The 144,179-nt window shown below is 47.8% G+C and overlaps 1 protein-coding gene across 1 annotated transcript; it reads right to left on the bottom strand.

The window, feature by feature from the left end:
- Nucleotides 1-5,654: 5,654 nt before the first annotated feature.
- On the bottom strand, nt 5,655-100,346 carry RAI14 (retinoic acid induced 14). The gene is made up of 19 exons (XM_077281737.1): nt 100,194-100,346; nt 71,267-71,346; nt 46,428-46,558; nt 37,907-37,995; nt 31,738-31,802; nt 27,952-28,009; nt 27,353-27,423; nt 24,751-24,857; nt 21,088-21,266; nt 20,663-20,691; nt 18,335-18,421; nt 16,418-16,504; nt 15,950-16,004; nt 12,661-12,776; nt 9,196-10,704; nt 8,614-8,763; nt 8,026-8,091; nt 6,318-7,261; nt 5,655-6,269 (listed from the first exon to the last, which is right to left on the bottom strand). The coding sequence occupies exons 2-18, from the start codon at nt 71,300-71,302 to the stop codon at nt 7,184-7,186; spliced, it is 2,913 nt and encodes a 970-aa protein (XP_077137852.1). The 5' UTR covers nt 71,303-71,346; nt 100,194-100,346; the 3' UTR covers nt 5,655-6,269; nt 6,318-7,183.
- Nucleotides 100,347-144,179: the final 43,833 nt, after the last annotated feature.

Genomic DNA, 144,179 nt, shown 5'->3' on the forward strand with positions numbered 1-144,179 from the left:
TTTTTTACTTACTAAATAAAAATAGCGATGCAAAAAAAAAAAAATAGTTGGGAATAAATCGGTTTCACTTACTAAAAGTCAATCAATATATTAAAATCTAATATGTGTTCAAAAAGGGCGAAAATGCTGTATTTACCCTCTAAAAGGTTCATTTATCAGTCCCTTTAATTTTCAATATGCAATACCTATAATAGCCACATGGTGGCAGCACTGCCCCATGTAATAAGCAGAGTATCTCTTCTCTGGGACTCGCTCTTCTATTCTGCATGAATTATTCCTGGTTTTCATGATCTCTGCTAGTTGTCATTGAATGGAAACATTGCATCTCTATTTCCACCACATGTGATCCGGCCCTCGGCTCATTTCTGTGTAATGTGGGACAGCCATCATCTGTTCCCTCATATCCCAGGGTCACATCTAAACACAGAAACCAGGCACATGGCGTCCTGAGTGTGAGACCCCCAGCAGAAATCTGGGGGGAGACTAAGTCCAATGTGAGCACTCAGGCCATGATGGGAGATGTAGTGACTGAAGTTGGGGAAGACTGATCTATATGACGAGCAGAGGAACATGAACTCATGAGAGACCTCAAAGGGTTTTTGTTAACTATTCTACCCCTCTACATGACCAGGACCATTTCCTTTCCTACACTAATTGACCGGGGCCGTTTCTTTCCCTACACTAGGTGACCGGGGCCGTTTCCTTCCCTACCCTAGATGGCCGGGGCCGCTTCCTTTCCTACCCTAGATGGCCGGGGCCGTTTCCTTTCCTACCCTAGATGGCCGGGGCCGTTTCCTTTCCTACACTAGATGGCCGGGGCCGTTTCCTTCCCTACACTAGATGACCGGGGCCGTTTCCTTCCCTACACTAATTGGCCGGGGCCGTTTCCTTTCCTACCCTAGATGGCCGGGGCCGTTTCCTTCCCTACACTAATTGGCCGGGGCCGTTTCCTTTCCTACCCTAGATGGCCGGGGCCGTTTCCTTTCCTACACTAGATGGCCGGGGCCGTTTCCTTCCCTACACTAGATGACCGGGGCCGTTTCCTTCCCTACACTAGATGACCGGGGCCGTTTCCTTCCCTACACTAGATGACTGGGGCCGTTTCCTTCCCTACACTAATTGGCCGGGGCCGTTTCCTTCCCTACACTAGATGACCAGGGCCGTTTCCTTTCCTACACTAGGTGGCCGGGGCCGTTTCCTTTCCTACCCTAGATGGCCGGGGCCGTTTCCTTTCCTACACTAGATGACCGGGGCCGTTTCCTTCCCTACACTAGATGACCGGGGCCGTTTCCTTCCCTACACTAGGTGACCGGGGCCGTTTCCTTCCCTACACTAGATGACCGGGGCCGTTTCCTTCCCTACACTAGATGACCGGGGCCGTTTCCTTCCCTACACTAGGTGACCGGGGCCGTTTCCTTCCCTACACTAGATGACCGGGGCCGTTTCCTTCCCTACACTAGGTGACCGGGGCCGTTTCCTGCCCTACACTAGATGGCCAGGGCCGTTTCCTTCCCTACACTAGGTGGCCGGGGCCGTTTCCTTCCCTACACTAGATGGCCGGGGCCGTTTCCTTCCCTACACTAGGTGGCCGGGGCCGTTTCCTTTCCTACACTAGGTGGCCGGGGCCGTTTCCTTTCCTACACTAGATGACCGGGGCCGTTTCCTTCCCTACACTAGGTGGCCGGGGCCGTTTCCTTCCCTACACTAGATGACCGGGGCCGTTTCCTTCCCCACCCTAGATGGCCGGGGCCGTTTCCTTCCCTACACTAGATGGCCGGGGCCGTTTCCTTCCCTACACTAATTGGCCGGGGCCGTTTCCTTCCCTACACTAGATGACCGGGGCCGTTTCCTTTCCTACACTAGGTGACCGGGGCCGTTTCCTTTCCTACACTACATGACCGGGGCCGTTTCCTTCCCTACACTAGATGACCAGGGGCGTTTCCTTCCCTACACTAGATGGCCGGGGCCGTTTCCTTCCCTACACTAATTGGCCGGGGCCGTTTCCTTCCCTACACTAGATGACCGGGGCCGTTTCCTTTCCTACACTAGGTGACCGGGGCCGTTTCCTTTCCTACACTACATGACCGGGGCCGTTTCCTTCCCTACACTAGATGACCAGGGGCGTTTCCTTCCCTACACTAGATGGCCGGGGCCGTTTCCTTCCCTACACTAGATGACCAGGGGCGTTTCCTGCCCTACACTAGATGGCCAGGGCCGTTTCCTTCCCTACACTAGATGACCAGGGCCGTTTCCTTTCCTACACTACATGACCGGGGCCGTTTCCTTCCCTACACTACATGACCGGGGCCGTTTCCTTCCCTACACTAGGTGACCGGGGCCGTTTCCTGCCCTACACTAGATGGCCAGGGCCGTTTCCTTCCCTACACTAGGTGACCGGGGCCGTTTCCTTCCCTACACTAGATGACCGGGGCCGTTTCCTTCCCTACACTAGGTGGCCGGGGCCGTTTCCTTCCCTACACTAGGTGACCGGGGCCGTTTCCTTCCCTACACTAGATGACCGGGGCCGTTTCCTTCCCTACACTAGGTGACCGGGGCCGTTTCCTTCCCTACACTAGGTGACCGGGGCCGTTTCCTTCCCTACACTAGGTGGCCGGGGCCGTTTCCTTCCCTACACTAGATGGCCGGGGCCGTTTCCTTCCCTACACTAGGTGGCCGGGGCCGTTTCCTTCCCTACACTAGGTGGCCGGGGCCGTTTCCTTCCCTACACTAGGTGACCGGTGCCGTTTCCTGCCCTACACTAGATGGCCAGGGCCGTTTCCTTCCCTACACTAGGTGGCCGGGGCCGTTTCCTTCCCTACACTAGATGGCCGGGGCCGTTTCCTTCCCTACACTAGGTGGCCGGGGCCGTTTCCTTCCCTACACTAGGTGGCCGGGGCCGTTTCCTTCCCTACACTAGATGGCCGGGGCCGTTTCCTTCCCTACACTAGATGACCGGGGCCGTTTCCTTCCCTACACTAGGTGGCCGGGGCCGTTTCCTTCCCTACACTAGGTGACCGGGGCCGTTTCCTGCCCTACACTAGATGGCCAGGGCCGTTTCCTTCCCTACACTAGGTGGCCGGGGCCGTTTCCTTCCCTACACTAGATGGCCGGGGCCATTTCCTTCCCTACACTAGGTGGCCGGGGCCGTTTCCTTCCCTACACTAGATGACCGGGGCCGTTTCCTTCCCTACACTAGGTGGCCGGGGCCGTTTCCTTCCCTACACTAGGTGACCGGGGCCGTTTCCTGCCCTACACTAGATGGCCAGGGCCGTTTCCTTCCCTACACTAGGTGGCCGGGGCCGTTTCCTTCCCTACACTAGGTGGCCGGGGCCGTTTCCTTTCCTACACTAGATGGCCGGGGCCGTTTCCTTCCCTACACTAGATGACCGGGGCCGTTTCCTTCCGTACACTAGGTGACCGGGGCCGTTTCCTGCCCTACACTAGATGGCCAGGGCCGTTTCCTTCCCTACACTAGGTGACCGGGGCCGTTTCCTGCCCTACACTAGATGGCCAGGGCCGTTTCCTTCCCTACACTAGGTGGCCGGGGTCGTTTCCTTCCCTACACTAGATGACCGGGGCCGTTTCCTTCCCTACACTAGGTGGCCGGGGCCGTTTCCTTCCCTACACTAGATGACCGGGGCCGTTTCCTTCCCTACACTAGATGGCCGGGGCCGTTTCCTTCCCTACACTAGATGGCCGGGGCCGTTTCCTTCCCTACACTAGGTGGCCGGGGCCGTTTCCTTCACTACACTAAATGACCAGGTCGTTACCTTCATGACCGTAGATGACCAGGGGCATTATGGTCACTTTAACATTAGTTGACCAATCATCTCTACTTTTACTACCCCAGTCCACCAATTATGTAACCTTTACTAGAGGCCCACACGTGTTACCTGGGGATCTATTAAACCATTTGCTTCCCTAGATCACCAGGACACTTGTCATGAACCTCTTCACCATCCTAATTAGTGTTATGAGAATATAACTAAACATAAATCGAGAGGTTCACAATTACTTATACTTCAGCATTTTAGATCTTGTGCATTATTTGGCGGCATTATGTGGCCCTGTATGGGAGTATGATGGGTCATCGTATGGGGATATTCCAGCACTGGGGCAACAAGCAGGGGAGTACATGGAGGAATCGATGCTCATGCGCCATCATCTCCTTGCCCTGATCCTTGGGTACAAGCCACATTCAGTTAGTGAGGACCCCGTGGTCTCCTAGCAGCAGCCCCCCGATACCTCGACATCTTTATCTTTTTGTCCCCGGTTTCCAGCCTTGTTCATATCTTTGCAGCACATCCGCCTTGATGTGTTTTCCGCTCATTTACTTCTTGTACAATTTTCCTAATACAAAGTGATTTCCCGTTGATCCCGGCCTCCATGACGCTGATTTAAGGAGGCAGGGTGTTTTTTTTTTGTTCGTTTTTTATTTCCATTTTCTCTGCTGTGTTATAACATGAGGCTCAGACAGATCTGCTAAACCTGGTTTGAGCCCCTTGTTACATGGGACTGCCGAGGCCTCGCCATCTCCCGGAGCTTTCTGTTTGTGTACGGTAGAAAATAGGGGCAAAAAAATGGTGAAAAAGCCAGAAAAAAAAGGAATATTCTCTCCATGATTTTTGGTAGTCGGGGCTTTTGCACTGGGATCCAGGAGCCTCATGTTGCACCTTTGGTGACCGCTGTTTGAGTAGATGTTGCGCTATGTAACCAGAGAAGCTGCACAGTATACTGCCTCTCTACACTACACAGACTTGTTTTAGGTCCCTCCCACTTGTTAAAAGGGAAGTATGAGAAGATTAAGAACACAAAGCAGCGCAGACTTCTCATACAAAATAGAAAATTACAATTAGTGACCTTTTGGTTTACACCAATTTTTTGATGGGTGCAGTATGTGCCAATTGGTGCAAAAGGTAATAACTTTCACCTTTTAAAATGTTTCTAAAATAACAATTTTTATCAGAAAGATTAATAATAATCCATTTCTTTATCTTATTTTATTACCAAAATAACTTTCTTTTAGCATTTTTATATTGACACGTTACATACCTTATGTCCTGTAGGCACGTGCACTAGGTGTAAGCGGGATAGGACAGGACGGGGCCTGGTAGGGGCGCACTGGCCCAACATTGCACAGGGAGAACTTTAGGTAGGATCATGGAGGATCAAGAACAATTGCGGAGGAGAAGGAGCAATCAGTATCAGGCACAATCGAGGATGAGCATGCGCAATCGCTGGGGAGAAGGCGCAATCAAAGTATCAGGCACAATCGTGGAGGAGCATGCGCAATCGCGGGGGAGAAGGAGCAGTCAAAGTAGGCGCAATCGCGGGGGAGCACGTGCAATCGCGGGGGAGCAGGCGCAATCGCGGGGGAGCAGGCGCAATCAGTATCATGCACAATCGCGGGGAGCAGGCGCAATCGCGGAGGAGAAGGAGCAATAAGTATCAGGCGCAATCACGGGGGAGCAATCACGGGGGAGCAGGCGCAATCAGTATCAGGCGCAATCGTGGGGGAGCAGGCGCAATCGCTAAGAAGGCACAATCACGGGGGAGCACCCATAGCCTGATGTCATGGGTTTGGTGGATAAAAGATGAATATGCCGTTGAACACAGCCATAAATAATATAATAATAAATAATAGAACGCAGTCGATCATTTATTGGTAATTTTATTTTTTTATTATTCCTTTATTTTGCTGGAGTGGCAGACAATGCAGACATCATTATTAGGCAATAAACCCCATCATAACAAATACCTAAACTGTATATAAAATAATTTCTAACGTCTCTGGAAAGTTAGACCCATGTATATATTTTACTACTCCGATCTATAAAATTAAGCAGCAAAACATTTTTCATTTTTATTTTTTTTACAATAATCGAAACAAAAACAAACAAAAAAAAAAGCTACATAAATTTAACATATAATATTAAAAAGGTATCATTCTAAAATAATATTACTGCATAGAAAACTAAATTACTTTGCTACCTTTAACTGTTGTGGTCGGGGAGGTAAAGGGGGTTATGTATTTGGAGGAGGCGCTACAACATTTACCTGGAGACTGTTCAGCTAATGGGGGCTTAACGGAGGAAAATCAAAAGTGCTACATGTAGCAAATGGGGTTGTGGGATTTCCTACCGCTGTTTTTAGTAAAGAATCCGACCTCGGCGGTAACTGCTAATTGGTGCGGCATCTATCTACACAAATAACCAGCAATTAGTGTCCTTAACCTACTAAAACGTGATATCCCACTTTAAGCCCCACCCCTGCAGAACCAGGAACACCCATTCTAAGTTTCTGCGCATAACCCCCACCCCTGCAGAACCAGGAACACCCATTCTACGCTTATGTGCATAAGCCCCACCCCTGCAGAACCAGGAACACCAATTCTACGCTTATGTGCATAAGCCCCACCCCTGAAGAACTAGGAAAACTTTTTCTGGGCTCATCTGAATAAGCCCCCCCCTTCTATTTCAAGGGACAATCCCATGAAAAAAGGAGAGTTCGGGGGGCATGCTAAAGGAACATTTACCCTCAAGTTGCTAGAAATTATTTTCTGTTTCTTTAGTCCTATGTGTATTTTGGCAAAGATTAGTGACAAGCGGTGCCTGACACTATGGCGCCCACATAGGCTGACACTCAAGATTCCTGACCTATAAAAAACAAATCTGTAATCAATCCCCTGCTCTAGTTTTGCTACATAATTAAGCAGATTTGCATTCAATAGCCTATGGAAACTGAGTGACGATGCCTTAAAGGGCATTTTCATTTGTGACCATCATATTACCGTTTATACATAGATATAATCTACATATAAAGAGTAGTCACTTTCTAAATACATTTTATTATTTATATTTTACGGTTACAACACTGCGGAGCTTTGAAGTTCGGCCATTTTGGTGCTCACCGGCTGCAGGAGGAAATAATCGCGTCTCACACTGGTATCTGTTTAAAGGCTACTGAATGAGGACATTAGCGCTATGGGAAGCAGAAGGTTTCATCTCTTGGGTTCTGTTATAAGGAGCTAACTGACCACGATAAATACTAAAAAGTGGAACCGGCGGTTTCTTATCAAAAAAGTATAAAATAACGTCATTTTCTGATACAGAAGAACTCATAGATCTCCAGCATTAGTCATATTAGAGGCAGTGCTGTATGAGCGGGTCCTGCTCGTCTCGCGTCACATCTTCTGAGTCTGACTCTTGCACATGGTCAGGATTTGTTTTAGCACCTTCTGTACGTCTTCATCCATTTGGCCCTGGGGGTAACAGAGGAGGTTAGAAGGCGGCGATAGCACAGCTGGGGTCAGCGGGTCTGATGGCATCATCCACCACCATCATCCTCCACCAACAGCATCCTCCACCAACAGCATCAAGTCAATGTAGACGGTGACCACAAAAACGTTCTGTTACGTGAAAACCAACAAGCGGAACATGGACACAAAGCCAAAAGATGGACACCAGCAGCTGATTAATCATTTCCCCCCTTCATACATTACATTACTGATCCTGAGTTACATCCTGTATTATACCCCAGAGCTGCACTCACTATTCTGCTGGTGCAGTCACTGTGTATATACATTACATTACTGATCCTGAGTAACATCCTGTATTATACCCCAGAGCTGCACTCACTATTCTGCTGGTGCAGTCACTGTGTACATACATTACTGATCCTGAGTTACATCCTGTATTATACCCCAGAGCTGCACTCACTATTCTGCTGGTGCAGTCACTGTGTATATACATTACATTACTGATCCTGAGTTACATCCTGTATTATACCCCAGAGCTGCACTCACTATTCTGCTGGTGCAGACATTGTGTATATACATTACTGATCTGGAGTTACATCCTGTATTATACTCCAGAGCTGCACTCACTATTCTGCTGGTGCAGTCACTGTGTACATACATTACTGATCCTGAGTTACATCCTGTACTATACTCCAGAGCTGCACTCACTATTCTGCTGGTGGAGTTTCTTTCTCTCCGTATTACATGGATGGATTTGGGCCTCTTACCTGCACAGCGTAGAGCAGATGCATCCTGTAAACGGAGATGATTTCTTGGTGCTGTTTCTTGGTTTCCTAAATATATAAAATAAGTGAATTGACCTTCATTATAGTGAACCCTTAACCTTCCTGTAATCTGGCATGGCCGAGAACCCAAGTGGTGAATTATCAGAAATTCAGAACTATTGGAGGTGTAAATATAAATACACTATAGGTAAGTATGTGAACCCCTCCTAAATATGGAATTCTAGCCAAGCCCTTGCATAAACTCCGGCACTCAGCCGTGTAATCTCCATGGACAGTCATTGGGAGTGTTACGGCCATACTTACCAACGTTCTAGAATGTCATCAAGGCAGAGAACGTTTGGGACTCACAAGGGGCAGAAATCTTTCCCTACACTTGGGTGTGAAAGGGAAGCAGAGACATGGTGGGACTTCTGTTTCTGACTTCTACAGAGGCCCAAGTGTGGGACATCGGAGGATACCGGACTAAAAGTTATGGAGTACTGGAGGATATGGGTCCTTGTATAGGTGTTGGGTACCAGTGACGCTCCTCATTACATGTGAGGGCCTTTGATCAGGAGGCGCAGGACTTACCACCAGTTGGTTCTGCAGCTGCCTGATCTGCTGCTGTTGGGTTTCCAGCTGCTGGCTCTGCCGCTTGGTAGTGCTTGTGGTGAACGACAGCTGGGAAAGGCTGTTTAGTGCATCTCGGAGTTTACTCACTTCCTTCGAGAGCTCATTTATCTGGAAGATCAAGAATTCATCTTAGTAAATCTCCTTGTAGAGTCGTCACAGACAGTCATACATGGTGCAGGGTCAGAACGGCCACCAGAATACTAGAAGACCCTCTGGGAACGTGTGCGATTCACCCATTGGTGCTCCAGAAGGCAACCCCATCTGCAAGTGACCAGAGCAGACACTTACTACTGGGGTCTAGTTCTTATGGGAGAGGGGGTACGTCTTATGGCCACTGAAATATCAGTAATCAGTCTATTCATTGGGAAAGAGTGCGAGAGAAGAAAAAGAGTACGAAAGAAGACAGTGAGAAAAAATAAAAAAATAAATAAAAAGGAAGAGCGAAAGAGAGAGAGCAAACATGCGACAGATCAAGAAACCAAAAAAGTCCATAAAAAAAAAAAAAAAAAAAAATCCTATTCCTAAAACCTGTTCACCAACCTTCTTGTCTTTGTCTTCGTCCACTTTTGAGGTATTTTCCGACAACCTCTTCATCTCGGTCAGGTCCTCCTGCACTTTGCTGTGTTTTGCCCTCAGCTCTCCGAGCGTTTGTTCCTTGTTCTTTAGCTGTTCTTCTATAGAGTCTTTTTCTTCTTTTACTTGTGACAGTTCCTTCTTAACCTCCTCGTTCTCCACAGTAAATGACGCTCGTTCCTTCAGCAGATCGCTCACTTGTGTCGATAACGCGCTGATGTCATCTTCTAGAGACACTTGCCTTTCGGCTAGCAGCTGTCTTGTCACCAAGCCATCCTGGACCGTCGACTTTTCCTGCTGAAGTTCATCTTGTAAACTCTTGATTCTGGAATCTTGAGTAGTGATCTGCTCCCTCAGCTCGTTTCTCTCACCTTCCAGTTTTTCTACCGTTTGTTTGAGACGTTCCATGACTTCCACATGATCAGACACTGCCGTGTTCCCCTTCTCCTTGTCCAACTGTTGCTTCAGCTCACATACTTCTTCCAAAATTTTGGCATGCTGGGAGGCCAAATCCACCAAATCAGTCTCCACTTTCTCTTTGCTTTCTTCCACTTCCTGCAGAAGTTTCTCGTGCTCTTCCTTATGGATGAAATCTTCAGATACATCAAGCGGTGATTGCTTTGTCTTCTCAAGTTCCACCTGGGCTTCCTTGTATAACACAGACAACTCATTCACTTGGTTGATCAAGTCGTCGACGGTTTTGGTCATGTCCTCCTCCACTTGACCGTTCTCCACCGGAGACTTGGGCTCCGTCTTTCCTTCTAATTCCTTCTGCAGACTCGTAATTTCTTCCAGTAATTCTTGCTGCTTCACGTTAAGTTTGGCGTTCTCCACGTTCAATTGCTCAATCACGGCACAGTAAGATTTCTCCATCTCTTCCTGCTTTTCTACGGGCACCAAGGTGACGATCCTTTGGGTAACAACATCGATCTGGTGCCTCAAATCATTCATCTCGTTCTCCTTCCTTTCGCTTTCCGCCAGGACCTCCTGGTACTCCCTCTTCAAAACTTCAAACTCTTCCAACACCAATAAACTTTCCACACTGGTTCTCACCACTCCATCTTCTTCTTGCTCCTCTTTCGACATCCTTTTTAGATTTGGCTTGAAGGAAACGTCTTGTTTCATATCACTAGGTGATCCTCGAGACGGAATGTCTATATCCGAAGCCACCTCGGAAGTTTCCGTGCTGATGGACTCTCTAAAGCTTAACCGGATCTGCTCTTCCAAGCTCTTCCTTTTTGTTTCAGAATCTTCCAATTTCGTTTTCATGTCTTCGATGGTTTTTTCCAACAGTTTTAGCTTGTGTTCGTTGTTGACTATTTCGATCTGCGACTCGAAAGACGTATCGGAATTATCTGACATAACGGCTGGTGATTTTGCATCTTGATTTTTGGCAACGGTTTGGTTTAAGTCGGTCTGTGTGGAATGGTAGGAGTCACTGCTGATATCTGCTAATGTCCCAGTATTGGCTTTCTCCTGCAAACAATTAATAAGAAAATACAATTTATTATGGTCCAGTAGAATATTGTATCCATTGAACAAGAAGATAGAATCCTAATAATTGGGGAATATTTTTATCTAGAAAAAAAAATAGTGATTGTCCAAAGTGGAAAACTCCTTTAAGAAGGGTCCTTTAAAGAGTAACCACTGTTTATTTTTTTGTCATAGATCAATAGTACAGGTGAGATCAAGAAACCTTGTAATATAAATTTTCAGAGAATTCTGCTTCTTTCTCCTCTCGGACGAATCATTCTCAAAATTCTCAATTCACAGGTAAAATCTGTCTCCAGAAAAAAAAAAAGATTTTCCCATTACAGATGGCAGTTGGTGCTTATAAAGTTCTACGGAGGACTGTTTCAGGAGAACTTGCAGCAGAATGTCTATAGCTCCTCCCTCCATAGAATTTCAGAATCTCTCTAGCTCCTCCCTCCATAGAATTTCAGAATGTCTCTAGCTCCTCCCTCCTCCATAGAATTTCGGAATGTCTCTAGCTCCTCCCTCCTCCATAGAATTTCGGAATGTCTCTAGCTCCTCCCTCCTCCATAGAATTTCAGAATGTCTCTAGCTCCTCCCTCCTCCATAGAATTTCAGAATGTCTCTAGCTCCTCCCTGCATAGAATTTCAGAATGTCTCTAGCTCCTCCCTCCTCCATAGAATTTCAGAATGTCTCTAGCTCCTCCCTAGAATTTCAGAATGTCTCTAGCTCCTCCCTCCTCCATAGAATTTCACAATGTCTCTAGCTCCTCCCTCCTCCATAGAATTTCAGAATGTCTCTAGCTCCTCCCTCCATAGAATTTCAGAATGTCTCTAGCTCCTCCCTCCATAGAATTTCAGAATGTCTCTAGCTCCTCCCTCCATAGAACTTCAGAATGTCTCTAGCTCCTCCCTCCTCCATAGAATTTCGGAATGTCTCTAGCTCCCCCCTCCTCCATAGAATTTCAGAATGTCTCTAGCTCCTCCCTCCTCCATAGAATTTTAAAAGAACCAATGTCACTTATCTCAGAAATGAGGAAAATTTAACCCAAATTTGACAAATTTTTGCTATAAATTGAAAATGAAAGATAAATCCAGGTGGAGGAGAAAGAAGCAGATTTCTCTGATGAGCTGTATTGAAAAGCTGATTATTTTCATGCATACTACTGATTTAGGAAATAGAAGTTAAAAAGTAGATACTCTTTAATTATACGCACAATGTGTTCTCCGTTTGCGTCCCATCTGCAATCTATAGATAAACCTGGCGATAAATGTTTCATTTTCCTACAGCACACCCAGAGGTGAAATGAGGCATTACACCATGTCCATTTAGATCAGTTATATCAGTAATACAAGGCAGGGCAGGTCCTCCAAAAAGAGAGAGATGCTCTATATAAACCTCTATATAACCGCTCTCAGCCTCTGAACTATGGACGAAGACATATCAGTCGTCGGTCGAATGGTCATTACAGAAAGAGCCGTCTACTCCAACTAAAAAATTATTTGAGATAAAGAGCTACCGGACTCTTCCAGCACAGCCTATGAATAAGATTTCATGGGCCAAAATTCAACCGGTTTGAGCCCAATTTTCCCCAAGACAGATCAGGATGTCCCTTTAAATAATATAAATCCTGTTGAGTATACTGACAAATGATTAATTTACGTCATCACATGAAGTTTTACGAGCTGTACAGCAGACTACCTTTACATGCCGCACAGACTTAGTTTGAAAGGTCATTCTACAAAGGCAACGTGAAAAATTGATTCTAGGGGTCGTGTACATAGATATTTATGGATAAGATCACCCTTGGAGTCAATGTAGGGAAAGGTTGATCAAACCTACAGAATTAGGAGTCTGACTGTATGATATGGAAGTGAATGGGGAATAACTGCAATACCAGACACAGCCTGTAGCCAAGAGGGGGCGCATGCCTATGGATAATGTCCAAGTGTACAAACCTGCAATTGCTCCTGTAACTCCTTGTTTAGTAGTGTCAGAGAGACCACCTTTGCCTGCAGCTGTGAGAGCGTATCCTGGTGATCGGCCTCGGTGCTCACATCCAGGAGACTGTCTTCTAGAAAGTGAGAAGCACTGATGTGGTTACTATTACCAGCGCAGGAATAAGAGGCGACGGATTAAAGGATAGTTCTACAGATCAACCTTCAGGAGCGCACTGCTCCTCTGCCTACCGGCCTCTCGCTTGCCAGGTAGCAGTGCGCTCCTGCAGACTGACACTCTGGGCCAGCGGCACGGCTGAGTTTCCGGCCCGAGCAGCGCTTATAAGCTCTATAGCAAAGAGCTTGCAAACTTGTGCTCCTTGTCTAGGAAACCGATCACCTCTGATAGAGTGCAGAGGTGGACGGTAACCTAGGCAACAATCAAGAATCCCTCCTTCAGCAATTTCTGATGCTGGCTACTAAATGATGGACGACAACCAAGCCTTGCTTCTTCTATACTACCGATCACAGGAGTTTACCCATCATATACTGGGCAGGATTGCCCTTCAGGAGTTGGAAAAGTTGGGTAAAAACTTTGGACTGGCAGCAATAATGGTGATCACTTACCATATGGGTTCAGTAATTTTATATTTTGAGAAATTGTGATACAAAAGGAGGCTTCTTTATTTTTTTTTTAATCTTTTTTTTGCATAGAAAAAGGAGGCAATTTAATTTTATTTTTCTTATATTTTTTTTTAAATCTATTTGCAACCACAGTCCGGACTTCACATGAATACAAAGATGGGGTTGACATGGGCTATCGGCACACAGCAATTGGTGGGGAAACATAATACCCCACCCATGCCCCTCTTAAATTCAGCTCTTCTGGGAAGGACAGGAGCATCTAAATCAGTGTTTACCAAGCAGGTTTTCCATTAAATGAAGCCCAATCACATTATGCTGTCAGTGAATGAGGACAATGCTCTGTGAGCTCAACATCCAGGGCTACACACTGATGCATTGTAACAAACCAGAAGAGATCTATGCAGCTGCTGATTTATCCAGTGCAGACAATGCTCTGTGAGCCAAACATCCCGGACCCCAGACTGATACATTGTAACAATCCAGCAGAGATCCGTCCAGCTGCTGCTGATGTGTTTAGCTCACAGAGCATTGTCTGCACTGGATACATTGTATCTCGTAGCTGTGTACAGGATTATTGCCTCTGAATGGAAACAAGTGCTCTCATTCACAGACAGCAAGCAGATGTGTCGGTGAGGAATGAAAACTTGCTGTAAATCCGTCCCGGTCTAGTAGCGGTAAATGCAGCAGGGCTGTCGTAACCCGTCAGTCACATAACTCGCTCCACGGAACATGACAGGACCGGTTGGATCGCTGGTCGTAAACCGCAAAGTGACCAAAACATTGTGATCTGTTTACTCAGGTTCTCGAGTTACAGAAATCATTGTGTGCTGCCTGTAAGTAATCACAGGAGGCATCTAGGATGGGGGAGGCCGAGGACACCGCTCGTCACCCCAGGCAATGTGACAAGTAAATGTGCGATTCACCATCATCAAGGTACTACACAATAAATAATTGCATTTTTTTTCTTAGAAAGTTCATTAAATGGTCTCCTTTACCCAAGCGGTAATGGTGGATAACCTCCTAGACATGACAACTGTGGGTAGCCACCTTTATGTATGCTCTCACTACCTGTCCGAAAAATAAGTGCACCCCTTTCTCATTAACGATAAAGGAAAAAGGACATTTCAGCCACAGGATGGCCATTACTGCGTGCCTACAACTACGTGGCAGCATGATACCGCCTGCCTAACGTTTGCCAAATTTGGTCTCCATCTAAGACTTCTGAGAGGGACTTCAACACTTACTACAAACTAATATATAGTTTATGACAGTAAGCAACTGTCACATAATGAACAGGTTACCCCACACGTGTGCCCCTGTCAACACTAGGGAAGATGTCCGCAACAATCCTTGATTGGTCTAAGGGGTGATAACATGAAGAAAGGTTCCTGTAATTTCCCCCATCGCCACAGTGGTCTCTGGTGACTGTACAGTGATAGAGACGGCAGGCAGACGACGTGGTCACATGAAACTGTACAGGGGGAGGGAAGACAGTGAGAGGCTGACAAGTTGGGTGATAACATGAAGAAAGGTTCCTGTATCTTCCCCCATCATTACAGTGGTCTCTGGTGACTGTACAGTGATAGAGACGGCAGGCAGACGACGTGGTCACATGAAACTGTACAGGGGGAGTGAAGACAGTGAGAGGCTGACAAGTTGGGTGATAACATGAAGAAAGGTTCCTGTATCTTCCCTCATCACCATAATGGACACTGGTGACTGTTCAGTGATAGAGACGGCAGGCAGACGACGTGGTCACATGAAACTGTAGAGAGTGAGTGAAGACCGTGAGAGGCCGACAAGTGGGGTGATAACATGAAGAAAGGTTCCTGTAATTTCCCCCATCGCCACAGTGGTCTCTGGTGACTGTACAGTGATAGAGGCGGCAGACAGACGACGTGGTCACATGAAACTGTAGAGAGTGAGTGAAGACCGTGAGAGGCTGACAAGTGGGGTGATAACATGAAGAAAGGTTCCTGTAATTTCCCCCATCGCCACAGTGGTCTCTGGTGACTGTACAGCGATAGAGGCGGCAGACAGACTGTGACTGTAGGAGTAAATATGAAGAGAAGTCACTGTACTCTCCATTGTGGTCATATGAAACTACAGAAGGAGTGAAGACTGTGGGAGGCCAATAAATGGGGTGACAACATGAAGAAAGGTTGCTGTGTCCCATCCCTACCCCAGGGTCATTGAAGGCAGTACATATGAATGATCAGGAGTGATAACATCAAGAAAGGTTCTTATAATCCATGGGGTCACTGTGGACTGTAAACAGGAAGAGATGACAGTGACGGCTGTGATTAGGAAAGGGGTGATAACACAAAGAAAAGTTCCTGTGGCGAATTGACAAGATCACTGATGGCTGTACACAGATTAAAGATGATAGGGAGAGGGGCGATAACAAGAAGAAAAGTACATTTATTAGGGGCTATGCGGGGGTAGAGATGACAATATGTAATTGGAGAAGGGGTGATAACATGAAGAAAAGTGTCTGGATCTCCTGATCATTTCCAGAAGCCCCTAGATACTCTGACTCTAGTGCTGGGTGGTAAAGTATCACAATGAATAATCCTGTGACTACATGGTGACTCCTTGATCGCGTCCTTCTATAGAATCCTCGGGCAGACGTGCTGCCGACACATAGCAGGCCTGTGCTTCTTACCTGTGCTGTCACTCAGCCGGTCCCTGTACTCTCGCCTGTAGGGCGAATTCTCGTCCTGAGAAAACACGAGACAATAAAACACGAGTAACCCGCAGCTAAACATTTCTACAGCCATTTTCTCTGTAAAATAACATTGACATAGTGTAATCCCGAAGATTAGCGAATGTGCGGCAGGTCCATAGGCGGCACGGTTCCTCAGAGGAGCAGCGTTCCTATTGAAGCAGCCCCCCATATCTAAAGCTGACTATATACATTGGATGACGATCGGTCGGCTCCGGACCCCCACCATACACATTCCGGTGTTCTCTATGGGGAGAGAGGAGAATCATTTGCGAGCAGCTTATCTGCCCGAAGATCAAAAGTGTCGGGAGACCCCCCGTGGCCACTGCAATCAGCGGGATCGGCTGACTTATCTCGTGTGTATGGGGGCCGTTTTGAGGGGCGTTTCTGGCCTACTATATCCATTACCTTGCTGTTGTTCTCACAGAAGAAGACCTCTCCTTTGGCGGAGAGCGGGGTGGATGTCGATGACAGCGGGGAGGATAAGTCACTTAGCTGTAATGACAGACAGTTGTGTTTTGGTAAAAACTCACATACCGTCCATTCCCTGGGGTGGGGGAGGGGAAAGGGGCATTTTTGGAAATTTGCAAAAGGACAGAATCTCCAGTAAACCAATTGTACAATAATGCGCAATATAAAGCAGAATGTTCAGTCACTGCTTGAGAGAAGGTGGTGGTAGATGACCCGTCTAAATGTCCCGGCCTAAATATGAGAAGCCCCTTTTATTCTCCCAACCCTTTTGGCCCAAACTGACCAACATTCCAATATGGTTTTGCCCTTTACTTTCTCAATGGTCACTACCTTCCACAAAATCAGCACAGTCCTCCGCCGCTGCTGTAACTGTTCCCATGATCTGATTGGCTAGAGGATGTTCTATCTCCGCCTACTTCATGGCACTGCCTCTGTGACAGTCGTAACTTCACCAACATAGTCACACGGGTGATCATGATCGCTGTCTCCCGAAAGATCGTTTATGATTGGGTTTAGGAGGAAGTATTACAGGACTTCGATATTTAACTCAGGGTTTGACACCTGCCTCTGTCGTCAATCACCCGATTGAAGGCTTTCCAATAAATGCCACGTGACCAGGCACAGCGCCGTACACACTGTTGTGGCTGTGTCTGGTACTGCAGCTGAGCCCCATTTGGATTTTTACAATATATCTTATTTATAGGGAATTAAAGGGGCCGTTTCTTAAAAGGGAATCTGCCAGCAGGTTTTCCCCAAGTAATGAGAGAGCAGCATGGTGTAGGGGCCGAGACCCTGATTCCAGAAACTTTTCACTTACACAGATGTTTTTTTTTTTTTGCGGTTTCAATAAAAATCAGTGTTTTATCAGCAGAGGATTATCATTACAGGACCAGGTGCCTTGAGCCTCCTAGTCAAACCACGCCCACACCTCTGATTGGCAGCTGTCAATATATAGTACACACAAAGCTGCCAATCAGAGGTGTGGGAGCGTGGTTGGACCAGGAGGCACAAGGCGTCTAGTCCGGTAGTGAGAATCCTCTGCTGATAAAACACTGATTTTTATTGAAACTGCAAAATACAGCTCAGTAAGCGACATCTCTGGAATCGGGGTCTCAGCCCCTACATCATGCTGGTGTCAGATTACAATGCTGACAGATTCATCCTGTATGTTTTCGATACATTATTGTCCCTGCTAACAGGGCTCCGGATTAATATAGGCAGGAGAAGCACACGCTTGACCTCTGCTCCATTCATTGTCTATGGGACTGCTGGAACAAGCCAAGTACAGAGTTCCACTACATCCATCCATCCCATAGACAATGAATTGGAAGTACTTCAAGCAAATGCACCTTCACTCCATTTAAGAAGAGGAGATCCCTTTTCTTGGAATTTCTTTTCTCGGGATTTCTGATTTTGATTGTAAGAATATCCTTCTAAAGTTTCTCAATGTTGACATTAAACCAAAACAATAATGGCTTGGGACATGGATGCATGCAATACCCCTAACCCTACAATAATGGCTTGGGACACGGACGCATGCAATACCCCTAACCCTACAATAATGGCTTGGGACATGGACGCATGCAATACCCCTAACCCTACAATAATGGCTTGGGACATGGACGCATGCAATACCCCTAAAACAACCCTGACCCCCCAAAGGAGATCTGAATATAGGTATAGTCCTAGAGATGGACCCTTTTGCACCTTAAAGAGGGCTTTCTCATAGAACATTTTGGAGTTTTCCTTCTATACATGCACCTTTTTGTACACTTTTACCCAGATGGATTTGTTGGAAGCGTATATAATACAACATGCAGAAACATATATATTTATATATGTATATATGGTTACCTGTAGCGGGCTGATAGGAGGAGGCGGAGCTTTGCGTTTTTTGGGGGTTCCACTTCTCTCTGAGCTTAATCTAGTGACTTGATCATGCTGGAAGTTTTACAGGCCAGAAAAATGGAGCTGTTAGTTGGGTTAGTAGAAACCGAGCAAGACTTACCTATAAAGTTATACGACTATGCAGAGGGCCGACTAATGAGCGACAAAGGATATCACGAGGACTAGTGCAATACGGCTATCCTATAGGAGGGAGGGTCTGCGAGAAAGCCCTCACACATGCACTATAGCTCTACATGCTGCACATCATCTACAAGTTCTACTAAACCAAGCTGGAAAGAATAAGGTCTAAGGCCATCTTTAGAAATTATTCATAAATTTAGCTCAGATTAAGCTTGGATTACGGAATAATCAAGTTTTAATATTAAAAGTTACAATTTAAAGATTGCGATGATCTATGGAGATACTAAAGATAAGACGGAATGGCACCTGAGGACCTCAGGCTGGGGCGAAACGACCACTCATGTACATTAAAGGGAACCTGTCACCCCCAAAATGGCTGGTGAGGTAAACTCACCGGCATCAGGGGCTTATCTACAGCATTCTGTAATGCTGTAGAGAAGCCCCCGATGTTACCTGAACGAGGAGAAAAAGACGTTAGATTATACTCACCCAGGGGCGGTCCCGCTGCGGTCTGGTCAAATGGGCGTCTCAGCTCTGCTCCGGCGCCTCCCATCTTCATTCCATGACGTCCTCTTCGGGTCTTTACGCCGCGGCTCCGGCGCAGGCGTACTTTGTCTGCCCTGTTGAGGGCAGAGCAAAGTTCTGCAGTGCGCAGGCGCCGGGCCTCTCTAACCTTTCCGGCGCCTGCGCACTGCAGTACTTTGCTCTGCCCTGGACTGGGCAGACAAAGTACGCCTGCGCCGGAGCCGTGGCGTAAAGACCTGAAGAGGACGTCATGGAATGAACATGGGAGGCGCCGGAGCAGAGCTAAGACACCCATTTGACCAGACCGCAGCGGGACCGCCCCTGGGTGAGTATAATTTAACGTCTTTTTCTCCTCTTTCAGGTAACATCGGGGGCTTCTCTACAGCATTACAGAATGCTATAGATAAGCCCCTTATGCCGATGAGCTTACCTCACCAGCCATTTTGGGGGTGATAGGTTCCCTTTAATGGGACACTACTACACACAACATCTGTATCCCAAAACACAAGTTCCAAGAGATACCAGCCCTCAGGTGTCCAAAAATACACAATTATAATAATTGGCATAAACCCCTTCCACATTGCGGACCAATCTGCAGGACAATCTTGTAAAAATCAATACTATGCTAATCATGGAACTGCACCGAAATGTATAATCCTGTGTACGTAATGAACGGATGTCTGAAAGGAGAGATCCCAACCTATCAACAGGATGGGTGATCACTTCCTAATTGCTGAGGGTCTCCACGTTCTGCAAAACGGGGGCTTTGAAGTTCCCTGTTTGGAGTAGGTTATGACCGTGCATGCGCACGACCGCCGCTACATTCACTGAGAATGCCGGAGAGAACAGACAACCTGGGACAGGCAAGTGACGCCATAGCTTATCCCAATCTTCTGCATGGGCAGATCGAAAAGAAAAAGCAATACTAGCCATAGAAGCGATAGTCCGACCTCTGCAAAAGTATATCGGGATGACCAACAAGGAATCCGATCGTCTCATCAGAGCTGTGAGTGACAGGTCGCGCTCAACAGTTCTGACCACGTCAGATTTTGTAAGAACCTCTCAGGGAGGGGAGAGGCGTAGTGCCGAATTAAATAGCTACGGTAGTAGATTTGGACCAACTAAGCACTCAGACAATGTATTCAGATTGCATCAGAAATGTGAAATATTTATTGAGTAACACCACAGTGGTCAATAGAGTTCTGAGGTAACGTTTCGACCCTTAAGGTCTTTATCAAACATCACTTAGTGAGTAGAGAGTGATGGAGGAGAGAGGGGGACACTTGTCCGATGGATGGAGACAGACCCTCCACAGAATATCCAAGAAAACTGGAAAGTGCGGGGGTCCGGTATGGCACGGACAGGGAGCAGCGTCCCTAGAGGCACTGTGGGTCCAGCAGGAGAGAGGAAGGCGGTAGCTACTTTTACATTTACAACCGACAACGGCTGAGCTCAGTCCCTAGTCTTAAAAGGAAAATCCCATTAAGTCTCCATACATTTGGATTAGCCATATGGTAGCGCTGCACTCCCATTTTCTGTATACAAGGTGTTAAATCTGCCTTTATATATTTTCTAATAAGGGGAGACAAAGAGTAAGGACATAAAGGGCAGAGGATGTAATGCCGGTACCTGTAATGGCTTGGTCGGACTTTTCATTCCTGTATGAGAAAAGACAGAAGACATAAGAATCTGTCCGGCCTATATGGCCGCCATTGCAGCTTCTCCTACTGCGACCGTCCCGGACTCAAATGGCAGCAACAACCACAGACAGACTTGACTATCAGGGATACAGAGAAGCTGGTTAACAGTTGGTGTTGCAATGGCAGCCATATTGGTTGTCCCACATAACACTGAAGATAATTTTTAGGAGGATTGGAAAAACATGGCTGCTAGAGCGCCACACTTGGGGTTGGATTGGTATTGCAGCTCGGACCTCCAATGAAGAAGAATGGGGTTGAGCAGCAATACTACTCAAAGCCTGTCGACAGGCGAGACACTGTTTTTGTGGAAGAAAGCAGCCATATTTTTCTTTCAGCTTAATATGGAGGACATACCATGCTCTTGGCTTGTCTTTGACAGAAGAAGGCTGAGGATGTGTGGGTTTCCTGATAATCTGGCGTAATGGAGAGCATCGTGGCCCAGGGCGTCTGTCACCGTAAGACTGGCTCCATGCTGCACCAAGGCGTCCACCATGTTGAAGTGGCCGGCCTCACACGCCAACATCAGCGGAGTCCTGAGAGAAGCAAGATAGAGGAGTTAGACCCGTACAGTCCTTTACCAAGGATCAAAGACCTCCGGCACGCCAGCTGTGGCAAAACCACAACTTTCAACATGAATGTGTAAAGGCCACGCGAACCAACAGGTATCTCATGTGTTCGGCCAGTGAAGGACCCATCATACTAATACAATAACACAGACACCACTGGTTTCAATGTGTAATGCTTAATATGACCTGCGGGGGTGCTGCAGGGTGACAGAACGCTTGCTCCCAAAAGCTGGACGAATGCAGTGTTGGAGAACCCTTTCCCGTGAGGTGGTGATCGACATCTGTCTGCTAGATATAGACATTTTTCACACGGTCACTTATCCCTGGCTGTGTTCCATTTCTTTGTTCCTTTCCTCCCTTTCATGTTCTATTTAGAATTCTTGACATTTCACCAGGATCACGTTCTCAGCCTTTGCAGCTCACTCTTCACTCAAGGTTACAAAAATGGAAAAAAAAAAAATTGGCATTTCAACATCTATCAAGACTTAGGAGAACGTAGTCCGTCATCTGTTCAGTCATCCATCTAAAAAGCAAAGCGCAGGCCTCTCCGCATACCCCAAACCTGGCATTGCTCCGATGCGAGAACACGTGGAAACACCGACTGGGTGACTATCTAGACCTTATCAGCAATGGCTGCCGGGGAGCAGAAACACCCACCAGGCATTCTATAGAGGGATGACTGCAAAATGATAGATAGTAATAGATGATAGATAATAGATAGGTAGATAATAGATAAATAATAGATAATACACTGTGTGCAGAATTATTAGGCAAGTTGTATTTTAGAGGATTATTTTTTAATTATTGATCAACAACTATGTTCTCCATCAACCCAAAAAACTCAAATATCAAAGCTCAATATTTTTGGAAGTTGGGGTGGTGTTTTTTTTACATTTGGCTATCTTAGGAGGGTATCTCTTTGTGCAGGTAACTATTACTGTGCAGAATTATTAGGCAACTTAATAAAAACCAAATATATTCCCATCTCACTTGTTTATTTTCACCAGGTAAACCAATATAACTGCACAAAATTTAGAAATAAACATTTCTGACATGCAAAAACAAAACCCCCAAAATTAGTGACCAATATAGCCACCTTTCTGTATGATGACACTCAGCAGCCTCCATCCATAGATTCTGTCAGTTGCTTGATCTGTTTACGATGAACATTGCGTGCAGCAGCCACCACAGCCTCCAGACACTGTTCCGAGAGGTGGACTTTTTCCCTCCCTGTAGATCTCACATTTTATGAGGGACCACAGGTTCTCTATGGGGTTCAGATCAGGTGAACAAGGGGGCCATGTCATTATTTTTTCTTCTTCGAGACCTTTACTGGCCAGCCACGCTGTGGAGTAGTTGGAGGCATGTGATGGAGCATTGTCCTGCATGAAAATCATGTTTTTCTTGAACGATACCGACTTCTTCCTGTACCACTGCTTGAAGAAGTTGTCTTCCAGAAACTGGCAGTAGGTCTGGGAGTTGAGCTTCACTCCATCCTCAACCCGAATAGGTCCCACAAGTTCCTCTTTGATAATACCAGCCCATAACAGTACCCCTCCTCCACATTGCTGGCGTCTGAGTGGGAGTGGAGCTCTCTGCCCTTTACTGATCCAGCCTGTGGCCCATCCATCTGGCCCATCAAGAGTCACTCTCATTTCATCAGTCTATAAAACCTTTGAAAAGTCAGTCTTAAGATATTTCTTGGCCCAGTCTTGACGTTTTATGTCTCTTGTTCACAGGTGGTCGTTTTTCAGCGTTCCTTACCTTGGCCGTGTCCCTGAGTATCGCACAACTTGTGCTTTTTGTTACCCCAGTAACGTTGCAGCTCTGAAATATGGCAAAACTGGTGGCAAATGGCATCTTGGCAGCTTCACGCTTGATTTTCCTCAATTCATGGGCAGATATTTTGCGCCTTTTTTGCCCAACACGCTTCTTGCGACCCTGTTGGCTATTTGCCATGAAACGCTTGATTGTTCGGTGGTCACGCTTCAAAAGTTTGGCCATTTCAAGACTGCTGCATCCCTCTGCAAGACATCTCACAATTGTGGACTTTTCAGAGCCGTCAAATCTCTCTTCTGACCCATTTTGCCAAAGGAAAGGAAGTTGCCTAATAATTAAGCACACCTTATATAGGGTGTTGATGTGATTACACAACACCCCTCCTCATTACAGAGATGCACATAACCTGATTTGATCTCGAGCCTGAGCAGCTTGGAGTAGGACAACATGTAGAAAAGGATCATGTGATCAAAATACAACTTGCCGAATAATTCTGCACACAGTGTAGATAAATAATAGATAGATAATAGATATTAGATAGATAATAGGCAGATAATAGACAGTCATTCAAGTCCTGATGATGTTAGAAGAGCTGAATGATGGATTTCTGGAAGTGCTGCCCCAGGGAATGACAGCACTTGCACAAGATCTCCGGGCGGGGAGGCAGGTTACTAAGACAATAGCGTCCAGTCTGAATGACTGGGGGACGGCGGGAGACCTGGATGATGGGTATGGCCCCCTGCACTTTCTGGCTCATTTACATAAAAATTGACAAAGCGATTACAGGGAAATGGAAGAAAAAAAACAAAAAAAGAGGTGCAAAATTAGTCTTCATAACAGCGACACAGATTAGATCAGTTGCAGGTAGTAAAACCTGCTGACAGGTTCCCTTTATCGAACAAAATGGCCACTTTGGGAGCGCCCAGCAGCCACGAGAAGGCTGGTATACTATTGGAGGTGGTGACGGCCTTCATGTTTGGCCGAGCTCCTCTCATCGGTCTAGGGCTGTGGATCCTACCTCTCCTCTATCTTTTGGCACAGAAGGGACATGTCTGTTCCCTACGACAAAAAAGATCGCCTTGTCATGGCTGGGGGGCCCTCAGGAATTGGCCAATTTGGGCACTGAGAACATTAATTTTTCTAAAGTATGTTCTATACAGCAGTAATGCCGTCCAATTCCATCTCCAGACCGAAATGGGTCTATGATTATCTTAAAGGGGCATTCCTACTTTATTATAGTATTGGCATTCCTACTTTATTATAGTATTTGCATATCTGAAGTATACGTCATGATATAATGATTACGATTTCTGAGACTTTTTCCGACCATGATTATTGAGGTGGTAAGAATGTGTCAAGGGAAATATTCTGGCGAAGCTCCATCACTGAAGTAGTACTGTGGTTCCTTCATTTATGGATAAGCGGGGGTTCTGGCATTCCGGCCCCTGAGATTAGTGTGTGATTGTAAATCCTCACCTATTATTATAGGAATACCCCTTTAATGCCGCACCATCAGGTCTCAGTCTATGATAGTGCACATAACTCTCATTGGTTTAACCCTTTAAGAACACTTTCCATATAAATGTTTGATGTTAGTCTCCCTTTAAACCAGGCTTTACCCCCAGGAGTGTGTAGCAGACCCTCTTGCTGCACATCGATATCATAGACTTACTTTCCGTTCTTATCTGCCAGGTTTGCGTCAGCTCTATGGTCTAAGAGGCACTTACACGCCTCCACGTGGCCTTGATGAACGGAAATCAGCAGAGGAGTGTGACCGTCCTGCAAAATACAGAACAAAAAAAATAATTTAAAGAGAACGTTCTTAAATACGAAGATCCTATCTCAATATGTAGTAGGTGTAATAATTCTATTAGCAAATACCATCTAATAAGAAATGTAGTACAGTTCTTCTGATTAGCTAGGTCTCTTTCCTCATGTGCAGACCATTGCAGTAGCTTAGGTATCCATGGTTACAACCACTAGCAACTAACTGTCACTAGATGAGTGGTTGTAACCATGGATACCTAAGCTACTTCAATGCCTTGTACATGAGCAAATAGACAGGGCCAATCGGAAGAACTATACATTTCTAAAAAGAGGCATTTGATAGTATATATGGATAGCACTTGGAAAACAAACACTTTTGCAGTTTACTACTTATGAAAATTTACATCTATTCTTGGGATATTAACACTTTTTTGGGGGTTTTTTTTGCAGCTCGTTGCCTAGGAGACCGACCACCACTGTAGTCTCGTTTCTAAGCACTACTCTCAAGCTGTCCAGGATTAGGAGGTAACAGCGGGCAACAGAGATCCCGGTCAGCTTTGGAACAGAGAATAGAAAAGCACAGAAAAATAAAAAATAACTTGTAAACATGGCGTATGCTTAGTCACTGCTGCTAGACCGCAGTAGTGGTCGGTCTCCTAGGCAATAAGCTGTAAACAATAGTGTTCATATACCAAGAACAGCTGAAAATTAATTAATAGACAGTAAACTGAACATTTGCTTGTGTTTTTTTTTTTCAAGTGCTACCAAGCAACACCCATTTATAAATAGGGGAACAACCCTTTAAAGAGACATGTCACCAAGTCAAAAGAGTCCAGTTTCGGCTCTGATTTCATTTCCGCTGTTCCCTAGACTATGAAATTTGTTTTTTTTTTTACATCCGTCATACGGTTTAAAGACATGTGGACCTTTTTATTTAGTCTTACATTTTACTGTCATAACGTAGAGCGGCGTAAAGACACGCCCCAGAGGATCCTGGAGCCACACCCCCTTCGTAAAGGCCACAAAAATTAATACTAATTTAAAAAATATAAATAAATAAATAAAAATAAAAGACTACTATCTCTGGAACCAAAGGGTGGGCTTGGAAAAAAAAAAGCAAATAAAAGAAAAAAAAGACCATTTTTGACCTTGATAATCTTCTGTCTGCCATCAGCCACCACTAGGGGGAGCTTAGGAGCTCACCGCATACACATGTATAAGAAACTATGTAATGAGCTCCCCCTAGTGGTGACCGCAGAGAGAATTTAAATCTAAAATAAAGCTTTGATGGATATAAAATATGTAAAATATGTAAATTATATATATATATATTTTTTTTTTTACTGAAAATGGTTGAAATAGTTTTAGGCAAAAGCGCATTTTACAGTCATCCACTTCCACTTTTATAACACAAGTTGGAAAGTTTTCACAAGGTCGGTGTGACCCCTTATATTTCTGTACCAGTGGCTCCCGTTTTGGTGGACTGGAGCAGACATGTACTACCAATAACGAAAACAACTTGTAGGGGTTGTTCCATTTGCGCAGCCACGGCTGTGGAGGACTTGGCTCACATTCATTGGAATGGGGACCATGTAATACCACGTTTCACCTGAAGAGGCCACCACTGCTTCTCCCAGTCCCCAGACACGAGGCGATCCGCCGATTACAGGGGAGATCGCCACAAAATCGGAGTTTACATGAGGCGTGTGGGCGGCTTTCAGCTCTGAAGGCAGAATAATGGCATAACGCCCGTATGACCTTGGGCAGTACCGCTTCATACACCATCACTATCGTTACCATCAATTCATCACAGAGTATTTTTGTTCTATAATTCCAAGGTTTAGGTTTTAAACAATGTGGAGATTACAGAAATGTAGGCCAGGAGATTTTCAGATGATTTCTTCCAAAACTCATTCCTAAATCCAATCTGAGTAATCCTGCGGTATTATATATCGGCCGGTGACAAGCGGTGATGTAGGGAAAGTTCAATATACCTGGGATTCAATAGCCACTATGGTGCCATGTCTACAGAAATTAAAGGGATTGTCCATTAACAAAGAAAAAAATAAGAAGTGGCAATACTTAATTTCCCCTCTGGGGGCGCTGCAGGAAAACAACCATTACTGCCAAGTTTTCCCTCAATCCCAACTGGTCACAGGGAAAGTGCAAAAATGAGATTTATCATCCAGATTTCCCGACATGACCCACCAGGGTTTTTCAGCTTGTTGTGGGGAATATTACATAGTCGGCGGACAACACTACATTTTGTGATGAGACACAACTCCGATAATTGTACTGTGACGAGCTGTGTAGCTGTGCATCCATCACATGACCGGGGCGGATTCTAACTCCCTGCAAGTTATCAGAGGTTATATTGGAGAAACGTATCACTCCTCGTCATCGAACGCGTCACATTCATCTCCTGTACGTAGGAGAACATCTCTGTAACCCGGCACGTTGCTCGGTCCGTTCACGGAGAATCCAGTATAAGTTTATCGGTTTCTTACCGAGTCTCTGACATTTAGAAGGCATTTGTGGTCGCACAGGATCTGCAGCGTGGGGACGGAGCCGGTCACAGCTGAAAAACAAGACGTCCATTGTAAATACTGAGCGGATTCCTGTAATAATGACTGTAGAAATTGTCAGAAACAGCGATGACAGATCAGGGACAAAGTGTTTATAAACAAGGAGGTACCAGGTGACCGTGGGCTGGCGGATCCTTAAAGGAATGTTCTGCCCCCTTTCTTTACTTTTATATATGGCCCCAGAATGGTTAAAAGAAATAGCACAAACCTATTAATCCTTGGTATCTTCCCTCTTTCTCCTCCAGCATGATCTGTGCTTAACAGCTGTAGCCAATTGTTGCAGTCACTGATTGGCTGCAGCGGTCACATACCGACCACGACTACAGGGAAGGAGGGGAGACCAGCGGAGCACAGGCTTAACTTCTAATTTCCAGCCGGTCTTCTGATCCTTTTGTTTATCGGACCCGATGTAGTAGGCTTGTGCTATCATGTGTGATGGCAGGCTGCTGTGCAGCGCTAAATGCCAAATATCTGCCCCCCAGTCAGAACTAGTGGCAATTACGACCTCTCAGGTAACTCACCGGCATAATGCACGCAGGTTCTCCCCAGATTATCAATGCAATCCGCCGGACATTTAGCCTAGAAAACAATCACAAAAGAACAGCAACATTTACAGACAGGAATCACTGTTCAATTCCCCTACAGCTCCCCCGCAGGAGAAATTAAGTATTACACAGTTTTTATTAAAATAAATTGATAGTGCCAAGTCAAAGCGATCTGTGGGAGAATTCAGCAGCAAGTGCTCAGTTCCTCCTTAGCAACACAACAGGGCAAATGAATGGGCCGCCCTTCCAATATAAGGTTAGTCAGCCCCTCTACAGCGCCACCACAGGGCAAATGAATGGGCCATCCTTCCAATATACGGATAGTCAGTCCCTCTACAGCACCACCACAGGGCAAATGAATGGGCTGTCCTTCCATTGTACGGATAGTCAGCCCCTCTACAGCGCCACCACAGGGCAAATGAATGGACCACCCTTCCAATATACGGATAGTCAGCCCCTCTATAGCGCCACAACAGGGGATATGAATGGGCCATCCTTCCAATATACAGATAGTCAGCACCTCTACAGCGCCACCACAGGGCAAATGAATAGGCTATCCTTCCAATATACGGATAGTCAGCTCCTCTACAGCGTCACCACAGGGCAAATGAATGGGCCGCCCTTCCAATATACGGATAGTCAGCTCCTCTACAGAGCCACCACAGGGCAAATGAATGGGCCGCCCTTCCAATATACGGAAAGTCAGCCTCTCTACAGCGCCACCACAGGGCAAATGAATGGGCCGTCCTTCCAATATACGGATAGTCAGCCCCTCTACAGCGTCACGACAGGGAAAATGAATGGGCCGTCCTTCCAATATACGGATAGTCAGCCCCTCTACAGCGTCACGACAGGGAAAATGAATGGGCCGTCCTTCCAATATACGGATAGTCAGCCCCTCTACAGCGTCACGACAGGGAAAATGAATGGGCCGTCCTTCCAATATACGGATAGTCAGCCCCTCTACAGCGCCCCCACAGGGAAAATGAATGGGCCGTCCTTCCAATATACGGATAGTCAGCCCCTCTACAGCGTCACCACAGGGCAAATGAATGGGCCACCCTTTCAATATACGGATAGTCAGCCCCTTTACAGCGCCACCACAGGACAAATGAATGGGCCGTCCTTCCAATGTATGGATAGTCAGCCCCTCTACAGCATCACCACAGGGCAAATTAATGGGCCGTCCTTCCAATGTATGGATAGTCAGCCCCTCTACAGCATCACCACAGGGCAAATTAATGGGTTGGCCTTCCAAAATATGGAGTCAGCTTCTCCATAGGGCAAATGAATGGGCATCCTTCCAATGTACGGATAGTCAGCTCCTCCAGCTCGAGACGCTTTTTATTGGCACTTTCCTCTCTTGTTGATGGAGGATAGACCCCAATAATAACTACTAAAAGGGCACTTGAAAACATTTTAAAAGAAGTTGTACATTACTTAGATATTGATGGCCTTTCCCTTAGAATAGGTCACCACTATGACATTAGTGGGGGTCTCATACCCAACAACACCACGACCTGCTGTGTGCAGGTCTGACGACAGCTGGATATACAGCGTACAGAGCGAGAACAGCTCAGCTCCCTACGCCATGTAGTGGCCGCACTTGGGTACTGCACCTAATAATATGAGCTGTAGTACTAAGCATGGCCACTGCACAGTGTACGGCGCTCTGCTGTTCTGCCGCTGTACATCCGTCATGGGACCTGCACACAGCTGATCGTGGAGGTCCCGGCTGTCGGACCCAGACTGATAGGATATTGAAATGGAGACAGTCTCTCATTTTTCTATAATTACCACTACAGAGAAATATTGGAAAATCACTTAAAATGCAATGCCCAAACAATAAAGAAGAGAAGGGGGATGGACTCCGTTATAGAACACATCCATAGAAAGCGTGGGCTGGGGGCCACAGAGATGACAGTCAGTGACCTTCACATTGTCGCTTCCGGCCCACAGCAAACACGCCAGGAATTTGGCCATTTTCAGAAGGGTCAGGCTCAGTGCATCGCTCCAGATAGAGAGGATGCACAACCCTCTATGCTCAGTTCACACACGTCAGGAGCCGGACAAAGGAACAGCTGCTGGAGATGGAGCCTCGGCCAGTGGTTTGGCGTCATACGGGAAAGATTATGGGGAATTTTCTGCCAGAGCGGCTTTACTGAATGGAGGGGACTGTCCCGTAAATGCCGCCATTGTATTGGTTTACTAATCAGCAGCAATCCTGTTTATCTGGTACTAGGCGCCCTCACGCTTCACGTTGTTCCGGTCCTTAAAGCTACAGCACAGAAAAGTTCAACTTCATATATTGGGTCATATAAAAAAAAGTTCTGCAACTTTGTAATACGCTTTGTGACCAGTCTCTGAACAGACCTCTGCTGGCTGTCAGTGAATGGCATTAGTTCAGTTTACGTTGTGGGTCTGGACACCTGCCCCAATTATGCCCAGCAAGCAGAGATCTTCAACATAGTGAGAATATCTTACAAAGTCTATTAAATTCCCTTTAATTGCAGGTCAGATAATGGAAAATCTGGGGGTTGGGCAGGCTTGGAAAAGAGTCTCGAAGACAGGCCGGCTTGGAAGAGAGACTCGAAGACAGGCCGGCTTGGAAGAGAGTCTCGAAGACAGGCCGGCTTGGAAGAGCGAGTCTCGGAGACGTGAGGGCTTGGAAGAGAGTCTTGGGGACGGGAGGGCTTGGAAGAGAGGCTCGGAGACGAGAGGCTTGGAAGAGAGGCTCGGAGACGAGAGGGCTTGGAAGAGAGGCTCGGAGACGAGAGGGCTGGGAAGAGAGGCTCAGAGACGAGAGGGCTGGGAAGAGAGGCTCGGAGACGAGAGGGCTTGGAAGAGAGGCTCGGAGACGAGAGGGCTTGGAAGAGAGGCTCGGAGACGAGAGGGCTTGGAAGAGAGGCTCGGAGACGAGAGGGCTTGGAAGGGAGGCTCAGGGACGAGAGGGGTAGGAAGAGAGGCTCGGAGACGAGAGTGCTGGGAAGAGAGGCTCGGAGACGAGAGGGCTTGGAAGGGAGGCTCAGAGATGAGAGGGCTTGGAAGGGAGGCTCAGGGACGAGAGGGGTAGGAAGAGAGGCTTAGAAGAGTTTCAGGGAAGGGAGGGCTTGGAAGAGAGCCTCAGACCGGGGGGGGGGGGGGGGGGGGGGGGGGTTGGAAGAGAGTCTTGGAGACAGGAAGGCTTGGAAGAGAGCCTCGGAGATGGGCTGGGATGGGTGGGCTTTAGAATTTGATCCTATTGATAGAGTCAGGCTTGCACTATAGGGTGTGTAAGCACCGTGGCGTCTGCACCCTCTTGGGGATCTAAGATGTCTCCTACTCTGACCTTTTCTGGAAGTCGATGCAGTCAGTACAGGGTTAATTGGTGCTGGAATTGGACAGGTGACATTCTCATGGCACCATTAGGGAAGTTGCGAAGATGAGGAGCAGCAGGCGGGCTCCTGATGAGCAGTTCCTCGTTATCCGTCTGTCTCTTTATGGGGAAATGGGCGACATATTTTGGGAATGTGACGACATCCTGGCTCTATGCGCCATTATTTTTATTCTGATCCTTCCTAGGGCAGCCCGGCTCTTTCCTAATGGCTAAACGGGGCGACAGGTAAGAATGTAACCTGCAGAATATATGGAAAAATCTGCAACACATGAGCTACTGATATCACCCCATTCATGGGGGTCTATGGGTAGTTTTGGGGAGAATGTGTGGATGGGATTATTTGGGGTCACCCTCCCCCTATTGCGGTCAGTCGTTGGGGTACTTACCTGGAGAAGTCTCTTGATGCACTCCATGTGGCCGTGCTTCACCGCCAGGTGTAAAACATTGTGACCTGCAAGAAATACAAACAAAACTATGGTAAAAAATAAAATTTAAAAAAAGCAAGGGTGCCATTATAGTGAGTGCAAATGCAGCAGCCGGAGACCAATATCTAAGTGGGCTAAAGGACCCTCTGCTGCGTAGGAGCCAGACCCCCGTGCTATAGAGGACACATGGCAGGATGGACAGTATTAGGCCGGGGACACACTTAACGTATAAAAAAACGGTCCGTTTTTCACGGCCGAGAATCGCACAAATGTTTCAAAAACAGTGATCCGTGTGCAGTGCGAGGATGCGATTTCCTCGCATCAAATGATCCGTGTGACATCCGTATGCCGAGATTTTCTCGCAGGCTTGCAAAACCGACATCTAATGGATTTATGTGCTCAAATGTTCGGGAAAACATATATACAGTATATATATATATATCTAATATATAAAGCTGAATGTGTGTATGTGTGTATGTATGTATGTATGTCCGGGATTGGCATCTGAACCGTAGCAGCTACAGCCACAAAATTTTGCACAGTCACACGTCTGGACCCCGAGAGCGTCATAGGCTATGTTGTGAGGTGAAATTTTAACCCCGCGCTTTCCAATTCACCAAACAATTTTGCCCCTATCTACATAATGGGGAAAAAGTGAAAGGAAAAGTGTTGGAGGCGTCGCAGCTACAGGCACAAAATTTTGCACAGTCACACGTCTGGACCCTGAGAGCGTCAAAGCTATATTGTGAGGTGAAATTTTAACCCCGCGCTTTCCAAGTCACCAAACAATTTTGCCCCTATCTACATAATGGGGAAAAAATGAAATGAAAAGTGTTGGAGGCAAATTAACAGCTGCCAGATGTGAACAAGGGGGACTTAAAGAATGACAGCGATGGCACCAAAGAGTATATACTGTACAGTTGCTAAGGTGGGGCCCCAACATGGGATAATCACACCACCACGGGGATATGAACACACACACAAAATGCGCCACACACTACCACGTGCTCGAACACATATACCACCCTCAGTGCACATTTCACCACACATACACCAACCTCGCCACATAAAAGTAGAAACACAAAAGTCGCCGCTCAAAACTCGCCACGCGCAAAACTCTCCACATGCAAAACTCGCCACACGTGCAAAACTCGCCACACGCAAAACTTGCACACGCAGAAAAATTGCCACACGCAGAAAAATTGCCACATGCACAAAAGTTGCAACACATGCAAAAGTTGCCTCACACAAAACTTGCACATACTCAAAAGGCACCACACATAAAACTCGCCACGCGCAAAACTCGCCATGCGCAAAACTTGCTGCACACAACTTGCTACACTAACCTGTCACATGCAACTCGACACACAAAAAGTTGCTACACGCATGTCGCCACACAAAACTCATCTCACAAAAGTCCCTACATGCATGTCGCCACACGCAACTCAACACACACAACTTGACACACGAAACTCGCCCTAAAACACACACAAGTCTGGTATCCTTCAAAAATAAAAATCTGATTAATAAGCAGACAAACTACAAGAGCAACAAATGTACCATATAGGAATCCGGCAGCTGTCAGTCACATGACCAGTCTATTATGTGTATGTGTGAGCTAATATATACTGCCAGGGGGTGGGCTTACTGTTGGCTGGGGATTTATCAGGCTGCCATTTTAGCTTACAAATACTGAGGTAAAAATACTGACCAAATAACGTGTGAACGAGGGCTAATACAGGAGGAGATGGCATACAGCTATATACTATATACAGGAGATGACACACAGGTATATACTATTTACAGGGGAGATGACACACAGGTATATACTATATACAGGAGGAGATGACACACAGATATATACTATATACAGGAGAGATGACACAGGTATATACTATATAGAGGAGGAGATGACATACAGGTACATACTACATACAGGAGGAGATGACATACAGGTATATACTATATACAGGAGGAGATGACACACAGGTATATACTATATACAGGAGCAGATTACCTACAGGTATATAGTATATACAGGAGGAGATGACACAGGTATATGCTATGTATAGGAGGAGATGACATACAGGTATATACTATATACAGGAGATGACACACAGATATATACTATATATAGGTGAGATGACACACAGGTATATACTATATACAGGAGATTACATACAGGTATATCTAATATATAAAGCTGAATGTGTGTATGTATGTATGTGTGTATGTCCGGGATTGGCATCTGTACCGTCGCAGCTACAGCCACAAAATTTTGCACAGTCACACGTCTGGACCCCGAGAGCGTCATAGGCTATGTTGTGAGGTGAAATTTTAACCCCGCGCGTTCCAATTCACCAAACAATTTTGCTCCTATCTACATAATGGGGAAAAAGTGAAGGGAAAAGTGTTGGAGGAAAATTGACAGCTGCCAGATGTGAACAATGAGGACTTAAAGAATGAGAGCGATGGCGACAAAGAGTATATACCGTACAGTTGCTAAGGTGGGGCCCCGACATGGGATACTCACCACACACGGGGATATGAACACAAACACAAAATGCGCCACACACTACCACGTGCTTGAACACATATACCACCCTCAGCACACATTTCACCACACACACACACCAACCTCGCCACATAAAAGTCGAAACACAAAAGTCACCACTCAAAACTCGCTACATGCAAAACTCGCCATATGCAAAACTAGGCTCACGCAAAACTCGCCACACGTGCAAAACTCACCTCATGGAAAACTCACCTCATGCAAAACTTGCACACACAGAAAAATTGCCACATGTACAAAAGTTGCACCACATGCAAAAGTTGCCTCACACAAAACTTGCACATACTCAAAATGCACCACACATAAAACTCGCCACGCGCAAAACTCGCCATGCACAAATCTTGCTGCACACAACTTGCTACACTAACCTGTCACATGCAACTCAACACACAAAATGTTGCTACACGCATGTCGCCACACAAAACTCATCTCACAAAAGTCGCTACATGCATGTCGCCACACGCAACTCAACACACACAACTTGACACATAAAACTCGCCCTAAAACACACACAAGTCTGGTATTGTCCTTCAAAAATAAAAATCTGATTAATAAGCAAACTACAAGAGCAACAAATGTACCATATAGGAAATACGGCAGCTGTCAGTCACATGACCTGTCTATTATGTGTATGTGTGAGCTAATATATACTGCCAGGGGGGAGGGCTTCCTGTTGGCTGGGGATTTATCAGGCTGCCAATAGCAACCAATCACAGCTCAGCTTCTATTTTGCTACAGTTAATTAACCTGAGCTCTGATTGGTTAATATAGGCAACAAAGACATTCTCAGTATAACAAAGCTAATATATGTTGTGAAATGCTTCTATTTGCTTAGTTTTTGCCTTTTAATAATTACATTTCTATCTATTTGTTTTGTGGTTTTTGTGTGCAGAATAAATTTTTGTTAACACATTCTATTTTGCTAACAGCAGTCATTAACCCGGGCGAAGCCGGGTAGTACAGCTAGTATATATATATATATATATATATATATATATATATATATATATATATATATATATATATATATATATATATATATATATATATATATATATATATATATATATATATATAGAGATATGTCATTGAGACACATATATATATATATATTCTGTATTTATATTTCATTCAGCGCGATATCTGTGAAAAGCCGGTAATTCAATTGCCGGCTTTGCATTTCTCCTGCCTAAACCCGACAGGATATGAGACATGATTACATACAGTAAACCATCTCATATCCCCCTTTTTTTTTGCATATTCCACACTACTAATGTTAGTAGTGTGTATGTGCAAAATTTCAGCGCTGTAGCTGCTAAAATAAAGGGTTAAATGGCGGAAAAAATTGGCGTGGGCTCCCGCGCAATTTTCTCCGCCAGAGTGGTAAAGCCAGGGACTGAGGGCAGATATTAATAGCCAGGAGAGGGTCCATGGTTATAAGACCCCCCCTGGCTAAAAACATCTGCCCCCAGCCACCCCAGAAAAGGCACATCTGTAAGATGCGCCTATTCTGGCACTTGGCCACTCTCTTCCCACTCCCGTGTAGCGGTGGGATATGGGGTAATGAAGGGTTAATGTCACCTTGCTATTGTAAGGTGACATTAAGCCAGATTAATAATGGAGAGGCGTCAATTATGACACCTATCCATTATTAATCCAATTGTATGAAAGGGTTAAAAAACACACACACATTAGTAAAAGTAGTTTAATGAAATAAACACAGCGGTTGTTTCAGTATTTTATTGCTCTCTCAATCCATCAGCAACACCCTCGCTTGGAAAAATAAGAAACGCACAAGATACATACCCTCAGCTGAACCGTCACGTCCCACGAGGTAATCCATGATCTGAAGGGGTTAAAATATTTTACAGGCAGGAGCCCTGCAAATGCAGCTGTGCTCCGTGCCTGTAATCCCCGGCGAATGAATGAAATGTAGGTCATTAACCTACATTTCCTTCAGTCGCGGTGATGCGCCCCCTGGTGGATGTCCTCATATGACCTGGAGCGTGGGAAAAAGTTCCCAGGCTGCAGTTCATGAGAACATCCAGCAGGGGCGCATCACCGCGACTCAATGTAAGTACAGATCTAGCTTTCCTTTCAGCACCCGGGGATTACAGGCACGAGCGAGTGGTTTATCGCAGCTCGTGCCTGTAATATTAGTTAACCCCTTCAGATGGAATACCTCGTTGGACGTGATAGGACATCAGAAGGTATGTATCTTGTGCGTTTATTATTTTTCCAAGCGAGGGTGTTGCTGATGGATTGAGAGAGCAATAAATTATTAAAACAACCGCTGTGTTTATTTCATTAAAATACTTTTAAATCATGTGTGTGTGTGTGTTTTTTAACCCTTTCGTACTATTGGATTAATAATGAATAGGTGTCATAATTGACGCCTCTCCATTATTAATCTGGCTTAATGTCACCTTACAATAGCAAGGTGACATTAACCCTTCATTACCCCATATCCCACCGCTACAGGGAGTGGGAAGAGAGAGGCCAAGTGCCAGAATAGGCGCATATTCCAGATGTGCCTTTTCTGGGGTGGCTGGGGGCAGATGTTTGTAGCCAGGGGGGGCCAATAACCATGGACCCTCTCCTGGCTATTAATATCTGCCCTCAGTCACTGGCTTTACCACTCTGGCGGAGAAAATTGCGCGGGAGCCCACGCCAATTTTTTCCGCCATTTAACCCTTTATTTTAGCAGCTACAGCGCTGAAATTTTGCACATACACACTACTAACATTAGTAGTGTGGAATATGCAAAAAAAAGGGGGATATGAGATGGTTTACTGTATGTAAACCATGTCTCATATCATGTCGGGTTTAGGCAGGAGAAATGAAAAGCCGGCAATTGAATTACCGGCTTTTCTATAGAACACCGCTGCGTATTTCTCGCAATTCACACGCATGGTCCGTGCGTAATCCGATTTTTGGACCCGTGGAAGCGCACAAGCGCGAAACGGCCGTAGTCCTCTCCTCACTCCCCGCAACCCTTCCTCTACCCGCCGCCTCTCCGTGTAACAAAGTCCGTGATGTTGTGATTGTTCAATAAAGGACAAGTATCGTTCAGCAAATCCTGGGTGAGTGCCACTTCTTTTTTTCTTATTTCGTTGGATATTAACAGGTCAGTTTTACCATGCAGTGAATATGGTAGATAAAAAAAAAAAAAAAAAAAACACAACTGTGGAATTGCACTTTATTTTGCAATTTTGCTGCACTTGGAAATTTTTTTACCTGTTTTCCAGCATACTATATGGTAAAAATCAATGGTGGCATGCAAAACTACAACTAGGCCCGCAAAAAACAAACCCTAATATGGCTATAGGGACAGGGGGGAAAAAAAAAAAAAAAGGGAAAATGGTCATGGCGTGAAAGGGTTAAGGTAGATCCACACTTCTACAGATTGTCCTTCTTAATGAACCCTTTTTGTTTGAGGTCTTACTGAGACATACACCAGCACAGGAGCTGTGTGCACAAAACGGTAAGTGATTTTCATTGCGAAAGTTGCATCTTTATTTCCCCAGATGTATAGGAATAGACTGCAGATTACGATACCTGAGAGATCCTGAGCTGTGACATCTACCCCATGAGCCAACAAGACCCTCAGACATTCTGCGTTGCCCTTCGTGACAGCGAGGTGAAACCTGAAAACCCAAAAGCAACTTCATTTTACTGTGGAGAACAGAAGTTTCAGTTCATACACACACAAAAATATCATTATCCAATTCTTATGGCAGGAGGCTGGCCAGACTACAAACAAGCCCCGTGTAGTCGGATCCTGCAGTCACATCTCATACATCAGGATGTGTGATACCAAAAAGCAGGGAATGGACAGGATGGAGCATGGCTGCAGGATCAGACTACAGAGGGCTTGTTTGTAGTCTGTCACCATGGAGACACATACAGATTGTATAGAGGCATCCGATCCTTCCACATTTTCACAGTGCCATAAAATTAAAAAGTTAATTATTTGGCCACCATCCTCTATGACCAAAATACATCAGTAGTCAATGCACAGATCTATCTGCTGGTTTGTTACAATGGAGTCCAGCCTGTTTAGCTCATAGAGCATGGTCTACACTGGATACAATCTTTGGATCTGCAGATTAAATTTGACAGGGCCATTGACCATGAAATTCACCTGCAGATTTTATTGAACACTGACTTTAAGATGATAAGACCTGCAAAAGTACCAATCAAGATGGCAACAAAATGGAGGCCAAATTGGGCACTAGATTCTGTGATGGGACCTCGATCCATGAACTAGTCCGATTGACGTATGAGGAGTCTGGAAGTGATTTTCTTTCCCCCCAGTATGGAGCCATTAGTGTCTGCCCCAGGGGATTTGTCTACCTCTGGATCAACACGTTTGGCTACAGGTTGAAATCGATAGACTTCGGTCTACCTTCAACCTTAAAAATTATGAAACTGGAGAAGACTTAGTAAGTGAATGCTTGATACCTTGAGCCTAAAGATGGCCATATACTTAGGAGGGCTTGGCTCAAACTCATTTATCGCCTATCCATAGGATGGATCAGAACTGTACGATTGAGGAAATTCTGGCCGCCGAGACCCGCACCGATCATGAGAACGATGGTCCTAAAGCCCCTGATGCGACCCCCACTCCATAGACAATGGAATGTAGCAATGGTCGCACATGCTCACCGTTCTATCCGCTGCAGATCTAGCAGAGCTCAGAACGCTGAGCCCTGTGTAACTCGCACACACAACGGATTGACAGAAAGCTGCTCATCAGTGGTGGACCAGGAGGCACGAGTCTTCTAGTTTTTATCTGCTGCTGATAAAACACTTTTTACAGAAACAGCAGCAGCCCAGTAAGTGACACATCACTGGAATCAGGGTATCTATCGTTATATTATGCTGCTTTTGGATTATATAGCGACACCCGCTGACAGATTCCCTTTAGCACAACCACTGAGCTCTTGGCTTCCCTGCTTCCCTTTTTCCCTTACAGACAACTTGTTTTCGCTAGTCGCTACCAAATCTTTGTCCCACCTTCCTAATTTTTGCCAGCCAGGAACACACATTTTTGTAGGCATTGTTAGACCACACTAAAGAACCAGAAAGATTTTTTGTATTAATAGCTAAAAACTTTAGTAGCCATCAATAGAAAACAAACATAAAAAGATATCTTCTGGTGGAAATTTCCTTGGCCCATTGGTTACCTAGCCACTGGTATTTGTCCAGACCTGACTCACAGTTTAGCTCTTCAGTAAGGAAGGTGGGCCTCAAAATGTCCCTGGAACTGGGATCCTAAATGTCCCTGTCACAAGGATACTCCTGATGGTAGAGGGGCCTGAGTCTCTGACCTTACTATGCTCCTGCTGAACCCTGATCTGTCCCCTCCCCCACATCATGAGGCCTGGGACAGAAATGTAAGGTAAACAAGACACAGACAACAGGGATAACAGAAAGCAACAGTCACCTAAGGTAGAGAGGTTTATAGAGAAAGATAGGAATGTACCAACAAAATGGGAAAAGGACAATGATGAAAGCATACACCCAAAAACAGCACGCAACAATCACCAGTAACAATGATCTCCTATACAGCACAACATCTCCAAGGAGCTAGGAAGCAAAGCTTTCACTGGCAAGTCAGAGAAGCTCTGGCCAGGTTTTATAGGGAAAGGTAATGACCAGATCAGAAGCAGCTGAAAATGGAGCTGTAAGTTTCTGACCAGCATATAAAGTGTCATTAACCTACTCAGCATCAAAGGAAGCCAAATTAAATTCATATGGAACACCAACACACAAGCTAGCTGGAAGATCTGCGATTCACAATGGGTAGTGATCTTCTAACCCCAGGTCTCCCAGGAGGATGTGACACTTCAGAGAGTTTAGCTCAAAGCATAATATACTGTGTTGTAAGATTCACAAGATATTCTGGAGGAACGTTTGTCAATGCTACAATATTTTTTCCTCAACTAGGTGGGTTTCCTCCAAATCGACCTGTTTTTCAAACATACTCCCAAAACACACCAAGGTTAAAGGGAATCTGTCAGTAAAATCAACCTCGCAAACCACATATATGAGCATGCAGTTCTTTGAAAGCTAAATCCATCAACACCTTCATATTTTCCATCTGTTGCTGCATTCCAGAGATATCAGAAATTTAATTAAAAGGAGGATCTAAGTGCTCTGAGTGCGATTGAGCACTTCCTCAATCTCTGACTCCCAAAGTAGTTTCCCGGTCCATCACCAGCCTCTTTAGCTTGATTGATAGCTCACTGCCTGTGTGATGTCAGTCCCCAGGCAAAAAAATACAAAACTGTGAGCCGATCAATCAAGCTAAAGAGGTTGGTGCTGGGCAAGGAAACAACTTTGGAAGGCAGAGATTGTCAGGACCAGAGCACTTAATGCCTCATTTGCATATAAATTAAACTGCCGATTTCTCTGAAATGCAGCAACAGATATAAGACCTAAAGGTGTGGATGGGTTTAGTTTTCAATCTGTTGCTGAATCCTGCAGAAATTATTAATTTAATTCAGATGCAAATGAGGCTTTAAGTGCTCTGGGTGTGACAGAGAACTTCCTCAACCCTTGCCTCCCAAAGTTGTTCCACAGCCCAGCACCAACCTCTTTAGCTTAATACTTTGTTGTCCGATTTCCGTGCCTGGACCTGACGTCACACAAGAAGGAACTATCAATCAAAGCTAAAGAGGCAGGGCTGGGTGAGGAAACAACCTCACGTGACAGGGGTTCAAAAAGTGCTCTGTCACGCCTCTTTTTAGCATTTGGCTGAAAAACATTGTTTTCTCGGGAATGCAGCAACAGATAGAAGATATAAAAGATATTGATGGATTTAGCTTTGGGAGATTAATTTTCTTTACAGATTCACTTTAAAGGGATGGTCCAGAGTTTAAAAAAAAACAAAAAAAAAGTCTGATATTTTCCATCAGTATCCATAGGTTGCTTGTAGAATTCCAGATGCAATCTATTGACCGGTATGGTGCAATTTCTGGAAGAAATCAGAAATGATTTTTATAAACAACCCCTTTAAAAATGTGTGAGGGTAAAGAAAAATCAGCTATTTAGCCCCATTTTGGCCTGGGCACCCCTTGGCCTACATGACCTCTAGGGTAGGACCAGTCTTTATGTTATGGTAGTCAATGATGTTTTTCTTTCCTGATGTTCCGGGTGGATGGAATTTCTATTTCCAACATATGTTATTGATGAAGTCTCTGGGGTAGCGGAGATTTACAGCTGGGAGCCGACCTCCGACACAGGATGGTAATTAGGTCTGCGTGAAATCCAACATTCCAGTATAGACTTTATTTTTTACCAGTTATGGCCATTTTACGCATCCATGCCAAGAAAACAGAGGCTAATTACCCTGGCCTGTGCTTTATCAGGAATCACACTCTGGACGGTGATAAACGAGGTGGGTGAACACGTACAGGCGGTCTCACAATTCAGCCTGGTTATACGGTATGTCTAGGTACTATACGGCTATAGACTGTATGTGCCCTAAAACTACGGTAAACTGTTAAGGCACGGCATCTATTATACACAGACATTATTCTGTAACTGCGAAAGTATGCCTTTAATAGATCATAAAAATGTTGATGCTGAAGCTGCTGCCGCCTGACATTGGGCACACAGATGAAGTTCTTAATTTGTAAGGAAATACAGCAGGTATGATGGGGGGCGCTGGTAGGAATAATGTATGAAATAGACAAGTGAGGGGGGCTGGTATACGGCCCTGGTCAAACAGAGACCACCACTCCTATTTTTGAAATAACTATGATAAATTATTAAAATAACTATAAATTTTTGTAAAAAAAAGCTTAAATGGCCACGATCACCCCAACAAGCTTTGCACACATTAATAGTGTAAGTGAATACAGTTTTTTTTTTTTTTATCTTAACAGACATTTGATTCTTTCTCCCCTTATGAGCCACTTCTCTTCTCTACTTCTATCCTGAGCTCATTATTCGCCCTAAAAAAATGTTTAAAATCCATCCTGCTTAAAACAAGACACTGAGTGATCAGATTACAGCTTCCTATGGAGAGTGAGGAAGAGAGAGGAGCAGAGTGGCAAAAGTAGAGGCACAGACATACACAGTACGTGCTGAAGCTGTTTATTTCAAGCCAGTGCTCAATTCACAGCTACACTGCTCAATACTGCTCTAAAATGACCTCCATAAGTGGTTCTCTCGCCCCTACACTGAAAATACATCTCTGCTGCTCAGCACGGATATCTTATAACCTTTATGCTGCCTTCTAGTAAGTGTTTCTTTCACCCATACACTGGCTTCACATCTATACTGCTCAGTACTGTTATACAATGACCTCCATACTGCTTTCTAGTAAGTGTTTATCTCACTCCCATGCTGGATTCACAACTAAACTTCTCAGTACTCTTGTATAATGACCTCTATTCCAGGGGTGTCAAACTGCATTCCTCGAGGGCCTCAAACCATGAGTGTTTTCAAGATTTCCTTAGCATTCCACAAGGTGCTGGAATCATTCTGTGCAGGTGATTAAATTATCACCTGTGCAATACAAGGAAATCCTGAAAACATGACCTGTTTGCAGCCCTCGAGGAATGCAGTTTGACACCTCTGCTCTATTCTGCTTTCTAGAGTTTCTCTCATCCCAGTACTGGATTCACCGCTACACTGCTCAATACTACATACAAATCACAGTATAATCATATTGTGCGAATTCTGCTCCTAATTCCAAGTCAAATGTGACAAAACTTACATTCCATAAATATGCATAAAGTTCCCACAAACCCATTTATTTACATGCTACAAAGATTGCTAGCGTTGCAGAAAGAAATATGGGGTGATAATAAATTGCATGGTACTTGGTCAGAATCTTTTTTTCTAATATACATTTAATTCTTCGCCATAATTAGTCCTGCTCTCAGTTGTGGAGTGGATACAATTGCATCCAGTGTAGACCATGCTCAGTGAGCGAAACATCCTGGCGAAGAAATGAAGCGTAAGGGGCCAATTCATCAAGACTGGATACTACGTACACCAGTCTTAACGAGGGGCATGCCTTTTAATGAATTTGGTAAAAAGAAAGGAGACCAAGTGGTAACTTTTCTCTGTGTGGAGCGTGACAAGCCAAGCCTGGCATGTCAGAGTGAGGAGACTTATAAGCAATGCAGGCACCTCTGGGAGATTAAATATGCAAATTGTCTCTTCAGAATGGAAGAGGCCTAGAACTCTAGTGCCACCTATTGGAAGCAGCGAGGAATTCCAAGGAAGGGGTAGTGGAGGCACTTGCACTGCGGCAGCCGATAAGGAGGTGTTAACTCTGTATACTGGTATCACAATCATCTTATTATATATCACTGCCTGCGTCTTAATGATACGTCTGCTACGATTACAAGAATTCACCTTGGCCATTATCACATTCCTATAATCTGGCACAAACAACCCAAATAAAAGCAGTGCTGCCAAACCACCCGCCCCTTTATTTGTGCAGCACATGCCAGGAATTCCTCATCTTCTGGGTTTTACAATGTCTGGAGGAATAATAATAAAAAGACGACTGTGCATAATAGTATTACTCCATTAAATGCAGCAAGTCCATATATCACCAATGCATCAAGTAAAGCCAGGGGTGTAACTGTAGAGGGTGCTGGAGGTGGAAATTGTATTGTCCTGGTAATTGGTCCTAATTCTAACTAGGCACCAACAGTTTATGGAAAATAGGGATTTGAGGTCTCTTTTTCAGCCACTGCCCCTCCCAGTACCGCCCCCGAGCAGCCCAGGGACTCAATGACCCTCCCAATACTGCCCCCGAGCAGCTCAGGAACTCACTGACCCTCCCAGTACTGCCCCCGAGCAGCCCAGGGACTCAATGACCCTCCCTGTACTGCCCCTGAGAAAAGTCTGGAGAAGTTCAGGACAACTGTCAAGTATGGTGCCTGGAGGTTCAAATACATTTCTGCCATTAAATAAGACAGTGAGAATCCCTGGTACAGATTTGGAATGGAGGACAAAAAGCTCAGAGTTATGTCTGATTACAGAGGCAACAATAGTATCTCTGTAAAGCAAAAGCACAACAAGCGCCATCAATCCTCCATCACCAGAACTTTGCTCCATCTAGGACAAGAGCAACGACTCCGTTCAATGCTCCTAGACCGGCCCTTCCTGACCAGGCCACGTTTCGTTGCTTCCTGGCCTTTGTACATCTCATACATGTTATTATTCCGCCATTTATTATTCAGGCATGCGAGGTCTTCTGGACGAGATGAATGGTGTCCTTGATAGCTACATTTTACCATATAATGTACTAAAAACGTGAAAAAAAAAAATCCAATTTGGGTGAAATGGTGGAGATAACTGGGAAACACAATTCCGGCATTTTTGAGTGTCCTTTAAATAGTCGGGTTACACACAGTTTATATTGTGAAAGTTACAACTTTACTGACTACAGTAAAAAACAAATCTGTACACTAATGGCGGAGTGCGACCACATCCCATAAACGCCAAGAGATGCAATATACGGGAGCAGGGATGATGCGCGGCGTGCAGAGCAGGACGCTTTTCGGCTATAGTCACTTCTATGCAGAGTCAGCTGGCTGTAATTAATACCCGTGACGGTAATCGCGGGGTTACATTTTTGTGGTCGATGTACAGAATGCCGACATTTAACTGCAATGTCCCATAAACCGCAGGATTTATGAGATTCGTGTGATGGAAGGGGCCATGTGTTCAACGTTCACTCCTGATTCCTCAATATGGTGAGCACCGACCGTCCTGGGGTGACTATAGGGGGCGCTGCACGCTCCTGCCATACTCAGGGGGTTAGGCTATACATGTCTGAGGGGCGCAGGTGTCATCTCGGGGACCTGCGCCCATCTACGCTGCCCGGTGAGCCCCAGAAGACAGAATAACTGGCGTTACGGACACAGCCGAGCGGGCGAGCGTCACTTTATATTATTTCCGGCACAGAGTGACGTCCACAGCAGCCACTGACCATTCTGTGTCCTCCGCTCACTGCTAGTTGTCCTAAAAGGTGAAAACCCTCAGTTCTCATGTACAACTACATGTTCAAAGCTGCGGCCGTCCATCCTAAATCCATCTGTCCATCCTGTAAATCTGTATGACTCCCCGAGATCACAACGAATACAAGACGCCCCTTTGTCAGGTCATTCACACATGTAGGTGCCACATATCACAACTGCGGACACATCCGGACTACACCACAGGTAAGAAAGGATCACTGGAGAATTGTGCAAATATCATAAAAAGTCCTGTAATTCCTAGAGCTGCACTCACTGTTCTGCTGGTGCAGTCACTGTGTACATACATTACTGATCCTGTACTGAACCTGAGTCGCATCCTGTATTATACCCCAGAGCTGCACTCACTATTCTGCTGGTGCAGTCACTGTGTACATACATTACATTACGGATCCAGAGTTACATCCTGTATACTCCAGAGCTGCACTCACTATTCTGCTGGTGCAGTTACTGTGTACATACATTACTGATCCTGTACTGAACCTGAGTCGCATCCTGTATTATACCCCAGAGCTGCACTCACTATTCTGCTGGTGCAGTCACTGTCTACATACATTACATTACTGATCCTGAGTTACATCCTGTATTATACCCCAGAGCTGCATTCACTATTCTGCTGGTGCAGTAACTGTGTACATACATTACTGATCCCGAGTTACACCCTGTATTATACCCCAGAGCTGCACTCACTATTCTGCTGGTGCAGTCACTGTGTACATACATTACATTACTGATCCTGTATTATAACCCAGAGCTGCACTCACTATTCTGCTGGTGCAGTCACTGTGTACATACATTACATTACTGATCCTGAGTTACATCCTGTATTATACCCCAGAGCTGCACTCACTATTCTGCTGGTGCAGTCACTGTGTACATACATTACATTACTGATCCTGAGTTACATCCTGTATTATACCCCAGAGCTGCACTCGCTATTCTGCTGGTGCAGTCACTGTGTACATACATTACTGATCCGGTACTGATCCAGAGTTACATCCTAAATTATACCCCAGAGCTGCACTCACTGTTACACACCATTCACAAAGATAGTGGCGGTCACTTACGCTGTTTTGCCCTCACAGTCCAGCTTGGTGGCCACCACTCCTTTCTTCCCCAGCAGAGCTGACACTTTGTCCAGTTCTCCATGGTCCACGGCTTGTAGCAGACGCTCATCATACTTGTTCCACTCATTAGTCTACAACAGAAGATTGGTTCGTTAATGGTCATCACAATCCATATAATCCACTCACTGTATACAAGGCTGGATGTACCTGACACCCCACACAAATGGCTATAACGTAGGGGAGCTCCGCAGTGGTGAAGTCCATGACGGCTGTGCTAGGTGAGAGCACGGATCGCCTGCCCTGCATTTCCATACATTACTGGACATACATAATGCAATGAAGGCAGCTCAGAGCACAGAAGGAAACATACTCTAAAGAGTGAATATAACGTCTCCTGAGATGGGCCAGTATGTGCCGACAGCCGGCCATTACACATACCCCATAAGTGAACCTCCTTGGCGGCTATATCCTAATGGCTATGTAAGTAGTGTGCCAATGGCTTCCAGAAATCACGGATACTGGATGATTAGCAAGTCCCGATAATAGTATCTACATATACACAAACATACCCAGGTAAGACAAGGGCACTGTAATGGGCACCGTACACAGGGCAATATGGCACTCACTATTATGAAGACACTACTGTATAGGCGCTGTGGCTTCTCCTATTACAGGGACTTAAGTCTGTCAATTTTATGGTGACCCTGTGTCTGTTGCTAGTTTGGGAGGCACCGTTACTGGTATGAGGGCACCATGGCTGTCCCTATACGGGGCACCAATACAGTCACTGTGTCCCTAATCCAGGAGTACTTAGGAATTCACTGTGATGGGGGCACTATGGTTGTTACTGTTCTGGAGTGGTGTATGGATGTCACTGATGAGGTGACACTGTGGATGTCAGTATTATGAAGGCACTGTTGATGTTACTGCTATGGGGGCACCATGGATGTCACTTATAAGAGCACTGTTCATGCTACTGCTGTGGGGCCAATGTAGATGTCCCTGATTAAAGGGTACTGTGACCATGTATAGGTATTTATGTATGTGTTATGTACTATGCATGCTTTCTACTGACCCCCATACCAGTTTCTACTGGGCCCCCTGCTGCTTCTTCCCCCCCTGGAGGACACTCAGAAGACCTCATCTGTGCCGCTTCAGCTCTTAAGACGTTCCTTCTCGTAGCAATCACCTCACCACTGAGATATTGTCCTAATGTTATGATGGATGGTAATAACATAGTATACACAGGTCCCACTAAAAGGCTATTGTGTCAGAATGCCACAATGAACGAGGGTCCTAAACTTCCTGCACAATCTAGTGATACAAACGCCGGACAATCTGGGAACGCTCAGTGATGACTCAATTTGCAGCCAGGGTCCTGGGTGTCACCTCGCTATAACCTTAACATGTATGGGATCCCCATAAGTAACAAGGCAGATAAGCCATAAGGCCTTTTAAAGAATACTTGTAAACTCTTCGAAAATGTTTGGGAGTTTCTCGGAATAAAGGAGAGACCTCCCAGACTCCTGGAAGTGCTGGCGAATCTCCAGTGTGCTGCTAAATTCCCCTTGAATGGTGTCTTCTGTGGAGGGGGCATTTCTTATAAAGGTGGCATGGCTACGGGAACAAGAATAAAAAAAATTCTACACTAATCACCCACCTTCTAATGTTAATGAAATTACTCTGCTCATTCTGCCTCATTCTATACAGGAAAGCTTGGATTTGTACAGCTCACTCATCAGAAGGGTCAATCTATTGTTTACTGTAGTGGAAGTTGTAAGAACCACAGAACTTCAATATTTCAAGGGGTTTCTGGATTTTGATACTGATGGTCTATCCTTAGGATAGGTCATGATTATCAGATCAGGGGAGATCTAACAGCCGGCATCCCCAGCAATCAGTTTGTAGCAGGATTTGGGACAGAAAAGGTGCAGAGCCGTACACTGCGTAGTGGACAGTCTAGGGTACTGCAGCTAAGATCACATTCACTTCAATAGGTGTAGAGCTGCAGTACCTAAGAACGGCCACTACACATTGTATGGAGCTATGGCGGTGCGGCTCCATACTTCTGGCTGCAGCCGGACCTAGCAATAGCTGATCATGTGTAACAAACCTAACAGTGGAATACTTATCCTAAGGATAGGACGCTAAAGTCCTGAACAACCCCTTTAAATTTTCACATTCTCTCATACCATCCCTTTAAGGGACTAGACTCAATCAGGATGGAAACGTTCTATAAAAGAATAACAAAAGTCAGTAGCTCAAAAAGATGAAACTTCTGTAAACCAGAACAGCTTTGAAGCAGCTGTGTGTAAAGCATAGACTTGGACATCTCCATTATCCTGCCCCGTCCAGACGAGTCGACTTGTGTGGTTTCCGCCAATAAAATTTGAGCAATTTTTGGGTTTGGAAGACTTGTGTACACATGATTTCCAGGTTTCCTCCTGCACAAAGTTTATGTGAGGTAAGTTATTAATGACTGAAGCGTTTCCAAGGGCTGGGCAGGACCCGAAATCCAGGATGGAAGCAATTATCCAGCTGCTCGGATGTTTCCGTACATACCTGCGGCAGGGACTGTTTTATGGCCATGGACCATATGGAGCAGAAGCATGGCATTTCTGATCATAAATAATATCTTAGGAGTCAACGTGAGCAGAAAGATCCTCAGAGGAATCCAAACCCACTGGGTCCAGACTGGCATAGGAGCATATTAACCATTATAGGATAGGTCATCAATATCCGATTGGTTCGGGGTCTTGCACCCCCACAAGTCAGCTGATGCCGGCTTCTGCTCTGAAAACTTTGTAGTGGCCGTTCTCAGTACTGCAGCTCAGATCACATTCACTTTAATAGGATCTGAGTTGTAGTACCTGAGAACGACCACTATACAGTGCATGGAGTGGCGCTATTCCGGGTCTCCACATAGTCTGACGAAAATCCTGAACAATTGCTATAAGTGTTGAAATGTTGGAGCTTCTCATACTGCTTTCTAGAGCACTCAATAAGCTGACATTTCTGTATTCTGCAGCTTAGCCATATAGAATGTGACAGAACGAGCAGAGTCATCTCATCAGAAGGTGGACAACTTGATGACAGCCTTGTTGTACTGCCGGAGGCCTAGATAATAACACTATACCCACAGATCAGACTCCGAAAGCAGGTGCCCTCTGTCTCTGGTGGCCCAATAATTTCAATGAGACCGAGTTGCAATAAAAGACACAAACCGCCAAGCCCTTTAAAAGGGGTCTACCAATGGCAGAAGTCATGGCTCCAGAAGACCAAGGTAGGACTTCTGGACACAGATCTTGCTTTTATGAAAACGGTTTCATCCAGTCAGAAACATAAAGGGGGTGACCATAAAGGACACTGGTACTACATGGGTTATTGCAGGGTCTACAGAAGTTGGAAATTCTTCAACTTGCCTAAAGCAAAGTGATAATCCAGCTTTCCTTCACCATTTGTCGGCACCTCCCTGCTAATCACACCACCTTAATGGGGCCACACTCTACCGACTGTGAGCTATGCCACAAAGTCTGTGTAGACCCATAGTCTTCAGAACCACATCATTAGGAGATGGAACAAAAAAATAAATCCTAAGAAAGTTAAAATAGTTATGGGCCCTCCTCTCCTGGAGCGGCTTGCGGTGGGATGAAACAGTCGTGGAGTCCCTTTTGATTTTTCCATGTGTTACCCATTTACGCTTAGCAACCCAGTACACACTCTGTCCCTCCTCTAAAAGGTCTAAAGAGCAGGAACAAGAAAGACCTTTTGGTCTTTTTGATGGTCTGAGGGGTTCCTCGAGGGACCATTAAGAGGAAAATTAAAAACAAAATAAATAAATCAAAACATAAATCTAACCTATCCAAAGCTTGTCATTGGCTTCTTACGATAACAGCCTTCCCACTCTTCCGTTGAGCCATGCCAATCCTCAACGACTACGTTATACCACACCTGTTGGCCAGGCACCAAAAATGGTCTAACTCAAGAGAAATATAGACTGTTCTTCTATTCTCAGTGCACCAACAGCTTCTGGAAGCAGATAAGTCATGGACCTTTCTAACAAACTATGGACAGTTTATTGGGAGGTAGTAGATGCGGGTCTCATCACGAGGACCTGCATCCATCTAGAGCCCGGTTTCATTTGTATAATCCTAACAATCCTTCTGCAGATGTTCTACAGGACACTTAAGGCAAATCTGTCCATGAATTTGTAAGAAAAAACGAGTACAGACTATGTCCCAAGTGACCTCTGTCCTGATGACTGGTCAGCCTTCATGGGAATCTTGTCTAGTCCTTGCATTCTTCACATTCCTCACATTTACCTGCTATCTGGATGGCAAACAAGGTTCTAATAATTATTAATACCGAACACACAGGGACACTTCAGACCAGGAGGAGCCACATTCTCTGGCAAGGGTTACCAGCGTTGCAAGTGGCCGGCTAAGATCCCGAAAAAAATTCTTGGTGACAGCTGCACGAGGCCCGGCAGGCAGGTCACATACTTATGGAATTAATGGATAACTAGATGGGATGCAAAGTTATTACCCCTGGTGGACTGGAATTACACCACAGAGTGGAACATACTGTAACCGATCCAAGATTTAAAAGAGGCAATTCGGGTTTACCAAACATACATTTTGCATCAATTCCTCATAGTTCTCAAGATCTTTGCTTTCTATCACTCAGTTAATATCTCCTGGCCTCCTTATTCATCTAGATATGCAGATATCCCAGATGCATTGCTTGGCCTAAAAAAGTCTCCTTACTTTGCAATGTCACTCTCCACAAGGAAAAACGCTACCCCTTAGACCTACATATTTAGATAGGCAGACTTGTCAATGTCCGTATAGTTAGAAACCAGTCAATCAAAATGGCTTGGTCAGGGAGGAGATGGCAGGGACCCATCAAGGTGGTGACTAGTCTCCGTCCCGACACTTGTTTATGTTATATTTTCATAGATATTTGCTACTAGGAAGCCTGTCCCTGATTAATTCCTGGAGTTGCATGGACCTTCATGACCCAGCAGCAGAAGCATGGACTATGGAGGATCAGCACTGGTCCTGGAGGAGAGTTTCTGATTTTTTTCTCACCTCTCCGGGCCTATTAAGCAGTTGGCCAATAGTGGACGTCACTTTTAATAAACTACAAACCTATAATTGATCATGCAGACACCTACAGAGTCTAGTCTGTAAACGATGCTGTTTTTTCTACCCCTCTCCCAGAGGGAAGTCTTAGCCTAATCTCAAGCACCAAGTCACCCTGCCACCCATCAGTACGTGGCAAAAATCTTGCCTATGTAACCAAAGCTCTGCCGATGCTAGATATCACCTTCGGAACTTACATTTGGCAGTTGCCTTAATATTGGGAAGCAAAATATGGAAAGTCGAGAGACGGGACTGCCAATAATCTGCTGAATTCCTATCAAATTTTTCACCAAATGACTTATCTGTGAATTATTCACTTGACATCTACAGTGTCATGTATAATATAAAGTCTAATCTGTAAATGACTCTTCTCTTTCTCCCCTCTCTCAGCAGTAAGTCGCAGCCTGATCTCACGAACTAATTACCGGTACATCCAGCCATTCATTGGTATCTGTCAAAAATCTTGTCTACGTAATTGAACTTTAGGAAACTCAACAAATGCTCTACAGACAGATCACCTCCCACAGAAATGACTGCCCTTACCAGGTGCCTCAGTGCTCTACAGACACCACCTCTGACAAAAATGACTGTCCTTACCAGGTGCTTCAATAATTGGACACAAAACATAGAACATCAGGCAGATGGGTTTCCAATACTCTACCATTTCATATTAGAAGATACTCCAATTAATGGCCATTTGACAATGTAGCTGCCATTAGAAAAGCTCAAAGTCTAGTCTGTAAACGAGGTAGCTCTTTCTTCCCCTCTCCCAGTGGGAAGTCACAGCCTGATCGAAAACACTAATTACATCCAGCCATTCATAATCACAATGTGGCAAATATCTTCTCTATATACCCTGAGCTTAGGACACTCCATCATCTACAACCGAAGTGACAATATAGCAAGAGCCTCAATAACTTGAAGAAAAATATGGAACCTCAAGCACGGCTGCCAGTAATTATCGAATGTCTAATGTTTTTATAGGTCAGGACAGTCTCCATCTTGTGTATATTTGACAGTGGAGCTGCCATGTGAACAGCTCTAAGCCTAATCTGTAGTGAGGCTGCTCTTTCTGCCCCTCTCGCAGCAGGGAGTCCCAGCATAATCTCAAAAATCTCATCTCGGAGCACTGTATTCCACATTTCTCCAGTTTTCCTACTATTTTCAGTCCTAACAAGCACACAACCCAGTTCATGTAAATAAAGCCTTGAACCTCAGAGCTCGGCATCACTATTATAAAGTATTTTCAGATTTCGCTCCAGATAAGTGAATATTGCCAATACTTCCTCAGCTGTAATAACAGTAGATATGGATATAGTCAGCATGACTGCCAGGGGGGGATGCTATCTCCGATCCCCGGCATATTCCAGTACATGTGGCAATGGTTTTGTAGCTTATGTCTGGAGCCGTGAATCATCTGTAACAAATGTGCTGTAATGGGTGGGGATGAGAATGGAGAAGAGTCCCTCGGAGAGCGATAACTCACAGGCAGGGAGCTCTCTAGTGACATCCAGGCTATGAAACCTAGTGGGGAAGGATGATTTACACCAAACATTGCAGTTCACACAAAGGGCGTGTTTAACGTGTTATATGCCGTAAAGACATACGTGAACTTCGACCATCGAAACCAATGCCCTACATCGGAATGAGGGCGCCACTATTGAGGGGAGAGCTCCAAAACACACTCCATGAGGTTGCGGAGGGAATTTTGGCGTGAAAAAGATGAAAAAACAAATCTGCAACAACAATCACCAAGACTGTTGAACATACATGAGACCTGACCAACTGATACAGCTTCTACTTGTTCTCTACTAATCTTCACCATCAGGTCCCGTCTCCACACACAGCAAATGGCAGGAAAGGCCCATTCTGCCAGTTACTGGGTGAGGTGGTTCATTGAAGCGACCAGTGAGACGCTCAGTGGGTTATTCCGGCAATTTCCACCATGTTGGTAGCGGATCAGATAGGCAAAGACCAGTAGGGACCAGGTATACGTCCCAACAGGACTCGTAGGAGGACTGATGACGGCTATAGCTTCTTACATTTTTTTAAATTAGAGGTGGTCAATGTCTTCCAACCCCTTTCATTAAAAGGAATTATCCCGGACATATGGTTTTTGTCCCCTACTGGGCAGAGAACTTACAGGCAATGGCTCTCCTACTACTTCCCGGCTCAGGCAGCGGCTCTCTTACTACTTCCCAGCTCAGGCAGTGGCTCTCCTACTACTTCCCAGCTCAGGCAGTGGCTCTCCTACTACTTCCCAGCTCAGGCAGTGGCTCTCCTACTACTTCCCGGCTCAGGCACCGGCTCTCCTACTACTTCCCGGCTCAGGCACCGGCTCTCCTACTACTTCCCGGCTCAGGCACCGGCTCTCCTACTACTTCCCAGCTCAGGCACTGGTTCTCCTACTACTTCCCGGCCCAGGCACCGGCTCTCCTACTACTTCCCGGCCCAGGCACCGGCTCTCCTACTACTTCCCGGCTCAGGCAGTGGCTCTCCTACTACTTCCCGGCTCAGGCACCGGCTCTCCTACTACTTCCCGGCTCAGGCACCGGCTCTCCTACTACTTCCCGGCTCAGGCACCGGCTCTCCTACTACTTCCCGGCCCAGGCACCGGCTCTCCTACTACTTCCCAGCTCAGGCACCGGCTCTCCTACTACTTCCCAGCTCAGGCACCGGCTCTCCTACTACTTCCCGGCTCAGGCAGTGGCTCTCCTACTACTTCCCGGCTCAGGCAGGGGCTCTTCTACTACTTCCTGGCTCAGGCAGTGGCTCTCCTACTACTTCCCGGCTCAGGCAGCGGCTCTCTTACTACTTCCCAGCTCAGGCAGTGGCTCTCTTACTACTTACCGGCTCAGGCAATGGCTCTCCTACTACTTACCGGCTCAGGCAGTGGCTCTCCTGCACCCTTTGACCTAACGACCGAGCACCTCTTCCATGCTGTTGGTTAGGCGGCACTACCGATGTCATGCTGATTGACAGCCAGCTCCCCACTGCATTAGCCTGAGCCGGCTGTCAATCTGACATTGGCAGAGACGTCCTGTAAACAGAACAAAAGGAGCTGCTCGGTCGACATGATGTCACTGCAAAAAGGAGAATAATCTAAACATATCTTTGCAGCGCAGAACAAGCATGTAGTTAGCAACTATCTGCAGGTAAGTTCTTAGCCTAAAAGGAAAAAAAAAAACCCTAAGTCAAGGATAACCTCGTTAAAAAAAAAAGTTTAAAAAAGGGGCGGACTGTATCACTAATAGAATCCCCAGTGATTTTCTAAAATATGTGAAGAAACTTAAACTCAAGTCTTTGATTCTCCTGCAGAACCACAATAAGTGAAATGAGGCATTACACAAAGTCCATTGCAATCAAGAGGCTACCTATGTGATGCCGAGTCCTCCAAGAGGAGAAAGAGGCTGTCTAGGTTTATTCTGCTCAGACTGAACGACATAGGTCTGGAAGGATGGTCTGCCACTAACCTGGGGGATTTAAAAGCTTGTTTTCTATACTAGAAATCACACGTAAGTGTGAACGACCTAAAAGAAAAGAAAATTCTGCAAAGTAAAGGAGATCTTAAAACACAGATTTGTCTTGATCCAGAGTGAGATCATATATGATTTTCGTTAGTTTTATGGCCGCCTATAAGGGATCCTTTTCCAGATAAGATTTTCAGTAACTTAGCAGTTTGTATTTTTACAATATTAATCATCAGCATCTTGATAGGTCCATAGGAGCCTTGAAGGTCGCCCCTTAATACACAGTGTAGTCCTTAAGGGATTTGCCTAATGGACGCAGTGATTTAACTTTTGTCCCCCCCCGCATCACATCCTAGACATCTCATGAGGATTGGGGTCAGGTCACAAGTTTGTCCGGGGTCCATCTCCTGCAGCCCATTTCTGTCACAGAGTCCCCTACACATTAAAGTTCACTTTTCTAGACACTTTTTTCTAAGAAGCCTGGAAGTCTCCCTAAGTCACCTCAGTGTATTTGCTGAAGCAAACCCTCTCTGACCCGAAGTTATGAAGCCAAATAAGGCGAATAATGAGGGGGTAAAGACAATAATGTTTGGTATGTAGGAAGCACAAATCGATACAGGTTTTATGGAACAGATGACTCAAGCATATGGCCGGGATCCATTAAGATCTTGATTGTTGTAATGGTGAAATCTGATGTAACGTATCGTAGTCCCGGGAGGATGAATGGTCGGGATGGAGCTGACATAAGCAGACTCCAGTGAGGACCATCTGGCAGGCCATTAAAAGATGGGAGCGTCATAGCAAACAAACAGCCCAGTATTCAAGAAATATCCGGAAAGTGTCCTTACACGACTTCACGCTGTCAATAAACCATTGTGTCTGGGGTCGAAAAAGAATTTCTGTAAATCCAGATTGTGCACCGACCGGAGGTAGCGTTTGCGGCAGACTGCGCGCCGACTGGAGGCAACATTTACACTACAATGTGAACTGACTGGAGGCAGCGTTTGTGGCAGACTGCGCGCCGACCGGAGGTAGTGTTTGCGGCAGACTGCGCGCCGGCCGGAGCCAACATTTACACTACAATGTGAACTGACTGGAGGCAGCGTTTGCGGCAGACTGCGCGCCGACTGGAGGCAACGTTTGCGGCAGACTGCGCGCCCACTGGAGGCAACATTTACACTACAATGTGAACTGACTGGAGGCAGCGTTCAATGTCTGGTTAACCCTGCTGCAGCCAATCTGAACATCAGTGCTGCAGTGTAAAGCACGGGAGATGAACATGGCAGAAGTACGATCCTCCGATAAATGATGAGAGGGATTTACACCACTTCAGACGTCCGGCAGACACTGCAGGATGAGGTCTTCTATAAATATACAGTATCTCATGGAATGGAGCGAGTTCTGGGCGGCCGCGCTCACTCACAAGTGCTGTATACAAATATTAGGGAGTTTCTATCCTGTGGCTTCTAGGAAATCCTCTCGGTGGAGCTCCGCCGTGCTGCAGACAATGCACACATTTCCTGAGCTCTCCGGGAATTGGCAGCTTTCCTCTACTTTCTGTCTTCACGCTTCATACAGGATGATTATGTGGAATTAATAGGAAATTGCATAAACGACAATTCCCCAATAAATGGGAAGGAGCAATTGATTCAGTGTATAGCAGATCTATCCTACTTATGATGTAGCAGATTCAGGATCCCATAACATGGTTAACCAATAAAAAAAAATTTAAAATAAGGTTATGTTTTGGGACTGTCCCTTAAAAAAAGTTACTCACAAGATCCTACAAAGTGCACATAGCCAAGAACACGAAGTAAAAGGAAAATAAACATCAGATCTCACTCACACCTACCCGCCTGTCCCTCCAGTCTATCCGAACATCACTGACAGCTATCAGGCCGCCTGTCCAGTCTTTCTGAACGTCGCTCAAACCTTTCCACCCGTCCCTCCAATCTATCCGCCCGCCGTCACTTACACCTATCCATGTATGTGTAAAACGTGGCACAGCTGTGAAGGGGCTCAGAAAAGGTTCCCACACCAGATTGTAGTAAAATAATTTTTTGGCACTGAACTTTGTGGTATAGAAGAATTTTATTTGCAGTCTCTGGTATATAAACGTTTCGGTCAAACAGCTGACCTTCTTCAGTACTCTGCAGAATTGTAAATGGTATATAAACACACATTTATTGGCTGTCTGTCTGTAACAAGACTTATATCACTGGCTATCTCTGATATATTCTTTTAATAGGTTCGTTATTCTAACTCTGTTACCTCCCCTTAATATTCACACTTCGTCTAGTTATAACCTTTTTAGGATCAACCCTAAACGGGTACATCCAATACCTGTAGAAACCTCTGCACAATTGTAGTGTAAGTTTCCTATCTCCTGTACACTACTATTAGACAGGGTATTTCTTTATAACCACATACCAAAGTCATATTTATCATCATTACAGGCCTTATCGATTCAGACACCTCAATAAGCAGTTGGGTATGTTTCCTTACACCTTGTTTTTCCTTTTCCTCTTCCTTTTTCCCCCCCCTTTTTTCCTACCCCCCTTGTGCACATTATTATTTTGATTATCTTCTTGAACTTAGGACTGTGATTTACATAGTCAATAAATGTGTGTTTATATACTATTTACAATTCTGCAGAGTACTGAAGAAGGTCAGCTGTTTGACCGAAACGTTTATATACCAGAGACTGCAAATAAAATTCTTCTATACCACAAAGTTCAGTGCCAAAAAATTAGCTCACACCTATCCCTCTAGTCTATCCACCCGCCATCGCTCACACCTATCCGAACATCCTTCCAGTCTATCGAAATGTCGCTCTCACCTATCCAAATGTCGCTCTCACCTATCCACCCGTCCCTCCAGTCTATCCGACCGTCGCTCACAGCTATCAGCCCATCCCTCCAGTCTATCCACCCGCCATCACTCACACCTATCCGCCTGTTCCTCCAATCTATCCGCCCATCGTCGCTCACACCTATCCGCCCATCGCTCATACCTATCTGTCTGTCCCTCCAGTCTCTCCGAATGTCGCTCATACCTACACACCCATCCCTCCAGTCTATCCACCCGCCATCACTCACACCTATCCGCCCGTCGCTCATACCTATCTGTCCCTCCAGTCTCTCCGAACGTCGCTCATACCTACACACCCATCCCTCCAGTCTATCCACGCGCCATCACTCGCACCTATTCACCTGTCTCTCCAATCTATCCGAACGTCGCTCATACCTATCCACCTGTCCCTCCAGTCTATCCACCCGCCATCACTCACACCTATCCGCCCGTCACTCACACCTACCTATCTGTCCCTCCAGTCTCTCCGAACGTCGCTCATACCTACACACCCATCCCTCCAGTCTCTCCGAACCTATCTGCCCATTGTCGCTGCTCTCACCTATGAGCCCATCCCTCCAGTCTATCCAAACATTGCTCACAGCTATCCATCTACCTGTCTATCCCATATCTACCTCTAGACATACTTGATAGGGAATGTAGATGGTGAGCCCCAATGGGGAGAGTGATACTGATGGCTGTAAAGCTATTGAAATGAACGGTTCTATATAAGCGAGTAAAATAAATATCCATCTAATGTCATCCAGTTCCATTCTCTCCCCCCTTCCTCCATTTCCTGTCCTCTTATCAGCCACTTCCAAGGCTCTGCACTCTTGTACTTTTTGGAGGGTCAGACCACATCCTAGAGAGGAGATAACAACCAAGTGCAAACATAAGATATGAACAGGAACTAAATAATTTTAAGTGACTCCTAACAATAGCATCTGTCTCCAAATGAAGTTATCCCCCCCCCCGAATATCAGGAGCCCCTCACCGATATTAGAGGAACTACAGAAAGAGCAATTCATGGATATCGGAATCGCTCTCCTTGAGACTCCTGAAACACAAAGATTTGGTGGTGTACATTCTACAAGCAGTCCTATGTAAAACCATAAAATACAGTTACAGAGAGCTACACCCAATATAAAACGCATCAACATCTTACACACTCAGCTCAACTACACGTGATGAACTCTGCTATATCTGTATAGAATTTAAATATAAAGTGATTCTTGTTAAACAGTAAGGGAACCATTCAGGTAGAATTTGCTGACCGCGATGAATAGTAGATGCCGGGATTTTCCAGTCGGCTCTACAAACTTTTATTATATGTCACCATAAAAATATGGAAATATATAATGCTAAGGATTCACAGAACAAAGTTATTTGGCATTACAGACCGGGTGTTAGAGGAGGCAGATGATGTACGCTGTCTAAAACACAGTTCCACATCTAGTTTAAAGCTCTTCCTAAAGTCGCCAACTCCTCATGGGCGGTTTCCTCCTCTCTGGTCCCTCCCCTGCTCATGTCATCCTATAGGGGGAAGCTCTACTTCCTCTGCATGTACAATCAGGTTCTCCTTTTGAGCTATTCTGTTTTACTGACCCAGTGATTTGAGTGGATTGTTCCAAATCTGGTCTTAAAACTTCTCCCACAGTAACTAACTCCTCATAGGCGGTCTCCCCTGACTCATCCCACATCCCTCCCCTGCTCAGCTCCCTTACCATTTAAGGGAAGCTCTACTTACATACACAATGAGGCTCCACTCCTTATGTGTTACTTCTCCGGTGGATGCACACCTATTATAATACACCTCTAAATATTAGTCTTAAAGGGTTGATGACACTTGTCCATATACCTTTCTCGATTATTAAAGGTTGTCATGGGGAGGGGCATTCAAAAATTCTTGTCTAGAAGGTAAAGCAATAACCTACTAAGAAGAAAATTGTTGCTTCTCCCTGGACATGACCCATCCATACGTTGCATGGTCATGTAATGCTAGGAGCATAAGGGGAATGGGGCCGTATGCATGAGTCTGCTGTATACAGATGGGTCTTTAGATGTAGACGTAGAGATAAACTGCACTGGACAGAGGATATATTTCGTATATAGGGAATTGCCATGTAAGCAGTTTCCTAACCTACAAGCAGGAGTTCAGTGATTTTTTTGACATACCTCTATAGAGGAATCTTCTGGGTCCGCTTCATTCCCCTGAATCTCCTGCGGACCCGCGCCGCCCTCCTCTACACTGCAGTCTGCGCTCTCCTCCTCCGGGCAGGCAGAGGGCTTGTTGAGAGATCTTCCTTGAGAACTTCCCATCAGTCCTATCTCGCACGGGCAGACTGGCAGGGGTGGCACGGGCTTCCTATATATGGGATTTCGGTCTCACTAATGGCCGGCGTCATGCTCCAAACAAGCAGCAGATAATGTGTTGACTTAAAGGGCATTACCCAGAAGTCTCTGCTCCTTACGAGGTGTGGGCGCATATAACCAGATTATGAAATGGGCCTAATGGCGTCACACACACGGCTGGATTAGGAGAGTAACCCTTACTTGTACTAAGTTTTGTGCCGTTCCTCTGCTATTCCTCCTGGCAGTGAATAATAATAATTAAAAAAAAAAAAAAATGCAAATTGAGAGTTACCATACCATTCACCACTTCAATAGGGTGCGTACCTATCGACAAGGGAAACAGGAGATGAAGACTTCATTTTATTCACACATTTCCAGGAGGAATAACAGAGGAATGGCAAAATTCAAAGAAAAAAAAAATGCTCAGAAATGGCGATTCCATTGGGAATACATTTACTAAAGCAAAGATGTCAGAAGACAGACATATCATGGGTTCCCTTGGCCGATATGAGATGATTAATACTTTTACAGACTTGTGATAGTTGGAAACTTTGCACTGGGGCCAACAAGCTTCAGATTATACATCTGGTCAAAATCCACGCGTCTCACCCAGAAAAGATGATCCCGCCCCAAGTAATTTCATGGTGACCGCTCTTGATCCGGTGGCACCGAGTCAGGCATGGAGGCAACTCTAAGTTGATGCTGAAAACGGATATTTATTCCACACCTGATTTTATCAGAAAAGCAGAGAAATACTAACGTTTGATTTCTAGATCCAACTCCTCGTGGGCGGACACCTCTGACTCCTCCCATAAAATAGTTATTTTTTTATAGGATAAGTTTTACGTTTAGCTATATTGTCTCAATAAAAAGTTACGCACAAGATCCTATAAAGTGCACATAGCCAGTAACACAAAGTAAAAGGAAAAAACATCAGATCTTATTCTAAAAATGTTAGTAAATAAAAAGCACAATTTACCCACAAAATCCCAATTAGTTGGAACTTTTGCACTGGGGCCAACAATCTTCTACGTGACTCACCCAAAAAGAAGATCTCACCCCAAGCAAATTCATGATGACCACAGGTTAACCATTTTATGGGAGGGATGAGGGAGGAGTCCGAGATGACTACTCTTGTTTATATCAAAATTCCAAACTGCTAGCCTTGATCCGCTGACAACGAGTGGGGCAACTCTACGCCGATGCTGAAAACTGATATTTATTCCAAGCGGCTGAGAAATACTGTTCAATTTCTAGCTCCAGCTCCTCATGGGCGGGCATTTCTCTGACTCCTCCCACATCCCTCCCTTGCTGAGCTTTCTCCTATACTACAAGGGAGGCTCTGCTTCCTCTGCGCATACAATGAGGTTCTCCTACAGGAGCTTTGTGTCTGGAGAAACAGAAAAGCCTCTAAAGATTTGCAGGATCTTAGGTTACGTTCCCGTCCTAATGGCGTGCGCAATGCTCAAAGATGAGAGGTCTACGGAGTAGTAGAAAACATGATGTGAAAAAAAATGCTACAAAAGTGTTTCAACCTAGTGATACATTCTGGCTAAAAAAAAAAAACTATTGAGTAACGTCTGGTGTTACTATTTAAGGCCATTTCTGAGTATGTCTGAGCTGCGCATTTGGTACAATGACTCAGAGGAGATGCAATTCCGTGCATTCCTCAGGAACACGAGCCCAGCTACATACATGAAAGTGCGGGATGCAGCAGAGCGGAATTTGTCATTCTGAGCTAAAATAGAGGTTATCAATCAGTCCAATCAGGAGGAAATCGGGGGATGTTCCAGGTGGCAAACTCAGCCCTGCTACATCTGGCAAACTGAGCACAAAGGCATCTGACAAGCTCGACTCTTCAGCATCCGAGAAGCAGCTTATTTCTGGATCTGACACACTCAGCTCTGCTACATCTGATAAACTACAGCTTAACAATAAAATGGTAATATGACAGAAAGGCTTGAGGTCCCACCCAGTCCTGGCGATGACCAGAGTTACAGCTCTTCCAGTAACTTCTCTCCAGCTTTCTGGGGACTACATAACCAGGCAGATGTGCCTTACAGGAGCCAGGGAAAGTTGGGTACCTTACTACAGGATTTATAATAGCAGCAGGAATGACAAGGAAACATCAGAGTGATCAATGCTGGAGAGGCGGTAGTATTAGGAGCAGTATCAGGCAATATATTTAAAGTGGCTTGTGGCTCAATAGCTGAAGCTCCTGACTAATAGTTTTAAAGTGACAGGCGCACCTTTGGTGGACGATGACCGAACATTAATTGTGAGTCTCGCTTCCTTCATCCGTGTTTTTATAGTGTAGAATATATGGTTTTCAAATTGGTTTGTATATCAGCTCAGAATATCTGCTGTAGACTCCTATTCCCCCTTAAGAGACTATCCGCACAGACAGGGTCAGTGACACAGAGACTTCCTGTCTGAGGCCATGACTGTGCAGAGATGAAGACTCTGGCAAAGATGTGATTGATTGTCAAACGGGATCAATGTAATGTCTGCAATGACTATACAGGATATATACAGTGGGTACGGAAAGTATTCAGACCCCTTTAAATTTTTCACTGTTTCATTGCAGCCATTTGGTAAATTAAAAAAAGTTCATTTTTTTCTCATTAGTGTACACTCTGCACCCCATCTTGACTGAAAAAAAAAAGAAATGTAGAAATTTTTGCAAATTTAATAAAGAAAAACTGAAATATCTCATGGTCCTAAGTATTCAGACCCTTTGCTCAGACACTCATATTTAAGCCACATGCTGTCCATTTCCTTGTGATCCTCCTTGAGATGTTCTACTCCTTCATTGGAGGCCAGCTGTGTGTAATTAAACTGATAGGACTTGATTTAGAAAGGCTCACACCTGTCTATATAAGACCTCACAGTGCATCCACATAGAGTTTGCTATAAACACATAAAAGGACTCCCAGACTATGAGAAATAAGATTATCTGGTCTGATGAGATGAAGATAGACCTTTTTGGTTTTAATTCTAAGGGTATGTGTGGAGAAAACCAGGCACTGCTCATCACCTGCCCAATACAATCCCAACAGTGAAGCATGGTGGTGGCAGCATCATGCTATGGGGTGTTCTTCAGCTGCAGGGACACGACGATAGATTGTCATTGAAGGAAACATGAATGCGGCCAAGTACAGAGATATCCTGGATGAAAACCTCTTCCAGAGAGCTCTGGACCTCAGACTTGGCCGAAGGTTCACCTTCCAACAAGACAATTACCCTAAGCACACAGCTATAATAACAAAGGAGCTGCTTCAGAACAACTCTGTGACCATTCCTGACCGGCCCAGCCAGAGCCCTGACCTAAACCCAACTGAGCATCTCTGGAGAGACCTGAAAATGGCGTCCACCAACGTTCACTATCCAACCTGACGGAACTGGAGAGGATCTGCAAGGAAGAATGGCCGAGGATCCCCAAATCCAGGGGTGAAAACTTGTTGCATCATTCTCAAGAAGACTCATGGCTGTACTAGCGCAAAAGGGGCTTCTACTCAATACTGAGCAAAGGGGCTGAAGACTTATGACCATGTGATATTTCAGTTTTGTTTTTGTTTTTTTTTGTTTTTTATAAATTTGCAAAAATTACTACATTTCTGATTTTTTTTTCAGTCAAGATGGGGTGCAGAGTGTACATTAATGAGAAAAAAATGAACTTTTTTTGAATTTACCAAATGGATGATTAAATAGTGAAAAATTTAAAGGGGTGTGAATATTTTCCGTACCCACTGTAGGACGCAAACCCAGATTTATGACCCAAAATCCTCTGGTAATCTTCAGATTTCATGATGCCTTCACACAGTCAAGGCACTCAGTGCCAGAGGCAGAAAAACAAGCCCCAAAACATATTTCAACCTCCACCATATTTGACTGTAGGTATGGTGTTCTTTTCTTTGTAGGCCTCGTTCTGTTTTTGGTAAACTGTAGAATCATGTGCTTTACCAAAAAGCTCTATCTAGGTCTCATCTGTCCACAAGATGCTTTCTCAGGATTTTGGCTTTTGCTTTTGTGTAAGCATATATTTATGTATATTGGAGAGAAATATTATATGTACACCCTTCACCTTCATCAGTTCTCCTAGTTACACTTGCAGGAGCTTGGCAGGAGGTTGTGCCAAACATCTTGGAGAACTGACCCCAGATCTTCTGTGTATGAAGTTTGTAGCAGATCCTTCTGTCTCTTCGTGTGATCCCAGACAGACAGGATGATGCGAGATCAAGGGTCTATGGGGCCGGATCATCACTTCCAAGACTCCTCGTTCTTTTTTACGCTGAAGATAAGTAATTAATGACATTGTTTGGGGTCGTTGTTCGCTGCAAAGTAGATTTGGAGACAATTAGATGCCTCCCTGATGGTATTACCAAATGGTTAAAGTATCTGCCAGAAGATCTGGGGTCAGTTCTCCAAGATGTTTGGAACAATGTCCTTTTGAGTTCCTGCAAAAACTGCGTACAAAAGCCAAGTGACCTAGAATGAATGAAGGCGACGGGCGGTCTCCAAATATTATTATTGGGATTCTAGATTCCTCTAATCCTGAAGTTATTCTTACTCTGCAGCATCTTTCCACACCTGCCTAAATCTTTTGCACAGCACTAATATATGACAGAGGAGCCATGCACGGACGATCTTGGCTTCCTAACATGTAGGAGATGCAGACTATCCACAGCTGGCTGTAATCCAGGGCATGAGAGTGTCAATCATAGACCAAAGCCGAGTCACACGCCTCCAATTATACCAAGACCGGGGAGATTACATGCCACTTATAATCTGCAGGCAGGAGCGTAGATGATATCAGCGGCCATCTGCTCGGCGGATCTACACCTGCTAACAAGACGCCATCTCGTCATCAACGTGAGGATGACAATCCGAGATCTAGAAATGTGCAGACTTAGAAAGCAGAGCAGTAACGAGCGCGTAGTGACTAAGTGATCACAGTAGGGGACAGACTGCTAGTGATAAGTTCTGGAGGCGGAGTCTCAGGGAGATCTATGTCCCACCCATAGATCTTAACAGCTCATTAAGAAAAATCTGGATTTCTCTAGAATAAGACATTAGATCGCAGATCACAAAGTGTCATTTTATTCAGCTTCCCATGACTTGCGTGTACATACACACGGCTCAGGAGGGTGAATCCTACTGACAGATTCATATAACGATGTGTAGTTGAAAGTGTCTGCCTACTGTACAGCAGCCTGACCCTCCGTGCTGCACAGACCTGTCTTGGACAAAGTTAAGTGATTTAATTCTCTTTGGTCCCGGTCATATCATGAGACTAACGTGTGATCTTATGACTCGGTGTGAATTATTTGGAATGCAGGAAATTTTTGTTTAGTTGTACTTAGAAAAGTAACGCGCAAGTCACGCGATTCATGGGCTGCAACTATCACTCTTCTGATACAACTTCCCAGTAAAGAGCTATTAATAAAGGTTTCCTGTTCTGGAAAACCCCTCTCCCAGCTGCAGGCTTTTTTTTTTTATTTTTTTAATAAACCGTCCTTTACTCACCCTCCCCAGGTCCGATACTGAATCAGCTGCACCTCTCTGTGTGTGTTACCCAATCAGTGATCTTAGTGGCTCTGAGCTGCTGTTGCTGTCAACTAGTGCAGAGCCGCCGACCTCAGTGATTGGGAGCAGCAGTGTTAGACCTGGGGACGGTGAGTAAAGCGGAGTTTGTGTTTTTGTTTTGTTTGTTTTCTTTTAAGCAGGTGGGGAGGGGGTGTGCAGGATTTTCCCAAAACTGGAATACCCCTTTCAGTAAAATGTGGGCCACCTGCAGTCACCACCAGGGGGCTATATCCAGCTCCAGAGCTCCCTCTAGTGGAGGGCTCAGTTTTGCTTTTTTTTTTTGCTGTGGTCTTTGAGACGCCGTGAATAACTATTAAATGTCTCCTTACAGTCCAAGGCTCGTGATCTGGGATAGTTATTTAATAAAATCTGATATTTTCTGCGGTTTTTCTGCTGGAAACACTCCCGGACCTAAAAATAAAATACATAAGAAATTCCCAGATCCGCTGCTACAAACTCCATAAATCTACCGACGTTTTACATCCATAGATGTTAAATAGAATAATGTCCCCCCAAAATATTCAATGGATTCCAAACAGCAGCTTTCCCTGGCCCGAGCCCTGCCCCCTCCCGGATTCCTGAAGGCGAAATCAGGACTGAGACATTAGCAGGATTTCCTGCACAACAATACATTGCCGACCTTGTTGCCGCTGAAGGAATTCGCACACATGCCAGGCATTTTGCTCGCTGGGCGCAGGAAATTCCGTCTCTCCAGATTTGCATATTCTGGACAAAGGTTCCAAGAAGAGATGAAGGATTCCTCATATTTCACTGGTTTTATTTTGCAGGACAAGAGTTCTCTCTACTCGGATCTCTAGAAAAGGCTTCTCAGGCCTGAAGGTCTGTGGGATTTACTGTGCAACACATGTAGTGCTCAAGAACAGGCGGCAAGATCTACCCCCTGATTCAGGCTTGTAGCACCAGGGACGTTTTCCACATTTTTAATTAGAACCACCACATCAAAAACTCTGCAGAGCTCTCCCCAACGCTGCGCCGTCAGACATCTCCGTCTTCATCAACGACTACCAACCGTCCACTGCTCTTCTCTAACCCAACAGCCCACAAATATCATCCCTCTTTACTCCTCCATCATCTCATTCCTGTCTGCAGGACTTCTCTCGTGCGGCACCTCACAATGAAGACATGGCTCGTACATAGTTTGGTCTTTTCTGTAATGAGAAACGGATGCGAGGCCCGGACGATAAAGAAACGAGACGGAAGAAGACTCGACGCCTTCGAAATGTGGAGCTGGAGAAGGATGTCATCAATACCATGGACAGGAAGAAGATCAAACAAATCAAAACGGGAGCAAATCAAGCCAGACACGTCACTGGAAGCAAGGATCACCGAGATACCACTTGCCAACTTTGGACCCATCATATGAAGAGAACAATCACTGGAGAAGGACATCATGGTGGGAAGAATAGAAGAAACAAGACGGAGAGGAACCCGATGGCTTGATTATTACAAATGGCGGAGAAGACCCTGGTAGACCTATCAAGGCTTGCACATGAACGATCTTCTTACAGAGAGTTCATCCGTGGCTCGAGATTGAGCCGAAGACAACTAAATAATATTGACTTAACATCCACTCACTCCTATCTACCGTATATCTATCTAGCTCTCTCCAGTTCTGTACTGTCACACATCACCACTCATGGTTTTCTACCAACTATTGATGCTCTTGGATTATTAGATGACCCCTTGACTCTTATTCTCGTTTCCATCTGCAGGACTTGTCTTGTGCTTCACCTATTCTGTGGAACAACGCTTTCCCCCAAGGCAGCGCAGTCATATTTTCACGCTCAAACTTCTCGCTTATGACCTACGACTCTCATCCTCCTTTATTATATCCTCTCATTCCAATCTGGAGGACTTCTCTCATGGTGCACATCATCTGTGGAACAGAGCTCACCACAGCGCGGCACCCTTAGACATCTCTGCTCTTCTCTCCATCTACCAACCACCTTATTCAACGACTCTCATCCTCATTACATCCCCTCACTTCTATCTGCAGGACTTCTCTCGTGCTGCACCTATTTTGTGGAACAAAGTTCTCCCCAAAACAGAGCCGTTATATCTTCGCTATCGGATGATCTACAATTCTCATCCTCCTTTATTACATCATTTCATTCCCATCTGCAGGACTTCTCTCGTGCTGCACCAGACCAATAACCTTGCCTAAAATTGTGAATGATAAGAGCACGTCCTGTAAACTCGCAAGTGCCATATGATGACTACCAGAATTCTGGATGTGTTATGACGTGGAGCCAAAGCCTTACAACCCTACTGCCTTCCGAAAAACCCTCGGCTTCAAGAGGTCCACCAAGGAGCTAATGAAGTGTTACACCTAGGCCACAAACTACAAGTTGACAGGTGTGCCAGAGTTTTGGAAAGAAACTAGCCATGTTTTTTGGAATTTGGTGTAACCCCTTTAAAACAGAGTATAGAGGACGGTGCTCAGTAGTAAGGATTTACAGCATCATGTCTCCATGGAATGTAGTAACACAGAAGCCGAAAAATGCCTGACTCACCGCCGTTATTTATACACTCGTTCCTCTCCACCGTCCTATTCCAGGAGATTCTCCCGGTGACAGAATTAAACAGTTGCCAAGACAGAAATCTCATTTTGCATGGGATGCCACCCAGATACATGAAACTCTATCTAAATTTCCAGCAGGACTGTGGAGTCGGAGTCGTGGAGTCGGACTCGGAGTCATGGAAATTGAGGAGTCTGAGGTTTGGCTTACCGACTCCACAGCCCTGATTTCCAGCCTCGTGCAAATTTGATCAGATTTTCATTGTCTATTCACTTACATGTATATGGTCTGGATTAATTTGGGGGTCTAGAGTAGGGTCTAAATTACTTTTTGGATCTGGCATGAAATATATGGGCCTAATTCTACGCTTGGCATCTGTTCTGGGGGCCCGGATTAAGTTTGGTGTTGTATCTGGATTAATTTGGGGTTTTGAATCATTTAAGAAGTCTGATCTTTGAGTCTGGATTCATTTTTGGGGTCTGATCAGGGACCTGGAAGTCTGAAATAATTTTTGTTTTTTTTTTGGTCTGGGGTGGGGGGTACTGGAATAATTTTGGGGCCAGATTTTAAAGGGTTATGGTAATAACGAGTTTTGGGGTTCTGGTCGGAGTTAATTTTAGACTCTTGTGTGTTGTCAAGAATACATTTTGAGCGTTTGTTAGGAGAAATCATTTTGAAGCCTGGTCTGAGGTCGGGTCTAAACTAGTCAGGATTCATTTGGGGGTCTGGCAGGGGAGGACATAATTGGTGCAACCTATGTACATGCACAGGGGCCCAAAAAGGTAAGCGGGTCACTATCACCTCCAAAAGAAGGTGGGATTATGGTATTACGAGGAGCTATTGGACTGCAAGGGGCCCATATACGTGCCGTTTATGGCATGTGTCTGCCAGTGGGGTCTCGTCTGGGGGTTTATTGCCAATACCGGTGTTGGATGGAACTCCATGATGTCAAGACCCCAATAAGAACAAGACAATGTTCCGGGGTACAGTCTAAAGAACCAGTAACATGGCTGCATCTTTTACTGTTTGGGGCCCAGAAATTTCTGATCGGGTTTAGGTACTGAACCCCATTAATTATGTTAAATTTAGATGCAGATACTACTTTACCCATGACACAAAACTATTGGGTGCCACTATTTACAATGAAGGGCTGGTAACCAGATGCAAAGCTCCTGACGGATAGAGCTATTGGTCTGATGAGGATTCTGGTATCAGTCTTGTCGTTTCCAGCTCAGACTTCACAGAAGAAAAAATCCTAGTGACACATGTAAAAGAACAATGTTCTGGTTTTGGGTAACATCTGTTATTTCCATATTTCCCTCTCATTCAGAACTACAATGGGAGATGATGAAAAACACATTTGCGCAGAGCCCGACACTGGACACCCAGGACTGTGATTTAATAACGTGCGTGTAGCTGCGCGGAGGCCCCGGCCGTGACGGAGAATTCCATTCACATTCCCCGGGGCTGCAAATAATGACCCTTTGTTTCAGAGAATAGCATTTTATTCGACGTGTCCACTGCTGAGATTTTATATTTATTCCCGTCGTATTCTGATATAAAAGCCATAAAAACGAGAAGAACATCATCCAAACTTGGCCAGGTTGCCTTACCAGAGAGAATGTCTGTCTACATCTGGAGAGGATTGCAAAATTAGGATTGGCGCACTACAATAACAAAAGAGCTGAACACGTCAGCAGCAGCTGCATACGTTCTCTGCTGGTTTGCTACAATGTATCAGTCGGGAGGGATCTAATGTGTAAGGGGCTCCCCTTATGGGAAATGGATAAAAAAAACAAGCGCTTGTGAATGGAATAGTCAGGCGGAATAGTTAAAGGGAATCTGTAACCTCATAATCCGAGAGCAGCATAATGTAGAGATAGAGACCCTGATTCCAGCGATGTGTCACATACTGCGCTGCTTCCTGTAGTTTTGATACAATCACGGTTTTATCTGCAAGAGATTATCACTAAAGGACTAGTAAACCTGCTGCCAGGTAGTCCTCCATATTCATGAGCTCTGCATAAACCCACCCCCACCGCTGATTGGCCGCTTCATTTGTACACTATACAGAAAGCTGCCAATCAGTGGTGTGGGCGGGGTTATACAGAGCTCAGAATTCAGAGAACTGCTTGATATGCAGTAGAAAATACAGTGATTTTATCAAAACTACAGCAAAGAGCCCAGAAAGTGACACACTGTTGGAATTAGGGTCTCTGCCCCTACACCATGCTGCTCTCAGATGGGGGAGCAAAATCATGGTGACACATTCCCTTTATAGGCACATATTCGCTTTCATTTATAAAAAAAAATAATAAAAAAAATAAAAAAAGTTCCTATATTTCCCATGGAGTCACAGGAAGCTGTATGGGGAAGGGATGACAGTAACATTTCCTCTCATTACTAAGAGGGGTGATAGCATGAAAAAAAGTTCCTGGGGGCAACGATAAAAGTGATATCCCCTCTCATTACTTAGAGACAGGTTATAATATGGAAAAAAAAAAGTCCCTGTACTTTCCTCTGGGGTTCACCGTACGAAGGGAACGATGACAGCTAAAATCCCTCTCAGTAGTAAGAAGGGTGATAACACGAAGAAAGGTTCCTGTACATCCTCTCGGGGTTACTGAAAACTGTGCATTGGAAAAGAAGACATTAGCAGACAGATTGGTAAAAAAGGAGTGATAACATGAAGAAAAGTTCCTGAAAAGTGTGCATTGGAAAAAGAGGACATTAGAAGACTCGGATTAGTAAAAAAAGAGGCGTGTGATAACATGAAGAAAAGCTCCTGTATACCTGAACTGGATCATAACCAAGAACAATAGATCAGATTAAACAGAGCAATAATTTGCATTGCATTAGATAAAACCTAGAAGACGCAATGAGGATTAGGCACTTACGTCACTTTTCCGAAACTTTGCCTTTAAGCTCTTCATGATTGGTCCATTCAAGTATTCCAAACTTTATTGTCCTTTAGACGCTGTAAAATCAAATAAAATGAATTAACCTTATAGCCACATACAATGCAAGAATTCCCACCCACCCCTCACAAAACAATGCCCTACACGGTATCCGCGGAATACAGGCTGCTATAAACAGCAATGCTTAGAGCGCTGGGGGAATTGCAGGGCTTATTTGCCTCCTCTTGCACAGTGGCGCCCCCCGGTGTGGAGAACTGCAGCATAGCTCGATTCACATGAGGCCATGGACAGGAGCGCCAGTGTGCAAGGAAAATCTGCCTGACCTGATTACACAAGTGTGGGCCCCAGAGGATGGACTCCCACGGGTCTGAAAAATATGCCATGAACTGCTGCTATTTTGTAGGGGGTATTTGCATCTCCAATATCCTATCCCAATATGTAGCGGGTGTAATAATAATAATAATAATAATAGCAAATACCTCCAATTAGAAATATAGTATAGTTCTTCTGATTAGCTGTGTCACTTACCCTATGTGCAGGGCATTAAAATGTAGGTTTAATGGCAGAATATCACTTTAATTTGCACCTAGATCTACTCCAACTGTAACCAGCGCCTTGTATGACCCCATTATGTGCAGAATAGGAGAAGAATGTGGAATGTCTCGAGAGGAGCTTCGGGAAGAATGGCCCCATTTTCTAAAAACCAGAAGAACCAATGTTTTAGCCAAAGACATCACCGGTACAGACGTCTCAGGAGGGAAGTCTATACACTGCATCAGCCTCTGCACAATGGGCCGGGCAGGCATTCGCCCCGCTCACATTCTCCAGCGCCCCGGCCTGAAGGGGACAACTCATCCTGCAAAAAAATATTCTGCTGTCCTGCATACTGGCTGGATGGTACTTGTAGTCCCCTGATCTAGCATGCACTAAAGGTGACGGGCTGCACGGAGTGATAGGATCTGATAGGTGAATGCTCAGACCATATCTGCCCCCGTCCAGTGATGGAACTTCTCCATGCCCCTTTTCCGATAAGTGATTGAGTGAAGTCATGCCCCCTACTTAGTAACCTCGTAAAAAGTGTCTAAAAACACATCGAAAATATGGTGCAAGTGATGAAACAGTTTATTGGCAGAAATTACCCCAGAATTCCATCGCATTTATACGGATATAGATGTACTAATATGTCCATCTATTGAGGGCCCCAATAATAATAATAATAATAATAATATTGTCTGCCACAGAATCTCCCCCATACCAGCTCCAGCCAGTTCCTCCAGGACATGGCCTACCCCAGTGTCCCCCCATTCCAGCTCCAGCCAGTTCCTCCAGGACATGGCCTACCCCAGTGTCCCCCCATTCCAGCTCCAGCCAGTTCCTCCAGGACATGGCCTACCCCAGTGTCCCCCCATTCCAGCTCCTGCCAGTTCCTCCAGGACATGGTCTGCCCCAGTGTCCCCCCATTTCAGCTCCAGCCAGTTCCTCCCGGACATGGCCTGCCCCAGTGTCCCCCCATTTCAGCTCCTGCCAGTTCCTCCAAGACATGGCCTGCCCTAGTGTTCCCCCATTCCAGCTCCTGCCAGTTCCTCCAGGACATGGCCTACCCCAGTGTCCCCCCATTCCAGCTCCTGCCAGTTCCTCCAGGACATGGCCTGCCCCAGTGTCCCCCCATTCCAGCTCCTGCCAGTTCCTCCAGGACATGGCCTGCCCCAGTGTCCCCCCATTCCAGCTCCTGCCAGTTCCTCCAGGACATGGCCTGCCCCAGTGTCCCCCCATTCCAGCTCCTGCCAGTTCCTCCAGGACATGGCCTGCCCCAGTGTCCCCCCATTCCAGCTCCTGCCAGTTCCTCCAGGACATGGCCTGCCCCAGTGTCCCCCCATTCCAGCTCCAGCCAATTACTCCAGGACATGGCCTGCCCCAGTGTACCCCCATTCCAGCTTCAGCCAGTTCCTCCAGAATAATGTCCATTCACTGTCCCCCATACCAGTGCTAGCTACTTGTTGCTTTAAAAACCGTTCCATGCACACACAGCCCTGATACCATCACCAGCGATACAATTCCCCCAAAAATGTCCCCCCATATCAGTGCCAACCATATACAGTGGCAGCGCTGTATCTCCCCAATGTCCCCATACCAGCACAGCCACACGGTGCCTCCATAACAGTGCCTCCCACAGTGACCCCACCATACCAGATCCAATCAAACAGTACTCACACCATAACACTGCCAGTAACACAGTGTCCCCAGAGATGGCGAGTAGTGAGGAGCGAGTATACTTGTTGCTCGGGTGGTCTCCCGAGTATTTGTGACTGCTCAGAGATTTAGTTTTCCTTGCATGATTTACAGCTACTAGCCAGCTTGATTACATGTGGGGATTCCCTAGCAACCAGGCAACCCCCACATGTACTCGGGCTGGCTAGTAGCTGTAAATCATGCAGCTGGGGCGATGAAAACTATATCTCCGAGCAGTCATAAATACTCTGAGACCACCCGAGCGTGCTCGGGAAAACCCGAGCAATGAGTGTACTCGCTCCTCACTAATGGTGAGCACTCACATTCATACAACTAGGTGTGCTGTGACCTGTCCAGTAACCTCACTCCCCTCTCTGTATCAGTGGCATGCATTGGTCATTTGTCACATCTGTGTCTTGGTGGTCGGCACAGAATGCCATTTTCACCCAAAGTCTAGAAGCACCCACCAATACAATGGAAGATGATGTGCAAGAAAGACGAATGTAGCTACAATTCTCCCTTGCATTTGTGAAAGTCTTCTATAGCCAAGGATGAAGCCCTACAAGAATGTGCTTGTCTACTAGGAGACCTCTCTGTCAAGACCAAAACTAACTGGAATGTGGAGACTTCATAAAACAAGACGAGTACTTTTATCATCTTTAAGGCCACCATCAGAGAGCCCTGACCCGTGGAGGAACGTCACAGCCCTGACCCGTGGAGGAACGTCACAGCCCTGACCCGTGGAGGAACGTCACAGCCCTGACCCGTGAAGGAACGGCACAGCCCTGACCCGTGGAGGAACGGCACAGCCCTGACCCGTGAAGGAACGGCACAGCCCTGACCCGTGAAGGAACGGCACAGCCCTGACCCGTGAAGGAACGGCACAGCCCTGACCCGTGAAGGAACGGCACAGCCCTGACCCGTGAAGGAACGGCACAGCCATGACCCGTGAAGGAACGGCACAGCCATGACCCGTGAAGGAACGGCACAGCCATGACCCGTGAAGGAACGGCACAGCCATGACCCGTGAAGGAACGGCACAGCCATGACCCGTGAAGGAACGGCACAGCCATGACCCGTGAAGGAACGGCACAGCCATGACCCGTGAAGGAACGGCACAGCCATGACCCGTGAAGGAACGGCACAGCCATGACCCGTGAAGGAACGGCACAGCCATGACCCGTGAAGGAACGGCACAGCCATGACCCGTGAAGGAACGGCACAGCCATGACCCGTGAAGGAACGGCACAGCCATGACCCGTGAAGGAACGGCACAGCCATGACCCGTGAAGGAACGGCACAGCCATGACCCGTGAAGGAACGGCACAGCCATGACCCGTGGAGGAACGTCACAGCCATGACCCGTGCAGGAACGTCACAGCCATGACCCGTGGAGGAACGTCACAGCCATGACCCGTGGAGGAACGTCACAGCCATGACCCGTGGAGGAACGTCACAGCCATGACCCGTGGAGGAACGTCACAGCCATGACCCGTGGAGGAACGTCACAGCCATGACCCGTGGAGGAACGTCACAGCCATGACCCGTGAAGGAACGTCACAGCCATGACCCGTGGAGGAACGTCACAGCCATGACCCTTGGAGAACGTCACAGCCCTGACCCGTGGAGGAACGTCACAGCCCTGACCCGTGGAGGAACGTCACAGCCCTGACCCGTGGAGAACGTTATAGCCCTGACAAGTGGAGAACGATATAGCCCTGACCCGTGGAGAACATTATAGCCCTGACCTGTGGAGAACATTATAGCTCTGACCTGTGGAGAACATTATAGCCCTGACCCGTGGAGAACGTCACAACCCTGAGTGGAAATACAAGGCTGAATCTATAGGATAACAAGACCGGCTGTCTCTTTATAGCTGATGACTAAGGAGAGAGGAATTTTAAATACATCAATATAAGTCCGAATATAGAACAAAGATTACATTGCTCCGTCTGCGGCTAGACATGTGTAAACTGCAATAACTACAGTACACATCTATAAAAGTCACCGTGTAGCAAATTCTAGAGGTGCCAAGTAACACAAAGGCTGGGTCTATCTTCATGGCCAGTTTTTTTTTTTTTTAAATGCTCAGAAAATCTAAAATGAAAAATTTGCAATAGGTCATAGTTAAAAAAAAAAAAATCTCTATGTCTACAGCTCCGAGGCAGAACCGTGTGTCACCATGGTAACAGACAACAAACAATCCATTTGTAGTCTGATACTGATGTCTCCCAGAAAAAAAAAAAAAGCAATATAAGGGAGTATACACAAGGATTAGACTATAAAGGAGATGTTTATTGTCTGATTCCACGGAGAGGAGCGGTAAACACAAAATTATATTTTAAACTAATGCCAAAGCTATACTCCATTCTTCCATTCCCGACACCGCTCTGACCATCTTTGCTAGACCGGAACAAATAATGTCACGACCACCGGTCATCTGACTCAGCAGCCAATCAGTATCCTCAGCAGTCAGGTGACTGGTGGTCCGGATGTCATCATTTCCAGTCTGGCAGAGGTGGTCGGAGCGACAGTCTTGGAGTCCGGCGGCGAATATGGCCACTTTTGTTAACAAGAAAAGTGAAGTTTGCTGTGAAGATTTAAAGAATAATGAAAAACCCCTTTAAGGAACTGAATATTCAGAAGCTTTTACAAGTGGTGACATAACGGAAAAAGGGCAACTGGAGAAAAACAGAATACAGGCTGCCATCTATCACAGAGGTGATGCTACCTATAGGGACAAACGCGTAATAAATGGCCTGGACAGGACCGCTTCTTGTTTTTGGCTCTTCACCTATACAATGTTTGTCTCGCGTCATCAGCAGATTGTTTTTTTTACTATAATTGGGGAATGTTCTCTCTCCAGACACTGCTGCAGCAGCTCTTTCTCCCCCTCTCCCAGCAGCTGAGTCACATCCCTTCATTAAGCTGAATAAGGAAATTCCCTGAGTACCAGTCATCTCTGCACATCAGCCAGCTCCACAGACAAATCCCTTCTGTACACAGGAGGCAAGTTGCTATATTGACCCACAGATGGCCGAATACTGATCATTGACTGGGGGAAAAAAATATATATATTGTACAAAAAGTTTGTGAAGGAGATCTGCCGAAAGTTTACGATAACCCAACAGTGAACGTCAAGCATTTCAATCATGAGGATGTCCATCCAAAACCTAAAGGTACCGTCACATTAAGCGACGCTGCAGCGATATCGACAACGATGCCGATCGCTGCAGCGTCGCAGTTTCGTCGCTGGTGAGCTGTCACACAGACAGCTCTCCAGCGACCAACGATGACGAAGTCCCCGGGTAACCAGGGTAACCCTGGTTACCAGTGTAAATGTAAAAAAACCCAAACACTACATACTTACATTGACGTGTCTGTCGCGTCCCTCGCCTTCAGCTTCCCTGCACTGTGTAAGCGCCGGCCCTAAAGCACAGCGGTGACGTCACCGCTGTGCTTTGCTTTCCGGACGGCACTGACACAGTCAGTGCAGGAAGCTCTGAGCAGCAGCGCGGACGCCGGGGGACGTGACACACATCAGAGGGTGAGTATGTAGTGTTTTTTTTTTTTACTTTTACAATGGTAACCAGGGTAAATATCGGGTTACTAAGCACGGCCCTGTGCTTAGTAACCCGATATTTACCCTGGTTACCATTGTAAAACATCGCTGGCATCGTTGCTTTTGCTGTCAAACACGACGATACACGCCGACCTAACGACCAAATAAAGTTCTGGCCTTCTAGCTCCGACCAACGATATCACAGCAGGATCCAGATCGCTGCTGCGTGTCAAACACAATGAGATCGCTATCCAGGACGCTGCAACGTCACGGATCGCTATCGTTATCGCTGTAAACTCGTTTAGTGTGAAGGTACCTTAAGGGTCTGTCCACAGTTTTGCTGTATTTGGTGTAAAATTTTTGCTTCTCTTGGCAGGAAAATGCAGCAGCAAAAACGCATGTTTTTTCGCTGCATTTTTTATGCAGCTTTTTCCCCACTCATTAGTATCTGTGAAATCTGCAGCAAAAACGCTGAAAGAATCAGCTTGTAGATTTAAATCTAAACCAAACCTGCAAATCAACTCTACTGCATACATACGCACAGCTCTTGTACATACGCACAGCTCTTGTACATACGCACAGCACTGCTACATACGCACAGCTCTTGTACATACGCACAGCTCTTGTACATACGCACAGCTCTTGTACATACGCACAGCTCTTGTACATACGCACAGCTCTTGTACATACGCACAGCTCTTGTACATACGCACAGCTCTTGTACATACGCACAGCTCTTGTACATACGCACAGCTCTTGTACATACGCACAGCTCTTGTACATACGCACAGCTCTTGTACATACGCACAGCTCTTGTACATACGCACAGCTCTTGTACATACGCACAGCTCTTGTACATACGCACAGCTCTTGTACATACGCACAGCTCTTGTACATACGCACAGCTCTTGTACATACGCACAGCTCTTGTACATACGCACAGCTCTTGTACATACGCACAGCTCTTGTACATACGCACAGCTCTTGTACATACGCACAGCTCTTGTACATACGCACAGCTCTTGTACATACGCACAGCTCTTGTACATACGCACAGCTCTTGTACATACGCACAGCTCTTGTACATACGCACAGCTCTTGTACATACGCACAGCTCTTGTACATACGCACAGCTCTTGTACATACGCACAGCTCTTGTACATACGCACAGCTCTTGTACATACGCACAGCTCTTGTACATACGCACAGCTCTTGTACATACGCACAGCTCTTGTACATACGCACAGCTCTTGTACATACGCACAGCTCTTGTACATACGCACAGCTCTTGTACATACGCACAGCTCTTGTACATACGCACAGCTCTTGTACATACGCACAGCTCTTGTACATACGCACAGCTCTTGTACATACGCACAGCTCTTGTACATACGCACAGCTCTTGTACATACGCACAGCTCTTGTACATACGCACAGCTCTTGTACATACGCACAGCTCTTGTACATACGCACAGCTCTTGTACATACGCACAGCTCTTGTACATACGCACAGCTCTTGTACATACGCACAGCTCTTGTACATACGCACAGCTCTTGTACATACGCACAGCTCTTGTACATACGCACAGCTCTTGTACATACGCACAGCTCTTGTACATACGCACAGCTCTTGTACATACGCACAGCTCTTGTACATACGCACAGCTCTTGTACATACGCACAGCTCTTGTACATACGCACAGCTCTTGTACATACGCACAGCTCTTGTACATACGCACAGCTCTTGTACATACGCACAGCTCTTGTACATACGCACAGCTCTTGTACATACGCACAGCTCTTGTACATACGCACAGCTCTTGTACATACGCACAGCTCTTGTACATACGCACAGCTCTTGTACATACGCACAGCTCTTGTACATACGCACAGCTCTTGTACATACGCACAGCTCTTGTACATACGCACAGCTCTTGTACATACGCACAGCTCTTGTACATACGCACAGCTCTTGTACATACGCACAGCTCTTGTACATACGCACAGCTCTTGTACATACGCACAGCTCTTGTACATACGCACAGCTCTTGTACATACGCACAGCTCTTGTACATACGCACAGCTCTTGTACATACGCACAGCTCTTGTACATACGCACAGCTCTTGTACATACGCACAGCTCTTGTACATACGCACAGCTCTTGTACATACGCACAGCTCTTGTACATACGCACAGCTCTTGTACATACGCACAGCTCTTGTACATACGCACAGCTCTTGTACATACGCACAGCTCTTGTACATACGCACAGCTCTTGTACATACGCACAGCTCTTGTACATACGCACAGCTCTTGTACATACGCACAGCTCTGCTACATACGCACAGCTCTGCTACATACGCACAGCTCTTGTACATACGCACAGCTCTTGTACATACGCACAGCTCTTGTACATACGCACAGCTCTGCTACATACGCACAGCACTGCTACATACGCACAGCACTGCTACATACGCACAGCACTGCTACATACGCACAGCACTGCTACATACGCACAGCACTGCTACATACGCACAGCACTGCTACATACGCACAGCACTGCTACATACGCACAGCACTGCTACATACGCACAGCACTGCTACATACGCACAGCACTGCTACATACGCACAGCACTGCTACATACATATAAACATCCAACTATGCATACACTCACAGCTCCCCAACATACAAACACAACGCTGCTACATCAACACTCAAAAATGCAGCAAAAAAACCGTGTGCACACAGCCTGAGTTTTCCAGTTGTATACAAATAAGGATTGCGCTATCAAAAAAAAATAAAAATAAACTTTTTTTTTTTTTATACACGGTACTTTGTTTTAATTCCTTACTGTTCAGAAAATAAGGGTTTGCAGTCACAGAAGGAGAACATCAAGACCAACTCCTGTCCATCCCCGCTTCCGCTTTTGGCTGATACAATGTATCCAGTGCAGACAATGCTCTGTGAGCGAAACACATCAGCAGCCGCTGATCTCTGCTGGATTGTTACAATGTATCACTATGGAATTCCATGTCTAATAACTGGAGAACCAGATTTTCCACACATACATACATACACACAGTGTTACTACATGGCAGCCATGTAATACAGGGCTAGGTCGGGTCCACCAGAGCAGGGGTGGGATCGCTCCTAAAGTTATCATCATCTATCCACCTATAGCACTGGTCAACTCAGACAGAAAAGGGCCCCTGTACGAGAACAATATGGGCCCACAACAGCTCGTCATAATGTACAATTCTGGTTCTTTGAAGGCGGGTGCGGCCCCCTTTACCTCATGGACCCCTATGCGGCTGCACATTACTGATATGTCTGCCCCTGATGTATAGGATACAGGTGAGTTTACTCAGTGTTTGGGGGCCTGACCAGCAATCCCAAAACACCGGGTTTCTGAACCAGGGGAAGAGTGCATGCTTGACCTCCGCTGCATTCACTGCCTAAAGGACTGCCGATGAGGAGCCCAATAGCTCAACATAACACACAATTACACCTGTACTGGAGCTAGTAGTGGCCCCCTGACCTCTTGGGCCCTTGCGCGGCTGCACAAGTTGCACCAATGTTGTGTCTGCCCCTGCAGTTCTGTGAATACCCCCCATTAACATTGGAGAAATTGTCCAGACTTGACCATTTCTGCAGGAACGGATGACCATCTGATCTCTATGGAGGGTCTCCCATCAGGAACAGGCAGATGAAAATCATATGCCTGATTGTATTTTGTTTTCAGCAGCGGATTTCTTCCCTCCGTAGCTGGGAGAGAAGAGGCCAGCTGTACCATCTCTCCTCCATGACTTGCGGATGGATTCCTGTCTTCTGTCGACCCTACTGATTATGTGTCCATGTCAAATTTATAAGGGATCGTTTCCTCTTAAAATCCAAATGGCGTGAAGCCAAGACATTTGCTACTAATGGCCAATTATAAAGTGGTCAATCCTTCCAGAAAATAATGGAGGAGGAGTTGTGGTCATATTCGAGTCCCCTGGGCGCTAAACCACTGCTGACCCCGATAGTGGTGTTTGTGTTGAGTTGGAAGAAGGCTGAGAACTCACAGGCACTTTGTCAGCGACACGTTGATGGCCTAATCTGGTGTTACCATACATGGAAGATGTCCGTCAGGGCCCAGACTCCATAAATACGTCTCTGGAGGGGGAATATAGGATTTATCCGGAGATATGGAGGCAAACAAACACAAAAGGGAACAAACGAGCTGGATGGAATCTGGAGCAACATAACAAGTCACGAGATTAACGCAGACTGGCAGGAATGGATTGGTGCCCCGGGCATGAGACGGCCTAAATAATGCCAGGGCAATGCCACGTCCCCATATAGTATGGGATTGTATATCTAATCTACAGAAGCCTCCGAAACGTCAGCGCGATGGGACACCTCCGATACCAGGAGCCGAATGAATATGAGAAATAAAAATGGACCAATCTCACCATTGTGATCGGTAGACAATTTTCGCCCATTTTTGGTCCTCTTGTCCCTTTTTACAATTAGCGGTATCCATTTTAAAAACAGACAACACATCGATGACATATAAATGGCATCGGATCGCTGCCAGTTTTTTTTCACAGATCCATTGCTCTGAATTCAAGAGTTTGATCCCCGACTCGGATCAATAAAACAGACAAGTCTCCATTTGTTGTTTTTGAAGCCAAAAAAAAACCAAACAAAAAAAAACACGTTGACTAGAGGCCTGAGAGTTCTCAGCACAACAGCAGTTCTAGTCCTGACAGTGGGAGCAAACGCAGGCCCTCGGGTGTCTATATCGATCTATAATACTGTGACCGGAGATTATTTTGCACATATCATAAAATATGGGTGTAACACATGAGAAATCTGCGCTTCTTTGTGATGCAGTAAAATATATGGCCTTGTCCGTGTCATAAAACAAGAAGATAAAAACACCGTCTCCCACCGCCAGCTGCATGTGACGGACAGGTAGCGGCTGCTCTGAAGGAAATCAAAGCTGAAGACGTCTTCTAACAATACATGGAGAACAATGGGATCAGAAGCGGCAATTTACTGGATAATTCCTGGGATTTCTTGTAATGTGGCTTTAAAGAGGCAGCGCTAAGCTTTCTAAACACTGGGCAGCGTCCTGTTATAGACCGTAAAATGACAACGTCACTTTAAGAGATTCATTGATGTGACATTACTGTGTGATCAAGTCTTTTCAGAGATTTACAGGGATTATCTCGTTTCTATTTGACTCAGACCAAGAAATAATGAGAGTCTAAGACCTTGTTGACTGGCTCCATAGATATCTACACTATATGGAGAAAAGTATTGGTCCGCACGTCTTAAACATGGACTTCAGAATTTCCATTCAGTCCAGTTGTCCCCCGGTGCATAACATCCGGCCTAGTTGCCCCCCCTGGTGTATAACAACATCAGACCCAGTTGCCCCCTCCCCCCCAATGTATAACATCTGGCCCTGTTGCCCCCCCCTCGCCATGCCATCTGCCTTTACCACCAGCCATTCCGCCATATGTTAGTAAGGCGCTCACTGATGATACCAGTGCGGTCCTGTAAAAGGAGCTACAAGTCTGTCCATGACATTTCTTCCTCCTGAATCTTCTCCGATAATCTGTGAGTGATATTACAGAGACGTGAAAAAAAAAAAGCGCAGCATCTCAGCCACGAAGTGGAGACCCCAAAACATTAGAGCAGGGGGCTGAGTGCTGAGGAGCGAAAGGCAGAAAAAAGTCCAGACCTCATCTGGTATAACATCAGCACAAACACTGCACCCCTGCCAGGAGCTTCATGGCCGAACAGCTGCATGCAGCCGTACATCACCAAGCACAATGCTGAGAGTTGGATGTAGTGGTGTAAAGCCGCCACCACTGGACTCTGGAGGAGACGTGTTCTGTGCAGTGATGGGTCGCACTTCTCCATCTGCATCTGATGGTTTGGGTCTTCCAGGAGGACGTTACCCCCGACTGCATTGGGCCCCCTGTACAGATGGTGGAGGAGGATAATGCTAGGAGCTGTCATCAGGGGGCGGCCTCAGCCCCTTAGTTCAAGTGAAGGGAAATCTTAATCTTCAGCACAAGACATTGTGGACAATTGTGACTTCAGCTTTGTGAGAACAGTTTGGGGACGGGACTTTTCTGTTCCCCATGACTGTGCCCAGTGCACAAGCTCCATACGGAGTCTCAGTGCCCCCATGACAGTGTCAGCCAGCAATACTGCCCCAGTAACAAAGAGGCTGCAGTACCCCCAAACTATGGTTAGTGCAAGTGCCCTAACATTGCATCACAGCGTCACAGTCCGTCCCCCATATCGATGCCAGATACAACAATACGGTCATAAGCAGTCAGTTCCCCATAATAGTGTCAGACACAATTGGTTCCTCTATACCAGTTTCAGATCCTTAAAACACACAGTATCAGTACCTGGAAACAATACCAGAAACAATTAGTGCCTCCATGGTTGCATCAGTACCCTGTACCACTGCCAGCAACTACTAGTGACCCCATACTGTAGAAAGACAGTGCCAGCTTTTACACCATTGTGCCCCCCATACTGCTCCCACACTCCGCCATCAGGGTGTTACGGCCATCAGCAGCTGCTCACATGAAACGTCTTCTTGTGCCGAGTTTAGGTAGCCAGGAACCATCCGGCGGCCGAGCTGCCACTTCTGCATTAGTGGAACCATTTTACTCATCCAGAACACTGCCGAATATGGGAAGATCGGCGGGTCGGCTTCTTCCATGTGGTTCGCCACAAAACATGACACACCGGCTTATGAGCAGACATATGACACGACATGCATGATTGTGAGTCATTTCTGAGCAGTCATCAGCTAGTCACATTTATTTGGTGCCTGAACCCACTGCCTGTCCAAGATTAGCAAAATAAATAAAGCTTTCTTCCAAAGACAGCGCCACCCCTGTGTGCGGGTTGTGTCTGGTACTGCAACTCAGCTCTATTTGAGTGGAAGGGCTGAGCTGTTTCTGGAAGAACGCCGCCATGTTTTTCTAATACCGCTCAATCCCTGTAATTCAGCAAACAGATGTCGTCCACAGGGGACTTGAACCTGCGATTGTTTCATCTCGTGCTACATATTGCAATCGAGGGTTCAAGTCCCCGATGTCGGCCCATCACATGCCAGAAGACGGGCCTCTGTGTGATCGACGTCCGCAGGTCACACCGTACCGGCCCCATTACTAATTCAGCTCTGCTCCTCCGCACCGCACGGCCGCCGTCCTATTAGGTCGGCTCTTCCTCACAGAATCTATTTTTCATGAGGCTTTCGCAGCAGTAGGGTCACCGGTATCACCGAGATAGAGTTACACCGTCTCTTGGCCTGCAGTCAGCGCCTCGCTGGAGCTCGAAGCGTCTGTTTAGCGTGGACTTAACAAGTAAACGCCAAGGAGTGAAAAATCAGGCACCATGGCCGAAAACATGCCATGACCTCACCTACAAACGTCCCCGATAAATGAATATAAGGCAATACGGGGCAAATTTATCAAAAAAACTAAAACAGCCATAGTTGTTCATAGCAACCAATCACAGCGCAGCTTTCATATTATCAGACCTGTTTAAAAAATGATAGCCGATCGCTGATTGGTTGCTATGGGTAACTAAGGCTTTTTTGATAATTGAGGCCTAGTCGCTCCCTTCCACCATAGTGGAGGGTGGAAAATGGCCGTCATTACCACCACGAATGATAAACATGCCTAGCTATATCAGAAATATATTGTCCTGTGCATAAATAGGCATTTGGGAGTCAGTTGCGAAATACGTTAAAGGGGTTTGTTATTCAGGACCTCTCTCCTCCGTATCAGGAGGAGCAAGACGTTCGATGTCAGGCTTTGAGCAAGGTCGGCAGGAGCCCATCTATTAACTAACAAACAGACACAGTGGCAGTAGCGCCTCTCATCTACTGATGCGGAAGTGAGAGGTGTTGCACATCCCTTTAATAGAGGGGACCAGGTCAGGATCTATTAGCTAGAGCAGAGAGACGTTATAAGAAGAGTCTCTGGAAGAACTGGTCATGTTTTACAAAGACAACCCATTGATTTCAGTAGACACAGTGTAATACCTCATTTCCCCTTTAGGGGCGCTGTAGGAAAAACAGAGTCTTTCATGCCAGGTTTCCCCACAGATTACAGCTGATGACTTAGGTCTCACAAGCAGATATTCCCAATACTGAGGGCTGGGTTCAGGTTGATGCGGGCCCTTGGGCGAGTTCCATTGGGGCCCAGTTCGATTTCCATTTTTATTCCTCGCTATAACCTTTGTTGTATTTTTCATTAAATAGTGTTGTATCCAGGCTTGGTTTTTTTTGCAACAGGAGCTGTAGGTTTTATCCATATGAATTTGACTATTTTCTCTCATTCCCCTTTATTTACCAATCTCTTACAAACCTCTGTCGTGATTGACAGCAGCATTTAAGAGGTTAAACTGCTGCGATCATAGCTGGCAGTTACACATTAGATGGCTGTCAGTCGAACGATGCTGCTGACGATCGTTCTGCTGACAGTCATCTCAGCCGGCTCTCCCATACACAGGAACGCTCACTCCGCCGAGCACTCCTGGTTCTCTATGAGAAGGCCACCAATTGACAAGTCGGCCATTGGGCAGTCTCAGGAAGAACAATGTGATCGGCAGTCTGAAAGCGGCCATGACACGACTGACATTTCTCCCGGCCAGTCGGTTGGCGCTCCAATGAACATTAGAGCGTCGGCCAAACCCGTTGATATTGGTGGGTTCAGCCGACATTAGTCTGAGGTGTATGGGGGGCTTTACACTCAGGCGCCGGCTGTATAACACTGCTCCTGAGCCCACTATACACACAGTGCGCACGTCCTCCGTACTGCGGATGTCGCCAATGGAAACCTGGGCAGAGTGGGCGCCATGTTCTGACGATGGCCCACATCGTAATGTCGTTGGAGGATTTGGGGGAGTAATAAAATAACCTCTACACATATCTGGTAACCATTTTTCGTATGATAATGTCCTCACTACAAGCCGCTTCTCTCTGATGGAAACAAGTGACAATGACGGGAAGAGGAACAAAGAAACGCAGCAGCGATGTATCAGATATCTGCCGGCCGACGCGATGGAGGAAGATCTTCCGTCCAGCCGTAATGGCAGAAAGATCACGTTCCCTGGAGAGCAGCAGATCACACCGTGAATGGACCATGAAGTGTCCTCTGGTATCAGCCGCGCCACAGTGAACATATAATTTGTGCAGAACAAACCAAGAAAATACACAATTCACCTCAGCAAAGGCAACAACCAATATGGCTGCCATACCAGATAACACAGGCGTGCCCCCCACCAGCTTTATAGACACCTGAGTGATAAACTGACAGGAGTTATACAGCATGGCCGTCCTGAACCACCCAGCTACACAGTATGGCTGGCTCGCACCACCTGGCTACACAGTACGGCCGCCTTCTGGCCAGCCCCTATATAGATGGTCTCTCACTTTCCCCCAAGTTCCTAAATGGCAGCTACTGAGTGTAGGATGTATTGATGCATAACAAGACAACCTCTATGTCAGCCATTAGGCCTCTTTCACACTTCAGTTGTTTGGCGTCAGTCTAAAACCACCATTTTCCTCAAATAACGGTTCCGTCTTTTTTTGGCGGATCAGCTATTTTCCCATAGACTTGCATTAACGACGGATTGTGACGGATGGTCGTCCGTTCCATCCGTCATGCGACGGATCCGTCGAAATTTGGCGGACGTTGTCTAGACATAGACGGACATTGAAACGTTTTTTGTCAACGCCGAAATGGCGGTTCGCGGCGGATCCGTCTTGTCCGCCATTCCATAGAATGGCCGCCTATGGGTGACGGATCCATCGCGACCGTCATTTCGGCGGATCCGTCGCCCCAATCCGCTTTTCCAATTGCGCATGCTCCAAAAAGTAGATACTATCCCCAGACAACCCTCAAGTAACGGATCTGTCAAAAAAACGGATCCGTTAGAACCGTTTTCTCAACAATTGTGACAGATCCGTCACTATGTCGGAAGTGACTGACGCCAAACAACTGAAGTGTGAAAGAAGCCTTACACCCAACACAGGGGTCTCCCCCCCCAACTTTTTCAACTTCCTTAATGGTATATTTGTACCGGATTCCAGTCTTTTCCAGGCCCCTGAATGGCAATGTCGTATAGATACACATTAATACAGTAGAAAATGCACCAGTGAGTAACCAGTCAGGGTGACAACCAATACGGCTTCCATTATGGATTATACATGTGTACCCCAACTTTATCAGACTACTGAATGGCAAATTAGCGCATTGTTATGCAAAATGGCCTATAGTATGATGTGGTCAGAGTTTTCCAGACTTGTGAATGTCACAGCTACATGGTATAAACATCAATATGGCATAACGAGTCCCCAGCATGGACGATACTACACTAAGCACAGAAGTAGTTGCCCAACTTTCCAAAACTCCTGAAAGGCAAATATCCATAGATGCAAATGGATATAGGAAAGGAGGATGTATTGCTGTGTAACGAGGCACAGATAACTAGCAGAAGTGGTCCTCTAACTTTTCCAAACTTTTGCAATGGCCAACAACCAGAACCATATACAAATTTACTACAATTGTATCCAGACTACTAAATCCACTGTGCTCCACAAATTAGTATTTCAGCTATCCTAAATATTTGCAGCAGTGTTAGCAATAGGCGAAGGGGTTTATTTCTATCACCTTTCCTCAAGCAGCATCGTGGGGAGCTGACCGCACTGTCATGGCACCCGGAGACATGGGAAGCCTCAGGTCCTCTAAAGACTTTAATTTAAAAAAATCAAAACAAAAAGAGAGTGAGTGAATAATATAAATAATATATATACATATACACACACACATATAAAAAGGGAGACAGCACAAAAAGATGTTAAAAAAGGACTTTAATGCCCTGTGGCGTGGCAACGTTTCGGATAAAACATATCCTCTCTCAATTATATATATATATCTCATTGCTGCATGCTTAACTGTGTGAACTAATAAAATATTACAATATTTATCCAATATGGTAAACGCTGAAAAGAGAAAAAAATAAATGGCAGAATTGCTGTTTTTTTGTTCACTTCTCCTCTCCAAAAAATAAAATAATAATACTACTAATTAAAAAAGGGATCAGAAACCAATAATATTATTATAGGGAATCGGAAACCTCTTACCAAAAAAGAAAAGCCTTCACATAGCCGTCGCACAGTCTGAAAAAGTTTTATAACTTATTAACTCTTTAATGGGAAGAAGGACCCACTGGGGCTTTGTCGTCCAAGTAAGCCTGGAGCTAGCCTTGAGCCAGGTTGTCCTGCATAGATGTCTGTAAAACTAGACTGAATGCAAAGGAGAATGTGTTCATTCACTGACAGCAAGCTGAAAGCCAACAGTATAAACCTACAATGTATCAGTATGGATAAAATACATCAAAAACTAATCCAGACTCTATTATGACAAGTATTAGTTCTGCACAGGTTCCTATAATGTTTCCATTCACTGACAGCAAGCACAGACCTATCTGCAGCCCTGAGAGGTGGCTACATGTCAGCACAGACATAGTGCATCACTGAGGAGTTCAGGATCTATGGGGTAAAACCGCAAAATTGGAACCATAGTATCATACTCAGGTTTACAATAATGTTTCCATTCACTGACAGCAAGCGGAAACCTTGCAAACGCTGATAAAGTGATTAACAAAAGTTGCTGAACTTTTTAACTAGAAATAAAATCTGGAAAGTCCCATTAAACTAGAGAGAAAAAAAAAGAAAAAAAAAGAGGCTTTAATAAGGGAACTCCTGGTGCATCGTGCGGCGGCTCCTCACGCTACAGCGAGTTATTGTACAAATTAAGAGTGAGGCGCTCGCTTTATACAGTTCCAGGAAAACAAGGGAGAAGCAGGACCAGCCCCGCGGGCCACCGCAGGAACCAGGGCGAAGCGAGTCATCTGCTCCATGAGAAGTGTGACACGCCAAACCCAGGAGCCATGACTGCAATCAGCAGAAAAATGCCAAAAGAGCAATCGCTGGAGACAGGCAGGAATAATCGTTCATTTCCTGTGTATTAATAAATTACATTATATATATATATATATATATATATATATATATATATATATATATATATATATATATATATATATATATATATATATTTTTTTTTTTTTTTTTTTTTTTTAAAGCGTTGGTATACATAATAGTCTCCCATTCCTCTCATAATAAATGGGATGCGATTGTCATGCTGAAGAGAAATTGCACAATTTATTTGGGGAATTGCACTGTAGGCGATTATGCATTTTTAGTTTGCCATCTCTCATTAATCAGAACATTGATGACCATGGCGGGGAGAAGGAGTATAATAACGGCTATAGAATCCTGCAGTTTATACAGCGCTCGCCGGGAGCGGCCCCTTCTCTATAAACCAGGGTCTCTCTAATTGCTTTTGAACAAGAGTCTGCGCAAATTATCTAATTACCTCTAATCCGGGGATTTGACTCACGTCCTGCGCTTCCATCTCTGGCAGGGCGTTGTCGTCTCGGCCCGATGTCTGGAGACTCACACTTAAAATTAAACTTTAAAAGGGTTTTTCCCCCCCTTTAAATGCATAATATATTCTGCGATAATACACCATAAATGAAGGTTACTTCTCTGAGGGTCGTGCAGAAAATCCCCTTTGTACAGGATTAGTAAAACAGCACTGTTACTTTGTCATAAATCAGCGCCCCACCTGTCCACAGGATTTATGTGGTATTACACCTCAGCTCCATTCACTTCTATGGAGTTCACTTGTAATGCCAGAATAATCCTGGAAATGGCGCTGGATTTTTTTTTTTTTAGGAAGAAATCAGGCATGTTTTTATAATCTCAGACAACCATTTAAGCAGAGAAGTGATCACAGGAAGTTCTACTTGCTATACTATAGACTGCTTCCAGCTGCTGCACAGACTTGTTATAGTTTCCATAGAATAACACACAACTGATATGGTAGTGACGTGGGCCGCCATATGTTACGTACATAGTCCAAATCCTGCAACTTTGCACCCCGCTTCTCCATTTTCCGGCACAGTCTGTCTTTTAGGACACAGTAGCATAGGCAATCATATGGCGCCCCCAACGGAAACACGATCTTTTAGATATGGTCTGAACAGAGTCTAGAAGTAAAGACCCGAATACACATCAGACGAAAACCGGCTGAACCTGCTGATTTGGCAGGGCCGGACGGCCATCTGATGTGCATGTGGTGTGGGGGTCTCATCTCTTCTGTGATAGGTAATATGAGGGAAGAGAAGGATTGGACAAATTTTCCTAAAAATGCACTTGTGTGAGCATAGCGAGGATGGCTGGAAAAGACACATCCATCAGGTTCACCTAAGGTAAGGGTTAGAATGAGAGATGGGTAAGGGCAAAGGTACGAGGTCTGAAGAAGGGAAGGGCAAAGGTACGAGGTCTGGAGAAGGGAAGGGCAAAGGTACGAGGTCTGGAGAAGGGACGGGCAAAGGTAGAGGTCTGGAGAAGGGAAGGGCAAAGGTACGAGGTCTGGAGAAGGGAAGGGCAAAGGTACGAGGTCTGGAGAAGGGAAGGGCAAAGGTACGAGGTCTGGAGAAGGGACGGGCAAAGGTACGAGGTCTGGAGAAGGGACGGGCAAAGGTAGAGGTCTGGAGAAGGGAAGGGCAAAGGTAGAGTTTTGGAGAAGGGACGGTGATGGCAAAGGGTAGAGGTCTGGAGAAGGGACGGGCAAGGGCAAAGGTAGAGGTCTGGAGAAGGGACAGGTTAGGGCAGGATAAGGGCAAAGGTAGAGGTCTGGAAAAGGGATGGGCGAGGGCAAAGGTAGAGGTCTGGAAAAGGGATGGGCGAGGGCAAAGGTAGAGGTCTGGAAAAGGGATGGGCGAGGGCAAAGGTAGAGGTCTGGAGAAGGGACGAGTAAGGGCAAAGGAGGTTTGGATAACAGACAGGTAAGGGTTAAGGTAGGTTTTGGATAAGATGTTTGGACACGGGATGGGTAAGGATTATGGCAGAGGTTTGGATAAGGAACCAGGAAGGGTTAAGGTAGCGGTTTGGAGAAGGGATGGTAAGGGTTTGGGTCTGTAGAGAATGTGCAGCTACATTGTTCATCCCCCTCAGTGTCTCCCAGATTTGGTGTGCAGTTTGAGGGCGGTTGATAATCGCCAGCGGCCAGATGGCATGATGAAGCCCGGGTATAATAGCACAGCAGGGGGCAAGAGGTCGGGATAATCCAAATTTATTTTAATGAGGTCACAATGAGTTCCCAAATCCATTCTACCCACCGGCTTTGTTCCACAACCGTCTCCCCGTGGCTGATGTCACGTCTCTGATATGTAATTGTAATTCCTCCTTATTAATTACAAGCTTCCCACCAAGAGAGTGATTTACAGGAGGTGGAATTATCCAGACGGCTGCACAATTAAAGGGGGTTTCCAGGTGTTTTATATAAAGCTTAATGGGGGGGTGAGATACCCGCCATCACAGGCGTGTGGATAAGCCATAAATGTCTGATACATGTGGGCTCCTCGTCTCACACCACAGTGAACGGCGCGGCAGCCTTGTAAGCACGTTTATCTCCATTCACTTCTATGGGAGTTCTGAAGGAAGCATGTCTGCTCTGTCATCTCAGTACTCACATGGAAGTGAACGCAGATTACTCGGCATCTGAGGCCACCGTATAAGAAAGATGCAGAAATGAAAAATTCTACAACTTTATAATAGAGGTTAGAAATCAATTTCTTATAATTTTCAAGATCTCTAGTCAGGCCCTAAATACAGACATATCAGATATCAACTATTTCCCAAAAGACAGATATACAGACAAAATCTCAGGTTTAACATATGGGGGAAGGTTCTGAATAGGAAGTCTATGGTCGCTCATGTGTTTTCCATCCATTTGGGCAGCAACATGTACTCAGGAGAGATCGGAGCCCTGGGATGATGGGGGTGTTAGTACAGGCTATGAAGAGCCACACAGTAAGGCATGGTGGAGGAGAGATGACACAGGGAGGAACTACAGGATTATGGCCATGTCTTAAACTTCTGATGAGAAGAAATAGGGCCATAAAAACTGGGCAGAGAATGCAGGATGGCAGCTACAGTGTGATCACAAGCCAACAACATGGCAAACACTGTCTAATGTCCAGGAGAAGCCTCAAATAGTCACATCACCAAGCATCATCCATGACCTCACCTATATCACTTATGACCTCACCATATAATCCATGACCTCAAATCACCATATACAGTACAGACCAAAAGTTTGGACACACCTTCTCATTTAAAGATTTGTCTGTATTTTCATGACTATGAAAATTGTACATTCACACTGAAGGCATCAAAACTATGAATTAACACATGTGGAATTATATACTTAACAAAAAAGTGTGAAACAACTGAAATTATGTCTTATATTCTAGGTTCTTCAAAGTAGCCATCTTTTGCTTTGATGACTGCTTTGCACACTCTTGGCATGCTCTTGATGAGCTTCAAGAGGTAGTCACCGGGAATGGTCTTCACTTCACAGGTGTGCCCTGTCAGGTATAAGTGGGATTTCTTGCCTTATAAATGGGGTTGGGACCATCAGTTGTGTTGTGCAGAAGTCTGGTGGATACACAGCTGATAGTCCTACTGAATAGACTGTTAGAATTTGTATTATGGCAAGAAAAAAAAGCAGCTAAGTAAAGAAAAACAAGTGGCCATCATTACTTTAAGAAATGAAGGTCAGTCAGTCCGAAAAATTGGGAAAACTTTGAAAGTGTCCCCAAGTGCAGTGGTAAAAACCCATCAAGCGCTACAAAGAAACTGGCTCACATGAGGACCGCCCCAGGAAAGGAAGACCAAGAGTCACCTCTGCTTCTGAGGATAAGTTTATCTGAGTCACCAGCCTCAGAAATCGCAGGTTAACAGCAGCTCAGATTAGAGACCAGGTCAATGCCACACAGAGTTCTAGCAGCAGACACATCTTCTCTACAACAACTGTTAAGAGGAGACTTTGTGCAGCAGGCCTTCATGGTAAAATAGCTGCTAGGAAACCACTGCTAAGGACAGGCAACAAGCAGAAGAGACTTGTTTGGGCTAAAGAACACAAGGAATGGACATCAGACCAGTGGATATCTGAGCTTTGGTCTGATGAGTCCAAATTTGAAATCATTGGTTCCAACCAACGTGTCTTTGTGTGACGCAGAAAAGGTGAACGGATGGACTCTACATGCCTGGTTCCCACCGTGAAGCATGGAGGAGGAGGTGTGATGGTGTGGGGGTGCTTTGCTGGTGACACTGTTGGGGATTTATTCAAAATTGAAGGTATACTGAACCAGCATGGCTACCACAGCATCTTGCAGCGGCATGCTATTCCATCCGGTTTGCGTTTAGTTGGACCATCATTTACTTTTCAACAGGACAATGACCCCAAACACACCTCCAGGCTGTGTAAGGGCTATTTGACCAAGAGGGAGAGTCATGGGGTGCTACGCCAGATGACCTGGCCTCCACAGTCACCAGACCTGAACCCAATCGAGATGGTTTGGGGTGAGCTGGACTGCAGAGTGAAGGCAAAAGGGCCAACAAGTGCTAAGCATCTCTGGGAACTCCTTCAAGATTGTTGGAAGACCATTCCCGGTGACTACCTCTTGAAGCTCATAAAGAGAATGCCAAGAGTGTGCAAAGCAGTCATCAAAGCAAAAGGTGGCTACTTTGAAGAACCTAGAATATAAGACATAACAAAAAAGTGTGAAACAACTGAAATTGAGTATATAATTCCACATGTGTTAATTCATAGTTTTGATGCCTTCAGTGTGAATGTACAATTTTCATAGTTATGAAAATACAGAAAAATCTTTAAATGAGAAGGTGTGTCCAAACTTTTGGTCTGTACTGTATCATCCATGACATCGTTTCCCCATGTATCATCAATGACCTCAAATCACCAAATCAATGACCTCACCTTATATCATCCATGACCTCAACAAATATCATTATGTCATATCATATTTTAGGATTATAAATCTCATATCTCATCATACAGGTCATATCATAATATATGCAGTCATGGCCAAAAGTGTTGGCACCATTGAAATTGGTCCACAAAATTGAAGTATTTCTCCCACAAAATTATAGCAATTACATGTTTTATTATACACATTTCCTTTGTGTGTATTGGAACAACACAAAAAGAAAAGAGGGGGAAAAAAGGCAAAATGGACATAATTTCACACAAACCCCCCCCCCCCATAGGAAGGACAAAATTATTAACATCTTTACAAAATTGTGGGCAAACAACTTTGTTTCTGGCATGTGATGCTCTTTCAAACCCACCTGTGGCAAGTAACAGGTGTGGGCAATATGAAAATCACACCTGAAACCAGATAAAAAGGAGAGAAGTTGACTCAATCTTTGCATTGTGTGTCTGTGTGTGCCACGCTAAGCACGGAGAACAGAAAGAGAAGAGAAATGTCTGAGGACTTGAGAACTAAAATTGTTGAAAAATATCATTAATGTCAAGGTTACAAGTCCATCTCCGGAGTTCTTGATGTTACTTTGTCCATGGTGCTCAACATAATCGAGAAGTTTACAACCCATGGCACTGTAGCTAATCTCACTGGATGTGGAAAAAAAATAATAAAAAAAAATTGATGAAAGGTTGCAACCCAGGATAGTTCGGATGGTGGATAAGCAGTCCCAATCAAGGTCCAAAGAAATTCAAGCTGTCCTGCAGGCTCAGGGTGCATCAGTGTCAACACAAACTATATGTCGACATTTGAATGAGATGAAATGCTATGGCAGAAGACCCGGGAGGACCCCACTGGTGACACAGAGACATAAAAAAGCTAGACTGCAGTTAGCCAAAATGTTCCTGAGTAAGCCAAAATCCTTCTGGAAAAGCATCTTGTGGAGATATGAGACCAAGATAGAGCTTTTTGGTAGAGAATATCATTCCACTGTTTACCGAAAATGCAATGAGGCTTACAAAGAAAGGAACACAGCACCTACCATCAAATATGGTGGAGGTTCACAGATGTTTTGGGGCTGTTTTGCAGCCTCTGGCACTGGGTGCATTGACTGTGTGCAAGGCTTCATGAAATCTGAAGATTATCAAAGGATTTCGGGTCACAATGTAGTGTCCAGCGTCAGAAAGCTGGGTTTGTGTCCTAGGCATGGGTCTTCCAGCAGGAAAATGCCCCTAAACATACTTCAAAAAGTCCCAGAAATGGATGGAAACAAAGTGCTAGAGAGTTCAGAAGTGGCAGCAATGAGTCTGGATCTCAATCCCATTGATCACGTGTGGAGAGATCATAAAATTGCTGTTGGGAGAAGATGCCTTCAGATATGAGAGACCTGGAACAGTTTACAAAAGAAGAAGAGTCATCCAAAATTCCAGCTGAGAGGAGTAAGAAGCTCGTGGATGGTTATAAGAAGCGACAGATTGCAGTTATTTATCTCAAAGGACATGCCAGCAAATATTAAGATGAGGGTGCCAACAATTCTGTCTGGACATGTTCTATCATCTGATATATCAGACCTGCAATATCTCATCAGGTTATCTAATCATATACACACTCAAACATTGAAATTACATCACCAAGAAGGAAAAGTGGTGGAGATCTGGAAATCCCAGGAGGAGACGTCACCGATCTGCAAATGATGAAAAACGGAAACAGAATTTCAAAGCATCTCGATAATCCAGTCTGGAGTGTGAGCCATGTGCATAAATCCCGGCACCTCCAGCCCCGGCTGCCATCACTGAGGATATTAATGGTCGTCTGAGGATGGTTCTGCAACAAATCATCAAGATCCTCTGCTGGCAGCTGCTGTGTGATCACCGACCAATGACGTCCCAGATGTGCTCAATGGGAGACAAGTCTGGAGATGTTGTGGCCATGAGCAGGTTTAGGCCGCACAGTTACTCACAGTAGCAAAAGATATAGGAGGGCCTGCGGTTGTGGTGTAGAAAAATGGCTCCTGGGACACTTCGGAGAAATGGCCGCACCACGCGTTCCACAACCAAATCAATGCAACACCGAGCGGTCCGGCTCCCGCACCATAATCTTAGGGGTAGGACTGATGCGATGTCCCCTCATAGAGGGCTTTGTCATGGCGTTACCCACGTGGTCTCCTGACATCGTTGCAACCAAGAAAAATTGTGGGACTTGTCATTGAAGAGGACAGACCTCCACCGCTGTCTTGTTCTTCACCGTGATGACCCGAGAGTGGTGGAGAGCGACACTATCATGTGCAGATCCACGATGGCTCTATCCTGGGATTTCCATAACTCCACCACTTTTCATACACACACCCCCCTCCGGCCGTGACGGCATACGCACACCAACCTCCGGCCGTGACGGCATTCGCACCCCCCCCCTCCAGCCGTGACGGCATACGCACACCAACCTCCGGCCGTGACGGCATACGCACACCAACCTCCGGCCGTGACGGCATACGCACCCCCCCCCCTCCGGCCGTGACGGCATTCGCACCCCCCCCCTCCAGCCGTGACGGCATACGCACACCAACCTCCGGCCGTGACGGCATTCGCACCCCCCCCCTCCAGCCGTGACGGCATACGCACACCAACCTCCGGCCGTGACGGCATACGCACACCCCCCCCTCCGGCCGTGACGGCATACGCACACCCCCCCTCCGGCCGTGACGGCATACGCACACCAACCTCCGGCCGTGACGGCATACGCACACCAACCTCCGGCCGTGACGGCATACGCACCCCCCCCCCTCCGGCCGTGACGGCATTCGCACCCCCCCCCCTCCAGCCGTGACGGCATACGCACACCAACCTCCGGCCGTGACGGCATTCGCACCCCCCCCCTCCAGCCGTGACGGCATACGCACACCAACCTCCGGCCGTGACGGCATACGCACACCCCCCCTCCGGCCGTGACGGCATACGCACACCCCCCCTCCGGCCGTGACGGCATATGCACACACCCCCTCCGGCCGTGACGGCATACGCACACACCCCCTCCGGCCGTGACGGCATACGCACACACCCCCTCCGGCCGTGACGGCATACGCACACACCCCCTCCGGCCGTGACGGCATACGCACACCCCCCTCCGGCCGTGACGGCATACGCACACCCTCCTCCGGCCGTGACGGCATACGCACACCCCCCTCCGGCCGTGACGGCATACGCACACCCCCCTCCGGCCGTGACGGCATACGCACACCCCCCTCCGGCCGTGACGGCATACGCACACCCCCCTCCGGCCGTGACGGCATACGCACACCCCCCTCCGGCCGTGACGGCATACGCACACCCCCCTCCGGCCGTGACGGCATACGCACACCCCCCTCCGGCCGTGACGGCATACGCACACCCCCCTCCGGCCGTGACGGCATACGCACACCCCCCTCCGGCCGTGACGGCATACGCACACCCCCCTCCGGCCGTGACGGCATACGCACACCCCCCTCCGGCCGTGACGGCATACGCACACCCCCCTCCGGCCGTGACGGCATACGCACACCCCCCTCCGGCCGTGACGGCATACGCACACCCCCCTCCGGCCGTGACGGCATACGCACACCCCCCTCCGGCCGTGACGGCATACGCACCCCTCTCCGGCCGTTACTTCTCTATGTAGAGGGACAGAGAGCTGTTCACACCCTACATTATAAGCGCAGATTTTGCACAGGGATGAGATAAATCCCTGCACACATTTTTAGAGTTTCACCTATTTAGTGACCCGAAAATACAAACCTCAATAAACATCAAAAGGAAAACAACCCAAAAAGTCACAAACAGCAGATGTCAGTGTGCCCCCCCCCCCAGGATTTGTACACTTGTGCCTCCTGTTTTACAGTTTTACACATTATTACTAAGGATTAGTGCAAATCTCACACCTTCCTACAAAGCCGAAAAATGTCACTTCGGCCTGACAAAACCAACAAAGAGGAAGCCTGAGCACTGGCCACACAGGGCTCTAAACACTCCACATGTCGGCTCCTTGATCTCAGTTGTGACCATGTAATGCTTCATTTCTCCTGCGGGGGCGCTGCTGGGAAATCCAACACTTGCTACAAGGTTCCCTTACAGATTACAGCAGTGATCGCTGAGATTGGTTTATTTTAAGAGGGCAAAAAGTGGACGACCAATTACCAGCAGTGTCTAACCCCCCACACCATGGACTGTACTCCTAAGGTGCAGCCGCTTAAAGGGATTCTCCGAGGAGCCAGACGAGGCCCCAAGGCGCAGCCGCTTAAAGGGATAATCTGGGGAGCCAGACGAGGCCCAGCCACTTAAAGGCATTCTGCGAGGAGCCAGACGAGGCCCAGCCGCTTAAAGGCATTCTGCGAGGAGCCAGACGAGGCCCAGCCGCTTAAAGGCATTCTGCGAGGAGCCAGACGAGGCCCAGCCGCTTAAAGGCATTCTGCGAGGAGCCAGACGAGGCCCAGCCGCTTAAAGGGATTCTGTGAGGAGCCAGACAAGGCCCCGAAGCACAGTCACTTAAAGGGATTTTCCGAGGAGCCAGACAAGGCCCGGAGGCGCAGCCTCTCAAAGGGATTCTGCGAGGAGCCAGACGAGGCCCAGCCGCTAAAAGGGATTCTCCGGGGAGCCAGAAAAGGCCCCGAGGCACAGCCCTTTAAAGGGATTCTCCGAGGAGCCTGACGAGGCCCCGAGGCACAGCCCCTTAAAGGGATTCTCCAAGGAGCCAGTTGAGGCCCAGCCCCTTAAAGGGGATTCTCCAAGGAGCGAGACGAGGCCCGGAGGTACAGTGCCTTAAAGGGATTCTCCAAGAAGGCAATAAAGGGATTCTCCAAGGAGCCAAAGGAGGCGGTCCCTTAAAGGGATTCTACAATGATACAAACGAGGCACGGTTCCTTAAAGGGAATCTCCAGTCTTGCAAAATTAAAGCTGCATTGATGTATAATAAAGTGTTCTCCAAAGCTCTGATACACTTTACACAATTTGCAGGATCCCTGCTTACAGTCAGTCAACAGGAACAATCCTATCTATATCCGGAGGCTGAACACACCTAGAACGTGGTACTTCTCACAGCTGAGAGTTTGCAACAATTGCATCCAGCCCAGACAATCAGCTGTGAGCTAAACTGATAGATTGGAGCAATGTGAGGTATCACATAACACTGTCCTGTATACAATAAAACCAGAAAATATCTGTATAACTTTAGGGAGCTGAACTATGAGCGATTGTCTTATGATGAAGCAGTCAGAAGTTGGAACCAACTAAAAACACCAATAATTCACAGACCCGGTCAGTCACATCCGGTCACCATGTCGCTCTCCACCGGTGGTCTTTCTGCGGAATACACGGGGTCACTTAGATGATGAGTGGGGTCCTCTGATTGCATTTTCCCCTCTACTGTAAAGGTCCATCACAACCAAATAACACAATATCCCCATTCATTTCAATAAGCGCCATGTAATGCCCCAGACGTCCTGTAGTGGCCGCTGCGGGGGAAACGTATAACTGTACAGCTGGACCTGCAGCGATCAACTGATCGCCAGCAAAAAAAAAGGGAAGATGTTCTTCACGATTCAATCCCTGCGGACTAATTAGTCACCAAACAACCATAATAACATTATATAAAGGGACAATGCCACAATATGGGTTTTATAAAATGAAGGGGCATTCCAGGCCAAAATCATCCAATGGCTCTGCTGGGTCCCCGCCAATCACTAACATCCCACCAGGTACCAGTGATAACATTTTGCCCCTTTCACCACAAGGATAAGAATAAAGTCGCCATCTGCTATTTGTAGTCACCAGGTGAGCGGTCCTGCGGCTTCTCTGAAGCCGTCTGTGTGCACTGGGCCATATGGTGCCTGCGGCTCCTGAGCAGGGGAGGAGGGTGCACAGAGCCCGAGCCCAGGTGTGGGTGCACAGAGCCCGAGCCCAGGTGTGGGGGCACAGAGCCCAGGTGTGGGTGCACAGAGCCCAGGTGTGGGTGCACAGAGCCCAGGTGTGGGGGCACAGAGCCCAGGTGTGGGGGCACAGAGCCCAGGTGTGGGGGCACAGAGCCCAGGTGTGGGGGCACAGAGCCCAGGTGTGGGGGCACAGAGCCCAGGTGTGGGGGCACAGAGCCCAGGTGTGGGGGCACAGAGCCCAGGTGTGGGGGCACAGAGTCCTGCCTTACCTCTGTCCGCCCTTGTACTCCTCAGGCTGCTGGGATCCCTGGCACATGACAGGAGCGCGGTGTGTGGCTCCGGGGCCCGGATCACGGTGCCTGCAGCCGCCTCCTGTGCCGCCGGTCCCCGCTCCCCGCCGGCCGCATACTCCAGTCCGCACTTCTGAGCTTTGGACTTTTCTTCTCTTTTGTTTGCAGTTTTGAACCTCCAGGCTCTCTGCCGCCATCTGGTGTCCGCTCCCCGGTACTGCAGCAGCGCCGCTGTCACCGGCGATAGGAGTGGCCACAGCACAAAGGTGCCTCTCCCCCTGACAGGGCGCTGCACCGAGGGCTGCTCCATCTGCAGGAGGAGCCGTGCATCATCTGCTGCTTATACAATAGTGATGGGTAAAATGCGATTTTTGGGTGAGCCGACTCTTTTGGATCGGCTCACCAAAAAGAACCGGTTCTTTTGGCTCCCAAAATGGCTCTTCATTTTTTACCTTTGCATTTTAATTTACAGCCAAATTCTGGAATGTTTTAATCCATCATTTTAGCAAAAATCTTCACACATGGCCATTTATGACATAAAAGAGTATAATTTCCAGAATAACCAGATTTTATATTATTTGCTGTAAAAAGTAACAAACACAAAATCAACCTGCAAATCAGCAACAGAATACGACTTTGCACGTAGCCTTACAGTGACACATTTTAGGCCATGTTCACACTGGGCGGAATTGATGGTCTCAAGATGTGATAGCAACTTTAAGAATTGACACATACACTAATTCCAACAGTCTGTCACATAGAGTACAGTTTGTTTTTGTGAACTTTAATGTGAATGGGCAGGCAGGCTTGAGGGCAATGGGGGAGGCTAGGCTGTGAGTACTGCATGCATGCAGCAGGTGGCCGCAACGGGCAGGAGGATGCATTGTCAGTCTCCGCTTTGGGGTTGTGGCTAAATAGGATCAGTGACTGTCTGTGGAACTGGCAAGGAGCCGTTTAAAATTTATATGGCTCCTTGCCAGGAGCCGACTCATATGGTTCACTATAAAGAGCCGGCTCTTTGAGCCGGCTCATTCAGGAGCTACCCATCACTATTATACAAGGAGTGCTGCAATCTGGGAAAGCTGTCTGATGGCCAATCTGACTGCCACCATAGCCCCCCACAGGTGTCAACCCCCACCATAGCCCCCCACAGGTGTCACCCCCCACCATAGCCCCCACAGGTGTCACCCCCCACCATAGCCCCACAGAGGTGTCACTCCCCCACCATAGCCCCTCACAGAGGTGTCACTCCCCCACCATAGCCCCTCACAGAGGTGTGTCCCCACCATAGCCCCCCACAGGTGTCAACCCCCACCATAGCCCCCCACAGGTGTCACCCCCCACCATAGCCCCCACAGGTGTCACCCCCCACCATAGCCCCACAGAGGTGTCACCCCCCACCATAGCCCCCACAGGTGTCACCCCCCACCATAGCCCCACAGAGGTGTCACCCCCCACCATAGCCCCACACAGGTGTCACCCCCCCACCATAGCCCCCCACAATTGTCACCCCACACCATAGACCCACAGAGGTGTCCCCCCACCAAAGCGCCCCACAGAGGTAGCACCCAACCTCACCATAGCCCCCCACAGGTGTCACCCCCCACCATAGCCCCATACAGAGGTGTGTCCCCACCATAGCCCCTCACAGAGGTGTCACTCCCCCACCATAGCCCCCCACAGAGGTGTGTCTCCACCATATCCCCTCACAGAGGTGTGACCCCCACCATAGCCCCTCACAGAGGTGTCACTCCCCCACCATAGCCCCCCACAGAGGTGTGTCTCCACCATAGCCCCCACAGAGGTGTGTCCCCACCATATCCCCTCACAGAGGTGTGACCCCACCATAGCCCCTCACAGAGGTGTCACTCCCCCACCATAGCCCCCCACAGAGGTGTGTCCCCACCATAGCCCCTCACAGAGGTGTGTCCCCACCATAGCCCCCACAGAGGTGTGTCCCCCACCATAGCCCCCCACAGAGGTGTGTCCCCACCATAGCCCCCCACAGAGGTGTGTCCCCACCATAGCCCCTCACAGAGGTGTGTCCCCACCATAGCCCCTCACAGAGGTGTCACTCCCCCACCATAACCCCCCACAGAGGTGTGTCCCCACCATAGCCCCCACAGAGGTGTGACCCCTCCACCATAGCCCCTCACAGAGGTGTGACCCCCCACCATAGCCCCTCACAGAGGTGTCACTCCCCCACCATAACCCCCCACAGAGGTGTGTCCCCACCATAGCCCCCACAGAGGTGTGACCCCTCCACCATAGCCCCTCACAGAGGTGTCACTCCCCCACCATAGCCCCTCACAGAGGTGTGTCCCCACCATAGCCCCTCACAGAGGTGTGCCCCCCCCGCCATAGCCCCCCACAGAGGTGTGTCCCCACCATAGCCCCTCACAGAGGTGTGTCCCCACCATAGCCCCTCACAGAGGTGTCACTCCCCCACCATAGCCCCTCACAGAGGTGTGTCCCCACCATAGCCCCTCACAGAGGTGTGACCCCTCCACCATAGCCCCTCACAGAGGTGTCACTCCCCCACCATAGCCCCTCACAGAGGTGTGCCCCCACCATAGCCCCTCACAGAGGTGTGCCCCCCCCCCGCCATAGCCCCCACAGAGGTGTGACCCCCCACCATAGCCCCTCACAGAGGTGTCACTCCCCCACCATAGCCCCTCACAGAGGTGTGTCCCCACCATAGCCCCCCACAGAGGTGTGTCCCCACCATAGCCCCTCACAGAGGTGTGTCCCCCACCATAGCCCCCCACAGAGGTGTGTCCCCACCATAGCCCCCCACAGAGGTGTGTCCCCACCATAGCCCCTCACAGAGGTGTGTCCCCACCATAGCCCCTCACAGAGGTGTCACTCCCCCACCATAGCCCCTCACAGAGGTGTGTCCCCACCATATCCCCTCACAGAGGTGTGACCCCTCCACCATAGCCCCTCACAGAGGTGTCACTCCCCCACCATAGCCCCTCACAGAGGTGTGCCCCCACCATAGCCCCTCACAGAGGTGTGCCCCCCCCGCCATAGCCCCCACAGAGGTGTGACCCCCCACCATAGCCCCTCACAGAGGTGTCACTCCGCCACCATAGCCCCTCACAGAGGTGTGTCCCCACCATAGCCCCTCACAGAGGTGTGACCCCCCACCATAGCCCCTCACAGAGGTGTCACTCCCCCACCATAGCCCCTCACAGAGGTGTGCCCCCACCATAGCCCCTCACAGAGGTGTGCCCCCCCGCCATAGCCCCTCACAGAGGTGTGACCCCCCACCATAGCCCCCACAGAGGTGTGTCCCCCACCATAGCCCCCCACAGAGGTGTCACTCCCCCACCATAGCCCCTCACAGAGGTGTGTCCCCACCATAGCCCCTCACAGAGGTGTCACTCCCCCACCATAGCCCCTCACAGAGGTGTCACTCCCCCACCATAGCCCCTCACAGAGGTGTCACTCCCCCACCATAGCCCCCCACAGAGGTGTCACTCCCCCACCATAGCCCCTCACAGAGGTGTGTCCCCACCATAGCCTCTCACAGAGGTGTCACTCCCCCACCATAGCCCCTCACAGAGGTGTGTCCCCCACCATAGCCCCCCACAGAGGTGTGTCCCCACCATAGCCCCCCACAGAGGTGTGTCCCCACCATAGCCCCTCACAGAGGTGTGTCCCCACCATAGCCCCTCACAGAGGTGTCACTCCCCCACCATAGCCCCTCACAGAGGTGTGACCCCTCCACCATAGCCCCTCACAGAGGTGTCACTCCCCCACCATAGCCCCTCACAGAGGTGTGCCCCCACCATAGCCCCTCACAGAGGTGTGCCCCCCCCGCCATAGCCCCCACAGAGGTGTGACCCCCCACCATAGCCCCTCACAGAGGTGTCACTCCGCCACCATAGCCCCTCACAGAGGTGTGTCCCCACCATAGCCCCTCACAGAGGTGTGACCCCCCACCATAGCCCCTCACAGAGGTGTCACTCCCCCACCATAGCCCCTCACAGAGGTGTGCCCCCACCATAGCCCCTCACAGAGGTGTGCCCCCCCGCCATAGCCCCTCACAGAGGTGTGACCCCCCACCATAGCCCCCACAGAGGTGTGTCCCCCACCATAGCCCCCCACAGAGGTGTCACTCCCCCACCATAGCCCCTCACAGAGGTGTGTCCCCACCATAGCCCCTCACAGAGGTGTCACTCCCCCACCATAGCCCCTCACAGAGGTGTCACTCCCCCACCATAGCCCCTCACAGAGGTGTCACTCCCCCACCATAGCCCCCCACAGAGGTGTCACTCCCCCACCATAGCCCCTCACAGAGGTGTGTCCCCACCATAGCCTCTCACAGAGGTGTCACTCCCCCACCATAGCCCCCCACAGAGGTGTCACTCCCCCACCATAGCCCCTCACAGAGGTGTGGCCCCACCATAGCCCCTCACAGAGGTGTGACTCCTCCACCATAGCCCCTCACAGAGGTGTGCCCCCCCGCCATAGCCCCTCACAGAGGTGTCACTCCCCCACCATAGCCCCTCACAGAGGTGTGACCCCCCACCATAGCCCCCACAGAGGTGTGATCCCCCACCATAGCCCCCACAGAGGTGTGACCCCCCACCATAGCTCCCCACAGAGGTGTGACCCCCCACCATAGCCCTCACAGAGGTGTGACCCCTCCACCATAGCCCCTCACAGAGGTGTCACTCCCCCACCATAGCCCCTCACAGAGGTGTGCCCCCACCATAGCCCCTCACAGAGGTGTGACCCCCCACCATAGCCCCTCACAGAGGTGTCACTCCCCCACCATAGCCCCTCACAGAGGTGTGCCCCCACCATAGCCCCTCACAGAGGTGTGCCCCCCCGCCATAGCCCCTCACAGAGGTGTGACCCCCCACCATAGCCCCCACAGAGGTGTGTCCCCCACCATAGCCCCCCACAGAGGTGTCACTCCCCCACCATAGCCCCTCACAGAGGTGTGTCCCCACCATAGCCCCTCACAGAGGTGTCACTCCCCCACCATAGCCCCTCACAGAGGTGTCACTCCCCCACCATAGCCCCTCACAGAGGTGTGTCCCCACCATAGCCCCTCACAGAGGTGTCACTCCCCCACCATAGCCCCCCACAGAGGTGTCACTCCCCCACCATAGCCCCTCACAGAGGTGTGGCCCCACCATAGCCCCTCACAGAGGTGTGACCCCTCCACCATAGCCCCTCACAGAGGTGTGCCCCCCGCCATAGCCCCTCACAGAGGTGTCACTCCCCCACCATAGCCCCTCACAGAGGTGTGACCCCCCACCATAGCCCCCACAGAGGTGTGATCCCCCACCATAGCCCCCACAGAGGTGTGACCCCCCCACCATAGCTCCCCACAGAGGTGTGACCCCCCACCATAGCCCCCACAGAGGTGTGTCCCCCACCATAGCCCCCACAGAGGTGTGACCCCCCCACCATAGCCCCTCACAGAGGTGTGCCCCCACCATAGCCCCTCACAGAGGTGTGACCCCCCACCATAGCCCCCACAGAGGTGTGATCCCCCACCATAGCCCCCACAGAGGTGTGACCCCCCCACCATAGCTCCCCACAGAGGTGTGACCCCCCACCATAGCCCCCACAGAGGTGTGTCCCCCACCATAGCCCCCACAGAGGTGTGACCCCCCCACCATAGCCCCTCACAGAGGTGTGCCCCCACCATAGCCCCTCACAGAGGTGTGACCCCCCACCATAGCCCCTCACAGAGGTGTCACTCCCCCACCATAGCCCCTCACAGAGGTGTGCCCCCACCATAGCCCCCACCATAGCCCCCACAGAGGTGTGACCCCCCCACCATAGCTCCCCACAGAGGTGTGACCCCCCACCATAGCCCCCACAGAGGTGTGTCCCCCACCATAGCCCCCCACAGAGGTGTCCCCCCCATTTAAGAAAAGATCTCCGGGACACGCATATTAACTCCCTGCTAATTTTCATTTTTGCAATTCGGTTTTTCCTTCTGATAGTTATAATAATTTTGTTTTCCGTATTTTTTTGTGGAGAAGTCGTTTTTATTGATGCCATTATTCACTTTTCTGTATAAACCCCTGAAAATGGATGAAATGATGCAAAGCACACACAATGCCGTCATTGTTTTTTTCTTGTGTTTCGTCTTTACAGCGTTCATTGTGCCGTATAAATGACCCGGTAACGCGATTCTCCAGGTCGGCGAGATTACGACGCCACTAAACTTATGTATTTTTTATATACAGTGGGGCAAAAAAGTATTTAGTCAGTCAGCAATAGTGCACGTTCCACCACTTAAAAAGCTGAGAGGCGTCTGTAATTTACATCATAGGTAGACCTCAACTATGGGAGACAAACTGAGAAAAAAAAATCCAGAAAATCACATTGTCTGTTTTTTTTATCATTTTATTTGCATTTTATGGTGGAAAATAAGTATTTGGTCAGAAACAAAATTTCATCTCAATACTTTGTAAAATATCCTTTGTTGGCAATGACAGAGGTCAAACGTTTTCTGTAAGTCTTCACAAGGTTGCCACACACTGTTGTTGGTATTTTGGCCCATTCCTCCATGCAGATCTCCTCTAGAGCAGTAATGTTTTGGGCTTTTCGCTTGGCAACACAGAATTTCAACTCCCTCCAAAGGTTTTCTATAGGGTTGAGATCTGGAGACTGGCTAGGCCACTCCAGGACCTTGAAATGCTTCTTACGAAGCCACTCCTTCATTGCCCTGGGGGTGTGCTTTGGATCATTGTCATGTTGAAAGACCCAGCCACGTTTCAACTTCAATGCCCTTGCTGATGGAAGGAGGTTTGCACTCAAAATCTCACGATACATGGCCCCATTCATTCTTTCATGTACCCGGATCAGTCGTCCTGGCCCCTTTGCAGAGAAACAGCCCCAAAGCATGATGTTTCCACCACCATGCTTTACAGTAGGTATGGTGTTTGATGGATGCAACTCAGTATTCTTTTTCCTCCAAACACGACAAGTTGTGTTTCTACCAAACAGTTCCAGTTTGGTTTCATCAGACCATAGGACATTCTCCCAAAACTCCTCTGGATCATCCAAATGCTCTCTAGCAAACTTCAGACGGGCCCGGACATGTACTGGCTTAAGCAGTGGGACACATCTGGCACTGCAGGATCTGAGTCCATGGTGGCGTAGTGTGTTACTTATGGTAGGCCTTGTTACATTGGTCCCAGCTCTCTGCAGTTGATTCACTAGGTCCCCCCGCGTGGTTCTGGGATTTTTGCTCACCGTTCTTGTGATCATTCTGACCCCACGGGGTGGGATTTTGCGTGGAGCCCCAGATCGAGGGAGATTATCAGTGGTCTTGAATGTCTTCCATTTTCTAATTATTGCTCCCACTGTTGAGTTCTTCACTCCAAGCTGGTTGGCTATTGCAGATTCAGTCTTCCCAGCCTGGTGCAGGGCTACAATTTTGTTTCTGGTGTCCTTTGACAGCTCTTTGGTCTTCAGTAGTGGAGTTTGGAGTCAGACTGTTTGAGGGTGTGCACAGGTGTCTTTCTATACTGATAACAAGTTTAAACAGGTGCCATTACTACAGGTAATGAGTGGAGGAAAGAGGAGACTCTTAAAGAAGAAGTTACAGGTCTGTGAGAGCCAGAAATCTTGATTGTTTGTTTCTGACCAAATACTTATTTTCCACCATAATATGCAAATAAAATGATAAAAAAACAGACAATGTGATTTTCTGGATTTTTTTTTCTCAGTTTGTCTCCCATAGTTGAGGTCTACCTATGATGTAAATTACAGACGCCTCTCATCTTTTTAAGTGGTGGAACTTGCACTATTGCTGACTGACTAAATACTTTTTTGCCCCACTGTATATTTAAGAGAAGAAAAAAAAAATTCAGAAAAAACAATAGTATTGTGAGTCCATTTTGCGAGACCCCGCAGCTCCTTCATTGTTCTCCCCATGGAGCGGTGTCGGGGCGCGTTCTCGGAGACGTACTTTTTATCGATACCATTTTGGGGAATATATTATTTCATGGCGGTGTCGACCAAAAAAAAAAGTATTTTAGACGCTGAAACAAGCGGACAGGTGATAACCGGCTGATTGGGGGGTCCTGGTGCTGGGACCGCACCGAATGGCAGAAAGGGAATTTTTATCCCTATTTCACAATGACACGACAGGTTGGACGGCCAAACACCGCTCCATGCATCCACCATGAGGCCGAAGAAAAAAGTACTCCGCGTAGGAAACAAATGGAGCGGCGGTCGACCATGTGCACTGGTGATAAATTCTTAAAGGGATAAAAGTGCCCCGTTCTGCCGATCACTGCGGATCCTGCTCAGAGTCTTCACTGCTGCTCTTGGTGTCTGGTATTGTCTGCAGTGCTGATAACGATGCAGCCAATCAGTGAGCTCAGTGGCTCTGACCGAATTGACAGCACAAGCCGCTCTGAGCTCACTGATTGGCTGGAAGAGGGCATCATTACTTATACACATTACAGGACCCGTGATTATGTAATAATGCCATACTGTACACATAACTAATGTCACCATGCCGAGCGCATAAATATTACTGCTATACTGTACACATAACTAATGTCACCATACAGGGCACATACATATTACTGCCATACTGTACACATGACTAATGTCACCATAACGAGCACATAAATATTACTGCCATACTGTACATAACTAATGTCACCATACCGAGCACATAAATATTACTGATATACTGTACCCATAACTAATGTCACCATACCGAGCACATAAATATTACTGCCATACTGTACACATAACTAATGTCACCATACAGGGCACATACATATTACTGCCATACTGTACACATAACTAATGTCACCATACCGAGCACATAAATATTACTGCCATACTGTACACATAACTAATGTCACCATACCGAGCACATAAATATTACTGCTATACTGTACATAACTAATGTCACCATACCGAGCACATAAATATTACTGATATACTGTACCCATAACTAATGTCACCATACCGAGCACATAAATATTACTGCCATACTGTACACATAACTAATGTCACCATACTGAGAACATACATATTACTGCCATACTGTACATAACTAATGTCACCATACCGAGCACATAAATATTACTGCCATACTGTACACATAACTAATGTCACCATACCGAGCACATAAATATTACTGCCATACTGTACATAACTAATGTCACCATACCGAGCAAATAATTATTACTGCCATACCGTGCACATATTAATGTCACCATACTTAGCACATAAATATTACTGCCATACTGTACACATATTAATGTCACCATACTGAGCACATAAATATTACTGCCTTAAGGTACCTTCACACTAAACGACTTTGCAACGAGAACGACAACGATCCGTGACGTTGCAGCGTCCTGGATAGCGATATCGTTGTGTTTTTGTGTTTGACACGCAGCAGCGATCTGGATCCTGCTGTGATATCGCTGGTCGTTGCTGAAAGTCCAGAACTTTATTTGGTCGTCAGATCGGTGTGTATCGTTGTGTTTGACAGCAAAAGCAACGATGCCAGCGATGTTTTACAATGGTAACCAGGGTAAATATCGGGTTACTAAGCGCAGGGCCGCGCTTAGTAACCCGATATTTACCCTGGTTACCATTGTAAAAGTAAAAAAAAAAACAGTACATACTCACCCTCTGATGTCTGTCACGTCCCCCGGCGTCCGCGCTGCTGCTCAGAGCTTCTCGCACTGAATGTGTCAGTGCCGGCCGTAAGGCAAAGCACAGCGGTGACGTCACCGCTGTGCTTTAGGGCCGGCGCTTACACAGTGCAGGGAAGCTGAAGGCGAGGGACGCGACAGACACGGCAATGTAAGTATGTAGTGTTTGGTTTTTTTACATTTACACTGGTAACCAGGGTAAACATCGGGTTACTAAGCGCAGCCCTGCGCTTAGTAACCCGATGTTTACCCTGGTTACCCGGGGACTTCGGCATCGTTGGTCGCTGGAGAGCTCTCTGTGTGACAGCTCTCCAGCGACCACACAGCGACACTGCAGCGATCGGCATCGTTGTCGATATCGCTGCAGCTTCGCTTAATGTGACGGTACCTTTACTGTACACACAACTAATGTCACCATACCGAGCAAATAAATATTACTGCCATACTGTACACATAATTAATGTCACCATACAGGGCACATACAGTAAATATTACTGCCATATTGTACACATAACTAATGCCACCATACACTTAGGGCACAAATATTACTGCCATACTGTACACAACTAATGTCACAATACAGGGCACATAAATATTACTGCTATACTGTACACATAACTAATGTCACCATACAGGGCACATACATATTACTGCCATACTGTACACATGACTAATGTCACCATAACGAGCACATAAATATTACTGCCATACTGTACATAACTAATGTCACCATACCGAGCACATAAATATTACTGCTATATTGTACACATAACTAATGTCACTATATAGGGCACATAAATATTAGTGCCATACTGTACACAACTAATGTCACAATACAGGGCACATAAATATTACTGCTATATTGTGCACATAACTAATGTCACTATATAGGGCACATAAATATTAGTGCCATACTGTACACAACTAATGTCACAATACAGGGCACATAAATATTACTGCTATATTGTGCACATAACTAATGTAACCCTACCGAGCACATAAATATTGCTGCCATACTGTACTCATAACAATGTAAAAATATGGTACATATAAATAATGCTGTCATACTGTATATTGTCATCATACAGTGCACATATATAGTGCTGCTGTACTGTACACTAATGTCACCATATAGTGTACAACATTGGCTAGCATGCTGTAAACATAACTGTTGTCACCATACAGAGCACATAAATATTACTGCCATACCATACACATAACTAATGTCACCGTGCAGTCCACATAGGTATTAATGCCACACTGTACTCATAAATAATGTCACCACACAGTGACCATACATGATACTGCCATACTATACACATAACTAATTCCACAATATCTGTGTGTAGGGAGAGACCTTTGGGTTTCTAACATTGAGCTCCACTTCCCCTTTAGGTAAGTGGTAACGTTTTAGCTGCATAAAGTCTCCACTAGGAGGCGCTCACCATATAGATAGATGATTGATAGATAGATAGATAGATAGATAGATAGATAGATAGATAGATAGATAGATAGATAGCATTGAATGGTCCTGCCCCTTTAAATCTCCTCTAGGTTCATGCTCTGATTGGTGGTGTTTATAGTAAACCCGCTGCGCTGTGACACCCGTGTGTGGATCACTGTCCTGTGGATAAAAGGATTCACCCTTCGACTTCCTGCAATACAACTCTCAGCTCTCAGGGGCGGTATCTCCCGATTAGAGGACGACCTGCAGGACCTTCACCATCAAAATAGCCCGGGAGGGACCCAAATAAAGCTCAGATGTTGAAAATGAGAAGAATCTCAGAGATTTGCCTACTTTTCATGTAGTATGCTTAAGATTTAACTCTACAAGCTGGATATATTATAAATTACATCTTTTAGACCGGGTGAGGCTGGTCTACTTACTGTGAAAATCCAATTCAGAATTGATGTATAATCCCAATATTAAGATGAGTCCAAGTGTGTTTAGTCTTTGCACACCCAGTCTGACCGACAGCTGCAGCTTGTACAGAGCAGTGTGAGATCTCAGCAGCAGCAAAAAAAGAGAGGAGCTGTCAATTATGATAGGTAAGCAGGGATTCAGCAGCGGGGAGGAGGGACACTGAGGAGCTGTCAGTCAGTCTAGGTGGGAAGAGATGTAGAGTCAGGGAGGAGAGCCATTGAGGAAGTGTCAGACCAGGTAGACAGAGATTTATCAGCAGCAGGGAGGGGGAACACTGAGGAGCTGTCAGTCAGGCAAGGAGGGCAGAGATTTATTAGAAGGGAGGAGGGACACGGAGAAGCTGTTAGTAAGGGGAGGTGGATGAAGATTTATCAGCAGCTGGGAGGAGGGACACTGAGGTGCTGTCAGAGGAGGTGGAAGGAGATTTATCAGCAGCATGGAGGAGAGACAATGAGATGCTATCAGTCAGGGGAGGTGGATGGAGATTTATCAGTAGCAGGGAACAGGGACACGGAGATGCTATCAGTCAGGGGAGGTGGGTTGGGATCCCGCAGCAGTAACAGCAGGATGAATATTATGAAGCTGTCAGTCAGCCAAGTTGGCGGGTGGCCCCTGAAAGAGAAATGTGCTATTACATGATTCCTATTCAAATGAATGGGAGAATATATAATCATGGCTTTATTAAGTCCTCCAGAGCAGAAGCGGCTGTTTTTAGTGGATCCCCACTCTGACTAATTAAAGGGGTCCGAAAGAGTGAACCTCTCTATAAGATACAGATGCACTAGTAGGACTCATGGTCGGGGCAGCACTAATGGCAGAAATGCCCTAATCAAGTTTCCCATTGATATTCGCACCCCTCCCCGACATCCACCATATAGCAGATGTTATACAAGTTGGGCTCCGGCTGTGTTATACAGGATGGGCGCAGGCTGTGTTATACAGGATGGGCGCCGGCTGTGTTATATAGGATGGGGGCAGGCTGTTATATAGGATGGGCGCTAGCTGTCTTATACAGGATGGGCGTCAGCTGTGTTATACAGGATGGGTGCCGGCTGTGTTATACAGGATGGGCGCCGGCTGTGTTATACAGGATGGGCGCCGGCTGTGTTATACAGGATGGGCGTCAGCTGTGTTATGCAGGATGGGGGCCGGCTGTGTTATACAGGATGGGCGCCGGCTGTGTTATGCAGGATGGGCGCCGGCTGTGTTATACAGGAAGGGTGCAGGCTGTTATATAGGATGGGTGCTGGCTGTGTTATATAGGATGGGCGTCGGCTGTGTTATACAGGATGGGAGCAGGCTGTGTTATATAGGATGGGTGCCAGCTGTGTTATATAGGATGGTCGTTGACTGTGTTATACAGGATGGGCGCCGGCTGTGTTATACAGGATGGGCGCCGGCTGTGTTATACAGGATGGGCGCCGGCTGTGTTATACAGGATGGGCGCAGGCTGTGTTATACAGGATGGGTGCCGGCTGTGTTATATAGGATGGGCGCCGGCTGTGTTATACAGGATGGGAGCAGGCTGTGTTATATAGGATGGGTGCCAGCTGTGTTATATAGGATGGTCGTTGGCTGTGTTATACAGGATGGGCGCCGGCTGTGTTATACAGGATGGGTGCCGGCTGTGTTATATAGGATGGGCGCCGGCTGTGTTATACAGGATGGGAGCAGGCTGTGTTATATAGGATGGGTGCCAGCTGTGTTATATAGGATGGGCGCCGGCTGTGTTATACAGGATGGGCGCCGGCTGTGTTATACAGGATGGGTGCCGGCTGTGTTATATAGGATGGGCGCCGGCTGTGTTATACAGGATGGGGGCAGGCTGTGTTATATAGGATGGTCGTTGGCTGTGTTATAAACGATGGGCGCCGGCTGTGTTATACAGGAAGGGTGCCGGCTGTGGTATACAGCATGGGCGCCGGCTGTGTTATACAGGATGGGCGTCGGCTGTGTTATACAGTATGGGTGGCGGCTGTGTTATATAGGATGGGCGCCGGCTGTGTTATATAGGATGGGCACCGGCTGTGTTATACAGGATGGGGGCATTCTGTGTTATACATGATGGGTGCTGGCTGTGTTATACAGGATGGGTGCCGGCTGTGGTATATAGGATGGGCGCCGGCTGTGTTATACAGGAAGGGCGCCGGCTGTGTTATACAGGATGGGCGCCGGCTGTGTTATACAGGATGGGCGCAGGCTGTGTTATACAGGATGGGTGCCGGCTGTGTTATATAGGATGGGCGCCGGCTGTGTTATACAGGATGGGAGCAGGCTGTGTTATATAGGATGGGTGCCAGCTGTGTTATATAGGATGGTCGTTGGCTGTGTTATACAGGATGGGCGCCGGCTGTGTTATACAGGATGGGCGCCGGCTGTGTTATACAGGATGGGTGCCGGCTGTGTTATATAGGATGGGCGCCGGCTGTGTTATACAGGATGGGGGCAGGCTGTGTTATATAGGATGGTCGTTGGCTGTGTTATAAACGATGGGCGCCGGCTGTGTTATACAGGAAGGGTGCCGGCTGTGGTATACAGCATGGGCGCCGGCTGTGTTATACAGGATGGGCGTCGGCTGTGTTATACAGTATGGGTGGCGGCTGTGTTATATAGGATGGGCGCCGGCTGTGTTATATAGGATGGGCACCGGCTGTGTTATACAGGATGGGGGCATTCTGTGTTATACATGATGGGTGCTGGCTGTGTTATACAGGATGGGTGCCGGCTGTGGTATATAGGATGGGCGCCGGCTGTGTTATACAGGAAGGGCGCCGGCTGTGGTATACAGGATGGGAGCCGGCTGTATTATACAGGATGGGCGCCGGCTGTGTTATAAAGGATGGGCGCCGACTGTGTTATACAGGATGGGCGCAGGCTGTTATACAGGATGGGTGCCAGCTGTGTTATATAGGATGGGTGCCGGCTGTGTTATACAGGATGGGCGCCAGCTGTGTTATACAGGATGGGCGCAGGCTGTGCTATACAGGATCGGCGCCGGCTGTGTTATACAGGATGGGTGCCGGCTGTGTTATACAAGTTGGGCGCCGGCTGTGTTATACAGGATGGGCGCAGGCTGTGTTATACAGGATCGGCGCCGGCTGTGTTATATATGATGGGTGCCGGCTGTGTTATACAGGATGGGCGTTGGCTGTGTTATACAGGATCGGCGCCGGCTGTGTTATACAGGATGGGTGCCGGCTGTGTTATACAGGATGGGCGCAGGCTGTGTTATACAGGATGGGCGCCGGCTGTGTTATACAGGATCGGCGCCGGCTGTGTTATATAGGATGGGTGCCGGCAGTGTTATACAGGATGGGCGCAGGCTGTGTTATACAGGATCGGCGCCGGCTGTGTTATATAGGATGGGTGCCAGCTGTGTTATACAGGATGGGCGCAGGCTGTGTTATACAAGTTGGGCGCCGGCTGTGTTATACAGGATGGGCGCAGGCTGTATTATACAGGATCGGCGCCGGCTGTGTTATATAGGATGGGTGCCGGCTGTGTTATACAGGATGGGCGCAGGCTGTGTTATACAGGATCAGCACTGGCTGTATTATATAGGATGGGTGCCGGCTGTGTTATACAGGATGGGTGCAGGCTGTGTTATGCAGGATCGGCGCTGGCTGTGTTATACAGGATCGGCGCTGGCTGTGTTATACAGGATGGGTGCTGGCTGTGTTATACAGGATGGGCGCAGGCTGTGTTATATAGGATGGGCGCAGATTGAGTTATACAGGATCGGCGCTGGCTGTGTTATACAGGATGGGTGCCGGCTGTGTTATACAGGATGGGCGCCGGTTGTGTTATACAGGATGGGCGCAGATTGAGTTATACAGGATGGGGGCATTCTGTTTTATACATGATGGGTGCTGGCTGTGTTATACAGGATGGGTGCCGGCTGTGGTATATAGGATGGGCGCCGGCTGTGTTATACAGGAAGGGCGCCGGCTGTGGTATACAGGATGGGAGCCGGCTGTATTATACAGGATGGGCGCCGGCTGTGTTATAAAGGATGGGCGCCGACTGTGTTATACAGGATGGGCGCAGGCTGTTATACAGGATGGGTGCCAGCTGTGTTATATAGGATGGGTGCCGGCTGTGTTATACAGGATGGGCGCCAGCTGTGTTATACAGGATGGGCGCCAGCTGTGTTATACAGGATGGGCGCAGGCTGTGCTATACAGGATCGGCGCCAGCTGTGTTATACAGGATGGGTGCCGGCTGTGTTATACAAGTTGGGCGCCGGCTGTGTTATACAGGATGGGCGCAGGCTGTGTTATACAGGATCGGCGCCGGCTGTGTTATATATGATGGGTGCCGGCTGTGTTATACAGGATGGGTGCAGGCTGTTATACAGGATGGGTGCCAGCTGTGTTATATAGGATGGGTGCCAGCTGTGTTATTCAGGATGGATGCCGGCTATGTTATACAGGATGGGCACCGGCTGTGTTATACAGGATGGGCGCCGGCTGTGTTATACAGGATGGGGGCAGGCTGTGTTATACAGGATGGGCGCCGGTTGTGTTATACATGATGGCTGCAGATTGAGTTATACAGATCGGCGCTGGCTGTGTTATACAGGATGGGTGCCGGCTGTGTTATACAGGATGGGAGCAGGCTGTGTTATATAGGATGGGTGCCGGCTGTTTTATACAGGATGGGCGCCGGCTATGTTACACAGGATGGGCGCCGGATACAGGATGGGTCCCGGCTATGTTAGACAGGATGGGCGCCGGCTGTGTTATACAGGAGGCCCTTTTGCAGGGGATTAAAATAAGAAAAAAATACTTTAATACTTAATTAAAAAAAAATACTTAATTTTTCCTGAAATATAACAAATAAACATATTTGTCATTGCCACATTTCGTCTGTAAAAGTTTCAGATGTTAAAATACCACATTAATTATAAAAAAGATACAATGTTTTTTTTCCCCAGTCTCATTGCCTTCCCCAAAAATTGTCAAAAAAAGCGATTAAAAATCCACATGATCCCCACAATGGAATCAATAACACGGACGGCTCAGTCCGCGAGACATAAATCCCTCGTGTCGCTGATTTTTATGGAAAAAAAAAATAGTTCTGGGTCTCGGAAACAAACTTTTGGGACGAAACTTTTCCAGCCTCCGGGTAAATGTGGCAGAAATCTGGGAACGGAGGATCGGCTGCTGTATAACTTTATTTCTGCCCTGATACAAGAGAAGGTAAAGGGTTAATGCGATGCAGGAATTCCCGCAGTCGGCGCTCACCGTGGATCTCTGCGCGCTCCGCACGTCGGCGAAAACTGCTGTTTACATTAGACAAATGGAGTCTTGTTCTAGATGGCAAAATCCCTGCCAAATCTGGACAAAAGCTGCTGCGATCGTGTTCATTGTGGTGGAGAAGAGACGAAGAATCCCCGAAACCTTACACTGCACCATAGAAAAAGCCACCGCACTGTAAAAAGCCACCCAAAAATGTCACCCGCGGGTTAAGGGTCTCCGAGAAGAGTAAAAAACAATACTACAGCGCCAAGACGTTCTTCAATAGACTCATATTAGAAAACTTTTTTGCTTATTTTTTTAGTGATGAGCGAATATACTCGTCACTTGAGATTTCTCGAGCATGCTCGGGGGTCCTTTGAGTATTTTTTAGTGCTCGGAGTTTTAGTTTTTAGCGCCGCAGCTGAATGATTTACATCTGTTAGCAGCATAAGTACATGTGGGGGTTGCCTGGTTGCTAGGGAACCCCCACATGTACTTATGCTGGCTAATAGCTGTAAATCATTCAGCTGCGGCGCTAAAAACTAAAACTCCGAGCACTAAAAAATACTCGAAGGACCCCCGAGCGTGCTCGGGAAATCTCGATTGACGAGTATATTCGCTCATCATTCGCTCTTTTCAAAAACAGCGCCACTCTTGTTAACAGGCTTGGTCTGGTATTACAGCTTAATCTTACTCAATATCATGGAGCCGAGTGGATCCATGGCTGACAGATTCTTGCCGCGTCCATTGAGTCAAAGACATCTAGGCACAAGACGAGGCAGGAGACCCCAATGAAGGCAGGAGACCCTGATGAGGGCAGGAGACCCCGATGTGAACAGGAGACCCCAATGAGTGCATGAGACCCCGATGAGGGCATGAGACCCCAATGAGTGCATGAGACCCCATTGGGGGCAAGAGACCCCTATGAGGGCATGAGACCCCAATGAGGACAAGAGACCCCGATGAGGGCATGAGACCCCAATGAGGACATGAAACCCCGATGAGGACATAAGACCCCAATGAGGGCAAGAGACCCCGATGAGGGCATGAGACCCCAATGAGGACAAGAGACCCCGATGAGGGCATGAGACCCCAATGGGGCAAGAGACCCCGATGAGGGCATGAGACCCCAATGAGGACAAGAGACCCCAATGAGGGCATGAGACCCCAATGAGGACAAGAGACCCCGATGAGGGCATGAGACCCCGATGAGGGCATGAGACCCCGATGAGGGCATGAGACTGTGGAGGGAATGATTGGACTCCGATATGGATGACGCTGATTCCTGCAGATAAACCTCTTGAATTTCTCAGTCAATGGCGACTGTAGCATCAAAAGGGTTATAGAAGGTGGATCCTCATGGTGATGCTGATTGTAATGTCATGGCTACTTATGTCCCACTGTGTCTGCCATGTTGGTGCCCACACAGCTGGGCTGTTGGGGATGGGTAATTTTTTAATCCACTAGAGTTAATAATGTATCATACTGTGTTATACCAGTGATCACGTCCCCTGGATAGAATAGGAAGTAATAGAGCTATTGCTAGTGATTGTCAGCAGCGTGTGCATTATACAGATACAGCTTTACAGCACATTTATTATATGCACTCTCTGCAGCGCACACAACAATGCTGTCTATGCACACAGATCTGTGATAAACACAGCTCTGCTACACATACAACACTGCTACATGTGCTCACACATATGCAGCTCTGTTACGTTAACACACAGCTCAGCTACATAATAACATGCACAGCTCAGCCACAGCAACACATGCACACACACATACACACAGCTCAGCTACACCAACAAATACACAGCTCAGCTACATCATAACATACACAGCTCAGCCACAGAAACACACATACACACAGCTCAGCTACACTAACAAATGCACAGTTGAGCTACATCATAACATACACAGCTCAGTTACCTCAACACATGCACACACCGCTCAGCCACACCAACACACATAGCACAGCTGCAGCAAGTAACACACAGCTCAGCTACGCCAACACCCATCTGAGCAACATCATAACATGCACAGCTCAGCCACAGCAACACACGCACACTCACATACACACAGCTCAGCTACACCAACACACAGCTGAGCTAGATCATAACATACACAGCTCAACTACCTCAAGACACACAGCTCAGCTATATCAACACATACAGGTCAGCTAGTCCAACAGACACACAGATCAGCCCAAATCATAACATACACAGCTCAGCTACATCAACAAGCACACACAGCTCAGCTACATCAAGCACACACAGCTCAGCTACATCAAGCACACACAGCTGAGCTACATCATAACATGCACAGCTCAGCCACAGCAACACACAGCTGAGCTACATCATAACATACACAGCACATCTACCTCAACACACACAGCTCAGCTATATCAACACACATACAGGTCAGCTACATTAACACGCACACAACTGCTGCACACCGTTCATAGACATGAATTGAGAGGTCCTTCTACTCGGGACCTGCAGCATCCGTGCAGCATCCATGCAGGTCCCGGTGGCTTTATTTCCTGCCCTGCACCAATAAAATAGATCAGAGTTGTTGTTGATCATCGTTCTCCTCCATTTAGGAAGCCGCCTCCGGACTATACGATTATTTCTTGCTAAAAAGTGCGTCTTATAGTCCAATAAATACAATAAACATGGAATCTGTGCATTCGTACCGCCCTATAGATAAGTCTTTTGACCTCACAGTGAAAGCTGTAAAACTAAAGCCCAAACAACAATGAAACAATTATGATTTTTCTATTTCTTCCGAACAAAGATTATTTTACTTTTTTTTCCAGTAAATTATATTGAAAAGTAAAAGGTGTCATTAAAATCTACAACTATTTTGCTGGTAAAAAAATGGCTCTGGGAAAAAGAGGAGGAAAAATCGAAAGCAATAAAATGAAAAATAGGAAAAGATACATTTCTCTGCAGTGCCCCCGCAGGAAAAATGGAGTATTACATTTGTCTATTACAATCAGGAAAAGACAGGTCCTCCAGAGAAAGAGAGACGCTCTTTCCACAGTGATCTACAAATAAGGATCCTGAGCAGAGGAACCCAGGGTGGATGAAAAAGGACCATCCCTTTAAGGACTAGGTGGCAAACTGCTTACAGATTTCTAAGTTCCCAAGAAGTTGTTTTATCACTTCAGGCCAAACAAAGTGAAAATGAAGGAGGACGTGAGATCGGCACGGTGTGATGTGCCAGGAGGTGCTCGGCACGGTGTGATTTGCCAGGAGCGCCGCTTGGCACGGTGTGATCTGCCAGGAGAGCCGCATGACACAGTGTGATGTGCCAGGAAATCCGCTCGGCATGGTGTGATGTGCCAGGAGATCCGCTCGGCATGGTATGATGTGCCAGGAGATCCGCTCGGCATGGTATGATGTGCCAGGAGATCCGCTCGGCATGGTGTGATGTGCCAGGAGATCTGCTCGGCACGGTGTGATGTGCCAGGAAATCCGCTCGGCATGGTATAATGTGCCAGGAGATCCGCTCGGCACGGTGTGATGTGCCAGGAGAGCCGCTTGGCACAGTGTGATGTGCAGGAGAGCCGCTCGGCACGGTGTGATGTGCGTGGAGAGACGCTCGGCACAGTGTGATGTGCCAGGAGAGCCGCTCAGCATGGTGTGATGTGCCAGGAGAGCCGCGCTCCATGGTGTGATGTGCAGGAGAGCCGCTCGGCACGGTGTGATGTGCCAGGAAATCTGCTCGGCACGGAGTGATGTGCCAGGAAATCCACTCGGCATGGTATGATGTGCCAGGAGATCCACTCGGCATGGTGTGATGTGCCAGGAAATCCGCTCGGCACGGTGTGATTTGCCAGGAGAGCCGCTTGGCACGGTGTGATTTGCCAGGAGAGCCGCTTGGCACGGTGTGATTTGCCAGGAGAGCCGGTTGGCACAGTGTGATGTGCCAGGAAATCCGCTCGGCATGGTGTGATGTGCCAGGAGATCCGCTCGGCACGGTGTGATGTGCCAGGAGATCTGCTCGGCACAGTGTGATGTGCCAGGAGATCTGCTCGGCACGGTGTGATGTGCCAGGAAATCCGCTCGGCATGGTATGATGTGCCAGGAGATCCGCTCGGCATGGTGTGATGTGCCAGGAGATCTGCTCGGCACGGTGTGATGTGCCAGGAGATCCGCTCGGCACGGTGTAATGTGCCAGGAGATCCGCTCGGCACGGTGTGATGTGCCAGGAGAGCCGCGCTCCACGGTGTGATGTGCCAGGAGAGCCGCTTGGCACAGTGTGATGTGCCAGGAGAGCCACGCTCCACGGTGTGATGTGCCAGGAGAGGCGCTCGGCACGGTGTGATGTGCCAGGAGAGCCTCTCGGCACGGTGTGATGTGCCAGGAGAGCCGCTCGGCACGGTGTGATGTGCCAGGAGAGCCGCTCGGCACGGTGTGATGTGCCAGGAAATCCGCTCGGCACGGTGTGATGTGCCAGGCGAGGCGCTCGGCACGGTGTGATTTGCCAGGAGAGCCGCTCGGCACGGTGTGATGTGCCAGGAGAGGCGCTCGGCACGGTGTGATGTGCCAGGAGAGGCGTTCGGCAAGGTGTGATGTGCCAGGAAATCCGCTCGGCACGGTGTGATGTGCCAGGAGAGCCTCTCGGCACGGTGTGATGTGCCAGGAGAGCCGCTCGGCACGGTGTGATGTGCCAGGAGAGCCGCTCGGCACGATGTGATGTGCCAGGAAAGGCGCTCGGCGTGGTGTGATGTGCCAGGAGAGCCGCTTGGCACAGTGTGATGTGCCAGGAGAGCCGCTCGGCACGGTGTGATGTGCCAGGAGAGCCGCTCGGCACGGTGTGATGTGCCAGGAGAGCCGCTCAGCATGGTGTGATGTGCCAGGAGAGCCGCTCAGCATGGTGTGATGTGCCAGGAGAGCCGCGCTCCACGGTGTGATGTGCCAGGAGAGCCGCTCGGCACGGTGTGATGTGCCAGGAAATCCGCTCGGCACGGTGTGATGTGCCAGGCAAGGCGCTCGGCACGGTGTGATTTGCCAGGAGAGCCGATCGGCACGGTGTGATGTGCCAGGAGAGCCGCTCGGCACGGTGTGATGTGCCAGGAGAGCCGCTCGGCACGGTGTGATGTGCCAGGAGAGCCGATCGGCACGGTGTGATGTGCCAGGAGAGCCGCTCGGCACGGTGTGATGTGCCAGGAGAGCCGCTCGGCACGGTGTGATGTGCCAGGAGAGCCGCTCGGCACGGTGTGATGTGCCAGGAAATCCGCTCGGCACGGTGTGATGTGCCAGGCAAGGCGCTCGGCACGGTGTGATTTGCCAGGAGAGCCGATCGGCACGGTGTGATGTGCCAGGAGAGCCGCTCGGCACGGTGTGATGTGCCAGGAGAGCCGCTCGGCACGGTGTGATGTGCCAGGAGAGCCGATCGGCACGGTGTGATGTGCCAGGAGAGCCGCTCGGCACGGTGTGATGTGCCAGGAGAGCCGCTCGGCACGGTGTGATGTGCCAGGAGAGCCGCTCGGCACGGTATGATGTGCCAGGAGAGCCGCTCGGCACGGTATGATGTGCCAGGAGAGCCGCTCGGCACGGTGTGATGTGCCAGAAGAGCCGCTCGGCACGGTGTGATGTGCCAGGAGAGCTGCTCGGCACGGTGTGATGTGCCAGGAGAGCCGCTTGGCACGGTGTGATGTGCCAGGAGAGCCGCTCGGCACGGTGTGATGTGCCAGAAGAGCCGCTCGGCACGGTGTGATGTGCCAGGAGAGCCGCTCGGCACGGTGTAATGTGCCAGGAGAGCCGCTCGGCACGGTGTAATGTGCCAGGAGAGCCACTTGGCACGGTGTGATGTGCCAGGAGAGCCGCTCGGCCCGGTGTGATGTGCCAGGAGAGCCGCTCGGCACGGTGTGATGTGCCAGGAGAGCTGCTCGGCACGGTGTAATGTGCCAGGAGAGCCGCTCGGCACGGTGTGATGTGCCAGGAGAGCCGCTCGGCACGGTGTGATGTGCCAGGAGAGCCGCTTGGCACGGTGTGATGTGCCAGGAGAGCCGCTTGGCACGGTGTGATGTGCCAGGAGAGCCGCGCTCCATAATGCAGTTTTATCACAAGCACGGCTGAAGTTTGTTTAGATGACGTCATCCTTAAGTGCGGATTTGTGTATCTAACTCATAACAGGCTGCAAAAGTTTATGAGAGGCAATTGAGGGTCCTCCAAGCAATGTAAATCACGGCTCGCTGTGATCGCGGGCGGAAGGGTCCACCACCTGCTTCTTAGGAACTGACAGATGTAGCAGAGCTGAAAATGTGGTTTCTCCTGTGTGCCATTTATAGGCTCATTGTTATAATGTTTTGGCCTTTGCAGCAGCTGCCTGACTCTAATATTAACAGACTTTCATGAAGAATGTATGCACTGCTCATATAGCACCAACATATACTGCAGCGCTGTACATTTGAGCCTAGAAACCTTATACACGTCCCATGGCAAGTCCTCTCATTCTGCAGCATCTAAAGAGTTAAAAGACCGTGATCAGAGCTCTCAAATCCCAGTCGATGCAGCAAAGTGTAACCAGTAACATACCGCCGACCCCGGAGGTGACCATTTCTGTGCACTGGGTATATGAAAGGGTTTGTCCAGGGTTACAGTACTAGGACAGATCATCAATACCACATTGGTGGTGATCCGACATCCAACACCCCAACAGGTCAGCTGTTAGGAGGACAGAACCACAGCGCCATATATTGTTTAGTGGCTGTTTTCAGGTACTGCAACTCAGCTCCCATTCACTTTAACAGGAGCTGAGCTGCAATACTGAGAACAGCCACTATGGATTGTATGGCGCTGTGCTGTACACTGTCTAGACCACTGACCACAGGACCTGCTAATGCTTGGGGGTGCCGGATGTCGGACCCCCACCAATCTAAGTGTGCGGCCTAACGTGAATAATACCTGCTGAATACTGGCAAGCAGTCATTACACCAAGTATCATCCAAAGAGGAAGTGTATCACCAAACCTGTATATATAGAACATCTCATATATTAAAATAAAAGGCAAGTTCCTGACAAAGTGGAGCCATGTTTGTCAGATGCAGCAGGGCTGAGTTTGACAGACATAGCAGAGTCAAATTTGTCAGATACAGCAGCGTGAGTTTGTCAGATACAGCAGAGTAGAGTGTGTCAGATGCAGCAGAGTAGAGTGTGTCAGATGCAGCAGAGCAGAATTTTTCAGATGCAGCAGAGCTGAGTTTATCAGATACAGCAGATCTGACTTTGCTGCATCACAACATGGGACTGCCAGTAATCCAGGTTCATTATTACAGTGCACCAGCGATTCAGTCTCACCAGGTTTTCGGCTCTGCTACATGTGCGAGTGCTGTCGTGCACATCTGCGGTGAGAGCTCGGGGGTCTCGCTGCCGCACAGTAATTATATGCAATCATCTACTCCAAACAATGGCCAAGGACAAATGCACTTCATTACAATCAGCTGTACATCAAACAGCGGAGCGGCGCACGCCCCGGGGCCATGGATGCTCGCTATTAGTCGTGAGCGTGCGAGGCCCGGAGTATCGTCAGTGTTTATAGAATCCAGCCCGAACCGTCTGATATTACCCATTGTATTACGTCACAGGAGGAAGACGTCTCCCTCAGGCGCAGCGCGGTCTCCATCAGGCGCAGCGCGGACCTTTGTGGTCTCTTCTGTTCTCCTGTGTCTGGATAATTCCGTCCAGCTGTTACTTACTGACATCTCTCCCTGGGAGAAGCTGGGCCACCAGAAAGAGCCGCCGACCAGTGACCGGATCACTTTAGTCTCAGTTCTACGATGAAATCTATTTAGCCCGTTTACAATACAGTTTTGTCTATTCATTGTTATAATGTATTTTGTATAGAAGGCTAAGGATTTTGTTTTTCTGACAGCTCCAAATCCACTGCTGCTTGTTCTTATGCAACCATAGATAGTCGATAAAATAGTGACAGCCAGCAACCACCACTAGGTGCAGCATTTGCGGCCTCTAATAAGATTTTCCTCCAGGATTATCCTGTATTTAGCTCCATCCATCTTCCCATAAGCTCTGACCAGCTTCCCTGCCTCTGCTGAAGAAAAGCCTCTCCACAGCATGATGTTGCCACCACCATGTGTGACTGTGGGGATGGTGTTTCCAGGGTGCAGTGTTAGTTTCCGCCACACACAGCCTTTTGCATTTAGCTCATAAAGTTCTCATCTGACCATTACACCTTCTTCCACATACTCGCTGTGTCCACTACATGGCTTTTGCAAACTGCAAACGGGACTTTTTATGGGTTTCAAAAATGTCTTTCTTCTTGCCACTTTTCCGTAAAGTAGAGTTGACGATTAATAGTTATCCTGTGAACAGATTCTCCCCCCTGAGCTGTGGATCTCTGCAGCTCCTCCAGTGACCATGGGCCTCTTGGCTGCTTCTCTAATTAGCGCTCTTCTTCCTTGGGATGTCAGGTTAGGTGGACGACCATGTTTTGATAGGTTGTCAGTTGTGTCATACTCCTTCCATTTTTGGATGATGGATAGAATAGTGATATGTGAGATGTTCAGAGCTTGGGCTATTTTTTATAACCTAACCCTGCTTTACTCTCCTTCACAACTTTATCCCTGACCTGTCTGGTGGGTTCCTTGTTTTTCATGATGCTTTTTGATCCCTAATGTTCTCACACAAACCTCTGAGGCCTTCACAGAACAGCTGTGGTTATACTGAGAAGAAATTGCACCCAGGTGGACTCAATGTACTAATTGTATGACGTCTGAAGGCAATCAGTCACTCAGGATCTTATTTAGGGGCATCAGACTACAGGGGGCTGAATACAAATGCACGTCACAATTTTTAGACTTATATTTTTAAAATCCTTAGAAAACCTTATACCATTTCCTTTACACTTCACAAATATTTGCTACTTTGTGTTGGTGTCACAGAAAATCCCAATAAAATACATCTAAGCTTGTTGGGTGTAACGTGGAAAAATGGGCTCACAGGGTATGAATACTTTATTCTTAAGTGCTTTATAGGCAGCTGTAATCTGATTCCTCAGTGAACTGCAGATGAGCCGTCTTTTCAGAGTAACTGAATTCAGGATGCAGGTGGAGGAGAAGTGGCTCCTAAGTGGAGAAAGAAACAGATGTCTCTGATGAGATACATTACCAAAATTCTTATATTCACTTATACCTTTGAATTATGCACAAATTTAACCAATAAAATATACAAGTGTAACTTTGTGTCTGCAGAGGATTCAGAACTATGTATATATATATATATATAATTCTAAACATTTGACCCTGGAGTTTGCAGCATCTTCTTCGTATCAGATTTTCATCTTCTGGATTGGAACTTTCTCATTTTCTTTCTTTGGGTATTTTACAATTGTAAAAATGCTTTTATTCGGAACAGAAGATGAAGAGGCGGATTAGAGATGTAAAGGTTGAACGACACGGACTTTGAGTTAAAATCCCATACAGATGTTCACATGAAGGTCCCGAAGCTAAGACGCAAACTTCTGCCAAATCGGGGGTTTAGCCGGGATTACGGGAGCGGGTCATGGTCAGGACATCAAGTGGAAATGGAAAACGTCTCATGTCTGCGACATCCAGAGACCGTGCAATGAGGGGTTAATAAAGCGACTGGAAGATCTGAAGGCCCTGAACCAATGGGATCCCTGGCATTGCTGCTACTCTCAATAGACAGGGGTGCACACAGGAATCGTAGGACCTGTAGCAAATCACAAAAGAGGTCGGGCATGTAAATAAAATAATGCATGTATTGTGTCTTTGGGTGTTTGTACAATGTGCCCCTAAATTGCCTCCCCCTTTTTTAGATGAAGAACTCCAAACCCCCTGCTCAGATATTAAATCTTACTACATACAGATTTATACAGTCACCACTAGAGGGAGCTCACTACATACAGATTTATATAGCCACCACTAGGGGGAGCTCACTACATACAGATTTATACAGACACCACTAGAGGGAGCTCACTACATACAGATTATACATCCACCACTAGGGGGAGCTCACTACATACAGATTTATACATCCACCACTAGGAGCCTGTAGTCTGTGGAGGAAGGTGTTGGTTTGTTTGCTCCAGGAGAGTCACCGGTTTTTTTTTCCCACCAGTAATTCTCCCCCTCTCTGACCTAGGAAAGAGAGGGGTGTAGTGAATGGACTGTGGGGCTGAGTCCCCGTCTCCCACCCCTCGGTCTAAGCCGGCGAGGGGTGGGAGCTCATTGCTACCGGCAAAGAGGGTCACCAGATCCGGCAAGGCCCAAAACATGGAGGAGCCCAGGAAGACCCAGGAGGGCTGCAAAGCCCCTAAGGCTGAGGCGAGGGCCACTGCGGTGTCTCCTCCCGGAGGTGAGCGGAGTACTCGCAGAGGTGCAGCGGCGGCGGTGCAGAAGGATTGGGGCACTAGGGCCGCACGGGAGCCAGTTACCAGCTATGGCTCCCGCGTCCATGTGTACCTCAGCGAGTATGATGAGGCTGGGAAGACCATCAGGAGACTCCGGGAGGAGCTGAAGGAGGTGAGGCAAGCTGCAAGCAGAGCCTCCCGCACAGAGAAGTCTGCCCTGACAGCCAGGATATCCAGCCTGGGGATCTGCATTGAGGGCATGGAAGCCCGGAGAGCGGCAATATTAGACAACAGCGGGCCCTTCCGGGAAAAACTGGAAAACGAGGACCGATTCCACAACATGGCTGCTGCAAAGGAGCCAGAGGGGTCTCGGGGTCCGACCCAGGTGGAGGAGGTGGACCATGAGGAGATGGAGGAGGCACCGTACCCACCTGGGGGCTTGGTAAGTGATCTCCAGGCCACACACAGCGGGATAGATCCAGTGCAGGTCCCACTCCCATCAGACAATAGTATTTCAGAGGATGATGGGGGAGATGCGGATGATAGCAGCAGTGATAACAGCAGTAGTGGGGGTTGCCTCGTCTTGCAGCAGATCCGTCAGCTGGAGTCCCCAGTAAATTATGCCCACCTGAAGTTTGGGGATGAGGTCTGCGGGGACGAGGCAACCAGGAGGGGGAAAAAGAAAAGCAAAAAAAGGAAGAAAACATCGGAGGAGAGGTTGGTGTTTGTCCCCCTTCCTGGGACCCCCCGATCCCGCTGTGTGGAGCCCGCTACCCACCCCGGCCCGGGACCTGCAGTGGTTCCGGTGCGAGGGAGCGGGGAGAGTACAAGTCGTATGGCGCAGGTCGCCGTCTCTGCTGGTGGTAGCAGAGGGGGCGAGAGTGGGCATGCGGCTGCAGAGCCGGACAGTGTGCATGGTCTGGAGTGTGGCCCTGTGGCGGGCAGTAATAAGATCTGTGGAGGTGTCCAGGCCCGATCCTCTGTGGAAACGGGGGACGGCCTGGTGCCTGCTGCACCCGCTGACGCTCGGGGGGTGGAGGCTGTGGGTACCTTACCGGTGGTCACCGCTCCCCGCAGTGTTGGCGGTGCGCTGTCAGCCGGGGCCGCATCATCGGCGGCGTGTGCTGTGGTGTCGGGGTCCCCCACATGCAGATCCGATGCTGGGTCAAAATCCGGGACCCCGGCACCGCTTATCATCTCAGGTGCAGCTGTAATGGCTGCGGTAATGCCGGACCGGATCGCACCCTCACCGGAGGGGGTCGCACCGCCGGGGTCCTCTGCATGTGTGTCACCTGTATCTGTGGGGGACCCGGCGGTGAAGTGCACACGGGAGTGTGGAGATGGTCTGCAGGAGAGGCTGGAGCAACAGTCTGCAGCTGCCAGCACATGCTCTGCTGAAAAGCAGGGTGTGGTAATCAAACCCTGCAGTATGGATCTTAAAGGGGCAGCTGCACTGCAAATAGCAACAACCCCAGCAGAAAGCAGGAAAAAAAATGCAAACAAAAATGTAAATAAGAATGGAAGTGGTGCAAGTGGTGTGAATAGTGTCTGTGATAATGGTGACGGGTCAGGGGTGGTTTCTGCTGGAGGTATGGTTGGTGTGAATAGTGCCAGTGCGGTGATTTCTACCAGTGAAAATGGTGAGGCTGAGGTAAGTGAGGTGGAGATGGTTGACTGTGAGGTTGAGGGTTCAGGGAATATAGGGGCTGGTCCATCGTCCCCCTCACCTGCAGCCGCCATTAGTTATGCGGCTGCTGCCGCTGGGGTTCCACAGGGGTCTTCCTCATCTCCGAACCCAGGGAATGAAGCTTTTCGCCGCTGTTTCCTGGAGGCCCTCAAAAAAGGTGAGCGGACGATCAATGTAGAGGGAAGAGAGGTGGCGTTGTCCTACTGGCTAGATAAGTTTGGTCTAGCTGCCTTCCAAGAGAAAAAGGGGGGGGAGACCGTGTGGTCCCTCCCGACAGCCGGGCAGGGGGTCTCCAGGAGAAATGTGGTTCGTCTTCGCTGGAGGGGCGATGAGGCGTGTCCATCCAGGACAAATGTGGTGAAGCTCCTCATGAAGATGGACTTCAGGGCTATTGACATCTTTGCTCTGATACATCCTTTTGGGACCTCCACCTTTGATATCAGCTTTGTTCGGCCAGAGGGCTTGGAGCTCTTTTGGTCGAATTATGAGCTGGTAAAAGAGGAGCCCGGCTGGCGAGGGTTCGCCGTGGAAGCAATTTCTCGCCAAAGTGGGCCAAAGAAAGTGACCGTTTTAACATGTAATGAGTCTCTTTCTGGCGTTGACATAATGACCTGGTTGAGCCGGTACGGCGAGGTTGTGGAGGTCCCTAAGAAGAACCGGGACGATTTTGGTATCTGGTCAGGTGGCTGGACCTTCATGGTAAAGTTGAAGCGTTCAGGTGGCACTGTCACCCACATCCCTTCCTCGGCTTTCCTGGGAAGGGATCGGATTCTGGTCTTCTACCAGGGGCAGCCGAAGGTATGCCACAGGTGCGGTGATCCTCGCCACTTCAGCACGGGCTGCAAGGTGCAGAAATGTGCCTTGTGTGGCGAGGTGGGTCACCTCGCCGCATCCTGTGGTGTCATTCGATGTCACCTGTGTGGTGATCTAGGTCACCCGTTCAGCCGCTGCCCTCGTTCCTTCTCTAATGCCATGGCCGGCCGGGCGGAGGGGAGCCGTGAGGAAGTTCCTGGCGGTGCAACTTCTGCAGAGGTTGGAGGTGGCAGCGGGGGAGGAGCTGAGGGGCCGATGAGGAATGGCAGGGCGAGGGGCCCCTCTTACCAGCGGAGGCAGGCAAGGCGTCAGGAGGGCAGGGGGCAGGAGGAGCCTCGGGAAACTGGGGTAATGGCTGCCCCCTCCTCCGAGGCGACAGCTCATGTCACTGAGGCCCCGGGGGAGGAAGCGGTGAATGAGGAGATCAGACGGATGGAGAATGAGGAAGTGGCTGATCTCTCAGATGCCTCTCAATATGAAAGTTTTGATGAGGATGGAGGGGAACAGCCAAAAGAAATGGGTGACAAGGGTACCAAGAGTGCCAAGAGTGCCAAAAGTAAAAAAAAGAAGAAAAAAGGTGGAAAATCTTCTTCCCTGACCAAGGTGCCTAAGGAAGGTCCCACCGACTCCCCTCTGATCCCCCTCTCCAACCGGTTCCAAGCCCTTGACGATCCTGCTGAGACGGGAGTCGGGGGTGAGGTTCCGGAGGTAACATCGGGAGGGCCTTTGGGAGGCGGGGGAGTCCCTTCTCCAGGGGGTGTGTCTTCCTTGGGAGGTGGGGACGACCCTGGGTCCGGAGATGAGAAAGAGGTGGGAGGGATGGATACCTCTGTCTCTCTGAAAAGAAGAGGGGGGGCTTCATCGTCCGGAGATGAGCGGGCTAAGAAAAAGGGTGGGGGGAAGAAAAAGGCCATCTAACTCGATCACTCATGATGGCGGCACCCACCCCGTTGACTCTAGCGACCATTAATGTCGCTAGTATAAAGTCTGATGCGGCTAGATTTGCGGCCTTTGATTTTCTCACCCGATTTGAGGCTGAAATTTTGTTTTTGCAGGAGACCAGGCTTACCGATATGGGGGCCATACGCAAGGCGGAGAGCGAGTGGAGGTGCGGGTCTTCGTACTGGTCTCTTGCGGCCGAGCCGTGTAGCGGGGTGGCAGTCCTTTTTAAGACTGCATCGGTTGAATGCCGGAGAGTTATCGAGGTAGAAATGGGGAGGTGCCTGGTCTTAGACGTCTTCATGAGGGGACAGGAGCTTCGGCTCATTAACATCTATGGTCCGCAGTCAAAGTGGGACCGTAAATGTCTCTTCCTGAAGATTAAGCCCTATCTTTTTACGAGTCGGCAGGTGGTCTTTGGAGGTGACTTTAACACTGTCACAAGGCTTCGTGATAGGGGAGGCTCCATTGACCGGCTGGCTTATGATAGTAATACTCTTAATAGCATAGCTAGTGACGCTCGCCTGGTGGATGTCCACATCCGGCACACCCCAGGTCACTGTGGTTTCACCTTTCATAGAGGTAATTGTAGGTCTAGGATAGACAGGTTTTTTTTAAAGGAGGATGCCATCTCTTCAGCAGTGTCCGTTGTTGAGGTGGAGTTCTCCGATCACTGTCTGATTTCTTTTTCTCTGAATGTTTCAGAAACCCCTCGGATGGGAAGGGGACTATGGAAGCTGAATTCGTCCCTCTTGGAAGAAGCAGAGATAAGACAATCCTTTGAGGACTTTCTTCAGAGCCAGGTACCGCTTTTGGATCTCTGTAGCGATAAGTCAGAGTGGTGGGAGATGTTCAAGGATCGGGTTGCGAGTTTCTTCCGCCGGCTCTCGAGCCTCAGGAGCCTGAGCAGGTACCGCCTGTATCAGGAACTGAGGAGGAAACTCGAACATCTCGTCTCGGCTGGAGGTGACCGTGAGGAGATCTCCAGAGTGAAGTCTTTACTCAAGAGGTGTCAGTACGATAGGCACACATCTTTGGTTTTTGAGAGGGATTTCGGGAGGTACCGCTCGCCTGACCCCTACAGAAACTGTAAGATGTCAGTGAGTTGTAAGGTGGTGACAGGTTTGGTCGACGATACGGGTTCCCTGAACAGATCCAAATCAGGGATCCTGGAGGTGATCAGATCTTTCTACTCACACCTCTTGGGGAAGAGGGATCTGGATCGGAACGTGATGTCGGCTTTCCTGGCCGAGGCCATCCCTGAGCCAGGAGATGACCCCTCGCTTCACGTTTTGACAGAACCAATCAGGGAAGAGGAAGTGCGACTGGCCATTGATGGGCTTCGGCCTAAGAAATCGCCAGGTCCGGATGGCTTAACATCCGAGTTTTATAAGACATTTAGGGACTCCTTGGTCCCCCTCTTGACCGAGGTGTTTAACGAGTGTCTCTCCTCGGGCGCTCTCTCCCGGTCAATGAGGCAGTCGGCCCTGATTATCCTGTCAAAGGGTAAGGACCCGTCCCGTATTGAGAATTGGCGTCCCATAGCGCTTCTCAATACGGACCGGAAGGTTCTGGCAAAGGTGCTGTTCAAACGGCTGGTGAAGTTTGCACCCCGGCTCCTTTCGGGGGCCCAGCACTGCTCTGTTCCAGGCCGCAGTACGTTTAGTGCTGTGCTCGGTGTCCGAGAGGCAGTGGAGCAGGGCAGGGCAGGTCACTGGAAGGGGTACTTGCTGTCCTTAGACCAGGCGAAGGCTTTTGATCGGGTTAACCATGAGTACCTCTGGTCCGTCCTTCTGAGGTACGGTCTGCCTGGGGGGTTTGTAAATTGGCTAAAGATCTTGTACGCGGGGGCAGAGACTTTCCCGCTCGTGAATGGTTGGTCTGGCCGCCCTTTTGAGGTTGGGTCTGGGGTCCGCCAGGGCTGTCCATTGAGCCCGCTGTTATACGTGTTCGCGATAGATCCCCTTTTAAGGAGGATTGAGCGTGGGCCGTTGGCGGGAGTCAGGATGGACCAGGTGGCCCCGGAAGCCACTCTGAGGGTGGTAGCGTATGCCGATGACGTCTCCCTTTTCGTGTCCTCGGGTGAGGAGGCGGAGTGGGTCATGTCTGAGGTTGATCGCTACTCGGAGGCTTCTGGGTCCAGAATTAATCAGGAAAAGTGTGAGAGTCTCTGGCTGGGAGGGGGTGACCCTAGTTTTGGTCTCCCGGACACTCTTCCAGAGCCCCAGGCATCGGCAAAAATCCTAGGCATCGAATTTGGCCCTGGGGACTACCCCCAGCAAAATTGGGAGGGCAGACTTAAGATCGCCGCCCAGAAGGTGGACCAATGGAAGGGTTGGTCTTTGACCCTGAGGGAAAGGGTTAGCCTGGTTAAGGGTTTTTTGCTACCCTTGTTAATATACCTGGGCAGTGTCTGCATGTTGCCAGAGCCGCTCTGGACACGGGTCTACAGCCTGTTTTTCCAGATGTTATGGGGAAATAGGCTGAACCTAGTCAAGCGGGAGGTCACGTACCGCACGAGGAGACTAGGAGGGTTGGGTATGGTCAACCCAGTGGTGTTTCTAATAAACACTTTTGTCAAGACTAACATCGCCAACCTCTGGTCAGAGAGGGCTCCTCCGTGGGTATTCTCCTGCAGGGGATGGCTTCGACCCTTCTTCCAGGAATGGGAGACAGGAGGGCAAGTGAAGGACCTGCGCACACCGCACGGGCATCTCCCGGCTTACGCTACCCCGGTTCTGAAGGTGATCCGCCGGTGGGGTCTGGGAATGTGGGAGATCAGGACCATGTCGAGGAAATTCCTTGACAGGAGGGTCCTGTTGACCCATTTCCAGAGGCCTCTGGTGCTCAAAGATTGCCCAAGTCGGGATCTGGAGGGTGGGCTGAGGTTATTGAATTCTACACGGGTCCCCTTGAAGTTTTGGGACTTGGCTTGGCGCTGCTTCCATGGGAAACTGTATGTAAGGGACAACCTGAAGTGTAGGAACTCCGATGATCGGGGTTGTCCCCGTGAGGGGTGTTGCGACACGCTGGAAAGCATGGAGCACTTCCTCCTTCAGTGTCCTTTTAATACAGGGGTCTACAACAGGGTGGGTGCTTCCATAGGCTGGCCTCGGCTGGCACACCTTTCCTATGCGGAGTGGGCGTATGGGGCCTTCGGATCCCTGGGTGGCCGAGATCGGGGCACTTTATTTCTAGTCAGTTTAGTGGTCAGGTTTTACACGTGGAACGCACGGTGCTTAGTGTCAACTCAGCAGAAAATCCTCCCCAGGGACGAGGTTGTTAGGAACATTCTGGGTGGCCTGGTGAAGGTGCGCTCTCTGGAGTATGACAGGCTGGGTGCAGCGAGGGCCTCTCTTCTCTGGAGAGGGTTCTCATTTAATGTACCTAGGGCTTAGATAAGCAGGTAAATGATAGGGACAGGTAGATAGCTTCAGTAGGGACAGGTAGATAGTTAGGGACAGGATAGGGACAGCCTAGGGACAGTTAGGTAGGCACGCGGTGAGTTAGGTAGGGTCGTAGGGTCAGGCAGGGAGAGACAGGGAAAGGTAGGTAGATAAATAGGGACAGATGTCTAGACAGGTATGGACGGCTGGTAGGGTAAGGATTGCTAGGGTAGAAGCCTGTCATCTCCGGTTTCCCGGTGGCGGGCTGGGGCTTTTCACTATCAGATTTTTGTTTTGCAGAAGTGAATTATTGATATAGGGCTTACAGGCACCAATCCTGGCTCTGGGTAAGTGTTGTATATAGAGTTATGTAGCATTGTATTGTAATGTGATGATCCTGTCTTGTAGGCAAGAGGATATAAGTTCCTCGGTGAGCTAATTTTTGTATTGTGTGGGTTTGGTGGTAGGTTGTTTATAGTTGTGTTTGCTGTGTAAAAAAAAAATAATAATAAAAAAATATATATATATATATATATATATATATATATATATATATATATATATATATATATATATATATATATATATATATATATATATATATATATATATATATATATATATATATATTAAAAAAAAAAAAAAAAAAATTCTAAAATAGATAAAAAGGAAAAAAAATGTGTTTTGTGTGATTTAGATAGATGTGTTTAAGCCAGGTGGCTATAATGTTTCTTTTTGGGCGATGGACCAGAGTTTTTCTTTGTCAGGTTTGGCATGAAGTGTGTATGTGCGTGTGTATTAATAAAATGTTTCTTCTCTCCTTGGGTGATGTAACCTGGGGAGGAGGAGATCTGGATGGATAAAAAGTGAAAAGACGAGTAAAGGACGGAAAACAACATAAGAAAGAAAGATGGAGGAAGCTTCTCTGAGAAAGAAGAAGGCAGTTTTGTTTTCTTTTGCGGGGTTGCTTTGACTGGGGGCAGTTATGCTGGACTTGGACTTTGCTTTGGACTGGGGGGGTGGTAATGTTGGTCTCGGACAGTTGCTTTTGCTGGGGTTTTGATTTGTGCTATTTATTGATTGTAAGTTTTGTATTTTTATAATAAAAGAGTTCACTACATACAGATTATACATCCACCACTAGGGGGAGCTCACTACATACAGATTTATACATCCACCACTAGGGGGAGCTCACTACATACAGATTTATACAGCCACCACTAGAGGGAGCTCACTACATACAGATTTATACATCCACCACTAGGGGGAGCTCACTACATACAGATTTATACAGTCACCACTAGAGGGAGCTCACTACATACAGATTATACATCCACCACTAGGGGGAGCTCACTACATACAGATTTATACATCCACCACTAGGGGGAGCTCACTACATACAGATTTATACAGCCACCACTAGGGGGAGCTCACTACATACAGATTTATACAGCCACCACTAGTGGGAGCTCTCTACATACAGATTTATACAGTAACCACTAGAGGGAGCTCACTACATACAGATTTATACAGACACCACTAGAGGGAGCTCACTACATACAGATTTATACAGCCACCACTAGAGGGAGCTCACTACATACAGGTTTATACATCCACCACTAGGAGGAGCTCACTACATACAGATTTATACAGCCACCACTAGGGGGAGCTCACTACATACAGATTTATACAGACACCACTAGGGGGAGCTCATTACATACAGATTTATACAGTCACCACTAGGGACAGCTCACTACATACAGATATATACAGTCATCACTAGGGGGAGCTCAATACATACAGATTTATACAGTCACCACTAGAGGGAGCTCACTACATACAGATTTATATAGCCACCACTAGGGGGAGCTCACTACATACAGATTTATACAGCCACCACTAGAGGGAGCTCACTACATACAGATTTATACAGCCACCACTAGAGGGAGCTCACTACATACAGGTTTATACATCCACCACTAGGAGGAGCTCACTACATACAGATTTATACAGCCACCACTAGGGAGAGCTCACTGCATACAGATTTATACAGACACCACTAGGGGGAGCTCATTACATACAGATTATACAGTCACCACTAGAGGGAGCTCACTACATACAGATTTATGCAGACACCACTAGGAGGAGGTCACTACATACAGATTTATACAGCCACCACTAGGGGGAGCTCACTACATACATATTTATACAGTCACCACTAGGATGAGCTCACTACATACAGATGTATACAGTCACCACTAGGGGAGCTCACTTCATACAGATTATACAGTCACCACTAGGGGGGAGCTCACTTCATACAGATTATACAGTCACCACTAGAGGGAGCTCACTACATACAGATTTATATAGCCACCACTAGAGGGAGCACACTACATACAGATTTATACAGTCACCACTAGGAGGAGCTCACTACATAGAGTTATACAGTCACCACTAGGAGGAGCTCACTACATAGAGTTATACAGTCACCACTAGGAGGAGCTCACTCCATACAGATTTATAAAGCCACCACTAGGACAGCTCATTATACACAGATTTATACAGCCAGAAATAGGGGGAGATCACTGCATACAGATTTATACAGACACCGCTACAGGATGCTAGCTACAAATAGATTTAGACAGCTGCCATGAAAGGGAGCCTGACAGATAAAACATGCTACCCGATCCACAGGCATCATGTATCAGGTATTAGCTGTATGATTTCACTGCAGTCCCCTAGTGGCTGATGCAGGTATAGAGAATTAATAATGGAAAAAGGAAACATTGAGAGCAGTTTAGTACAATGCCCACAGCTCCTAAAATATCCTTCTTTTTCTAGAGCCGCCATAGAAAAGCTAGCTGACAAGCTACAGTGTATTGTACAGTTAGGGTTCATAGCTGTTCTTTGGAAAATAAATATAACTGTAATTACAACTCACCCAGCTTTCCCAGACTCCTGTATGGCAAATCTGTCCAGAAACAGCTGAAACCTTTATGTATTTTTGCAGCGCTGGGACCTCAGTGATCAGGATTTATTTTTGCAGGAGAGATGAAGGCGATTTTGTGATGTGAGCCTATATTCCAGTGACTACGGTAACCGCGGTGATTATTGCACGGTGTGGCGGTAACTGATATGGCGCTATAGTGACCTCAACATTCTTGTGAAATTCCCAGTGTCACAGCAAAACACTTCCAGATGCCAAGTCATCCATCGTCCTCCTCAGACAGCTGGAGATTCAGTCTAGGAATCCCAGGTCCCCCTCCAAACAGAAACATTACTGTCACATCAGAGACTGCAGGAAGGCTGACTTAAAGGGAATGTCCACTTTTGTCAGCGCTTATTATGGTGGGCGGTCCTCGCCTGGCACTTACAGCATACTAATTCCTGCTTGGGAAATGATGGCACCAAGTCTAACAGAGGGTAGTTTGCTACAATGTATCAGTGAAAGTGAAAGCTATTGTCTTATGAAGACTATCCTCGTTCATGGCCCTGATAAATCAATGGCCTTTTCTTTAAAGGGTTACTCTAAAAAAAGACAAGTTGTTAATCGCAGTGATCAGACCGCCAATGATCCCGAGACCAGAGCTCTGCAGCCCCATCCTGAATGGAGCGGAGGTGGGTATGCTCGTCCTGAATGGAGCGGAGGTGGGCATGCTGGTCCTGAATGGAGCGGAGGTGGGCATGCTGGTCCTGAATGGAGCAGAGGTGCAAATGCTGGTCCTGAATGGAGCGGAGGTGCGAATGCTGGTTCTGAATGGAGCGGAGGTGCGAATGCTGGTCCTGAATGGAGCAGAGGTGCGAATGCTGGTCCTGAATGGAGCGGAGGTGCGAATGCTGGTCCTGAATGGAGCGGAGGTGGGCATGCTGGTCCTGAATGGAGCGGAGGTGGGCATGCTGGTCCTGAATGGAGCGGAGGTGGGCATGCTGGTCCTGAATGGAGCGGAGGTGGGCATGCTCGTCCTGAATGGAGCAGAGGTGCGAATGCTGGTCCTGAATGGAGCGGAGGTGCGAATGCTGGTTCTGAATGGAGCGGAGGTGCAAATGCTGGTCCTGAAAATGGAGCGGAGGTGGGCATGCTCGTCCTGAATGGAGCGGAGGTGGGCATGCTCGTCCTGAATGGAGCTGAAGTGCCCATGCTGGTCCTGAATGGAGCGGAGGTGCGAATGCTGGTCCTGAATGGAGCGGAGGAGCGAATGCTCGTCCTGAATGGAGCGGAGGTGGGCATGCTCATCCTGAATGGAGCGGAGGTGGGCATGCTAGTCCTGAATGGAGCGGAGGTGGGCATGCTCGTCCTGAATGGAGCAGAGGTGCGAATGCTGGTCCTGAATGGAGCGGAGGTGCGAATGCTGGTTCTGAATGGAGAGGAGGTGCGAATGCTGGTCCTGAATGGAGCAGAGGTGCGAATGCTGGTCCTGAATGGAGCGGAGGTGGGCATGCTCGTCCTGAATGGAGCGGAGGTGGGCATGCTCGTCCTGAATGGAGCTGAAGTGCCCATGCTGGTCCTGAATGGAGCGGAGGTGCGAATGCTGGTCCTGAATGGAGCGGAGGAGCGAATGCTCGTCCTGAATGGAGCGGAGGTGTGCATGCTCATCCTGAATGGAGCGGAGGTGCGAATGCTGGTCCTGAATGGAGCGGAGGTGCGAATGCTGGTTCTGAATGGAGCAGAGGTGCGAATGCTGGTCCTGAATGGAGCGGAGGTGCGAATGCTGGTCCTGAATGGAGCAGAGGTGCGAATGCTGGTCCTGAATGGAGCGGAGGTGCGAATGCTGGTTCTGAATGGAGCGGAGGTGCGAATGCTGGTCCTGAATGGAGCAGAGGTGCGAATGCTGGTCCTGAATGGAGCGGAGGTGCGAATGCTGGTCCTGAATGGAGCGGAGGTGGGCATGCTGGTCCTGAATGGAGCGGAGGTGGGCATGCTGGTCCTGAATGGAGCGGAGGTGGGCATGCTGGTCCTGAATGGAGCGGAGGTGGGCATGCTCGTCCTGAATGGAGCAGAGGTGCGAATGCTGGTCCTGAATGGAGCGGAGGTGCGAATGCTGGTTCTGAATGGAGCGGAGGTGCGAATGCTGGTCCTGAATGGAGCAGAGGTGCGAATGCTGGTCCTGAAAATGGAGCGGAGGTGGGCATGCTCGTCCTGAATGGAGCGGAGGTGGGCATGCTCGTCCTGAATGGAGCTGAAGTGCCCATGCTGGTCCTGAATGGAGCGGAGGTGCGAATGCTGGTCCTGAATGGAGCGGAGGAGCGAATGCTCGTCCTGAATGGAGCGGAGGTGGGCATGCTCATCCTGAATGGAGCGGAGGTGGGCATGCTAGTCCTGAATGGAGCGGAGGTGGGCATGCTCGTCCTGAATGGAGCAGAGGTGCGAATGCTGGTCCTGAATGGAGCGGAGGTGCGAATGCTGGTTCTGAATGGAGCGGAGGTGCGAATGCTGGTCCTGAATGGAGCAGAGGTGCGAATGCTGGTCCTGAATGGAGCGGAGGTGGGCATGCTCGTCCTGAATGGAGCGGAGGTGGGCATGCTCGTCCTGAATGGAGCTGAAGTGCCCATGCTGGTCCTGAATGGAGCGGAGGTGCGAATGCTGGTCCTGAATGGAGCGGAGGAGCGAATGCTCGTCCTGAATGGAGCGGAGGTGTGCATGCTCATCCTGAATGGAGCGGAGGTGCGAATGCTGGTCCTGAATGGAGCGGAGGTGCGAATGCTGGTTCTGAATGGAGCGGAGGTGCGAATGCTGGTCCTGAATGGAGCGGAGGTGGGCATGCTCGTCCTGAATGGAGCGGAGGTGGGCATGCTCGTCCTGAATGGAGCGGAGGTGGGCATGCTCGTCCTGAATGGAGCTGAAGTGCCCATGCTGGTCCTGAATGGAGCGGAGGTGCGAATGCTGGTCCTGAATGGAGCGGAGGTGTGCATGCTCATCCTGAATGGAGCGGAGGTGCATGCTCATCCTGAATGGAGCGGAGGTGCGAATGCTGGTCCTGAATGGAGCGGAGGTGGGCATGCTCATCCTGAATGGAGCGGAGGTGGCCATGCTCATCCTGAATGGAGCGGAGGTGTGCATGCTCATCCTGAATAGAGCTGAGGTGGCCATGCTCATCCTGAATGGAGCGGAGGTGGCCATGCTTGTCCTGAATGGAGCGGAGGTGGGCATGCTGGTCCTGAATGGAGCGGAGGTGGGCATGCTGGTCCTGAATGGAGCGGAGGTGGGCATGCTCGTCCTGAATGGAGCAGAGGTGCGAATGCTGGTCCTGAATGGAGCGGAGGTGCGAATGCTGGTTCTGAATGGAGCGGAGGTGCGAATGCTGGTCCTGAATGGAGCAGAGGTGCGAATGCTGGTCCTGAAAATGGAGCGGAGGTGGGCATGCTCGTCCTGAATGGAGCGGAGGTGGGCATGCTCGTCCTGAATGGAGCGGAGGTGGGCATGCTCGTCCTGAATGGAGCTGAAGTGCCCATGCTGGTCCTGAATGGAGCGGAGGTGCGAATGCTGGTCCTGAATGGAGCGGAGGAGCGAATGCTCGTCCTGAATGGAGCGGAGGTGGGCATGCTCATCCTGAATGGAGCGGAGGTGGGCATGCTAGTCCTGAATGGAGCGGAGGTGGGCATGCTCGTCCTGAATGGAGCAGAGGTGCGAATGCGAATGCTGGTCCTGAGTGGAGCGGAGGTGCGAATGCTGGTTCTGAATGGAGCGGAGGTGCGAATGCTGGTCCTGAATGGAGCAGAGGTGCGAATGCTGGTCCTGAATGGAGCGGAGGTGGGCATGCTCGTCCTGAATGGAGCGGAGGTGGGCATGCTCGTCCTGAATGGAGCTGAAGTGCCCATGCTGGTCCTGAATGGAGCGGAGGTGCGAATGCTGGTCCTGAATGGAGCGGAGGAGCGAATGCTCGTCCTGAATGGAGCGGAGGTGTGCATGCTCATCCTGAATGGAGCGGAGGTGCGAATGCTGGTCCTGAATGGAGCGGAGGTGGGCATGCTCATCCTGAATGGAGCGGAGGTGGCCATGCTCATCCTGAATGGAGCGGAGGTGGCCATGCTCATCCTGAATGGAGCGGAGGTGGCCATGCTTGTCCTGAATGGAGCGGAGGTGGCCATGCTTGTCCTGAATGGAGCCGAGTTGCACACACTTGTCCTGAATAGAGTGGAAGGGCACATGCTTATCCAGCATAAAGTGGAGGTGCGCATTCTCGTACTGAATGGAGCTGAGGTGCGCCTGTGGATTTTATGCCAAATTCATTTAAATGGCGCATGATATTTAACGAAATTCAGAAGATACTTTCTCTTCGCCTCTTTGGCTTGTTTTTTCTGCCCTTGTAGAGCTAAAAGCCACACAACCACTGCAATTTTTCCATTCGTTGACAGCAAACAGAGATGGTGAAAATATTGACGTGTTGGAATGAAAGGGAAGAGATGTAAAATGGTGGATGAGTGACATAAGACCACGGGTCTTTATAGTGATCATTAGGGGTCTCCGGTTGCTGGACTGGCGCCCCCGTATAATGGTGTCATGTGACGGACACGCCGTGACGACGCCTCCATCAGAGGATACTTAGCACTTCGGTCTCCGCTGGGTAAGAGCCACTCAAATATTGTCCTAGCGCAAACATCAGAGGGAGGGCGTGCTGTGTGACCGGGGATTATATTAGTTGTTTCTCTCGCCCTCGGAGATTCCAGTGATTCCTGCCAATAACCATATCTACGTATGGGGTATATAAAGGGTTAACCCCTGGATATTGCCATCAACAATATTTCGGCTTTAGTTTCTTCTCGCTCTGCAGTCGATCACCTGTGATCAGCGGAGAATCCTAGTTCCAAGTGTTTATTTTCCCTGCAGCGCCACCACAGGAGAAGTGAAGCATTACACACAATTCACATTGATAACGATGGGCTGTCCGTGTAGTATGAGGACATGCAGGGTCCTCCAGACAGGGAGCCGCTCTTTATAGCCCCTGTCTACATGGGGTAATACATGAGACCCCAAATTGGGGCATTGCTGTAAAACCACAGCGACAGGGAAGACATAACAAGGTTTTAGGGTTTGCGTCACATCGGCTGGGAATGTGGCATAGAAATAAGGCAGAAACTCAAGGTATATTTTTCTCTAGTGGGGCTCAAGGTTGGCACACAGCTTGGTGGTTTCATCTACAATGGAGGCAAAATGCTTGGTGGTTTCTGGCAGCCTCAGCTCTTGCCCTGCCTGGGCGGCATTCCCTCTCAATCCAGTGTGGCGAACCTAACCCTGCCCACCTAAATACCACGATCTACCATATCTGACCTTCTCAGGTTCCTCCATACTTGGTAATCACAGCACCACCTCAAATCTGACTCTCGCAATGGACCTTCAGCTCTATACATGGCCTCTCACAGTGATTTTTGTACTGCGCCACTGCCAAGGCCACTAACTAGTTTTGGCAGCACACGCCCTATATCTCTGCAGCACCTCCTAATTATGGACCCTCCTGGTCATCCACACATTATCCCACTGTCCTGAGTAATTAACTCTCTGTTCTTCCTGGATAACAAGATGATAAAAATCAGTTTTGCAGCAAACTGTAAAGCGAGGTGGCTTTTATAATCATCAACAGACAGGAATATAATCTGTGATGACATCTAGTGGCCAATATTATAACTGCAATATTTTATCTTTATCTTTTTTTCCCATATGGATTATTCCCCAAAAAGAAACAAAAAAAGACTAAAAATCTTCAATATGCTGAATATGAGACTCTATGAAAATAAATCCTCAAACTGAAATAATAATCCCTGGTTCTGATATAGGGGCACAAATGACACAATTAGAGAATACACATGTAGCAAATTATTTATTTTTATAGCACCATTGATTCCATCGTGTTGCACATGAGAAGGGGTTATATACAAAATACAAATATAAATTACGGTAAAGAAGCTAACAATGACAGACTGCTACAGAGGGGAGAGAGTCCTACCCTTATGGGCTTACAGTCTACAGGATATTGGAGGAGACATTATGTTGGGGGTTATGGCAGCTCTGATGGTGGTGAGGTGGCCACGTTGTCATTGTAAGCTGTTCTGCAATTTCCATCTAAAGGTTTAGAGTATGGTGGATAATCGGACGTGTTGGGGCACAGAATTGCAGAGGAGGTGGGGGATATTAGGGAGAAGTCTTGGAGGCAATTGGGTGAGGAACGTACACGTGTGGAGGAGAGAAGGAGGTCTTGGGAGGACTCGAGATTAAGTAAAGGAAGGTTACGGATGGCTTTGTAGGTCAGTGTTAGTAGTTTGAATTGGATAGGTTGGGGAATCAGGAGACAATGAAGGGATTCGCAGAGGGAAGAAGCGAAGGAGTATTAGTCATGCTGCAGAGTTAAGGATGGACTGGAGAGGTACGAGAGTGCTAGCAGGAAGGCTACAGAAAAGGATGTTGCAGTAGTCGAGGCGGGAGATGATGAGGGCATGGACTAACATTTTAGGAGATTCATGGTTGAGGAAAGGATGGATTTTGGAAATATTTTTGAGCTGGAGGCGACAGGAGGTGGATGTGCAGTGGCCTTGAGGGATATCGACATAGAAATGGCAAGATGAGGAAGTAGCGTGGGAGTGGGGGACACTAAATGTGCAGTTAATAAGGTATGAAGAGATCTAGAAAAAGGTAAGGTCCTTGATGCCAAGAGAAGAGAAAATTTGTAGTAGAATGCAGTGGTTGATTGGGTCGAAAGCAGAGGACACATCTTTATGGAGGAATCTAGAGAATTGTCTGCTAGCTTTGGCAGTAAGTAATCGTTCTTAAGTTTGACAGTTTCGGTTGAATAGTGGGAACAGAAGAAAAACTGTAAGTCGTCAAAGAGCGAGTTAGATGAGAGGTGGGAGGAAAGTACAGTGTGGACATGCTGTTCAAGGAGTTTGATGGCGAACAGGAGCAGAGATATGTGATGATAGTAGGACGTAGAGGTGAGGTCAAGGGATGGCTTCTTCAGGATAGGTGTGATTGGGGTAT

Source organism: Ranitomeya variabilis, chromosome 1, assembly GCF_051348905.1.
Source record: "Ranitomeya variabilis isolate aRanVar5 chromosome 1, aRanVar5.hap1, whole genome shotgun sequence".
Classification (NCBI taxonomy): domain Eukaryota; kingdom Metazoa; phylum Chordata; class Amphibia; order Anura; family Dendrobatidae; genus Ranitomeya; species Ranitomeya variabilis.

Bases quoted from the DNA above. Each gene is read 5' to 3' on its own strand.
- RAI14 (XM_077281737.1), bottom strand. From the start codon at position 71,302: ATGAAGAGCTTAAAGGCAAAGTTTCGGAAAAGTGAC. The intron at 37,996-46,427 runs GTAAGTGACCGC...TTGGGTTTTCAG, and splicing joins GACTGTGAGGGCAAAACAGC to GTTTCACCTCGCTGTCACGA. The intron at 24,858-27,352 runs GTAAGAAACCGA...TGTATTTTGCAG, and splicing joins TTCTAAATGTCAGAGACTCG to GACGGTCACACTCCTCTGCT.